This window comes from Molothrus aeneus, chromosome 13 (assembly GCF_037042795.1).
Source record: "Molothrus aeneus isolate 106 chromosome 13, BPBGC_Maene_1.0, whole genome shotgun sequence".
Taxonomy (NCBI): Eukaryota; Metazoa; Chordata; class Aves; order Passeriformes; family Icteridae; genus Molothrus; species Molothrus aeneus.
Genome location: NC_089658.1, coordinates 8,867,974 through 9,012,152, shown reverse-complemented (window position 1 = coordinate 9,012,152; position 144,179 = coordinate 8,867,974). Strand labels below are relative to the sequence as shown.

The following is a 144,179-nucleotide window of genomic DNA, read 5'->3' as shown; positions in this document are numbered from 1 at the left end:
CTGCAGTTGCCCACTACAGCTATGGATTATACAGCATTGATTACACGCAGCAGGCTGGTTTGTGGCATTTCAGGGAGAGCCCCTACAATGTCAGCCCTTCACTGTATCCAGATAATCAACTCTTTAATGCTAATCAGCTGAGTTTTGCTTTGTATTTATATATAATTTTGTACATTCAATCCCTTCATTTAAACTCTCAGTGCTACTGCAAATAATAAGGGCCAGTAATAACAACTAAAGACACAGCAACTTTGAAAAAAGTTGTTTAAAAAAATATCTTGAAGATATTGAAGCTTTCCTGCTTATGAAGAAAAATGAAGGAAAACCCTCCAATATAAGACTGCTGATTTCACACCTTGTGACTAAGCAGGGAAAGGGAATGGAAAGGATGTGGATGCTATAACTCTCTAAAAAACATGATCCAGGTCATAAACCTGCCTAGCCAGATATAGGAATATACTGGACTCCATAACTCCAAGGAGCAGCTGCCTACATTTAAAATCTTCAAGTAACACAGATATGCACAGCAACTGAACTTCTGGAGCAACCTCCTCCCCCCCATGTCTGAGTGAAGAAACAGCAAAGCATTTCCACAGAGATGCTGAACTTCAGACTGCACTGGTCAGCCTGCTCCAGTCCTGAGTTCTGTGACCTTACACAGCTGCTGTGGTGTGGATGACTGCAAATCATTACAGCTTAATAGAGCTCCAATGGAAGGACCAGCTCTCTGCATCTCTGGAGAGAGTGAACTGACACCCAATAGAATGGTAATCAATACATACCTGACACAAGCAATGTACATAAATTATAGATGAAGGATCATTTAAATACATTCAAACAGCACAGTTAGCCCTTCAGATGCACTTGAAATGCAGATCTTGTTATATGAAAAATGGTTTGTGATACATAATTGTACAGGGAACCTTTTTTCAACAGAGGCAGGTCACATTACAGGCTGTGGGATGAGCAAAAGACCAGCTGCTTCAGAGATACAATACCATCAGACTAAGAACACTGCCAGGTATTTCCTGCAGTTCCAGCTCCTTTACATGAACTGTAATTTGCCTTGAGGTATTGATTGCCTTCACCAAAGTGTTTCTTGCTTAGTGATTCTACCCCATTCATTGCCTGCTTCTATTTCCATCTTTCTGCTCTTTTGATCACTTGCATCATGCTGAAGGCATGACTAAGAACATTATTCATCTGTTGTCCATCCCTTAGTTCAAGGGCCTGATCTAAATAAAGGCACACATCATTTTCATCTTACTTACACACATATGAACCAGAATAATTCCTCCCGGAGCAGTTCCTCAGCCATATCTCTCATCTTCAGCAGCACTATGCTGATTTACACTACCAAGCATCCAGTCTGTGAGCTCTATATAAGCTTAAGAGAAAAACCAAGGCCCCAGGAGATCTGCACTGAGATGCCAGTGAGAAATGAACTGAAGCAGTCCATTTGTCATATGCAAACTTTATTTTTCATCTTTATTCAACTCTATCACACATTTTTCCTTCACTCATCACTTTTTTTCTCTTCTCTTCTTTAGATGCTCATTTAGGAACACGAGAAAGAGCAATCCAGTTTGATTCAGAGGTACTCCCCCTCAGATAAACAAGGAGTGGGCACTCGCAAGAATAGGAAACTACACGGGTTCATTTTGCACCAAGTACCAAGGAGTAAGTTATTACTCCAGAGACAATTCAAGCAAAACCCCAATAGCTACTACTTCAAACATAGATTAGTTTATCTTTATTTTGTCATATGCAAGGTGTGGACAACTTTAAATGGCAACTAATGAGCTATAAAACTAATTAGCACTAATTTGGTCACTAACCAAGCATTAGGTCGGTTCAGGAAATACCAAAAAACTTCTCATATCTTTAAACTTATCTGCAATATCTTTCTTTCTGTTCCATGTATATAATATATACAGTCACAAGCTGTGACTATAACTTGTACAAAAATCTAGCACACTATGCTGCAAGAGTAACCAACAGAGAAAGTTTTGCATCAGCAAACACATTTTTATCACTGAGACCACGCCTACATTTTCTCACAAAATTAATCCTTTTCTCGAGGAATACCATTAGCCTGCCCCTAACATAGCTCTTGCAGTAAAAATTACTTCCTTCATTCTTTGCCACCTCTCAGCTTTTAATACCTATTCAGCCATATGCAAAAGTGAAATATCCCATTAAAAATACAATCAAGCAATTCTACTGAAAAACTTACATTGCTCTTGCTATAAAAATCTTGTCTACTTTGAATTTAAACTAAGAAAAATTGCTCTGCTCACAACAATGTAACAATGAGAGCCCATGAGAACAAGACTCAATTGGTTCCAAGAGTTTTACCCAGTACAAAATGGCAAAAAGCAGCTAGAAATGTGCTCAACCTTCTCAACCCTTAGCATTCCTGTAGCACAGAGGAAATCCCTGGCTGGCACAGAGCTCCTTCTGCAGCCAGCACGTGTGGTAACTTGGGAAATACCTGGAGTGCAGTTTCTGCAGCTGCCAAGAGCATCAGTGCAAGGGCAGAATTAGTGCAAGAAAATGGGCTGTTAAACTGGCTAAAGAGTGTGGAGCCTGCCTGGAGCTCTGTGCTGCCACATAGCTGTAACTGAGAATTCAGATAAATTAATACACATTTCAGTCACCACAGCCACACACGTACAAATTGGATCCTTTTGATCCCAAGTACACACAAATGCATCAAATCAGCTGTTTAATTGTTCAGAAGTCAATATAGGCTAGCACATGGCTTGAGCTCTTTCCAGGTCATATGTGGTCCTGTCAAGAATCACTCAGCACAGGAGAGCAGAGGCTGAGGTCTAAATAAAATAATGTGGGCTACATGAGGTCTTCCAGCTCTGCATCTTTCCCAGAGGGAACAGGGGAGCATCTGTTCTAGCCAAGGACAGTCCACAAAATACCTTTTCTCACTCCCAGCTGCCTTGGGTGGTGGTGTGGCAGCCCCTTCTATCCAGCCACATTGGCCACAGGAGCCATTCACATTTCCCTATTCTGCAGCCCTACCCTTCACTTCCCCTCTGGGAGAGCAGGAATAGAGACTAATAGAGGGGAAAACCGGTCCTGGGATTATTTACAGAATTACTACAGAACGTGCATTTTTAAAAGGATGTGCCGGTGGGTGCATTTCCTTTGTGCAAGATGAGAAATCAGTTACATAACAGAAACCCACAGAGCAGGGAAGGCACAAAGCATTAATAAAGCACATTGAAGTTCACTTGAATTGAGGTGATGGGTTTGCACTGCCAGCTGGCAGTCAGACAGTCTGGCAATGTCAGAGGTCTTCGTGTCTCCTGATAACAGAGTCAGCAAGGGCTACATGTAACCTCTCTGGAGCAGTATTTGATGTGACTGGTGGACATTTAGCTAAATGTTCATTATGCCTTTTTAGCCAAGACTTCAGAATGCAAATGCCAGGTACTGTATCTCACAGCAGATCAGCCTGGAAATTGTATCTCCCCATGAATTAAGCAGCCAAAATACAGAAAAAATATTCTAGATCAGGCTACAGTGCAGATTTCTATGTACAGATGAAGCACACAAAACATGAAAACACATGCAGATGCTAACTAGAATAAAACTGCCAGAGTTTAATTGGTTGGCAGTCAGTGTGACTAGGCGGAAATAGCTGCAGATTGTTCTGTATTGTGCAAGAAATGAAAGCAGCAAAAAAAAGTAAAATATTTACAAAACGACAGAGCAGAAACATTCCCAGCCAGAACTGCAAATCTGGATACAGTAATTTATTAGGAACAGTAAAGAAATTACCTGAATGATAAGAATTTCAATACCAATAATGACAATGTACTGAAAACTCAGAGGCAAGCAGGTAAAGGCTTACAAACAACAAAACCCTACCCTGACCTCAGTATTTTTCCCTCACATAGCACACTAGGGTAAGAGAATGACAATGCAGTTACACCTTTACACACAACTTCCTGCCACGCATGCCAACATTTGCAGTGCAGCCAGGATTTTATTCTAGGTTTAGTGGAGCTGTGTGAGATTGTGAGATCAAATGATGAGCTTAACAAGCCCTGGCACAAGTTCCTGGGCTTAAATAAAAGCTCGAAGGTCAGGGAAGAAAGAGAAGGAGCTCAGAGAGGCAGGGCTATCCATCTTCTTCAAGTACTACCCAGGCATTCAGGCCACTTCTGCTTCCTGGCAAAGCCTAGCAAATATTTAAGGAAGCACTAAGGATGCTAAAAAGTACATTTCCCCTTTACTTCCTTCCCTCTAATGATTGCTATTTCACTATTTTCACCTTTTGTTTTACTTTCTCTTTAAATTACAGTAATGCAGACTGGTTCTGCTCTGTCTTGCCAAAGAGCATTCAGGCCAAGCTTGACTCAGCATAAGTCTATCCTCTTGATAAGAAGGCTGAGTAAAATCAGAAAAAATCCTCATCGCATAAAGAAAGAGAATCACTGGTAAAGCCAGCTTTAAGTCAATCAAAACTACTTATGAATAGAGCAAATATTTTTGGCCAAAGAAAGAAAAACATTCTGCATTGACTAAAAATGAAAATACTAGGTCAAATATTTAAATTGATCTGGTATTTTAAACAAGGTTCCAAACTTTAACTAAATAAAAAAAACCCACTGCTGATGACTAAAGTATTTTAAATCTTTCAGTTTTATACTTGTCCACCAACAAAAACTTCCACTTCCCACAAGGGAACATTGCAAGTCACTGTTGGAATACAGTACACAGAACCCAAAAAGATGTACAAGTTCTTTTACCAATCATATGAGGTGCCCACACACTGAGGGTGATATCATTAGAATTCAGTCAGTTGTTTCATTACATAAAACAATACAGGGTTGTTTTTTTCTGAAATAAGTTTGCAAATACTAAGAATTCAAAGAGAAAGGGATTTTGGTACTCTACATATCCTCCAGTTGAACTTCAGATATTGCTGGTCTGGTGCTACATTAAAATAAACTCTTATGTTTCCCTACCTTTTCCTCATCTTATTACAAGGTTTGATTTTCCTATCATTTCTACCTAAATAGAGTTTCTTTGAAATTAATAACCAATATTTCCTACAATTACACCTCAATAACATCTACAAGGACATTTTGCTTTAATTTTTTACAATCGTGGTCTAGCCAAGAGAATCTTCAATATAGTACCTAACTACTTCAAGTGGAAATAAATGCAGCCCAAAAAATTTAAAGCTTCTACTTATACCTGCACTTACTCTGAGCATTTTGCCAAAGGGTGTCACAGCAGCTTTCCTGCTCAAATAGTTACAACAGTAATCCATGGATGACAAGACAATATAAAGAGACCTTGAGCATAGCAAGCTGTGCTCAGTCGGACCTTCTGAAAATCAAGATTATTGTTGAAGTGTTGCACTATCATTTCTTCCCAGTTTGGGGTTTGTGTGTGTAGCCTCACTAGGGAAATTACTATCCAGGAAAATATTTCTGAAACACTGAGAAGCATGATATGTTAGGTCTAGTCCGAATATATCTTGAAATAAGTCTCAAAGAGCCCGAATGATGGCATGCAACTAGAAGTAGGCACCAGACTGTTTTGCTTTATCAAGAACACTGAACTAAAGCATGACCAAGAATGCCTGAGAAATATGTTTTTTACTCACAAAAAATGGTTTTTGTCTGGGTTTCAAGCAGACTGTTTGAAACTGAGTTTGGGAAGCAAATGAGATTTTTTTTTCCCTAAGGACCACAATTTCTGACTGGACTCCTAAATCCTTTTATGTATCCAATTTTTTATATACTTTTACTCAATCCCATGCCCCAATATGATTTTAGGTAAGTTTTCAATGCCTTCTAACAGAGATCCAATACCTGCTCAGTGCTACTATACTCAGTATCTGCCAAAGCAAGATATATCCGTGCAAAGGCCTGGAATTACCTAAACAGTTGTTACATGTAAATTCCCTGTAGAAGAGAGGCAGTAGGATTTATTGCCAGTTTTTATGAACAGGCAAGTTCATCTTACATAAACAAGAGCCTCTCTAAAGAGCTACAATGTCCCCCAGACTCAAAAAGCAAAATATCTGCCATATTCATAAATCCCAAATAGCCTTTGAATCCCAAGAGCTACTCTGAAATGAGTTTCCACCTTCACAGGAACTACATTATTCAAAGGACCTTGCACTTCTAATTTGTCATTGTAATGTGTTCTTCAATACCTTGCACTGACATTGTGTAATTTGATGGTGCTACATGAATTGCTCTCCGAGGACGAGTTATCCAGTAATATTCCCAGTGCCGTTAGTTTCACTGCTGAACATGGCCACTCTCACAAGAAGGACAGAACATGTAGTTATTGCAGAATAATTATTTCCATATTGGTTAATTTTGTTACAGAGAGTAAAAGCGGCCTCACTGAAGCTTAAATAGCCTCCATCAGCCCCTCTCTCTTTGACAGTCTCTTAAAACAAAGCTGAAACTGCTGAGACAGCAGTGATCAAAATTTATCACGTTCTGCAACAGAATGTTCTACTGCTGAAAAGTCATTGGTGGTGGCACTACTCTTTCTCATAAAATAGCACCTAAAATGCTACATACAGTTCCTCCACAGACTAAAACACATCCTTTAAACCACACACTGCCAACAAATCACCAACCACCAGTAACAGAACATGGCTAAAGTGCTTCACAAAGCAAGCACAGATCTGAGACCACTAAAGGAAGCAGTGATGACAAAACATATACACCAAGTCTGGCACATCCAGGGTCTTGCTCTTCATCTGAAACATGCTGTATTCTTCACCCACATTCCTCTTCCAATAAGACACTGTTCTAACACAGCTCGGGGTTTTGGTAGTTTGGGTTTTTTACAGCTGTTATCCATAGACTCCTCTGATAATGACTAGACAAAAAATGTTATCACACATATGTCCCTTAATGCATATTTTAACATAGTTTAATTAACAATTAAGAAACATCTATCACCGCAATCAGTAAGAAGTACAACTCATTACACCAGACTACTAGGGATGTGGAAAAAACCCTTATAAAACAGGCATATAGCTATTCAATTATGTTTTAAAAAATATCAAAACTGTGATTATATAAACATTACTGATAACAAATTTGGCAGAAAGATATATTGACATTTCAAAATAACAGCAGTCAGAACAAATAAGTATGTCTTCTAAGCAAAGTATTTGGAATTTTCATTAAACTGGAGGTTGTGAAATTCTAGCTCAGTTCCCGATAATACAGTATGGTTCTCCCTCTGCTGGAAAATCCATCCTACTACACAATCCAAAACCATATAAAAATGAAGAATTATTATAACATACTTCTCTGACTCCTCCTGCTGGGAGAGGTAAAGACTTGAATATAAACACAGCTCAGTGGTTTTATGATGAATGCTGCATTGCCTCAATAATTTATTTATTTGGGCAAGTCCTTCATTTTTGTGAATGACTTGCAATCTGAAGCATTATAACTGTTACTACTCAAACTCTTACTTGATGACAACTTTAAAAATTATCATTCTTGAATTTTCATGGTTAAATTGTCTCCTTCCAGACATATTTTTTTTCAGAAAGAAGGGAAGGAATGCTGTATTTCAGCAAAATTCTGCAAGCCCTTTTTTAATCACAGTGGTGAAAAAAAATGAGGTGGCATTCAATTACTTTTAAGAACTTCCACACATAGATATATACTAGAAAAACTCATCATTCTAGCTTCAATAGATGCTGAAACTAATGCTTAGGTGCCAGCTGATGTTTGGTGCAAGTAGCAAGTACAGTAAGTGATGAAACTAATTTGGAGAAAATTGTTTACAAAGACGAAGGATAGGTAGAATTAGTTGCTCTGTGGAAATATTTCACAACTAGCATAACTCATGGCACTATTTAACACTGCAAAGAGGCTTCCCTCACTTACTCAAGTACAAAGGTTCTGGGTAAGCATGTGTAAGCAAACCTCTTAAGGAGGAAATGCATATGCATACATTAATTTAAGACACATCTATGCTGCTGGAAGGGTCTGCTGCCAAAATCCAGATATTGATGAATTTGAGTTGGATACACATCCAGATTTCCAACCATTCCAATGCTTCCAAAAAACAATAACAAAATTTCTCTGAACTCATCAGAAGAAAAATCAGAGAAGGAAAAAACAACACATCAAAAGCAATTCCTTAAATGTGCACTTATTTTGTTTAATAGCTACATAACTAAGTTGAAGACTGTCATCCTAAAGTGTGTTATCTAAATTGCATCATGACTGAATCTATTTTCTGAAAAGAACAAACTGCAATGAGCTTCACAAAAGAGTAGCCTACTTGCAACTCAAAAAGATCTTATTAAATGGAAGAGTAGTCCCCCATGAAATTCTGAGAATTTCTTTCAATTAGCAAGGCCCAATTCAGACACCCTCCTGTGTTATGTTGCTTCTGGGAAGACAAAAAAAAACCAAAAAAACCACACCAAAAAAACCTAAGAGGAAAAAAAAATATCATTCCAGCTCTTCAGTCCTTTAACCCCTTCAGTTAGCAGCCATGGGTCACCAGTATGCAGCCAGCTGAGATACAGCCCACCTTCGACTAGGTTTCTTGCTGAGAGGTTAAAAGAGCAGGAGGACTCCAGCCCTAAGAGACAAACATTTTCAAATATTTTCATTTTTGTCACAAGTTCCCAAGTCTCTGGTCCAGGGATAAACCTGAAAACCATGAATAAGACAAAACTGCCCTACTCAGGGAGCCCAAATTTCTTTGCACCCCCATATTGCTCAGTCTGGGAAGCATCCAGCATGTATGAGGTGCTGTGCTCTTCAGCCCGTGCCCATCCTGCAGGGCTTTGTCAGTGCTGCCCACTGGGGCTGGCATTCCCTGCCTGCCCCTAACCAGGGCTGTTTTCAGCTGCCAGGGCCATGGCAGCAAACAGCCTGACAGGACAGACTGATTGGGTGTGCCAGCCATTCCAACAGCTTTCTATTGCACACTACAGGGACCCATGGGGAATGACAACCAGTATCTAGTGTAGAAATCCTGTTCAGTTGAAGCTAGGTCAAACATCTCATCTCTGCTCCAGAAGCCTTAAAAGGAAAAAGCTTCTATTCTAGCAATAACCATTAAACAGTACAAAATTCCATTTTAAACCTGTCTGAATCACTAGTTTTCTCTTGCAAGTGGAAGATCCTCACAAGGTACACAAAGTAAGCAGTTCTGAAGACTGGCAAAGAAGATCCACCAGAACAAACACAGGCAATGCAGGAGAAGTCCCTGAGAACACCCAAGAATATTGGCACCTTTGCAATTAGTACTTTCTAGTCCAGGCAATGGCTATTAAGCATGAGTTTCAATCTGATGAATATAGGATATTATGTATGATAATATCATACTGTTTCCAGTATGATAGATTGGAAACAGGAAACAAAACCAAACAAAAAAGTATTCATAAACTAATTCAACTCAGAAACAATAGGGAGGGGAACTTAAAAATTAACAAAGGAGATCTGAAAACTGAGATAACGTCAACAGAAACATGCAAAGTAACCAAACCAGAGAGGAATAGGAAACAAATTACCCTGCAAGTTTCACACACAGCTGCACAATGTTAAAAACAGACACATCTGAGCCGAGGATATTTCTGCAGAGCTGTCTCAGAGCAAGTCCCAGCTGTGAAATGCAGCAGTTTGGGGGTTAGAATTCAACAGATTTAATTTAAAGAATATAAGAAAATACAGTATATTCTGCCACTTTAAAATACCAAAAGAAGTTTCCATAGCTGCTCTTCAGGACAGTCTCCTTTTTTCCAAATCACCTCAGATTTGCTCAGGTAAGGTATTATAACAGGAATCAAAACTCATTGAACAATGTTAGTGCTTTAGCAAAACTGCCATGTGTTTTTGACCAAAACGTGATTAAACCCAAGAACAAAAAGGGTACTTTGGAACAGTACCTGGAAAACAGGACTGGCCTAGGCATTGCCTACATTTCCCTCTAAGTCACCACACAAGGTCTGTCAGCTACAGTGACCTAACAGTTTTCACAAGAAAAAACCCAAACCCAATAAGCAACTTCTTCAAATGAACTAAACTGATGATTTTCATTTGTTTTCATTGCTCAGCTTGTTCCCCTATATTGCATCCAAGTTTTGTCATTTATAAAAATAAAATCAATTTTCCTTTAGACCAATCTTTTTCAGATTGCATAAATATAAGTCCACCCAAGCAATCCGAACATTTCTTGTAGACAACCCTTTTTTACAGGGTTTACCTTAAAGCATGGCCAGGTGACTTCCAAATTAAAAAGGGATGGTCACTTCAACTTGGGCTCTTTGTTCCAAGGATTCTTTTTTGGAGGACATAAAACAGCTATCAGTTATTAGAAGTTTAATCCATTTAGCAAACCTATATAAGCACTCTATTGAAAGTATGATTCTTCTCAAGGGAATGTTATAGTGGCTGCCCTGCAATTCAAAGAAGTAATAATTCAAATGTGCATTTCAGTAACAGCTTTTGTGAAACAATATTTTTAGAGCTTTTAAAAAATTCTGGGGTGATGCCAAAAATTAAATTATAAAAGAGTCCTATCAAATGATTAATCAATCTTTTTAATTTAAATAGTCTTTGGATTGAGGTCCAATATAAAAAAAGCTGCTGAGCTTTTTCCTAATACCATTGTAAGATGTGATAGAATGTGCTATAAAAATACACCACATTAATGGATTTTGTTATAACAATAAGCACTTTTCAAGAGTTTCAGTAAATAATTTTAAAATACACTACACACAAAACAAATTATTTGCTGAATCTCTGTTACTTAATAGCAGAATATCTATCAAAGTTACCTTAATTGTAATTCCCATCATTTTGGTTTCTATGTTACATTTTCAAATCTGGAAATATTTTTCTTCATAAAAGTACCTGTGCACTCAGCTCCTACTCCTAGGCTGGGTAAATCTGTGACTATGCACTTGTCTAAATCTCATATATTTTCTTTTCATAACGTGCACAGAAGAAATTCAGAACAAGCAGTAGGGCTTATTGCATAATTATTAGCTCCTGTAGGAGATTCCGTATGCATGAACAGCTTTGGAATTCTTTTTTTTTAAAGACTACTTCACATCTAAATCTTGAGGTTAATTTTTCTTTTTCATTTCATCACTGCGTATTTATTTTGAAATGACTGCTGTGTTTTACAAATGTTAATATTTCCTTTAAAAATACTAATTTTGTAACTTATCATGCTGTAATTTTGTAACTCAGCATGCTTATTCACTTTGAGAAATATGTGTTAAATGTAAATAAATACTTGAGAAATCTCTAACAGTGACTGTTACGCTGTGAAACAGTTTCTAATACATCAGAAATTAAGGATATTATTATTTGTAATGAAGAAATACTTGGCTTAGTTTAAACCGTTTTTCCTGAATTGTTCCCACTGAATATTATTGAGCAACTATTAATTGTGAATAATGAATGAATATTTGAACAAATATGTGAGTCTCAAGATTGATCAAGAATTGTGTGCTTTTCATTCTTCTCCCTTTAATTTGCTGTAATTGTTACCTAACTTGCCCCTTGACAGTATGATTTATTCTTCTGAGTGCAGAATGATAATAAGAAAAATAGTTTCAAATAAAGGTAACCAATCCACATTCCATGCACATGTGTTTCTTCTTCATACAATAAGGACTGGAATCTGGTGTATCTGAAGGCAGAAATAACAAATAGAAACATCCTATGCAAGACCAAGCAGTTATTTAGAATGCAAATTGAAAAGACTCTGTTGCATTTGTTCCAACCCAGCAGAACAACTCCACCCATTTGATTTACATACCACATTCTTTATATGCATAATATTCTTAAGCATGGGGCTGAATTTTTTCAGAGATTCCCTATATCCAAAAATGAAATCTGGCCAAAGGAAAAAACCCACCTCACTGCCTCAGTCATTTTCTTTATCTTCTGCTAGTGCCAAGAAAGGCAAACACCTCCCTACAGAAAGACACCACTGCTTGAAAATTGGATCCTTGGTACCAGCTTCATCATCTCTGCTGGCTGGTGCCTATGTCTGAATTGGACCACAAAAAAAGTAACAACACTCACAAATTATGTTCTGAGTGCTCATTAGTTAAGATTTAAAATATTGGTAGAGACTAAAAAATTGTGGAAATAACTCATAAGCTCCTTAAAAAAAGTTATTCAGACTACACCACTCAGATGTGTTTCTATTTTAAATAAAAATTGTTGCAGAGGTGCTGTTGAAGATGCCTGCTCCTCCTCCCAGTTGTTCTTCTTCACACTTATGTTCCCATATTTTTTACCACTGGCTTCTGTGAGCATGGATTCAGCCATCAAAAGTCTCTTACCCACATTCCATCATTCCAAATAGCTGAAACTAGCCAAGAATTTTAAATACATCTCCTCAGCTGAAGGTTTTCCATGCAAAAGAAGAAAGTCCTTTGTCAGTTTATTTAAATTTTTCTTATCAGTCATGATTTGAGAAGAGAAAGGCTCTTATTTAGAGGCATTACAATCCAATTTAAACTTAGAAATTGCACACACAATCAGCCTGAGCAAACATGTTATTTCATTAATGGCAGTAAGTCTGTGCTGCCTGAACTGAAACCTGTGCTCCTTTCCAAGCTCTGCCTTGATCCCTCTCAGCACAAACCTGCACTCAGCCATTGGATATGGCAAAACCATTTAATCCCACAAAACCAGTGGGCCTCCACACATCCATACATTCTTCTGGTGACGTCAAGTGATCAACAGCAGGCAGATATTTCGTTTATATTCCATAGAACGGTCTCCCTTGAAAGATCTGGCAATCAGATGAAATTTGTACACAGCCAGAGCACTGACTGTCTTTGTAACACTAAGTGACAAAGTCCTGTAGTGTCACTACAGCATCATTGCTTTATCCAGCTGAGGTGCACAGCCATGCTGTAGCACTTGATCTTCCACTTCTTCATCTCTTGTATTTAAGTCATCTCCCACACAGCACCATCTTTTTCACTGAAAGTCCTGTTGTGCATAGAGTCCTCACATTTGTAAGCTCCAGGCTGATAGCCTAAGGCTGTGTCTATGTCAAAGAAAGACTCCATCACATCTGTGTGGAAGCTGGAACACACAGACACATGTCACACCTTCACAAGCGCAGCTGATAGCAGCTTGATTTTACATGACAGCAAAACAAAACACATTGTGCAACTATACCAAGAACTGCTAAAACACAGAATAGATTTCAGCTTGAGAGGTTTTAGAGGTTTGGAGCTGACAGACTGTGACTGTCCATCAGCTTTCACTGCCTAACTGAAGATATGCTCTTTCAAAGTGAAAGAGGATTAAATAACTCAGTCACCTTCAGAATATTCCTAATTCCAGTCTCCCCGACAAGGCTGGATCCCAGTATTGATAATATGTGAGATGTATCAGATATCACAAGTAACTACAAGTTAAAATTTTAATTTTGTATTTCTACATTTAATTAATAAGAACAGATGGTGTTGCTTCTTTCTATTCATATCTCTGTTTGTGTTGTTTGGAAAGTATGGGCTATGTTTACTGCTCTGTAAGTAACTATGACTCTGACACCTTGGTTTCCCAGCACAATTTTTCTTATTCCATGTTGACTGGCACTGTCAGAGCACTGCAATCTGCAGAGCAATCTCCATGCTCATGATTAAATAGCTCTTGGTATTATTCATTTCTCTGGGAGACATGATAAATATATTCTGTATTTAAAGGTATGAATCTGAAAAAAACATGATATTTGAATATTTCAGCTCAAGTCTTGATAAAGCTAGACAGATATAAGAAAAATCAATCCCCCACTGGTCTCATTTCAATTTCATGGATTCTCCTCTGCAATCATAAAGCGGGGTAGTAGCCTGTCTGAATGGAAATATTACTTGTTCTAAATTGATCAATATTATACAGAAATGGACAGTAAGGGCTATAGAGACAAACTTGGAGATTTGAGTGGCCTTCTACTTTGTGGTCAGTGCATTTTGCTGCCCATGCCAAGACTGAAAATCAGCCCCTTTGTAACATCATCTCTTGTGAAACAGATGCTGAAAAATGCAGCCATGGTCTGTGAGATTGCCCTTAGCATCTCCTAAAAAGGGACTAGCATACTGCTAGGCAAGTCTTCCCTAACAATAGGAGCATTTTATCCTGATGAAAATCAATGAAAACATTCTCTCTCTTCCATAAAGCCACTCCTTATACCCCATCAGTAAAAGATTTATTTTCAAGACACAGCTTAGGTCCACCAAATCAAGCATGTGCACACTGCTCTGGCCTGGCTCCATACTGTCTCTAGGCTTTAATCTGTTTATTCTCAAAGCCTGGGAAACACTGACATCACCTTGTTAGACATGATGAGCAGATATTTTAGAACTATACAGGTTGCATTTAAAAGTAATAAACTGAACCTGAATTTCCCTCATAAAGCCTAAAGTTTAAATTATCCCCAAGCTGGACATAGATAGGCTCAGAAACTAAATTTCAATATGAATTAGGTTACCTTCCAACTCACACTCCTACCCCAAATCATCCTTTCCTTTCTTCCTTCAACTTCCAAAGCCCAGAAGAGTACTGGTAAGAATGTGTCATCTTTGGGTCACTGGGGTACAAAGTCCTGCTGTCTGGCCTTTCTGTGTGCTCTGCTGGAATAACTATCCTTGTGACCACCTGTATTTAGGACAGTAATTTTAAGGTTTTGTACAAATGCTCAGACCTCCTGCTACAGGTTGAATAATAATAATTAATCCTAAGGAACTTAGTAAGACTGACTTCAGGAACAGGTTTTGCTTGTGAATAAGGCAAGAGCTGACACATGTAGACAAACAATTTATGACCCATAATTTCAAAACACCTTGCAAACATTAATCAGTTGCTAAATATATTTGCAAAACAACTAATCAAGTCCTAGCAAATCAGTCAAGGGGGGAGAACAAAAAAGGGGAATGAAAATAGACTAAAACAGTAGAGAAGCTTTCTGTAAAGAGTTACCTAAGCCATAGCAGAAGAGAAGAATAAATCATACATTAATACAGTGTACTATTTTAAAATAATGTCAGATAAACAGGGCAGGTAGCAAAGAGAAAGAAAGAAGAAGGAAAAGGATGTCATTTCTCACAGAAATTTCTCCTTTCTCCATTGTCACTAAGTCCATGATAAAATGAGAACCATTTCTTGACAACTTTGAAGTGCACTTTCCCCCCTTCATTCCCATTATTTACGCTTACTTAAACTTTGGAGCCTGAAGCAGAGCCAGCATATATATCAGACAAAGATCCACAGACTCCAACAGTTTTTTCATTAATCTTCTGACCTCCAGCTTTTATAAGATTTTTTTCTAAGTTTATTCTAAACTTTTTAATGTCTATTAGTCCATGACCAAATAAAACCACTGGGTGTCACTAATGCTCTACAAAAAGTACAGCATGTTATTGAATTTCCCACATTTTCTGGTGGAATTACTGCCACATGCTTTGGCAATCCCTGAGCCTTCATAAAATACCCACATATTTAGGGTGCATTAAATTTAAGCAGATGACTAAGTGGGAGTGCAGACTCTCAGGAGGTCTGTGTTTTCCTGAAGATCAATACTATCTCTGCCTCAACTCTGACTGAATAGGATTCAATTTAGCAAGCAACAAAATCCTGCCACAGAACAACAATACATGAAAGTAGCTGTTTCTATGCAATCATTCTGAGAACAGAACAACCTAATTAATTGGTGTCAAATAGAACAACAAAGCCAATGTGCTCCTAGGGTAAAAATCAAGAGATCCTTTGTTATCATTTTTTATCAACTGATACTAAAATCCAGCACTGACAAGAACTATTCATTGTGCTTTGTATTTCTGTGGGGTTGATCTGTAAGTGAGGTTTAGAGGTGAGATTCTATAAACTAGTTCTTTTTTTTTGCTGCCAGTAAATTAACTTTCCACTAGCAAAGCTCTATTTTAGTCTGAATAAAGCAAATTAATTAAAAGGACTTCCTTTCATCAGGTTTAGGAAAGGGCTTTTGCAAGTGTCAGGTTGTCAGCTTTCTAATCACTTGACAAATGATAAATCGCTCAGGACAAAATATCAACTTTTAAAAAGTGTTTTCAGTATTAAAAAAAAGGATATAGTTTCTACCAGAGTAGAACTGTATTTAACATTCAGTTTTCCGAGTACAATACTAAATAGTTCCTTTGATTCTGTATTGGCTGTGAAAACATCACTTCAAATATAAAACTACTGAGATCGGGTTTATCATTGCAGTTTAAGCACTTCCTTTTCTCATTAGTAATTCTGATTTTTATTCTCTTTGATCTTTTCAGTCTGAAAAAAGTAGAGCATCAACCATTTCCTTGATTCTTGAAAATTATTTTAAATGAATCAATTTTTTACTTATTTTTCACAATCATTCTAGAATACATTAAGCATTAGAAATAAAAAAACGTTCCATTCACAACGATATACCTCAGTGTAGTTTTATGTCATCACCAGCAGCTCCATTTGTTCCATACATCATTCCAAAGTAGTCCCATCCACATGAAAGCTACATTATGTCTTCTGTCAGTCAGCGTGTTTCTTTCCTTTTCCTCTCCTATTCTGTGATTTCATTTTAACAGCTGATGGCCGCTATGCAACACAATAGGGTCAGAGCAACACAAATGTAAAGTATGTGTACACCAACCATTTCTGTATGTTACTGCTTCCCCTGCCACTGGAACATCCAGCACAAGGCCCTCACTCCAAGAAACCTTGCAAGATGACACAAACAGAAGCAGTCTGGTCAAAATAAAGCACAGATAAGTCAACAAAGATATCATGCAATTTCGTCCATACTTATGGTTTTCATTAGCCATTAAAGTATGTTGGCTACATTTCTATCAAAAAGGAAAAATATACGTATGTATAAAGAAAACAGAGATATAGAGGTCAATTACATACAACAAAGGGGTACCACTGCACATCCACTAAAGTCCTAAGAATCACTTTGGAACAGGTTCTTTCCAAATACATTTTTCTTCATTAGTGTATCAAGGAAGATCCTCTGGGATCAGAAAAAAGGCTTCATAACTGAAGGTTCTCTGGCATCAGTCCATTCCAAAAGAGCAAAAATGGCACACTTCTGGAAAGAAAGAGAGCTAAAAGCCTGACTGGTACTAATAGAGAAAACTGAAGGTCTTGTCTCCCTCTTGAGAATAATAAGTTTTCAACATAGGAAGACCTATTCCTAAACAGTGATTCTGACTATTTAAGTTGCAAGACCCTTATATATTCTACGGGTATTGTACTCTTTCACTCTTATGGATGGGAGGGGAGAGGGTTTGCAGCTATCTATGTCCCTGGATAGTTCCTTTAACTTAAAAAAGCTTGTAAAACGTCTCAAAGGCTTCTGCTGTCTCTCTAGACATCCATTCTGTCAGTGTAAGTCCTTCCTGAAACATAATGTTATGTGAGGCTACCTCTGAGGAAGCTTAGTCATTTTTCTAAGGAAGCTACCAAAGCATTCCTTGGGAAATTATTCTGATCTATTTTGCAAGATTAGTACTTACTAATTACTAGCAAGGAGGGGCAGATAAGAATTTTGGGACACTAACCTAGAAATTGAAGAATAAATGTTTGAGAACAGAATAACTGAGAATTAAGCACACAAAAAGGCTGGTTTGTGGGTTTTTTGGCTAGCATAGATTGTCAGAATACCACCTTGCACACCTTGTTCTCTAAGAGTTAGTAGAGGAAAAGAATCCAGCATTTTTCCAGCCTCCACCCCTTCACTTTGATTCTTCTAGTAGATATTCCATTCCTAGACTAATCTTCCTATTGCTTGTTCAACTATGGGGAGGAGAGGATTTAATGAAAGTTAAATTCTCCTTTGATCAGTTACTGTAATAACAAGATAAAGAAAAATTTAGTGATTTCTTTTTAGGAGACATGTTAGGTATTTGAAATAAAAAACATAAGGTGTGCTGAAACCTGAGATGGAAATACAAGTGAAAAGAATTTTCAATTACATCTCACTGAGCAAAGTAACCACTCTGAAAAGTTTCATGAGACATTTCTTATGTCCAGCCTCACATCTGGTGAGACCAGTGGTGGTTTCTACCACTGACTGGACCAATGAGTCAGAGGCTCCTCTGTTGCCATGACAAATATTTTACCAAATGAATCACAGAACTTACTCACAGCTAACGCCATCTGGCAGAGCTCTGAAACTCGGGTGGTTGTACTACCCTGTGGATACAACCCTTGCTAAATACAGTACCAAAGACTATTTCCCTTCCCTCTACATCCACCTAGCAACTGAAGAAATTTCTGAGCCATGGAAAAACAAAGCTCCAAACACACCTGAATATTTTTGCTGCCTTTTTGTAGTAAATGCACTGTCCTTGCAAATTAAGAAAAAAAAAAATAAAAAACAACCAAAACCTAACAAATTATTCACACTGTCTGCACTGGCTCGTCATTTTTTCTCCCACTCCCATCTGTTCAGTTTCACTCAGCTGGAAACAAGAGAAAAAGCCAACGACATTGAGGCACTCTGTTCCTTGGGAGTTGGAGCAGTCAAGAGCCAAGAGTTTTAAAATGGACTCTATTGCAGATATGTTTTTAAAGTGCATTGACAAATTCTACAAATATTGGAAATATGTCTTTTACTACCAAAAAAATTACAAATTGTATTGCCAGGTGAACAGGCCTGTAAAATGCATATAACACCATAATTCCCCTAGGCCTTTGGGCTCTATAATGCAAAAGATATTACCCATAAATATCTTTCATGAATTTAAAAAAAAATATTAGAGCTCATTTTAGTCTCTGCAGTTGGAAGTGAAAAGTATTCCTGGTGTTTTTCCAGCATCAGCTCCCAGATTTCCTGTTACCCACTTTTGGGGGTGGGAGGAAATTACATTTCAAACAGTTCAGTGTCTAGTACTCAAAATAATAAAAATAATTATTATTTCACATTTCTTTGAGGTTTTGAATTCCTGTTCAATAGTTGTTCTGGTTTATTTCTCAGTAAAATGTTTCCATTTTCTTCAGAACAGAGATTCCACTCAACAGCCAGGTCTGTAAATTTATTTGGGTTCTTTACATTAGTACAACTGCACAGATGGAGAATTTACACTGGTGCTAGAGGTCTAAGCACCCAAGCATCAAATTAAGCTGTACAAACTATAATAAATAGACTGCAAAGTAGATTTATATCTACTGTCTTTCTTGGGGATGGCAAGAGCAAACAATCCTATCATTTGTAGTGCTGATCCAACTCTCCTAAGGATCTCTCCTTTTCAACATTATATGCATTTATTTAGTACCAAGAATAATGGAAATAATTAATCGTTGTGTTGGAACTGGGCCCAGTACCAGAACCAAACGAAAACCCCTTTGTTGCTTTTGAGCTTGTGAGCATTACTTTGACACAAAGCAGGCCAGATCCACAGTTTACCTAATCCACTGCTTTCGGGAACAGAAATTGTACCATGGTGTTTATTTACTAGTAAAAAACTGTTGGAACAGACAGAAGCTCATCCTGGGTGTCTCCTGCTCCATGGATCCCCAGAAAGAACAGGCAGAAGGTCAGCTGTACCAACTATTCTACTCATTGCCAGCAAAATACTGACAGATTCTTTAGCTAAGTGAAAGCTGATGGCTTCAAAACAAATTAATGAGGCACAAAGAAGTGTTAGGATAGAGAAAAATTAGAGAGCATTTGAATATCAGAATATAATTCCTATAGATATCACATGCTGTGCATGAGATCTTTCAGCACAGTTCAGTAGCCCAGCACAGCTGGGGCCCAAACAGATCTTTGTAGTAGAGTATCTGACACTTAAGTCTGAGACTCTCTACAAACAGACCACACCACAGACTTAGTTGAGTTGCACAGCCAGTACTCAAAATAAAAATGTTTTAAATAGGTTATTTGGCCAAGAATAATGGCGAACACCATCAGTAACAAACAACAGTAATTGTAATTATTCTATTTGATCTGCTTAACACTAAAGATGAAAATATAGACTGTCTGCTAACAATGACTACAAGGTTATTCTGTAATGATCCCTTGTGGTCACCTCATCAATAAGATATAAAAAATACTCTATGATCCACATAACAAACTGCTTGTCCTGCTGCCCTAATTACTGCAATTATGCATTTGCTGGAAGCGAGGGGGAAAAAAACATGTTGATGAGATATAGAAAAAAGTATTTACTTAGCAGAGGCTCCTTCACCTAAATTTGCGATTTCCATGGAATATCAAAGTACTGTGAATAAAGACACAACCTGAATTCAGAGATAATAAACATCCAGAGAAAAAACAAAAAGTTTTTCCACAAGTTTTAACATAAGCAAAATGATACCATTTTCTGCTTCTCTTAATGTAGCAAATCTTTGTGAACAGATGGTGTGCTGTGTGTGATGCAGTGGGCAGCATTTCCATATCACGCTGCTGGCAAATATCACCACCATTTAACTCATTTATTCCTGTGCACACCCTCACAACACATGGACACATTGCTACCTGTCAGAGGTGCTCAGCACCTACCATTTGAGAGTAGTTAGTGCTCAGGTCTGGCTTCTCCCAGTATTGTACCCAATGAACAGCCAGTTTTTTCATTGCTCCTTCAACAACTACAAAATTAACACTGCCCTCTGCTTTTCAGGCAAAAGCAGATAACCCAAACTCAGCCAGTCTAGTTTAGAAAAAAAAATACTGAGGTCAAAAAAACAGCTGGTCTATGCTTTAGGCTGGTGAAACAAGAGGAGGCCCTTCTGTGAGATGAGGTGTGACATGAGGAGTGCAGTGAATAAAGCCTGTCCATGGCTGCCACCTCCTTAGTCCCCTTCTTGCTGCCCTGCCACAGCCCTTGTGACATCAACCTTCTCTTTAACAGCATCACTTCCACTAACTGCAGGTACTGACATCCATTCCTCTCCCGGGCCAGACTTTCACCACAGTTTTACCAACAGTGGGGGCCTAAATAAACCCTCTTCTCCATGCCATCCAGAATTTCCTCAATGTATACAAGTGACTTCAGCACTTGTTTAAACTGAGTTAGGGAATTCTGGAGCTTAGGGAGACAGAAAGGGGAAAAGGGAAACTGATGGGAGGGTGGGACATGAACCAGGAAAGCACAACAAAATCTCAAGGAAATATACATAAAGTTTAGGAAAACCTGTACTCTTCCCAGCAATCAATTCACTGGCGAAATTATTTGCTTATTTAGGCCCAGTTTTCACCCTTTATTTTGCCCTAAGGTACACAACTGGATAGCAGAGTGCACTTGCAGTGTATTTGTTGCAGAACATAATTAACCACGGCCAGAATTACATTCATTTCTCATATCCTGTGTGCAGCTGTAGGATGAAGAGAATGTCTTCCACAAACATACATCTTTATTACAATCTCAGCATTGTCTGCAAGATCAGAACACACAGTTCACATCCCAAAATAACCCTAGAGATTGTCAGTACTATATGATATGAAGAGCAAAGCAAATTTCTTTTACGTGTACTGCATCATCCTGCAGATCTGCTTAAAGACCAGAGAAAATCCACAGGCTCCTCACTAATGTATTGACACAGGAACGAGCAATCCTCAACTGCACTGAGAAGCTCCAGTTAGAAAACTCTACAGACCTCTCACATTCCCTGGAGAGAAGACACAAAGAACTTAGTTGTTGCACCTATAATCCTTTTCAAAAAATATTCATTGTCAACAGTTACTTGCTTTTCATTATTTATTACAAGTAATACAAATCCCAAATAATTCAGTCACCAGTTTGAAACTATGGAGTCGATAGAGCTTTGCATATCACCTGTCAAACTTACTGCTACCTCTTAGAAACCTTACATGATTCATTATTTATTTTAGCAACTGAATACATAGATAGATAGCACTTTGCTCTCGAGCTATCCTCCATAGATGCCATTTTTAGAATACAGCATATACCTTAAATATTAATGTTCTTTATGTACTATTGCAAGAAACTTTCAAAGGCTTTTCTATGCACACAAATTATGAGCAGGTGTTAAAGATCAGCTGCAAGGCAGTCAAATTGAAGTGGGGGGGGGGGGGCCGTATGGAATTTTAAAAAGATTTTTAGTTTTCCATTTTCCAGAAGACTTTGTATTTTCAACTTTTTACTCTGATTGGGAGGTGGAGGAGAATATCAGACTTCTATACAGCCCCAGTTATTATTAACTACGTGGTCTGCTTTATATCCCCAGCTTTTTAAAAGTCAATTAGCCATAAGAAACTCCCTCAACATCTCAAAATAAATTTCCACACTAAGCAAAGCTGAGGAGATGCCTCAGAGTTATGATAGTGAGATGGAATATTGATAACTACTTCACTTCAAGTGATTCATATCTGTCCTGACAGACTGCCTGGAAATGCATAAAGCAAATAAAATACTTGTGGTCTCCAAATTACCCACAGCAAACACATTCATACAGCCCAAGCCACAGCCCATAGAGATAAATTGCACTGCTGAGCTCAGCTCAAGAAAATGCCAGTGAGTTAATTAGCAATTGTTCAGCTTGAGAGTTTATGCAAGAGACAGGAATAGTTAAGAGTTAATGATTAGAGCCTCAAAAAACCAAACTAAACCCCAGCAACTGGCACAGAGTGTTTCAGTTGCACCTAACTGTGACATGTTGCACAGGGGGCAAATTCAGTCTTATTTTGCACAGTTCTTTTTGTAATGCATTCCCTGTACAGACAGGAAAATTGAGATGTTCCAGGGGGCACTTGGGAAAACCTAGCTAAGTACTCAACATGAGGTGTTGATTTCCAAAGCCTCCGCTGAGCATCTAAAGAACAAAACAAATAAACAGTGTGGATACATTTCCACTCTTCTTCCTCACCAAATGCAAACATACCTTTAAAGACAGCATTGATTGGGTTTTAATATTGCAAACAGAAGAATATAATAAGAGGTTCACAGTGACTTTCAGCAGCTAAATGCACATGATTGCACATGTTATTTGCATCAGCATTTCAAAGGAAACAAAACTGACAGCTATAATGTTACAAGCTTGGTTGGTTTTACTTCAACTTAAAAACCCATACAACAACCTTCAGAAGCATGAATAATATTACAACAGCCTTAAGGTAGTTAAAGTCTTGCCAAAAGTGAGTATTGAAAATGTTGGATTAGGATGCATTCAGGTACCTGCAGAAAATGTTAGGCAAAAAGCCCATAGCATGCAAACATGCAGATCTGCATGTTTGCAGATCAGCCTATATAGGTGCCAGGAAAACTCAAGAACAGTACCATATGGAAAGCTAAAAGAAAATTGCATAGGAGAAAAATTCCACCCTTACAGATTCCTAATAACACCTATAAAGTGAGGAGGCATCCATAACAGGGCACCTGGAAGTTGAAGAAATGCCCAGTAAAAGAGCTACCAAAAAAGCAACACAAACCTAAACTCATAAGAAGCTTTTAAAATGTCAAAGTTTCTTACAAAGAGTTTTAAATTCAAGCCTTTCTCAGCAGCATTGTTCCTGTGATGCTTGTAAAACTGCTGGTGTTGACAACCTGACTGTGCTTGACAACAGTCATTAGAAATTTATAACTGGAATCTTCTTTTGGGATCCTCCAGTTCCTGGATGGGAATTCGCTCTGTAAATTCATGCAACACCTTTCATTACCTCCTTAAGGACAGAAACATCTGCCTCTGAAAAGAAGAATTGAAATCCTGAGTAGAATATGACTCAGAATGCATCTGGGATTTGTGGTTTTTGCTCCCCAATAAAAGGGCCAGGGAAAATTCCCCAAACACCTTTTATATGCACCTAGTGCCATCAGAAAACTCAGTCTGAATGTTTGTTTATGTATTAGCAAAGTTGTTAGTGTGTAATTGACAATAAAATTTGTCATTCTATTAAGTCATCTTTTAGAGTGGAGGCTAAAGTACATGCTGCATGAGCTAATGCACTTGAATAAATTACATGTGGTCATTTGTGACTTCATTGGAGGGATTCTGTTTTCCAGTTGTTTGGAAGTCATATTGAAAGGCAGGATACACAACTGATCAGAACTGAAAGGGAGCAGAGCACTAACTATTCTACTTGAAGAAAAACACGTACATTAAAATAACAGTGCCTCCTACTATATATTAGGATCCCAATGCTCTGAAAATTATTCTGACCACATTTGTTCAGTAAAAGGTTCATTAAACACCTCCACAGGATACGCATTTAACAGAGAGCACATGAATAAATTCAGTCAACAAAACTAGTTAGCACTTAATCCTGTCATTAAAGTCCAGTCATGCCACATATCACTATTAGAAGTAATTTGTGTTGACTCCATCTCTGTTTTCTTAATATCTAAGTAGTTACAACTGAACAATCACCAAATAACTCAATCCTATATTTTTCTTCTTTAATATTGGATTTGTGAGTGTTTGTGGGAATTATAGACAAGAAAGTTTCAGAGAGGAAAATATTTAGACACCTATGCACTGCCAAAAGTGTTCAGCACTTAGATACCCCTAGGGAAGCAAGACTAGTAGTTACCATGAACTTCAAAAAAAACAACAAGCAAAAGCTGTGTTGTAGCAAGGTCTATTCAGGAGTACAGTAGAAGTGACCATCCCTCTTGGGTGAATGAATGCCTTCAAAGCCTTCTAGAGAAACACACAGAGAATGAACAACAGAAATAAACCACAGTTTACATATTAAGATCATTCTAGACACAATCTTGTTCAAACAGTAATAACAAAGCTAGAGAAAAAGAACACGTTGCAACTCAAAAATTAATAGCAGAGAACAGATATCACAACTTCTAGATTTAAGTACATTATTTTCTCCAAGCTAACACCTGAATTTGAGTTCTAGAGAAAAACAGACAAGTAGCTGTTCCAGAGGGAAAAATACACTTTGTTCAAGTGTACCCAGAGAAGATTTGAGACAACCATTAAAAATCGTGAGGAAAATATTCACAGAATCATAAAAATAGAGAGATTCTGATCACTATTTCTTGTGGAATGGTAAAGGCTTTCAGAACCACAAACCCAACTAAGTGGCTGAAACAGGGGATGTTCTTCAAATTTCAAGATACAAAGGCAGCATTTCACCTTTGAAATAAAAGGCAGTCTCACATACATATTTATCTAGCAGAATACTTCTTATGAGTATTTCTTTCTCTAAGCTGATCTCACTGTGAAACCTTTTGAAATTTCTGCCTTCCCATTAAATACTCCACCTTTTGCCAAAAGCAAAACATTTCTCCTAGCTCTTACCCCTAAGCAAAACTAGAAAAATTTGTTAGATTTTTTTTTTACATAATGATGACTTCTATATAGAAACATATTTACTTCTGATTACTTTTCTTCACTAAGTGAAAACTCTGTTTCCTATAGCAAATGGAAGCAGTTATTTCTCCATAGCACCTATGGAGTTCAGAGTTTGCTCTCCAAATTTGGATCCCTTTCCTCTGCCTCCCTCTCTCTCTGGAAGCAGCAGAAAAGATGAAGTCTCAGCTATGGAACACCTCTAGATCTGGACCTGGAGAAGAAAAGGCAAAGCTGTACAGTCACCCACATACCTGATGCAGACAGCCTCAAGAGGTCACCCAACTCATCCCACCAGACCAAACCAGGAGCAAAGTACTCCCAGCATCCCTAACACCTGCTTAAAACACCACCTAAAGCAGCTCCAGCTGTAGCTTATTAGCATGAATTAAACAGACCTTTGATTGTATGCAGCAGACGCTATCCTGAGGTGCTGGAAGTTCTCTTCTCACAAAGTCAAGCCAAAAGAGGGAATTCCTGGGCAAACAGACTCCACCAGAAGGACTGCAGGAACTTTTGTTTAGAGTTAAAAACAAAATAAAGTCATAGAATAAGGCAACAAGATGGTCAATAATTAAAGGGGAGATTAAAAGATTGAAGGCCCCTTACATATTTTTACTATTATTTTACATTTATATATATATATACATACACATGGAAGAGAGTGTTTCATGGTCTCACATATAGAAATCACAGTCACACGGACCAAAATTTACTTTAATATAAGGCATTTAAGTCACTAATAAGGAAGCATGATTTCAGGTGGGTAAAACAATCTGTCAGCAAAACTCAGGTGAAAATGTTTGCTTTCAGGAAGAATGTGGAGGCCTTATCTGCAGATACTTAGAGAATGACTCTTGCTCAAAGTTCTGTGTACAGAGGTAGCCACGTTTCCTCAGCCACAAGAGCTACAGTATTCTCACCAGGAATACTGAACTGAAAACCAAAACTCTCTCTCATCATGTCTGTACCTAGCAAGACTGAACCAATCATGCAGGTACTTCTCTGAAGACTTCATGCCACCACAACCAGGAAAACCCTTTCCTTTAGATCATGTTGCTCATTCTTATTACAGCTGCCAATCCAAAAGCCAGCTGCCCTTTTCAGGCATTAGCTGGACTTCATTCCACTCATTAAAACAAACAAACAAACATCTCAACCAAAAAAAAAAGCCCCACAAAGCACTTTTTGCCTTTAAGTCCTGTTGCAGGCATTAAAAAACAAAATCTCACTCAAAATAAAAATCAGTTGTAAATTACACTTCTTACGTGGAAGAGCCTTCAATCAGAAAAGTTATGGAATAGTGAGCTGAAGCACACAAACATTAGATAGTTCTTTCACGTTTAACCAGGTCAACTCAAGATCTAAATAGTTTTTTTCCTTTTTCCCTTTCACCTCCTTTTTCCTTTTTTCCTTTCACCAGCTAGAGACACTGTGGCCTTTTTAAAGGGATTGCCTCTAACAAGCATGGGAGTAGACAAATTCTGAAGTGTTCATAAGAATGTGTTTTCCATCCCAATGTAACTTGACTTTGTGTTTATTTACCTCTACCCTTTGAGTAGCACTTAATTTATGTGGTATGGGATGTACACTTTTAAGAAGCAGTACAAGTAGGATGAATCTTGTAGCCTTGACTCAGGCAATACTGTCATAGCCTTCAAAGGAGTGGGAGCTTTGCAGCTTCAAGTATTAGCAGAGAGACTACTCTATTGACCTAGGACTGGAAAACAGTGAATTTTCCTTATCTCATGACACACAGCACACAGAGTATTTTTATTCCACCACTCAGAGTTTAGAATCCCTTCCAAGAGAGTTTCAGGATCCAGTCTCCTCCACACCTCTGAGACAGAGAAGGACAGTCATACTTAAAGGCTTTAATTTCCCAGAGTGTTTGGCCGTTATTACAAATAAAGCAGCAAAAGGCTGGCGGTATTTTCTGTGAGGTGCACGAAATTCAACTGAACACGTTAACCAAAGTCCCCTCAGTGCGGGCAGGTCCCGGCCCCGCTGCGGGCACTGCTGGAACGACGCTGGTGCATTCCCGAGAGCATCCCAAGCTCTCTGGGACATGACCAAATGAGAGGAGCCCTTACGGAAACCAACCAATCCACCCTCGGAAGCACTATATATACACAGATGTATATGTGTGTGTGTACGTCTAACTACCGAGCGGCAGCCGTGCAGCAGCGCGCCTGCACCTGCCGGGCTGAGGACACAGCTCCCCATGAGCGCCGCGCTCCCGGGACACGCCTCCCGCCGCCCCGGGCCGGAGCAGCGGCGCCGCCGCAGCAGCCGTGCTCCCGTGCCTGCCGCCCGAGAGGCGAGTGGGGCCCGCTCACCTCCCGGCGCCGCGGCGTCCGTGCCCGCTCGGGGCCAGCCCTCTCTCCTCACGGCACCGACTCCTGCCCGCCCCCCTCACCGGCCCCGCGCGCTCCCTTCACAACCCCCCACCAGCCCCGCCCGCGGGCACGCGCACAGCCGGGCCCGCCTCCCGCGCGCGCAGCGGGCGGCGCCCGCGCGCGCGCGCGCCTCACCTGATCCGGGCGCTGCCCGGCGCGTGCGCTGCCGCGCGCACCCCCCTCCCGTTCCCCCCCCCGCCCCTCGCCGGCCCTCGCGCGCGCGCCCGTGGAGCCATCCGGGTCCCGGCGGCGCGGCGGGGCCGGGGCCGGGGCCGCGGCCGCGATGCATCTGCACCAGGTGCTGACCGGAGCCGTGAACCCCGGCGACAACGGGTACTCCGTGGGCAGCGTGCAGGACACCCCCTTCACGGTAACGGGCGCCGCGGCCGCGGCCGGCCTGGGCCCGGCGGGCGTAGGCCCGGGGACAGCGGAGGGAGGGGAGCCTGGCGGGCGGGGGGCGCTGCGGGACCGGCGGGTCTGGGGGCGGCCGGGGATCGCCTGGCAGCCCTGGCAGCGCCCCGTCCTCTGTATCAACCGGGGAAACCCCCCGGTGTGTGTCCTCAGATTTCGCTGGGTGCTTCCGTCTGTCTTTATTTTTTAATTTTTTTAAAATATATTTGGATGTGCTTATATCTCATCTGCAAAGCGCACAGAGCCAGTTGCACTGGGGCTCTGACGAAGCCTGCCCGCTACTGATGAGCGTCTGCCTTCCATTACTGAGCCTGATAAAACACAAATTTGTCAAATGCTCCTCTCAAACTGGAAAAGAAACAGGAAAAGACGATAAAGAGACACACTAAGTGAATTTCAAGAGCCCCGTAGTTTATAAAGCAATCTGTTTCTCATTCACAGGTTATTTTTGTTTATTGACAATTTCTAATGTCAATTTCACTCCGTTAGGTTATGTGTGCTTGGTATGCTTTGATTTTAGTGAGTGATCAGTTTCTGCAATGTTTTCCTGCTGCCTTCTAATCAGTATCTTATTCTTTAGGTATCACTTGTCTTACTGCATTTTATAGTAAAGAGATTATCCCAGGCACAAACCAGTTCCAAGCAAAATGATGCAGAGCATCCTTTCTGGTGTAAGATAAACGTCAGCAGAGTCGTGAAACATTTAAAGCTTGCAGTGAATTATCACAAATGTCTTATTTCAGTAATGAATGCTGGAGAGTCTTAAGAAATAAAAGGTGCCATGTTTGTCTTTATTTTCCTCATTCTGCTGCTATGCAGCCATACTGTTATTAAAGGGACCTCTTTTACTTTTGATATTTATATAAGAAGTCATTTACTCATATTCACATTCTAATGTGTTTCTTTTTACTATGATAATTTGAAAAGTCAATCAAATAGTATTATGCAACATAACTTTATGCCCATTCTTGTCATAGCTTTGATAACAACAGTAATGAGTCATAATGTATATTGTGGTTTATACAATAATTTTCCAAGACCAAAGGTAGCATCTTCCAAAATGATGCAGGATTGCTTGGTAGGATTTAAATTATGGAGCTACATATAACAGACCACACTGTTTTTTCTGGCTGCTGAATCCAATTTTTTTGTAATACAGCAAACAAAGAACTAAAGAAATAAGTATCTTTTAATATGGACTTCCATAGCTGTAACTTTCTTCTTTGCTTTTTCTTCATTCTCTGTCTTCATCATATTATTTCCTGTTCTTTTAGGTCTTGATCCTAGAGTAAACTGTACAGTTAAAAACTGCCTTCAAACAGTTTGAGGTCTTATATCCAGATTCTCAGGAAATTGGTTACCTGTGTCTTGGTAGAATCATCATCTACCACTGACTGCAGGCAGTTCATTAGTGCCTAACCTCAAATTCTGTCAGTCGACATCACCTGTATGGACAGAGCTTTGTGCCCCCAAACCACTGGGCTTCAGCTCAGATCCTGAGGCAGGTTTTGCCTCAGGTGACAGAGCCTGACTCTGCAGACATGCTCTGAAGCCCCAGCACCTGTCAGGCACTGGCTCACAGCACCAGCAGGGCAGGGAGAGGGCAGGAGGGCAAGGGAGATTTGCACAGCACGCTGTGACTCCCTAGGTGTCTGCAGGAACCCACAGCTGTCTGTAGGAACCCATAGATGTCTCTGGGAATCCATAGGTATCTGCAGGAATCCATAGGTGTCTGTGGGAATCCACAGGGCTGTGGCACAGGAGCTGCTGTTTGTGTGCACATGTGCCCACTCACGTTTTGGTTGGTGTTGGGGCGTTGAGAATGCGTGAGAATGGTTCAAAATTGCTACAACTGATTCATCACAGGCACTTGAAAATACAGCTTTTTTGTGTGCAGGAATGAATCACTGCTGTTAAAAATACTCTGCTTAACAGCAGAATAATGGTTTGAGTATGTATATATATGTACCCACTAGTTAATAGGTTTGGAAGTATTTCCCTTTTTTCTTGAGGAGGAGTAGGAGAAACTTCCTCTTAAGATGAATGTACTTTAGATGCCTAAGTCCAGCAATCTTAGCATTCTGAGAGAAGAAACACATTTTCTTCTAACCTGATTAGGGACGTTGCAATTCTCAGGTTCTTCATTCTTCCCTTCTTCTGTGGTTTGTCCTTGGCTTGTTTACATGACTCCTTGCTGGGGATAAAGGTAAGCTTTTAATTTCCAAGTCGGTGTAGCTAGAGGTAAGATGATAACACAGTCTGCCTCAACTTTTTTAAAGCTTTGGTTAAAGTCATCAGGTATTCTGAGAATAAGACAGGGAAATAATTATCCCACTATTTTTCTCCTGCTAAAACCTGCTAAAACAAGTATTAGCAGCTCCATAAAACTATAGATTTCCAAAGAAATAGAGACAGGTGTCTGTAGGTTGGCTACAAAGGTTTTGTCAGTGCTTATTCTGGAAGATGCAGGGTCCTTTCCTCCCTCGGCTCCCACATCTGCCTGCCACAATCCTGACAGATATCCAGTCTTTCCCAAGGAAGGGCTGAGGCCCAGAGATGTGTGGTGCCTGCTGGATGGTCTGGTAGAGTGAGTGATACACAGGAAAAACTGTTGGAAGGGTGATAACAAGCAAATAATAATAATAAAAAAAAATGTTATCTTGTACCAGACAGTCTCCTCAGCCTCCTTCATCTGAGCTCTGGAAAAGACACTGCCTAAGCAAAGGGTCAAAGTACTGAATGGCAGAAATTCTGGGAATAATTCTGTGCACTTTTCAGCTTGCTGTTAGTTCATGTTCTCATTTTAGCAAATATTGCTAGCTGTGTTCCACAAGTGAGTTTACAGAAGGTTGAGCTTTAAGCAGAGGGCCTTACAGCACACCCCCTGCCTTGACAGAAGAGGTGCTTGTGCCTCAGTCTAACTGGTAGCTAATAAGCTTTTAAAGGGAGTAAAATGCATTTTTCAAACCACAGCTGATTTCGTTTAGCTTTTGTTCGGAAAGAGCTGGTTAAGCAGCTACAACAGAATGTAACTGTTTCTAAGGTTAGTCTGGGTTTAAAAATGAATAGATAAAAATAGCTTTGTCATTTACCTAGAGGCTGGATTCTTTCTGTAAGTATAAAAATTTCAAGTGTCAGACAAACAGGAAATAATATTTACTTCTGCACTGATTGTACAAAATACAAAACTATAAACATTCTTAATGAAAAATCAGGTCAGATTTTAGGGATATCTAAGAACTTTACTGATAAAACTGAGAAAAAATTAATTTGTTAGTTTTCATTTTTGAAAAGGACAAGCTTCTTAATGTATTTCATGCCAGTATTGACACTTGGCCTGGAGCTGCATGGGGTGAATTCCAGAAGCTGTTGCAGATGAGTTTCCCACACACCTGTAATTTTTTTACCTCATTGAAACCAGCAAAACCTTCATTCACACAGATGTCCACAAGATACAGCAACTGAGAATAGGTTTGCTCCACTGTGTTGGGTTCTCCTACTTTTTCACTACTTCATCCTTCTTAAAACACTTGTTTGCAAATCCCTCTCAGTTATTTATTACTATTTACATATATCTATATGTTCTGCACTCTTTTTATGTAAACTGGATTAGAGATGCTTATATCTGAATCCTTACTAAGTTTTCTTATCTCTGTATGTTTAAGCATGTTGTAAAGTATTTAATCATGAATTTGTCTGAAACGTCAATTGACGAAAGCCTGTTTTACAGGCCATGGGCTAGTAGTAAGTTAGGAGTTGTTTCTCAGTTATTTTGCTAGTTTGCATTAAGTGTATGTAATTCTAGAAGTACTTGGAAGGAGGAGGGGGAGGAAGTGCAAGTGTTGTCCATTGATGAGAGCTTGGAAACAGTTCAGGATTCAGGTGTCTTCATTGCTGAGTGGAAGGTGGAGGAATTTCTGCCAGAAACTTAAAGATGAATGTTATTTTACTGGAGTAGTCCTTTAAGCTCAGTACGGACTTTCAGGTTTCAATAGATGTTTTAATTTACGTAATTTTAGATGTTTATGAATTTCTGGTTTTTAATAGCACTGATTCTTTTTCTTCCACGTCATTTACCATCTTGAAATGCCTCTGCATCCCTGATAGTACACACAGGAGCTTGAGGACTTGTGTTTTATTATTCTTATGCCAAATTTGTAAAGAGTTGCAGGTTATAGAAAGAGAATTTTGTTGGCTTTTTTATACGGAGAGAAGTATTTGTAAAAGGAAAAACCAAGAAGAGCCTGTGAAGGAATAATTGTTTCCCTGTCTCTTAGTTCCAGAAGCAAACTGGAGAACATGAGCAGCTGAAAAAGACAGAAGCATGTGCTGCTTTCATATTATCTGAAAACTGAGGATATAGCATAAACTGTTAGAGTAGGACACAATGTCCTACTTCTGTGTGGTGCTCCTGCATTCAATTAAAGTTTTGTAATTGTTCATTTCAGTGGTCCCAGATCTTGACAGATAGAGCAAACATTGGCAAACTACAGCTTATTAATTGCTTATGGATCCTGCAAGTCATCCTTGCATTCTGGCGGTTTTGCAACTCCATTTAATTTTCTCCTTGAAGTTATCAGTGACATTAGAAATGGAGGTTGGCAGATACTCCATGTGGGTGGTTCTTACTGCACTTGTTCTGTTCAGTCACTGCTCATAATTCTGTTTATTTAAGAGCTCTGTGCTGCTCTCATCCATTACTGTATCTCAGTGCTGTATTTTTCATCTTTCCTGTCTGTATGGCTTACCAATTTTCCATTCCTTTTATCAGGCTAGGCAGATTGTCAGTCTGCTACCACCAATATTGTGGCCTCTGTTTCTCTGGCAGGAGAGACCTGTGGTGGCACAAATGACCTCATGAAGATGTTGTCAGCTGAATCCTTAGGAAGGAACTACTGATGTTAAATATTACGACACTTCCCTGTTCTTTGTCACTGTGGGGGGTTTCTGCTGCATTACCAGCTTAAGGACAAAAGAAAAGAGGATTTAACAGAAAAGTGTTCTCTTCAAGTATAAACATATTAATAAAAAGTGTTCTCTTCAAGTATAAACATGTTAATATAATGAAGACATCAGAAAAGCTGCATAAAAGCAATCAAATGAAGAACTTGTATGTAGGCATATAACATGAAATATGAAAATGTCTTTTAATACATAAAACTATATGGATCTTTTTCAAACATGTGTTCTTATGATTTTACTTCATAAAATAATTTTAAGACTTCATATACTTTCAAGAAATAAGGCACATTCTCAGAACAAATATCTACACTCAGAAAATGACCCCAGAACCAAGAGATAGCAGCACTTGCTCTAACAGCCTAGAGCTGAAGGCGGGTGTCCTGCTGCTGGGAATGGGTTCTGCCTACCCCCCTAACCAAGGGGTCCCCACTCAGGTTGCTGAATCACTTGTTGGTGCAGCAGTAAACACAGGCAAAGAGTAGGATGGCTACAAGTGACAGTAATAAGTTTCACAAAGGAAAGAGATCTCTCTCTCTTGATGAATAAAAACCACCTTTTTACTTACCTGTGTAAAAATATGCTAAATAGTTAATAATTAGCTGAAAAATTAATGCTTTGTTGGTGGAATAAGTGCAGGCAGGGGACAGGAGAGATGAAAAACTAAAATGTTTGAAGGGAAAGACACTAAATTCTTTTGCTTCACAGAATAAACAGACATAGCCAAGTATAAAATATTTTCTGTTTCATGTATTATGAGCTGTACTAACACATACAAATGGGCATGTTTAAGAACACTAAGCATAAGGAAATTGAAGTTGATAAGCCTTTTCCTTTTATAATTTGACACACACATACATGTCTCTTGCTAATAAAAATGCAACTAATGATAAGTTATGGATAATGTAGTTTGAAATTTGCAACTCAAGTTATGAATAACAGCAGTGAATAGGGTATTTGAAAGGTTTAAGTCCTTGTTTAAAGTGGATCAGCACCTCTTTTTATTTAGATAATTTAAGTCACATCTTCTAGTAGGTTTGTATTGGTAGTTATGAGGAAGACTGTTGAAAAGAAGATGAGTCAATTCTTTTCTGTTTTAATGCTCACCCTTTGAAGTTTAGGTAGGAGAATAAATTTCTTGTGAATATTTGAATTCTGAATAAATTGTTGGAACAAGAGGATGTGCTTTTATTTTCCTGTCTACTTCTGGGCATTCACATCCTGGTCTTAATCTTCTTCCTTCATACTGAGGAGCCTATACTGTTTCATCTAGTATTCAACACTGCTGGTGAAGCTTGTTTTGTAAAGAATCCCAGTACAAAAATAGGAAAGCAATGAAACAAAAGGACTTTCTGTTCAATGCCAGAACTTATTTCAGAATCTCATCTTTCTTTCTCTTACATTCTGGAAATAATCCTATTCAATTTTAATAATAACTTACTCCCTTCCAGACTGAGTCTAATAATCACATAGCCAAGTCATCAAGGAGCTGGGATATTCTGTTACACAGATAATCTCACTCCAACAACCTTTTAGCAATGCTGCTTACATTGTGAATCACTCCAGTATCAGTTCCTCAGAGCTTCCCAGAACAGCAGTGTGGGTTATTATGTCTCACACAACACTGTGTCACTCTATTTTTGTGAGGTGACCTTGGAAATCTTTTAGACAATCTGTCTTATCTGCAATTTTCATTTTTGTGTGTGCAGTTGTATGGTGTATTAATTTCTGGGGACTGAGTTTCTGCTTTGCTGCTTGCATTGCTGTTCCTTTCTGTTCCATGCAGTGACGTACTTTCACTAAATTAAACTCTTTTTTTCAGCCTTCCTCACTTGTTGCTCCTTCCCAGGAGAATTAGAAGTAGACATAGAAAGTCATGAGACCTAAACTGTCCATTCTGATTCCAGTGGTTGTCTTGCACCCTCATCTTAGTGCAGCCACTGAGGGGCACTGGTGGTAAATCAATACAAATACAACTTTCATACATTTACAATAAAGTACTCTTTACACTGATTGAGCTCAAAGTCGAGGGCAAGGGCTGACTCAGTATTTTGGAAATTATTGTGAAAAATCCAGTGGACAAGTTGAAGTGACAAGTAATTTTGTACTATCTGAAATTCACTGTGGAGGACTTGCTCTCTCTGCTTGACTCGGCTGTTATAAAATTTCTGCCTACTGCATTGGAATCAGTGGAAAACTTGCTTTAAGGAAAGAAACTTCCAGCTTTAACTGGTTACTGTAAAAGGCTTAGTGGAGATTGATCCTAGGGAGAGATTTCTGTGCCTGAAGGTGGGAGCTCAGTGGGACAGATAATCTGGAGTGATTAAACTTTTTAGAACAGGTGAAAGGTTGGCAGACAGGTATATATTTATCCTGCCAATAAAAAGTGCTGCAGGCTGTCCCTGTTCTATAGCTACTACGTAAACAAATTCTTTAGAATATAGAGTGTATTGCACAACAGTATATCCAAAAGAAATCTTTGTTGTTTTGCAGTTTTATAGTAATGTGCACTTCTTAAAACTCAGAAAAGCCCAGAAATTGCATTGTTATAGAAAAGAATCCCTTAACAATCTTGATTAAAAAAAAATAATAAAGAAGGCAGATGGGGATACAAGACATACCTATTGAAGAAAGATACATGCAAATTCATTAAGAAATGCTCCTGGCTTGGCTGCCTTGCTCTAACAAGAATTGGAAGGGAGAAAAAAATCAACTAAAACCTAAAACAAACAAAAGAAAAAGTAAATAGAGAGCTCAAATTCTTGATTTAAATTTGGGAGTTTGGGTTTTTTGGTTTTTTCTCTTTTCTGTTTGCTTTCATTTAAACCCCTATAGAGTTATGGTTCCCTTGCTACTTTGTTTTTCCTTGTTGCTCATTGAATTAGTGAGGAACAAATCTGCTACATTGTAACTTCCTGTTTAACTGGGATATTCACAGCTTCCAAAAACATCAGTCCGGTAGCAAGTGTTCAGTAAGCTTTTAAAATAAACGTTTAATTTTATTTCTTTTGAAAATTGTTTCAGGCATATGGCTCTGGTTGTGACATTGTTATTCTGGCAAATGACTTTGAATGTGTGCAGATTATTCCCGGTGCTAAACATGGAAACATCCAGGTCAGTTGTGTGGAGTGCTCCCAGCGACAAGGCAGGGTAAGGATTTCAATAAATCTGTATAGAATTTTTTAAATTTGAGAACTCTAAATTGAATGATTAAACAGCAACATAATACATTAAGGGAATGAAAGAGTTAATTTCCCAACAAAGGTCATGGTTTATTGATCTGGGACTTTCTGAGTAACACCTCTTGTGTTAGTCTTATTCTTTCAATTTATTAGTAATTTGGGAGGGGGGGGGGGAAGAGGGTAGAGGAAGCAGGAGACATGTTGGAACAAAGGTTTTATTCCCTTTCCGGGACCTGCAATGAGAGCTATGTCAAAATGTGAACAGATGCATTAGTTACAGTGCAATATCAGAACTGGGATGGTACTGAAATGATGATTACTGGCTCCATTTTGTGTACTTCCATGTAACAAAAGAAGAAATGGATAAATCATTTATCTATACATATATATACACATATGTGTGTGTGTCCTGCAAAGTCATGAATTTGAAATACATTTAGAAAAGTTTCAGCATGTTTAATGTGTTTGGAAGTGCTACACTATAAGCTGTCATAACTGCATGGCCCCTTGATTTGCTTAGTGGTTTCATTTTAAATTCCTAAACAATGCTAGAGAGACAGGTTAAAAAGAGGAAGGAAAAAAAATTTCTAGGAATTCCAGTAGTACTGGAACTGAGCAAATTTCATTTGTCAGTTGTCACTGCTGACTAGAATTAGCTGGGTGAAAATTGGAACCAGTACTGAGGAAGCCCTAGTTAGGATTTGGGCAGATTTAGTTGGCAGAGCCCTTGAACTTCAGCAGTGCAGTCCCAGTAATTGTGGGAGGGAGATCTCAGCTTCAGAGATGGTCCCTACAAGACTACCACAAACCCCTGGGTGCTTCTGCATTCAGGACTCTAAACTCACAGTCTGTTCTTTAGTTTGGGACTGACTCTGTTGTTGCAACCTTCTGTCCCCCTCCCCCTAAGGAAGAAATAAGATTTCATAATAAATGTCGTGAAACTTTTGCATCATTTCCGTTTTGAGGAAACCAGATCCTGGATGGGAAGGACCTAAACTTTTTTTTTTTTAATCTTTTAAAGAAGAAAGAGAAGTTTTAAAGATAGTTAGAAGTATTTAAAGGATATGAGTATTAGGAACAGGCCCTGATAAATACTTAAGAAATACTATTTTGTGTTTTGAGATTTCTGTGAAATAAATAGGTGAAAGAAACTGAGGGGTTCAATGGCATATATACTTCAATTTTTCTATTTACCATTTATATCCTCTCAAAATGTATTTGAATGTTAAAAATAGAATTGGATTTCTTTCTGCTTCTTATAACTATTATTTAGTGATTTAGTGATACAAAACGGAATCTAGGGACACAGACACTAATAATTAATGCATTAGTTAGCTGTGAAGTACAAAGAACATGAGCAGAAGCAGTGAAGGCATCCACTTTCTCTTATGCATTAAGAGTAGTTGCTCTAGAAGATTGTGACTGTGTTTGTGCCACTGAATGAGATGTCTGCCCTGTTTAGAGTTAAAATGTGAAAGGTGGGTTTATTCAAGAGTGTGTTTTCCTCAATTGCCTTAAGAAAATATACCCATATCATAGTTAATTACATTTGTATTAATTTCACTTTTCAAGAACCCTGGCACATAGAAGAGGTACTGGAAATTCTTTAGCTATTTTGGAATACTAAGGAGCACTTACTCCACTTGCCTCCTAACCTTACATTTTGAGTCTTCAACCTTTTTTTTTTCTTTCCCCAGATTGCAGCATCATATGGAAACGCTGTTTGCATTTTTGAACCACTCGGTATAAATTCTCATAAAAGAAATTGTGTAAGTGTGTATTTCATTATTTTCATTCTGTTTAGGCTCTTAAGAGAGGCAAAAGTCTGTCTGCCAGTTATTTTTATTATATTATGTTGGCACACAACAGAATAATGAATAAACAGTTTCCACCATTCATAATACAACTGGATGGGTAGACTTTTCCACTGAATGAGCTGTGAACTGCACTTCTCCTAAGTTCCCAACATCTTGTTCTTGAGTCTCATACTAGAATTACAAGCTGGTATTTCTTATTTAAAGAGGTTGTCAGAGGTGCAGGACAGAAATACAACCCAGACTTGTTTAGCGCACCTGGACTTGTTTTAACAGCACAGCCATGGCCGAGCACTCGAGCACTGAGAATGTTCTCAAGCAGGTTTCACAATCTTTGTGGTATCTATACTGCCATTCCTTATGTTCCTCTAAATCTATGGTCAGAGTAGTTCAAAGTAATCTACAGAAGTATTTGTATGTGGGACAAGTCCAGATCTGGTTTGCAGGGCACCCTGGGATGCACTTACATTTTACAAAACAATTTAAAAACATATTAAAACTAGATTTAGCAATTTACCACTTAATACTTTTGCAGCAGGCTTAATAGCAATTTCATATAGAAAGAAATACCAATATCTTTATTTTTTGCTGTTGATGTGAGACTTAATCCTTGACTGTTTTTACACTACAGCAGCTGAAGTGTCAGTGGCTAAAAACTGGGCAATTCTTCCTCAGTTCTATGACTTACAACCTGGCCTGGGATCCTCAAGGTAATGCATCATTTGTGAAGTATTTGGTCAACATTTGTAGTTAGACAAAATATTTTTAATGTAATAAAATGAGAGCTTGAATATGCAGATTTTAAATTATCTCTTCTCAGGCAGTGTTGCATAAAATGTGAGGCTACAGTTAACATTTGTTAAGATGCTGTGCCAAGTGTTTGCATCTCTTATGTAAGATCTTGGTTTAGGAATCACAGCGCTAAGTTGTTAACTGACTTAAATTGCCACTAATAATCATTTAAATAAAATTTTAGCACAATTGAAGTCAACAATGTACCTAGACATGAATCTTTATAAAATGTCTGTGTATTTATTTGAGATATGAATAATTATTAAGCATCTGCAACATTTATTGGTAAATACAATTCTATGATTCAAAGTTCTCCTTTTAATAATAAATAAATAGCCCTGGTATTCTTTACTGAAAGATACTATAAATTCAAAATGTTTTAATAAAACCAGCTGGGTGAGATGATGGAATACCTTATCATATTTAAAATGGACTAAAGTTTAGCATTCAACCTGTTCTGGATAATTCACAACAAAATATGAAGAGAGGCTTAATCTTTCAACATACCTTCATCATCCTGGTTCCATAGCTTTGGTACCACTCCCTTTCAGGTAACAGGTTATTGACAGCAACAGACTTTTTGCAATTGTGGGCCCCTCCATCTGATGACATTCTAGAGGAAGATGAAGATGATGATGCCAGCAATCAGATCAAGGATGATAAAGTTCTCCCGGTTCTAAATGACTGGAAATGTGTCTGGCAGTGCAAGTGAGATAATTTTTGTTTTAAGACAAATTGCAATGCTACCTCACCTATATTTTAAAATGTGCTTTTAAATACCCTACAATTCAAACAATATAAGTTATTTCAAATAAAAAATCCTCACTCCTGTTGAATCTAACCTAGGCTTGCTGTACTTAAACCAATTTTTTGAGCGGTCTTTTCAATAAAGTATGAAAATACTTTTATGCTCCTGCTATTCAAGAAGTATGCTTAACAAAACAACTATAAAATACTTAATCTAATTTTTACTTAATTTAATATTAAATTTAAATAATGAACAGTAACACTGAATCAACTGAATACCTATGGAATAATATTTTAGAATAAATAGACCTTACTTAACTTGCTCTTGTGTTCTGTAGGACTGCAACGTCAGTACATTTGATGTCATGGTCTCCTGATGGTGAATATTTTGCAACAGCTGGGAAGGTAAGGACAAAAAAGAATAATTAAGTTTCTGAAGTATTTTTCATTTGTTTGACAAAAGTAAGTAATATGAATAGTCCTGGACCATACATTCTATTGTAGTCTTAGCAAAGGTAAATTATGATCTTGTGTAATGCTGTATTTTGTGCAATTCCATGGATTTTAGCAGCAAGAAGTTGGATTTATCTATGTACTCTTACTGAATACATGAATAAATGACAGTGATACAGACTTGTATGTATCTATGTGTTCTATATATATATATTTGAATTTTTTTTTAGATGTAGTATACTTAGATGAATTTTCAGATATACATAATTTTTTCTACTTCTGTTCAAAGTAACGAGATCGTTATGGTAGAACAAATACACATTTTAACTGGTATAATATGCACATGTCTGGATAAATTAGAGAAGGTTTTATTTAGTGAATTCTGGGTTCAGTTATAAATTCTATTTCAGTTTGCAATACTTTTTGTCAAATCACTATTCAAGCTAAGATTTCAATGAATAATTCTCTTTAATGTCAGCCTCTCATTTGAATGATTCCTTTTGGTTTACAAGTCTCAATAGGTAAGCACTTTTTACTGGCACCTACTGTTAGTTGGACAGTGAGATGAATTTTAGTTCTGAGCCAAATTTTCATCAACAATACCAGAACAGCAGTTTCTTATTGTTTGTGATTTTCTTTTTGTTACATTTTTAATTATAGCTACCTAAACCCCTGGCTTTTTACTGCTTTACCTAGGATGACTGCCTCTTGAAGGTTTGGTATCCTATGACAGGTTGGAAGTCATCTCTCCTGCCCCAAGAGAATGAAGAAAAGAAGAAAGGCTCAGAGGATGTGCAGTTTTCCTTTGTTTATTTGGCGCATCCCCGAGCAGTGACAGGATTTTCCTGGCGGAACATCAGCAAGTACATGCCCAGGTTTGAAAGCTGCCTTTTTTCAAAAAGCAAGCAAGCCTTTGATCAGGTGTTTTTCTAACATTCTGCTTAATGTTTTGCCATCAAGAGCATGAGACTTCTTATACTTTCAAGAAACAAAGCATACCAACACCTTCCCATTAAGTTCTGTATCACCAGGTTTTAATAATGATAATCAAGTTAACCTTCAGTTAGGGGAGAAGCAGAAATTTGGATAAAACAGTAACTACTAAATTCTTGTACACTCCCCTAATTTCTGCTGTGTCTTTGTAGCTACCTGAGTTACCCAGGCAGTAATTTTGCTGTCTCTGCCATCAGGGGGTTGGTCTGTAATGTGTTACTCACGTCATGCCTCGATGGCATCTGCCGGCTGTGGGCAGAGACGCTGCTACCTGAAGATACTCTCCTGGGGGAGCAGATCTGTGAAACCACCACTTCCAGCATCAGCAGCACCATCTCACAGTCTGGAAAGCAAAAGGACACTATACAACATGCACTAGAGGTACATGTAATTACTTAATTTGTGACATTTTTATTTCACGATTCTCAAAATTTAATATTGAAGGATATAGAGCTCTAAGAATATATGTTATGTAATACCTCTATGCATAACAGAATAACCTGAATTATTCTATATCAGGTTTTGAAGTCTATTACTAAACACCGAAAAAGTCAGAGACTCCAACTCTGCATTCATGCATCATGTTTTTAAAACTCAATTTGCTTTTTTTATAGTTAGCTAACAGTAATGGGAAGAGACAATGTTTAATGTGGAATAGTAATGATGGTTTCATTCTGATTTGGTCTGAAAGTCTGCAATTATAAAGACAAAAGAATAAATAAACTCTTAAATTTTAGTTACTTCATTAGATAATTTTGTTTCAGTGACAGTCTTATATTCTTAGTGAGTCTATAAAGTTTACAGTAAAAGAAAACCTGTCTGTAGAAGCAGCTACTCCTGGTCAACCTTAACAAGCACCTTTTTCTCATGAGAAAGTGCATACCAAAAATCATCTGCAGCTACAAATGTGAGTGTGAGAATGTTTCAATCAACTATGTGGGATGTGTGAGAGTGTCCAAGATAAAAGAGAAAGAAACATCTGTTCTTCCATTTAGTTTTGTGATTGGTCAGTCTCCTAATCACTGGCTGTGTAGTTGATCCTTCTTGTACACAGAAGAAATATATAAATACTTAAGTGTGTTTAATAAAGACAATGCTGCTAGATGACAAAGTGGTGGTCTGTTATCCTCATCACTACACTATCGATATAAAACCAAGGAAAGATAAGAAAACAAAAAAAACACCTCACCACTCATTTGTAAACCATTACAATCAGATTAAGGTTTTACTTCTTAAATATCATGGCCATCAATAAATATGGAGCTTGGGAGCAAGTACACTTCAGGCTGTTAAATCAGTTGTGTTCTTTATATGCTCAGAAATTTTCAGTCATACAAAAATAATTCATTATAAAATGATATTACAAAAGTTACTGTTTTAGATTGTTTTCATCTTGTTCATGAACGTTGTGCAAAATCCTGTGTATTTTTGTGGTGTTGTTGAGTAGAGATATTAAAGGAACTTTTAGAAGACTGCTAGAAGAGCTTTACTTTTGGGTAGATCAGATGTACATAAATGTTACTAATCTGGTTTGAAATATATTTAAAATAATCCTTTTGAAATTAGTCTTCATTTCTGTGGTAGAAAGAAGCTATAGGCATTATGCAAGTGTAACTTTTTATCTTACGATGTTTTTGGTATTTATTAATTTATTTTTTATAATTAAAACAGACAATTCATCATTTGAAAAATATGAGAAAAGGACAAAGGAGATCTTCAGTTCTTGTTACCCACACGGATGTACTGCCAGATCAGCAGGGCACTCACGAAGTTCAGCGTCACATTTCCCATCAAGCAAATGCACTTGGTCACTTCCACATAGCAGCAAGCATCAACCCTAATACAGGTGAAATACAACCATTGATTAGACTGCAATAATGTCTTTGCACAACATTAAAAAAGTAAAGGAAGCTGAGCTTTGCGTAACTAAATAGAGGGAATTTGTAGAAAGTCTATTATTTGGCATAGAGTTTTTTAAGACAAATGAAGCTAAATTTATTCTGAATACCTTCAGCATCTTTATAAGCTGAAATTAAATTCATCTTTGCAGATCAGAAGGCAAAAGAAGCATAAATTTCCAGTCTAGTTACTGTTTGATTCTTGATTTTGGGGACCCATGGTGTATGATGAATAGAGTAATTGCATCCTGCAGAATGTAGTGATTGAAAAAGCTGTATCAGAGTCTTTTGGTTGGAAAACAGCTGATTTTTATAGAATAATGCAGAATATTTTTAAAGAAGAAAAAATGAAAGAGCAGTGACTTGCTTTACCTAAAATCCATACATGAGAGTCAACACTACAACATATGAAACTGAGCAGTTAGAACCACTAAATATCATTTACCATTCACATAAGAATAAATTTTCATGTAAATTTATTGACCTTAAAATATCTTTACTGTTTTTATTGCAATTGGATGTAAAATCTTGATCTTTACCTTTTTAATCTTGTAGGCACAAATTATTTTATACCTAAAATAAGTGAAATGTGTACATACATATATGAATAAAAAGATGAGTGGTTAATATATAGCTTAATATATAGCTTTATATACTTTTATATAGTTTAATACATAGGTTTTTTATTTGTTTAAAATGTCCACAGATATTCCTTCAGTGTTGGCTGGAACTGCTTTTAATATAGATGAAGGCAGTGGAGGCTTCGTCGTCCACTGGCTGAATAATAAAGAATTTCATTTTACATCCTCTATTGAAGTATTCATGCAGCATCTAAGACAAATTTCGGAACAACAACTAGAACAAGATTTTGATATTGAAGCTGAAGAGGAAGAAGAAACAGAAGAAAAAGAAAAAGGCTTACGTATGAAGTTAGATCATGGTTAGTAATCGGGTTAGTTCTGTTCAGCTAGTACTACTAGCAGATAAAAAAATACTGTGTTTTGAATGGAAACTGATAGGGAAATCTTTGCATAAAATGGCACATTTCTGTTTCAGATTTGTCTCTAGACAGAGAATCAGAGACAGGGACTGGTACAGGCTCTTCAGAACATGAAGATGGAGAAAGAGAGGGAAGCCCCAAAACATCTCTGCTAGCAGGCCCACGCCTGCCTCTGCCCACAGTTTTGTTGGACCGGAAAATCGACTTGCTCCTAACGGAATGGAACAGGAATCCAGATATGCTTTTCACTATCCATCCTGTTGATGGAACCTTTCTAGTGTGGCATGTGAAGTACTTAGATGAATACACTCCAGGCATCTTTCGACAAGTTCAGGTATGGTATATTTGAAATGGTTTTATTATTTTTGATGTTAACATTATCCTTTGCTTTAGAGCTGAACATCAGTAGGAATTCCGTTTTAAGTACTTCCTATAAAATAGCTAGCATTTATTTAGGCTGAAGCTGAGTTCATATATTCTAATTTTTTTTTTAATTTTTTTTTTCTTAGGTTTCATTTTCTTCTAGGATTCCTGTTGCATTTCCATCTGGAGATGCTAGCTCCCTTAGCAAAAATATTATGATGTATGCCTGCCCTGTCTTTGTAAAAGACAGCAGCAGCAGTTCTGCACAGCAGAAAACAATGGACTTTCCGGAAAATACTCTAGCAAATAAAGGACCAAGCTTTGCCCAGGACAGCGCAAATGTGAATATAATTTCTCCTGTGGTAATGATGATTTCCAAACACATAGATGGCTCTCTAAACCAGTGGGCAGTTACTTTTGCTGATAAATCAGCTTTCACTACTGTGCTAACTGTATCCCATAAGTTCAGGTACTGTGGACACCGCTTTCACCTCAATGATCTGGCCTGCCATTCTGTTTTACCATTGCTGCTGACATCTTCTCATCACAACGCTCTGTTAACTCCTGAGTCAGACACCTCCTGGGACTCCGACAGGATAAACAGGATGATGGATCCTATTAAACATAAGAGAGGTTCTTCTAAGCAGCAGCTTAAAAACGCAGCAACCCGTACATTCCATGATCCAAATGCAATCTACAGTGAGCTGATTCTGTGGCGAGTAGACCCCATAGGACCTTTATCCTACACTGGAGGAGTGTCTGAGCTGGCTCGAATTAACTCTCTTCACACCTCTGCTTTCTCTAACGTAGCCTGGCTTCCAACACTCATTCCCAGCTATTGCCTTGGTGAGTATACCTGGGTGTTTCCATTTAGAGTTAACACTGTGAGTTGTAGAATTAATTTGTTAAAATAAATGACTGTTTTATTTGGAGTATATTTACATTTGGTTTTCAAAAATTTCCTTTTACTATGCAAATTAAGCATTTTTACTTTGTTGGTGGCTAAGCTCCTGCAAATCACTTGCAGTGGTCTGAGTGTGTCTGCAGTCCCTGTGGATCAGCTGACACTCAGGAAATCCTTTGTGTGAGTAAGCACTCCTTGCTCCCACAGAGAACAGGATGCTGCCTTTCCCCAGTGCTTCAGGCAGCTTCCTTGAGTGCTCTCTGCATTGATGTGGTTTGCAAATGTAAGTGTGCTGATGGCTTACGGTGCTGGCTACGTGCAGCTGCAGGGGCACTGGCTTGAACAGAGCTAGTATTTGGACCACCTTAACATCAGAACTATAGGGGAAGATTTTCAGCCAAAATTGGCATTAAATTGGCTCGAATCCCTTTAACATGCTGGCTTAAAACTGCTTAGGAGGTCCTGAAACAGTACTGAAGTTCTTCAGACCACCAGAAGCTCACAAAAGCCCAGTTGGAACCCAGGATATTTATAAATAAATAAACTACATGAACTTTACAGAAGTGCAAAGAACACTTTTTCAGAGTTCAGACTGTACAACATCTGATGTATGATGCCCTTGGCCAATTCTTCAGTTTTTGTTTTTAATTTTAGAGGTTTCCATTGCAATTAAAAAAATTACTTCTACAAATGTTACTCTATCAAGCCACACTGATACTTATTTTCTAATTATCACAAAGATGCTCTTGTTTTAGTTTTCATCTTTATATACAGTACTAAAAACCATTTGTACTATGGGTGTAGCATTAAATTTTATACTAATGCAAACTTATAAATACATAATATATTTGATTTAAAACAAATTCATTTTCTGGGCTCTTTGTATCCCACACAGTGTTCTAAACACAAATAATGAGCTGCATTCTTGTAGTTTGGAGAAAAATAGATATCAGAGTGTCAAGCCTGTTGTATATACTGTCGAGAAACAAAGAAAGACACTCTTACAATTTTTCATATTTTGTTCAGAACTGTAGACATATCTATTTCTCCCTCCACTTTTATGTCTGCACTTTCAACTGCAGGGCAGAAGGGAATATTCATAGAGATTAATTTTATGTAAAGAGCCTAGGGTCAATAAACAAGGGAGAAAGCTATGGCTGAATAGTTTCCCCTTAGACTCCTACCCTGAATTGTCTGTGACAACCTTGGGAATCTGGAGTTGGCTCTTGCAAGCAATGCCCTGGAGGTGACAGCAAATCAAACATCACCAGAGTAAAGAATGGCAGCATTTCTCTAGGTGTACTACAGGCTGGGGCTTGTGTGAATAGTGTTTGTAAACATATATGAGTTCAGCTTAGATTGTTGACCCTTTTTCAGGAGTTCTGGGTACATTCATGAACAAGAAGGGAATTATTTCAAAGTTCAAATGATGTTGTATTAATGCACACATTTGCTTAGGTTTTTTGCTTCAATGCTTGATGAAAATTATGTTTGAAGCATGTTCACATACTGAGGATTGTAATAGACTGCCTGATGCCATTGGCTGCCATTTTTTTTCTTCATGAATTTTTTTGTGTCTTCTATTAGGTACCTATTGCAACTCTGCTAGTGCTTGCTTTGTTGCATCAGATGGCAAAAACCTGAGGCTCTATCAAGCTGTTGTAGATGCACGAAAGCTTCTGGATGAATTGTCTGACCCTGAATCATCTGTAAGTTCTACACAGCAATGGTTTGGTTTGAAACTGTTAAAATACAACTAATGTAACTCACCTTCTCCCCCCTTCCAGTGGTTTGTCTTCCTTTAGTTCTGTGTGATTTTTGTGCCATTTCATGTATAGACATTATGCATTACATCTTGCATAGCTGCATGTTTTGCAGCTGTCTTTAGGCATTAGCAGAAAAAAATGCAGATATTACTACTAAAAGTGTCTGCACTGAACCAAAATTTCCCATACAAGTTTCCCCAACCTGTGGCAGGTGGGAAAAGGAAAAATAGGATTTCTTAGATTGTCCTCTCAGAAAAGGGGAGTCAAGAGCAAGAGGGAAAAGGAAAACAGAAGAGCAAGGCTGAGGTGTACCCACCTAAGTTACATCTATAAATGAGGAAGGGCAGAGATGGTGGGATGTAAGGAAATCAGCTAAGGGTCATATTAGCTTTCTTTTTTCAATAACTAATTTTTTCACTCTTTTTATCTTTCATTGCTGTGACTTTAGGAAGAGTAAAGCCTGACCTTGTACTGTTATTGTACAAAGAAACACATCTTTAATTTTTTCCCATTCTTCTGTTATTTTATCTTGCAAGACAGGGCCTGTCATTATTCAGATCAGGCTGAAGAATCTGTTCTAGGAGCAGTGACTATGAACATTCCAGCAAAAATCAATAGAGCTTTCAGCTTATATATAAGCTGTACTGAAGGTGTTTTCTACATGTTGTGACAAAAGCTTGAAAGAGAAGTGAAAGGGTATATTGTTTCTCATTGCACAGACACATTATGTGGTGTTATGTAAGGATAAATCTTTAAATTAGCAATATTTAGCTTCCATAAAAACTGGTGTTTCATCCCCATGAAGAGCTACTGACTCACAACAGTGCACATGCTTTGATAAATACATTATTCATGAGTGTCAAAGTGACAACTGCAAGAACTCTGTTATGGTTTGTGCCAACAAGAAAAAATTGAAGCATCAGTTTATCATAAGCAACTGCAATTTTCTTCTGTCCAAAGGAAAAATATACTAATTCTACTCATTTTTCTCTGTTTCAGAAACTTATTGGGGAGGTGTTTAATATTGTGAGCCAACAATCTACTGCTCGACCAGGATGTATCATTGAGCTCGATGCAATAACTAACAAAGTAAATAAATGGTTGACTCTCTAGAGTATCACATAAGGGTGTTTAATAACTTTGTTTGTTAATTAGCCTAACCTGTTGAAAAGACGTAGAAGAGATTACATTTTTCTAGGGTGACAATGACTGTATTGAATTTTTGTGAATACTGAGGTACCTTGAGCATTTTACTAAGCCAACTTTTTGTTAGCTGCTAAGAGCTCAAAGTTCATTTTTAGAGTAAAGCTATCTAAGCATAATTATTGAAGAAAACAAAACTTTACTAAAGAATGGTTTCCATGGTATCATAATTTAAAGGAAATAATTACAATCCCCTCAAACCAGAAAAACAAAAATAAATTTTAAATAATTTTTAACAGCCCAAACCTAAGAATTAGATCTAACTATCCAAAATGTAAGAATGATAGCCAGGTATGACTTCAAGCTTTTTGTGTTTGTATTGTAAAATAAATTTATTAATTAACACAGCTATACTTCTCAATCTGTGAGCAGGTAGGATAATTGAACCTTCTTTTTACTCGGTTCTTTTGATGATATATATGATATATGCTCCAGTGCTCTTTTCTAGAGCATAGAGCAGTTTTAGCACTGTTTAGCAGCTTGCAGAAACAGTGAGTTTTAACAATTTTAATTAGAAAACTATGGAGTTTGGACATTTATAAATAAGTATTTCTATATTGTCAATAAATTTCTGTGTCTTTTACGTATCAGTAACATAAAATCTTCAAATTTAAGTTCAGATTTACAAAACATTTTCCTATGATTTTTATAAATGAGTACAATGAATACAATCTTGTTTCTCTGGAAAAAAAAATGTGTTTTGCAGCATCACTTTGCCATCACTCTATTTTGGGGATATATTTTTCCTTACCAGCAGGGAAGGATTTCACCATGAGCAGCCTTCTCTGTAGCAAGGTAGAGTTACTGCAAAGAAATATGTTGCTGTCAGAAAAGACAGATGTTAAGACATCTGAGAGAAGGAAAATCTGCAATTTGTTCCCTTTTTCAGATTTCCCAAGCAATTCGCTGCAGACGTGTCCTTCCACTGAAGTGGGATAAAAGTCTGAGACTTTTTGCCACTGTTATTTATTCAACACCAAAGAAATAAAAATGAGTCAGATACTAATTCATCTGTCAATAACTGCAGGAGAAGTGTTATTACAGATTTTGTCTGTCCTGGCAGACCTTGGTGAAATTGTTTCAATATACAAATGATGAGTTCTAGAACATGCTGTTCATAATATGAAAGGAAAATATTTGGTTTTTCTGATGATAACTTTAAACTTTATAAAAGGAAGTCTTCCTCATTGGTGCCTAGATTGCATAGAGGAAATAATTAATTGCATTAATACTAAATATTGCTGTACTGTTCTGGAAGCATAACAGTTGCTCAATGTTTCAGTGTGGCTCAAACACACAATTGCTTCATGTCTTCCAAGAAGACTTCATTTTGGGATACAAACCACATAAGGAGGATACAGAAGGGAAGGAAACTGAGATATTTTTCCAGCCATCACAAGGTATAGCATGAACTATAACTAATATGAATTAAATTGGTAGCAAAAAATGTTTTCCAGGAAATACTAAAATCTGGCTGGCATGTGGTAATTTACTTTTAAATGAGAATCTGTAAAATTTAGTGAAATGGCTGTCAGGTATTGCTCATATGAATTGTTGCTAAATGGTGTTAAACAAAGACTTTCTAATTGCTTAGAGTGAAACAGCTTATATGACAAAGTACATTTTTCAAAGTGTTTATGTCGTATATAAAATTTGAACAGAATAGAAGCACATTTTCTGCATCATTTGGTAGTTGCAGGTAATGATGGCAATATATCTGGCTTTCAAGTTAACACAATGGAAAGTCACTGGAAGGTTTGGTAGTAGACTTAAAACTTCAAAAGAAAAAGGGAGACAGGTAGAAGAGTCTTTATAATTTGGCAAAATAGTTCAAACTGAATGGAAAGGCAAGTATCTAATAAATTAGATTTGCCATTAATACTCAGATTGTCTGTAAGTCAGTATTTTGTTTTATAATCTAACCATTTATTTCAAAGATGAAAATGGGTATTTTATTGTCAGTTTTTAGAGAATCTTTTGCTATGGAAAAATTATTTAGGTTAAATATAAATTTCATGAACCTATATCAATATATATGTTTATATATTAGATATATGATATGTAAATTACAGGGTATCGTCCACCACCTTTCTCAGAGAAGTTCTACCTGGTAGTAATTGAAAAAGATAGTAGTGGCTGTTCTGTTCTTCAAATGTGGCATCTTCATCTCAAATCTGTCCAAGCCTGTTTAGGTGAGTGAGTGATTGTAATTTTCTTAGACATTTCTATCATATTACTTAAGATAAAACAAATTTTGGTTGTTTATTATAAAACAAATTGTATTGCCTTTGCCCAGCAGAAGCCTAAAAATCAAGAATCTTCAGAATAATATATCAATGTCATAGAAGCAATAAACTTCCTTACAAATATTGATTGCATTTTATACTACTAACCATATTGAAATGTGTTGATGGGATATGTAATGTACTTAAGCAGTGGCTTCTTTACTTCAAACTATCAGTATTTCAGAATGTTATGGATGTCTTAAATGAATGGTCACAACATGCAATAAAACTGACACAGCATGCACACATCATATAATTATTTTGTGTGCAACTTGAGCTCTTGTAAAAACAAATAAATTTGATTATCAGATATTAATACTTTGTCCTTACAAACAATTTTTAACACTTCTTGCATTTTTTAATATAGCAAAATCAACTGAAACATCTTCAGCAGATAATAAGCTTAGTGTACCTGAGCAGAAGACTCTGGATTCTTCTCCAGATGTATCACCTGGCATAAGTCCCATACCACGATCTTCATCAATTGCGAACCTTCAGACTGCCAGTAAACTCATTCTCAGCTCCAGACTTGTGTATAGCCAACCCCTGGATCTTCCTGTTGGTGTGGAAGTAGTAAGAGCAACTCCTTCAGCAGGTAACTTTTACAATTTTTGCTATACAGTTGGTCCACTGATTTATCTCCTAGTTTATAGAATTGTATCTCCCCAGCCTGTAAGATTCTGATTTACTGATACAGAAAACACAAAGGACTGAAAAGGTGCTTTCAAATCATCATGCCCATGTCACTTTACTCGTCTGTAAATGTATCAAGTCCCCACAGCAACACTGTTCCTGAAACTTACCACTCTAATAGTTGGAAATGTAATTTTTAGTCTTAATCTATTAATGAAGAGTTTATAACCAGGTGCTCATTTGCCAGCATTCCAGTGTTTGATATATAGTGGGTTTTTTACCTGACGCACTTACCCCTTCTTCTGTTTGTCTTTGTATTCCTCTCATTGTTCTAAGAGTCCTTCTCTGAATTAGTTCAGTTCCAGTTTATCTTCTTTAAATAGTGACCAGAAATGCAGATAATAGGAAATGCTCAAGCTGCAAGACTGTTACCAGCTCTGATATTATTTGCCCTTATCCAAATCCAAATTAAAAAAATAACACCAGGTTGTAAAGTTTTCTAGCAGTAGGTAGACAGTGTTACGCCTGCCTTAATCATATAGGCATTCTACTGTGTATTACTAAAAGTAAATATGTTTGTTCTGACTTCAGGTCACTTGAGTTCCTCATCCATATACCCTGTCTGCCTCGCACCGTATTTGATAGTAACGTCCTGTTCGGACAACAGAGTGCGGTTCTGGAGATGCACTGTAGAGACTGACCTGAACAGCAGAACTGAGGAGAAGGAGACCTACCACTGGAGAAAATGGCCTTTAATGAATGATGAAGGGGAAGACAACAGCAGTACAGTGAGCATAGTAGGAAGGCCGGTTGCCGTTAGCTGTTCTTACACAGGACGTCTTGCAGTAGCATACAAACAGCCCATACAGCATAATGGCTTTGTTTCCAAAGAATTTTCCATGCATGTTTGTATACTTGAATGTGAGTCTACTGGAGGATCAGAGTGGGTTTTGGAACAGACAATTCATCTGGATGATTTAGTTAAGGTTGGAAGTGTACTTGACTCAAGGGTCAGCGTGGATAGTAATTTATTTGTTTACAGTAAGTCAGATGCTTTTTTGAATAAAGACAAATACCTGGTGCCCAGTATCAAGCATTTGGTGCATTTGGACTGGGTTTCAAAAGAAGATGGTTCACATATACTGACAGTTGGAGTGGGTGCCAACATCTTCATGTATGGAAGGCTTTCAGGGATTGTTACAGATCAAACCAGCAGCAAAGAGGGAGTAGCTGTCATCACCCTGCCACTAGGAGGGAGCATAAAACAAGGTGTGAAGTCAAAGTGGGTGTTGCTGAGGTCCATTGATTTGGTTTCATCCGTGGATGGCACTCCTTCCCTGCCTGTGTCTCTGTCCTGGGTGAGAGATGGAATACTGGTGGTAGGAATGGACTGTGAAATGCACGTTTATGCCCAGTGGAAACATGCGGTCAAGTTTGGTAATGGAGAAAGCGACGTTTTTCCTTCTGAAGACTCAACAGCACAAGATCCATTCAAAACAAGCGCAGTAGTGAAGAAGACCAGTGTAATTGATGGGGCAGGTATTGTGGATGATGTTTTTGGCACCCCAACTGTAATTCAGGATGGGGGCCTCTTTGAAGCTGCTCATGTTCTTTCACCTACTCTACCCCAGTATCATCCAACACAGTTGTTAGAACTGATGGACCTGGGTAAGGTTCGCCGAGCCAAAGCCATTCTGTCACATTTAGTTAAATGCATTGCAGGAGAAGTTGCAATAGTCAAAGACACAGAAGCTGGAGAAGGGACTGGTCCCAAACGCCATCTTTCTCGCACCATCAGTGTGAGTGGCAGCACTGCCAAGGACACCATTACTGCTGGGAAAGATGGGACTCGAGACTACACAGAGATAGACTCTATTCCCCCACTGCCGCTGTATGCACTGCTTGCTGCAGATCAGGATGCCACCTATGTTGCTGAAGAAACTTCTAAAATACCTCAGGGCTCTGAAGACCATGCAAAGAGAAAAACAGAGGATCAGTACTCAGATCTGTTCCAGATTCAGCCTGTTACAACTGAAGACTTTATAGATTTTGAGCCTGAAAAGAGGGAGAGTAAATCCAAAGTTATTAATCTGTCACAGTATGGGCCAACTTACTTTGGCCGAGAACACGCCAGTGTCCTTTCAAGCCACCTGATGCACTCAAGTTTGCCAGGCCTCACTCGACTGGAGCAGATGTTCCTTGTAGCTTTGGCAGACACTGTGGCCACAACAAGCACTGAACTAGATGAGAACAGAGATAAGAATTACTCAGGTTAGTAACTGACCTATTATTGCATTGACATTCTTCTCAGCAAAGATAAATTAGTCCTTGGGTATTTTGGGATAACAACGCTGAAAGCTAACATCACTTATTCAGGTTAGATACAGCAGGAAAGAAAAATAGATGTAAGTAAGAGCTTGTAGTTCATACATAGTAAATAACTTGTAGTTCAGGTTCTCAGCAGCCTTAACATACATTCCTCACACACTGTTATGATAACTTGTCTCTATGCCTGCTGTAGTCAGCTGCACGTTTAAAAGTGTGTTTCTATGGCACAGGAAGAGATACCTTGGATGAATGTGGCCTCCGGTACCTGCTGGCCATGCGCCTGCACACCTGCCTGCTGACATCCCTGCCTCCCCTGTACCGCGTCCAGCTGCTCCACCAAGGTAACCCTCACAGCATCTGCTTACCTTTCATTTATAATGTTACATTTCTATTCTCTGCATATTAATTTTCTATTTCATTAAGCCCATTATCTTGCAAAGGCTTGGTGTAGGCTTCCTTACATACACTGTAAATAGCAAAAAAATTATAGCTCTAGAGTAGAAGATTCTGGCCTATCCAGTTTGAGGTATGCATAAATTGCCCAAACAGATAAAACACAGATTGTATATGTAATTCATTGTTTCCTTGCATGAGCATGGGTTTATTTTAAAGAATATTTTATTATTTTCATCACAGCAGGGTTGGGTTTTTTTTGCTCAATCTGAGTAAATGTTGTGGAATAACAAAGTTATTTCACAATAAAAGCAAAGAAGTTACCACCTAAAGAGCAGAGAGAAAGATTTCTGGCCCAAAATGGGTCTGCTTCTGTGCTAACAGAATATTTTTCCTTCGGTCTTTCAATGTATAAATCTTATATAGTTTTGAATGGGGTACTGAAAAATTATGAAAGAAGTACAGAGGAGAGGACATCCCTAACAAGCAAAAAGATACTTCAGCTGTTCCTTTAAAAGCTCTACTTCCTTTTGAGGGAATCAGTCTCTCTCAGATGTACCCAGTTCTTGGGTTGGAGGCCCCACTTTGCATCCCTGAAATATTCCATTTACTTATTAGCAACTCTTAGTCTTCTGAATTGTATCGGTTTATGTTATTGTTTAGGCCTGTCAACTTGCCATTTTGCATGGGCTTTCCATTCTGAGGCTGAGGAGGAGTTGATCAATATGATTCCTGCTATCCAGAAGGGAGACCCACAGTGGTCTGAGCTAAGAGCTATGGGCATTGGTTGGTGGGTCAGGAATATCAACACTCTCCGAAGGTGCATTGAGAAGGTACTATTTACTGATTACAGATTCTAGCTCCATGCTGTTAGATGTGCCTACTATACTAAATTTCCAAGCCATCTAATCTAAAAATACATTTTTAAATGTTACAGTTTATTCAAAGAATCCAGGAGCAAAACAATTATCTAGTACTCCAAATCCAATTACATGAGAGTCCTATGTAAAACCCAAACAGTATTCATTCAAGAAATACTGTTATTAGCTTAAGTATTTTTAAGTAATGGATTGCCAGAGGAATTTCACCTAATAGTATGACTTACTGTAACAATTTTAAATAAAATATTTTCATTTGCACATTGCTAATGTCCCACTGTGCTTGAGAGGGGTTGCTATCTGCAATAGTGCTGTATTTCTCACTCTTTAAAGCATTTGCAGTGTAGAGCTCTGTTAGATAGGAATAAAACATTCTCACAAATTACTTTGCTGCTTTGTAGAGATAACACAGTCTACCTTGCCCTCCTCTGTGACAAAGAACAGAGATTATTTAGCTAACAGCAGCTTTTATATTTTCATCAATAATAGTAGGCTTTGTTCACTACAGGTTGCAAAAGCTTCATTCCAGAGGAACAATGATGCCTTAGATGCTGCACTTTTTTACCTTGCTATGAAGAAAAAGGCAGTGGTGTGGGGTCTGTTTAGGTGAGTTCTGCTGACTTGAAGTTTGATTAAATCTTAATTGAACCAGGAATGCAAAGCAGAACTCATTCAAGAGTAGAGTTTAATTTCAAGTAATGTTGTTCAAGTGATAGTATGCTAAGGCACATAATAAATAGCTCTATACATTGCATTTCTTTATACAGATCCCAGCATGATGAAAAGATGACTGCCTTTTTCAGCCACAACTTCAATGAAGACCGATGGCGTAAAGCTGCTTTAAAAAATGCTTTTGCTTTGTTGGGAAAACAACGTTTTGAGCAGTCAGCTGCATTTTTCTTGCTAGCAGGTTCACTAAAAGATGCTATAGAGGTATCTGCTTTTGAGAAATTAAGTTTCAATTTCTAATTTGACCTATGTTACTGCATCCTTACAAGCTGTCCTCTGATTAAGTTTTCACAATTTGTGGCAGCAGAAATGGGATGGTATGTCCACTCAGGACCCCCTTTTGCCCTGCAGATATACCATTTACCTCCACACTACTGTGAAAAGCAACTGGGAAGCTGATTTGAAGGCCAGAATAATTGTTCATATACCATTTCTCAGTGGAAGTACTCTTGGGAGTACTTGGAACTGTGGCCCTTCTGGCAAAACTTTGTTTGAACTACACAGTTAAGTTGTAGCACTCTGTTCAGCCTCGAGCTATTCTGCATGACCTCTTGGTACAACATTAAGTAAAAAAAAGAAGTCAAGAGTTCTCTTGTGAAGCAGTTCTGGGATCCCTTTTTAGTGAAGCTATGATGCTGCTTGCCACAAGGGAGGTGGGAGCTGTGAGAAGGATCTAAGCACTAAGCTAAGACTATCTCTCAGGAGAGGATGGGGTTTAGAGAACCTTTAGAATATCTGCCTATTTATTTTCAGTGTGTTTGTCTTCACTTGAGAATGTATTTTCCTCAGAGATGTAATTCTACACAAGATGGTGTGAAAAATATCTTACCAGTGACATAATAACATGAAAGCTGGAGAGTGCAATTATTCTACTAGATGAACTAAAAATAGACATCCTTATCTTCTGCCATATTAATTTTTTGATGCTATGCACTGCTATGCATATTAAAATCCCTAAAATAGAGAAAAGTACACCTCTTTCCAAACAGAAGAAAATAGTACTTGGATATCTATCACTTACCACATTTTTAACCTGAAGATTAACTTATACTTCAAGGAACAGATAAGAGGAGAAAAAAAAATGTCTGTTCTGTAAACATATATTGCTATTCACTTTATTTTATAGAATTCCCCTTATAAAACAACCTTTTCCCCAATGCTTATCATAGGTGTGCCTTGAGAAAATGGAAGACATCCAGTTGGCCATGGTCATTGCTCGTTTGTATGAATCAGAGTTTGAAACCTCTGTCACATACACCTCCATTCTCTATGAAAAGATTTTGGGTTGCCAGAAGGATGGAACTGGATTCAGCTGTACTAAGTTGCATTCTGATCCATTTCTGAGAAGCATTGCATACTGGATAATGAAAGATTACACACGAGCACTGGATACATTATTGGAACAAACACCCAAAGATGATGATGAAAACCCAGGTAAGGGAAAAAATATTAATCTGATAAGGCAAACGTGTTAAGAAAAAGAAGAGAGGGTCATCAATCCCCTAACACCAAACTTAGTTCCTGCTGTCAGCTAAGCTCAGGAGAGCTGTCTTTGTTTGGCACTTCCACACAATACTTTTCTAGTAATGAATGCTGGTTGGTCTTTTTTCTGTGGACTTAAATTATTATTCTTACTTCTAGGAATTAGCAGTATTGTAGCAGGATTTCCTATCCCATCTATTCAAGATTCATGTTAAGTGACAGATGGCCACATAGGTTTCATATCCCCTACAGGAATTTCCTTGGGGAAATCTCTAGCTAGATGATTATATCAGCTGCCTTATAGCTTAGCTAAGTGCAATGTAATTGCAAGGCAAATGATAGAATTTGTATCTTTCTGCTCATCCAGCTCATACCTGTATTCTTTTTGTGGGGAATAAGTAATTATTTCATTTTATTTTGATAACTAGACCCAACATTATCTTTGTGTGTTTTGATAAATCTCTAATGCAGGAAATAACTGCAAAACAGAATAATACCATCTAAAAGGCATTTTCAATGGATGTCATATCTGTTTAATTCCTCAGTTATTGTAAAGTCCTGCAATCCTGTGGTGTTCAGTTTCTACAACTATCTTCGGACCCACCCTTTGCTCATCCGAAGATACTTCAGCTCACCAGAAGGAACTCTCGCCACCTTAGGTCTAAAAACTGAGAAAAGCTTTGTTGACAAAATTAATCTTATAGAAAGAAAATTATTCTTCACTACTGCAAATGCTCATTTTAAAGTAGGCTGCCCTGTACTAGCCCTTGAAGTCCTTTCCAAAATTCCAAAAATAAGAAAAAAGTCACCTCTAGCTGGAGAAAAAGATTCATCCAGTCCTTCAATCCAGGCTGATGTTTCAGATTCCAAAGCCCTACAGGATGGTGCTGGAAGTGGTGATATAGACTGGTCAAAACCCATTTCAACTTCCTTTGCTTTGGAGAGCACTGTTGAATCTTCAGCACAATTTGACTGGAGTCAGCCAGCAGTAAAATTTGAAGATGAGCCCCTTACTCTTGACTGGGGTGAAGACAAAAATGGATCAGATGAAGAAGACAAGGATGTTGGGATAATGATGAAAAAGTCTGATTCTAAGAGTGAAGATGAGAGGACCTCAGACACCAGCATGGCTCAAACACCACATGGGGAGGTTTCTGAGGCGGGAGACACTGAGGTTGATGTTATTGCTGAGCAACTGAAATTCAGAGCCTGTTTGAAAATCCTTATGACTGAACTAAGGACTTTGGCTACAGGTTATGAAGTGGATGGAGGAAAGCTCAGATTTCAGCTGTACAACTGGCTGGAAAAAGAAATTGCTGCTATGCATGAAATATGCAACCATGACACAGGGGACAAAGACTACTGTAAAACATATACCAAAGTAAATGGGGATCTGCTTGACCCCGAAGATATCATGGACAAGCCAGACATTGGCTCGTACGAACGGCACCAGATCGAAAGGCGCAGGTTACAGGCAAAGCGAGAGCACGCTGAGAGACGCAAGTGGTGGCTGCAGAAGAACCAAGCTCTGCTCAGAGTTTTCCTCAGTTATTGTAGTCTCCATGGGGCACAAGGTGGAGGTTTAGCATCTGTAAGGATGGAGCTGAAGTTCTTGCTGCAGGAGTCACAGCAGGTAAAGCAAATTCAAAATTCGTTTCTGCTGATGAATGTGAACAGTTCTAGACTGTCAGTTATGTCAAATGCATGAGTTTGTGCCTAGATAGATCCTGCTAATGTTCTGTAAATCTAGTGGTGATTATAATGTTCCTGGAGAAAGAGCTTGCTATTTAAGTGTGCTGCTTTTCCCAATATGGAATATTTGGTTCTGAAGAATCTGCTATGTTATCTCTCCACACTTCCTAATGAACTAAATGAAAATATTCTTCCTGCATGAAATCAAAATGTACTCCAGCAAACATGGCTATCAAGTCTGAACCTTATAGTAAATAATAACTTGCTTTTGACAGTAAAATCTTGTCTGTAGTGAGTAGACAGCAGGGGAAGAGGATAAATAATCTGGGAAATATATTTAAGATGTAAAATTATCTCTATTTTTTTTTTCCAAAGCAATAATTTTAAATACAATCTTTTCTTTTAAAACAGGAAACTACTGTAAAGCAACTTCAGTCTCCGCTTCCACTACCCACAACACTACCACTGCTTTCTGCAAGCATAGCATCCACAAAAACTGTGATAGCTAATCCTGTGCTGTACTTAAACAACCACATCCATGATATACTTTACACTATTGTGCAGATGAAATCACCACCACATCCTAATATTGAAGATGTCAAGGTAATTCATAGCTTTAATCTAAGGCCTAATGTTTGATGAAATGTAAGGATAGCAGGAAAAGACAGGAATGAGCACAGGGTGAGTTTAGGAAAGTTTACTTTTTTACCAGTTGGACAGTATCATTTTCTTCACACTGCGGATTTCATTGAACTTTCCAAGAAATCCTTGCATTTCCTCTTCTTAAGAATTGGACTGTTTCTGTTGCATTATGAGGCAGAACCAGTTATTTTGTTATTCCTGGAGACTAGAGGAATTTATAAGCACATAATTGAGGTAAGAAAAGAGATTTTAGACAAAAATATTATATCATGACTACACAAACTTTTTGTATTTTATGTATACTGAGTAGCTGTTACTACATTGAACTGCAGTGTTGTATTCTGCAGCTTCCGGGAACCATTCCATCAAAGTCATTGTCATAGCAGGACATGCTTAATCACTACTTCAGTTTGCTCATTTACTGTGGCTGTTCTGTATTAGAATCAAGTTAATTATCTTGAGATAATATTAGAAGGTGTTGACTGCCATCAAATTATCTTGAACAAATAGTGTTGATTTTCTAAGCACTGTACTGTAAACTCAAAGTAACATTCAGTTACGATTTCTTGCACTTGCTTTAAAAGTAGGACAGTCCTGCAGAACACATTTCCAATACCCTTTAGAAAGAAATGTATTTTACTCACCTTTTATATAAAATATATAGCTCATTGGTTCTCTTTATTTTAGGTGTACACACTTCATTCTTTAGCAGCTTCACTTTCTGCATCCATTTATCAAGCACTATGTGACAGCCACAGCTACAGGTAAAGAGGGAAGTTATCATACAGTCCTACATTTGCAGTATACTTTGTGTATCCTCAATGGAAATTCTTCCTGCATGTGACTTTAAAAGGGATTAAATGTTTGTGTATGGGTAAAGATACTTTTACACATTAAATATTGCTAACTTTGATATGCCCGATCAATTTTACACAGATAAAATAACACCATACAGGGTTTTTCAGTAATCAGTAGGAAAATATGATGTCACTCTCACTTGGTATACTCACTTTCTCATCTGAAAAAAATTTATTTGTATGTAGCAGTCAAACAGAAGCAAATCAGTTTACTGGGATGGTCTATCAAGGACTGCTTTTGAGTGATCGACGCAGACTGAGGACAGAAAGCATTGAAGAGCACGCAACTCCAAACTCATCTCCTGCTCAGTGGCCTGGTGAGACTAAAATAAAGTTACTTTTAGCTCCACTGGACCGGCTCCATGTGCCAAAATGATTTCAGTGTCCTGTATGAGGGATGAAATAGTCGATAATCCATGACAGATGTTTCTAACTTAATTCTCAAAATAGTAACAGCCATTCACTTCTTCATCTATCAAAACAAATAAAAATAAACTTTGTATGTGGCAAACATCTTGCTTGAAGAAGAGATGATGATATTTAGGATAAACTCAATGACAGTTTGTCACCCCAAAATGTTTTCCTCCAGTCTGCCTAACCCCTTAGCAATGCTACCTCTGTTGTCTCCACAGTACTGTCCTACATGTATGCTGTACTTGGTATAGCTGTCAAAGCAGCTAATTCTGATGTACAAGCATAAACTGTGGAAATGGTGCAGGAATTTCATAGGCATGCTGAACTGCCCATAGTATTTGTGGAGAAGTGCAATGCAAAAGTCCCAGACCCAAGAAGGCTTTTTATAATTTTGATCTTTATAATTTTAAGAAAACTGTTAATAGTATGTTTCATCTGAATAAAATCATCATGTGGCTACTAGTGTTTACCATGAAGTGTAGAAGTAAAACGTTTTCTTTTAGTCCATTTGTCCTCCTACTCATTTAACCCAGAATTTTTCCTCTTTGCAGGTGTGAGCTCACTTATCAACCTGTTAAGTTCAGCTCAGGATGAAGACCAACCAAAGCTGAACATCCTGCTGTGTGAAGCTGTTGTAGCCGTGTACCTGAGCCTGCTGATCCACGCCCTGGCCACCAACTCGTGCAACGAGCTGTTCCGGCTGGCGGCGCACCCCCTCAACAGCCGCATGTGGGCTGCTGTCTTTGGCGGGGGAGTCAAGCTGCTCGTGAAACCCCGCAGGCAGTCTGAAAACATCCCAGGTACACTGCTCCACAAAGGTCACACCAATGGTGTGCATTTTATGCCTCTTCTGGTAGGAGAGGCTTCCTTCCTTTTAAATAACAGAATTTAAGAAACTACCGGCAGGAAAACACTTTAACTAAAAAGCTGAAACAAATAATAGCCTCACAGTTGTCCTTTGTAATGGTATACAGCACATTTTGAATTTGCATTAAAACTATAGTTATTATAGTAATAATAGTAATATTAAGTGCTTATTTATAATATTTTTCAGCAATTTCAGCCATTTTTTTTAGGGGAAAAAAACCCGAGTGGTATAAATCAGTTAAATAGTTAAATATAAATCAGTTAAATAATATAAATCAGTATAAATCAGTTATTACACATAAATCAGTGTTAATACCTATGAGTTTTTTATGGGAGATGAGTGTTGTTATTTAATGACTGCAGTAAGTAGGAAACAATATTTCTGAAATCAGTTTATATTGCAAGGTATGATTTCACCTAGCACAAAAGCACAGAGAAGAAACACCAACTTCATCTGGCAGAAAAACAGCTCATGCTTATCTAAGCTCCAACTAAACCCATGGCTTTTCAAAGATGAGGAAGTGTTAATATGCTGTATGAGGAAAAGCAAAAGTGGAGATTGAATTCAGACTCTGAAGACAAAGACAGATACAATAATTTGTTATAAACTTCAGCAATACTGAAAAGCACATCACACAGACTTTCAAATCACCAATAGGCTTGAAATTTATCCAGAAATTAGACATTCTCTCTCCAGAATATAAAACCAAACAGTAATAAGGCATTGCATCATTACAAGTATGCACAACAGGTATTTGTCATTCATGCAATAAGTTAAACTCATTTAGGGCAATTATTTTCATAAGATAATAGCATTAATAACTTCTGTAAGTTGTGTTCATTTGAGATGTATTCTGTTTTCCTTTAACCTTCAAGCTGCTACAGCTTCTGATGTTTCAGAGGATGGTAACGAAGGTTTGTAAGGACTTGCAGTGTAGATGAGTGCTAGTAGTGGCTTTTTTGGACAAACAGAATAGTTTTTAAATACCTAGCTCCCTTGTAATAAAGTAAGTGCAATCTTCAATGTTGCCCGGCCAGTAACACTTTAAAAAACAAATTCCTCATTAATATTTTGGTTACTATTAAGGCATTTTAAATCATACCCTTTAATTGTCAAAAAGCCTGTCCTTCTATTAAAATATTTTCTTTGCTATCCTAAGAATTCTTTGGTTTATATTTGAGTAACTGCTAATTGTGCAGCATACTGTTAAGTGATACTTTACATATTACTTTATTTCTCAACAAATTTTCTGAGTTTATTTCTTTCTTTCTTGAGAAATTTTTCAACTTAAAGACTTTTTAAAAGCTACATCTCCTAAGAACTTAATCCAGTATGTACATGTAAAATGTATTTTTCAAAATATATCCAATGTCTAAATGCCACAGTTATTGAATTTGTCATAATGAAACTTTTTTATGATTACACTTACTTTATTTAGGCTGGCTTTGATTCTAAATCAGTAGAAATTAGTACCAATAACAGTGGTTTTAGTTGCTTCAGTTACAAAATACAGACATTTTAAAGATGCAATACTAATACCAGCTTTTTTAATTACCTGAATTTAGCACCTCCTCTCCCATCAGAAGAAATGGATAAACACCGCCGTCGGTTCAACATGAGAATGCTGGTGCCAGGCAGACCAGTAAAAGACAGCAATGTACCACCACCTGTACCTGCAGAAAGACCCTCTTACAAAGAAAAGTTTATTCCTCCAGAACTCAGCATGTGGGACTATTTTATGGCAAAGGTAGGTGAAAATTCCATTAAGTTTTAAAGGACAAAAATAAAGTGAAAATTTTAAGCACTCTTAGTAGTAAGATGCAGAATATTATCCTGATAATAAAGGATAAAGAGCCTACAAGTCTATTACTTCACTTTCAAAACATGACTCTTGTCAGTAATAGTGATTAACACTTTCCCCCCTTGCTAATTAATTGCATTTCTAGGGACATTGACTTAAAGGTTAAGTTGCTTTCATTTAAACTCTATGGAAGTCATAAGTGAAGTCAGAGAGGAGATGAGAATATTGTTTTTATACAGACTTTTGCTTTGCATTGCAGCCCTTTCTCCCTTTATCAGACAGTGGTGTTATATATGATTCTGATGAAAGCATTCACAGTGATGAGGAAGAGGATGATGCTTTCCTCTCTGATGTGCAGATCCAGGAGCACACAGATGCCAATTCTTACAGGTCAGCAGAAATTGTTACCATTTTAGAATAATTTTGTCAAATGCTTACCTTTGTTTCCAAATTAAAAAAAAAATCCGGATCTTCTACACCATCCAATTTAATTGAAGCAATTTTAGTACTGTGGGCAGACTCATCTATGGCAATGGGATTACAAAACTTAGAAATTCTCATCATAATAACAGTTCCCCATTTACTTGCCAGAAAAAAGGGATTAGGAAGTTAAAGTTGTGTGGTTTGCAGTTTTTTTGGGGAGGGGAAAACAACTGAGAAACACCCATTTTCATTTTTAAGACTCAACATAATGTACCACAATGCCAGCTCTAGAATAATGGTTTAGACTGCTGATTCAAGCGTGCAGCTTTTCAATGAGGTGCAGGTTAAATACAACCTTTCCACCGTGTTTTTCTAACCTGTGTACTTGCTTGAAGAAGAAAAATACTCTGTAGATAACTCAGTGTTTTTTTAACATGACCAAATCTATTCTTGTTATACAGCTGGGCTCTTCTACATCTGACAATGGTAAAATTAGTTCTGCACAACATTAAGAACTTCTTTCCCATTGCTGGTCTGGAATTCACCGGTATGCTAAATCCTGCTCTACATTTAATTTTTCTGTGTATATGGCTTTCTGTCAGACTTCATGTTTTAATTCTAACTTTAAAATTCAAATAATTAAATACCTTAAATATTACAATTGCCAACACGTACATTTCCTTTCAAGCTTTTTTTTTTGGATGGTTTTGTTATTATGGGGGTTTTATACCCACTGTAGCTTTATTTTTTTTCTCTGAGCCTTACTTCATTAATATTTGTGTTTAGATCTGCCTGTAACATCTCCATTGGGCATTGCTGTAATAAAAAATTTAGAACACTGGGAACAGATTCTTCAAGATAGAATGGACCAGTTTGAAGGCCCACCTCCAAACTACATCAATACTTACCCCAGTGACCTGGGTGTAGGGGCAGGACCAGCTATTCTCCGCAATAAAGCAATGATTGAACCTGAGAACACACCATTCAAGTAAGTATTTGTTGCCTAGAAAAAACACATTCTTTGATCACAGAAATTCTAAAGAGCATTTCCTCCTCATGTTAAACAGCCAAATTAAGATTGTCTGGCTCTTAAGTCTAGTAGCCAATGTTTTACAGAAACCATTTACCCACATCAATTTGTTCATTCTTATGCAGCTGCCTGTCTCCTGCACCAGCCTTTACTTCCTCTGCTGCACCTCTCACAGCTGCAACAAGGAAAATGGGGAACGAGCAGAGGTTGTAGGAATTGAGAGCAATGGCTGCTGCTAGGAACACCCTATTCAACCTGTTTTACTATTCCCCCAGGAGCTGTTGTCTCTCACTCTATCCCAGCAACAGAAGAGTTATATAATACATGCAGATGTCTGGGGTAGGAGGAAGACAGTTGTACTAAGGTCCTTTTAAGGCTAATCCTCTTGTGTTTAGACAGTGTCATGCCTGGAGGTGTCTGGAAATGCAAATAGTGAACTGTGTTTTCAACTCAAAAATAGCTTGCTTTTCTCAATATATTAAACTACAACTGAGTCAAAACAGTGCTGGGGGCAATTTTGGGTGCCACAATACAATACTATTAGAGAGCATCCAAAGGAGGGCAGTGAAGGTGGTGAGGGGTCTGGGGTGAAGCCCTGTGAGGAGCAGCTGAGGGCACTGGGTCTGTTCAGCCTGGAGGAGACTGAGGGCAGACCCCACTGCAGGTACAGCTTCCTTGTGAGGGGAAGAGAATGGGCAGGCACTGATCTCTGATCCCTGGTGACAGGGACAGGACACAAGGGAATGAATGGCCTGAAGCTGTGTCAGTGGAGCCTTTGGTGTGTAATTAGAAAAAGCTTCTTCACCCAGGAGATGGTTGGGCACTGGAACAGGCTCCCTCCCTCCAACTCAGGATACTCCGTGTTTCTTTCTTTCTTCTGTTTTATCCAGATCAAAGGATTACTCAGCTCTTCCAGCAAAAAGGCTCTGGCATTTTCTTGTGAAGCAAGAACTTCTTCAGGAGACTTTCATAAGATATATATTCACAAAGAAAAGAAAGCAGAGTGAGGTAAACGAAGGATGTAACTTTTTTTAAAAAACAAATCTCAATTATAACTGTTCCTCAGTCTACTCAGTATTTAATTTTTCTTCTCATTTTTCATTGATATTTCAGTTTCTCTTCTTTAACAATGTTTGGATTTTTTTCAAAATCATCATGACTGCCGTGTTGTTAATTGGGATATCAACTGAACCAAATATTTTTAAACAAGACATATCTCACCATTACGTTTTGAATACTATCTTAATAAACAGAACATTTGCAATAACAGTAATAAGCAAAGAAATTTTAAAATTCTTTCTTTTTTTGGTGTGTCATACTGAAAAAGAAATTTAAATGTGCTATTCATTTGTGTATATGTATATATGCATGAGTAATATATACATATAAAGGTAATATTATATAGTAATATATAATATGGGGCTTTACAAATTGTACTGGTTATGACTGCTATGTTCTAACTGAAAATTTAAGCCAACACATAAATAGCATGGGAAATAAGTATATTATTTACTATCTTTTAGAATTCCTGTAAGTATGGAGTTTGTGTGTGTACTACTCCTCCATTTATTTACTATATCATACATTTTGTGTTCATTTAGGAGGCATTACATTTTAAGTGAGTTTGTTTAGATTCTTGTCTTAGTTTCTGTGCCTTTTATAAGAAGTTAAAAATACATTTGTCATCATTTACTGACAGAGTGGCCTTTAAAATCTAGTTTGGAATGTTTCATTCTTTTTTTATATTTGTTTGTGCATGTGTTTTGTGTTTGTGACTGTGTGATGTTATGTAGTCTGTAGAAGATCGTGTGGAGCAGGTCAAACAAAACTGCGTAGCAGAAGATCACAAAAACAAGGTAGTATCCCTTCTCCCAAACCTCTAGCACATTCTTAAAAGTTCTGTGGAACTGGCTTTTCTTTTCTAATGTGACTAACAGAAGCTGTGTGTTCTGTGTAGTCTGTGTGACAGGCTTTTAATCCATGAACTAACTTCGGATGTCCTGATAATTGGGATGAGTGAACACCTTGTAAATAGTGTTGCACACACAACTTTGTGTTTCTTACACTCAAATATCACTTTTGGCTACTAGAACACCAAAGAGTATGAGAAGTCTAAAGTTGAGCTACTGAAACAATGCTAAGGCCACTGAACTTTTCTTGCATGAGTTTTGTATAAATTTTTGCACTCTGAATGTATCACTAAAAAATGGATTTTCACACTAATTGAAGTTTTTTATAAATGTTTTGTAGGTTGAAGCAGATCTTGGATACCCTGGAGGAAAAGCAAAAATAATTCACAAAGAATCAGATATGATAATGGCATTTGCAGTTAACAAGGTAAGCCTCAAGTACTACAAGAAACGTAATAAAAGATCTTAATTATAGTTAGTATAAATTTTGTATTTGTGCTGCATAGGCAAACAGCAATGAAATTGTTTTGGCATCTACACATGATGTTCAAGAACTTGATATTTCAGCTCTACTGGCTGCTCAGTCATTTATATGGATTGGGGAAGAATATGACAGAGAATCTAAAAGGTAGGATTGTTTCTTTGTGATTATATTAATAAGAATATTGATTTTCTGTGAGGCTGTGTCTATAGTACCTGTGTAAGCACAAATGGAGCATACAAAAACATTAATTACTCTTCTTCAGTAGGTTTCAGATTGCTTTGCAAGTGAGGGAAGGCAAGAGAATAATTACAGTCTTTAGGAATGCATGCACTGCACAGTGAAGTGAAATCCCATGTGGTGCATAAGATAATGAAGGAAGTACTACCTTGGACACCCTGCAGCTCCCTTGCATCAGTGCAGTGTGGGAGGCAGCTGGGGTAGCTGATGCTGCCTGTTCTGTCCCCTCCATTCCTGTGCTGAGAGCTGTGAATGCATCAGCTGCAGCGAGCACTCCTCTGTACCAGCTCCCTGCACACTGCACACACAGGTCAGGGACAGCCCAACAATATTCTTCTCAGGGAAGCTTAGATTCTTATACTGGGATCATCTCTTGAGATTAAACATAGATAGATTTGGGGCTCATGGAAAGAATTTGTACTGCGTAAGTGCAGGAATTACCAATTTATAATCTCATTATTGTCGCTTCCTCTAGCCACTGCCATTAAGCTCTAAAATAATTTTTAAAAAAATACATAAAGGTAAATATTAGGAGCAAAGAAGTTTTTGCTTAAAGCAGAACTGTTCTTTTACAGTTCTGATGACGTTGACTTCCGTGGTTCTACCACAACGCTGGCTCCCTCAAGTGCACCATCATTTGGAGTGAGTCAGATCCAGCCATCTCCATCCATGCCCTGGCTAGGCACGGGGCAAACCAGCACTGGAGCTGGTGTGGTGAGTACTTCTGTGTGTGCAGCTCAGGAGAGCAGGTGTTTATCATCTGTTATTTACTAGAGAGACCTAGTGTGCATTAGTCATCCTACTGTCAATCCAGTATTGACATAAAAAGCCAACAGCAACCAAGACCTGGCCAAAAAGAAGGCCAAACTAATCATTTTCTCATATGCTGTGGCACAGAATTATTGTGATATAGAAAATAATGGGTCAGTCTGTGTGGCTTATTGTGGGAAATAGTAAAGGTAAGAAGACTTTTAGAAAGCTGGGAAAGCAGGCCTTAGAAACAGAAAGAGAGAGAAATTAGAGCTAGCTGCAAAGTCTGAAAGTTGAAAAGTTACAATAGTACAGCAAGCAAGGATATGAAACAATAATTTGAGTATTAGCCTTGGCCAAGATAGACCTTAAGACTGCAAAATAATATGCTTAGCAAGATAGTAGAAGGCTTTAAGCTTAATAATGAAGTATTGTGTATTGTTAATAGAAAGCATACAAGCAAGCATTGTGTGAAGCAGGTGTACATGTGCTTTTAGAGATTGGCTAGAACAATTGTCAGTGAGCTTTAGCAATATGATATTGGCTAGAACGTTTTTAAAATGCTCTGTAACAAAGAAATCTTTGGCTGCTGCTGGCAAGATGTGAGCTGTTGCCATCTTCCAATTGTCTCAGCCATGTAATGACACTGGTGCTGCAATAAAGCTCAAGGAACACATCCCAGCAGTCCCATCCTGTCTGTGAAAAACCACCAACAGTTTTCTTTCTTATGGGAATTTTGATGTAGGACCATTCAAATAATGTTAGCTTAACAGATTTTTTTTTTAACTAGGGGACACTTACCATGTAATAGTATAAACAAAATTTAATGTGTGTTTGTATTTTTCAAAATTATTTTAATTTTTCTTTGTTTCATATAAAGCTGATTAAAAGAAATCTGAATAACGTCAAGAGAATGGCTTCACATCCAGTCCATCAATACTGTAAGTGAATCATTAGTATGGAGTTTATAATTTTCTACAAAATACTGTACTATTAATTATCATCTTTTAATCTTAGATCTTACAGGAGCACAAGATGGAAGTGTCCGAATGTTTGAGTGGACCAGGCCACAGCAGCTGGTGTGCTTCCAGCAGGCTGGGAATGCCAGGGTGACAAGGATGTATTTCAATGCCCAGGGAAATAAGGTAAGTACAACATGTAGGGCTCTCAGGGGGGTTGGAGTTTTTATTCATAAGGAAACATTTGGTTGTGCTGTGGCCTCTAAAGCAGTTTTACTGCTGCCATGCTGAACTCTTAGGATGCCCTAGAACAATGATGTTGTATTGTGCATTTTGGCTGCATGTGGAAGCTTTGTAATAAACCCTGACCCTTATTCTGCCTTCTCTTCTCTCAGCTCCACACTGCTATCCCATATTCTATTTGCCACATTTTCACCCTATTTGTTCTCCCTCTTCAGAAATCTGTGTTCCCATGTGGTGACCTTTTTAAATTAAATATTTTTTAAAAACTACAGAGATTCCTTATTTTATAGATGCACAGTTGTATCAATAATAGAATCATTAAGGCTGGAAAAGACTCCCAAAATTGTCAAGCCCAGCTGTCAATTAGTATAGGTCTTCAAGAAGTGCCTCCCACTTTGCATTCTGGGCAAGATAAAGTTTTCACAGAATGCAATAGCTTGAAGAACCTGGAAGACAGGGATAATTCAGCCCATGAGTTGAAGGCTGTGAGTGTACTCCACTAGAGCAGAGAGCAGAAAGAGTACAAAAAGACATGCTTTGGCCAGAAGTGACTCTATGAGGGATCTGAAATGCAGAAAGAAGAGTAGAGAAAGAAATTGGGAGGAATACCCACCTCTTCAGTTTCTCATGTTGACCATTCTATTATTTTTACAGGTCTTGTCTGCATTTTTACTCACTAAATATTTCACTTCATTATAGTTAAAAGCTATAAAAAGTGAATTAAAGGTGTTTGGGCACAACTGTACATAGCTATAAAACAGCAAAGGTGAAATAGCTGGAAATATAAAGTATCTCACAGCAAATCTATTTTCAGGTGGCATAGAATGTCATTTAAACTTAGTCTAAAAATGTGTTTTCATTGTGCTTTGAGATATTGCAGTCTTACCATTATGTAGGAATCAATCTTAAGTCAGAAATGAAGGTGTATTTGTTGCTGTGCTTCACATGAAGGTCATTCAGGCAGGACTTGTGAAACCCAACTAAAAAGAGAAAATATAAAAAGTATTTCTAAATATTTCTAAAATTATTTTGTAAAATACTTACAGAACATGCTGCATAGAATATACAACATTAAATGTTGTTAATTTTGGTTAATAAATGTAGCTCACTCGTTTTACCATTCATGACTACAATCTTTCCAAAATTGTTCTTACCATGCTTTTATGGCATGCTATCATGCATCTGACTTTTTTAAAGCATTTTCAAGTAGAGGCATGGAGTAATGATGCCTTTGTTAGCTTTAGCATCTAACATTAGGATTTGAAAGATAAGCTTCCATGCTTTCTCCATCTCCAGAAAAGAATTGGGTATGCAGGAGAGCATCAATCATTAAATAATCATTAAACAATCAGCACTGAACTGACTTGGCTTCTAAACTAGTTTTTCTTTTTTATCTTGACAATCATTGTTATTGATACTCAATTTGCAGGCAAAGGTTTGGTGGTTCAGGGGGGTTTTACCCTGAAGTCAGCAGTTTACTATCATGAAGCATCCAGTAACCACCATGTCATGTTAATAAATGCAGTTTATTCCTTACAGTGTGGTGTTGCTGATGGTGAAGGTTTTCTAAGTATTTGGCAAGTAAACCAAACCACCTCAAATCCTAAGCCCTATCTGGTAAGTAAACAGATTTTTTTAATTGTTATTATTATTGTAGAGAAAAGCAAAGTCTTTGAAACTTGAGACAGGCCCAGAGCATAGAACTTAAATGAGACATATTTGATTTTGCTGCTTTTTAATTGGCACACTTCATCAAAACTGCAGAGTTTCAGTGATACATCTTTGCAAAACCAATTGCACCATAACCATAAGCTACAGTGTAATTAGAAATACTCTTTCAACATTGCCCATGTTTAAATTAATAATCAGAGCCACAACTAATGACTTTATAACCCCAAAACTTAGTAAAAATACACTCTTCAATACATTTTACTGCTTCTTAACATGAAGACCATGCTAATTTAAAACTCAGGCTGTTTAATACACTATACTGCAGATTTGTTCTTTGTCACTTATTGTAATATCCTTTCATTTTATACTGGATTTTAATCCATTGATCCATTCTCAGTTTCAAACTGTAAGTTTTTAAGCTCTGTTTCAAAGACTCTTTGTGTTTTGTTATCACTGACATCAGACTGTCAGTAGTTAACTTTTGATGCAAATAACAACTGGTAAGATTGCACTTTTCTGTTTGTTTTGTTTTTCATAGAGTTGGCAGTGCCACAGTAAAACCACAAGTGACTTTGCATTTATAACCTCCTCAAGTCTAGTTGCTACATCGGGACAATCCAATGATAACAGGTGTGTTTAAAGAAACAATGAAGAATTTCAAAACTACTTTTTCATCACCCTTAACATGTTAAGCTCTTGGGCATTAGCGTGGCTGACATTTTAAGGCTCATTTTCTAAGTTTTGTTACAGCTTGAACTTGCCAGATAATTTCTTTGAATATCATTTCTTCAATTGCTTGTTTCCAAGTCCTGTTTGTGTGAGGAGCGGTCAATAATTGACCAGTTTTTTCAGGTTGTATTCCCAATGCAACTACTTTGACATGATGCTGTTGCTGGAGGTAGAAATCTGTTCAGCAAAGCAAGATAATTCTTTTTCTCTCAAAAGAATAATTTCTATAATTATTTGATACAACCTTTGATCAGTGCACATTTTAAGGGTAGAAGGTATAGTTCCACTAAGAAGCATAAAAGACCAAAGAAAATAATTAAAACTCTTAGTTCTTTGCAAATGCTCTTCAATGACTGCAGAGTGTTCAATTCTGCCTTCTAGACTGACATAAAATATGAGCACTTTTGAAGTCATGGCACCCCATGAGTCACCTGGAAATAGGCCATAATGATTTTGGTTTTTTCTCCCTCAGAAATGTGTGCCTCTGGGACACCTTGGTTTCATCTAGTAACAGTCTTATACATGGTAAGTACTCTGGTGAAATTAAACCTCTGCTTCTTACTAACTAAGGAAAGACAGCTTGTGTGTGCATTTGGGGCAAGGGGAAAACCTTATCCTGGGGAGCAGATCTAAGTTTGTGTTGCACATTAATACATGCACCTGGTTCTGCATGTTCTCTACCATGATGTTAATCTGCTCCATATGGAAAAGTATGAAGAAAAAACATCATAGAATGGTTTGGGTTGGAAGGGACCTTAAAAATCAGCTCTTTCCACTCCCTTTGCCTTGGGCAGGGACACCTTTCACTAGGCCAGGTTGCTCAAGATCAGCTATACTTTCTCTAAAACAGGAATTTATCTGAACTTCATATAGTGAATTTTATATTTTCTCAAATTTTAAATTCAGGTATGACCCTGTATTCTAAAGTAACTTAGACTGCAGAGGGTGCTTTCTTGTGCATTAGATCTAGATATTTCTTATGAGATCACTAAGCTGTCAGCTGATAAGACATTATCCATATGAAGGAATGTGTCTGCAAAGTTAGAAAATATTCAGGTAGCAAGTTAGAGAAGAAAGTCATTTTAAGATTGAGAGCTACTTACAGTTTCAAATCTATTAAATTCTGACATCCTTCTTCCTCAGCCTTCACTTGTCATGACCATGGTGCCACAGTACTTCAGTATGCACCCAAGCATCAACTGCTCATTTCTGGAGGTAGGAAGGGATATATCTGCATCTTTGACATCAGGCAGAGGCAAATCCTTTTCACCTTCCAAGCACATGAGTCAGCTGTTAAGGCCCTTGCCCTGGATCCTTCCGAGGACTATTTTGTCACAGGCTCGGCTGAAGGCAACATGAAGGTAAGGCATGGAGGAGCTGGCTTCTGGAGGAGGGTGTTTGGCTGAAGCAGTGTATTGGTCTTATGGAAATAGCCAGAGAAATGCAGTAACAAAACAAAAACAGTCCTCAAAACCCCAAACCTACACTTGAGGTATAGCCTGCTTTACATTTATGCTGTAAACTGAAAGGTACTGGTAGGCATTGAAAACCTACTGAAGCAAGTAGGTTTTTTTCCCCCTCTAAAGGATAGTCTTCTTAAGGTTGCAAGACTAATTTTAAGTGGATAAAGCAAAGTGCACAGTTCTGAAATCTTACCTTTGTTTTTCACTCAAAAATATTCTGGCTTTGCTGTTGGACATTTCTTTGTAACACAGGGGGCGCTCAGCAACTTCAACATTGTGTAAAGTTTCTGTATCACCAAATTCTATTTTTTCTCCTGATGCTGTAGCCCCAGACAGCTACTGAGAGGTCAGAGTAGCAAGAAATAAACACCAACATGAAAACAAATGAACAAAGCAAACAAACAAACACCAAAAAAAATACAAACCACCACAGAAATACAGTCCCTATTGTAAGGGCCATTTTACCTGAATACTAAGGGAAGGAAATACAATATGGCAAAGACAAGGTGAATACAGTTTCTTTCCTTTCCTGGATGACTGCTTTAAAGGGGCTTTCATGGCCTGGCCTTGCTGAGGCTCCTGCTGCTTAGGACAGAACAGGCAGCTGTGCTTCCTACCACTCTGCACACTTATTAATTGCACAGCTTAATCTCTGCAGCATTCCTTAGCAGGAAAGCATTTCCTTAAGTCATTTTAAATGAAAATGCAACCTTTCCATCTCTGCAGCTTTCCTGGGGGCAGCTGGGAGGAGGACTCTGATCAGGTAACGTAGGGAAACTTCGCCCTACCCAATACCCAGCTGGTCCACAGTAAGGCAGCCTTACACTGCATCAGCAGCCTCTCAATACTCTTGGACTTGTAGTAATTGTTGCAATGAGGCAACAAAAAATATCCTTTATCTTTCTCAATAGAGTTTAAAACAGCCAGGAATCTGAAACATTGGGGGGAAAATACAAATCCTTTATAATTTATCTCCTTTTGTCATTCTTTTGATACAGGTGTGGAGACTGACTGGCTACAATTTAATTCATTCATTTAAAAATGAACATGCTAAGCAATCCCTTTTCAGAAATATTAGTGCTGGTGTCACGCAGATTGAGACTGTGCAAGGCAATCGTATCTTCTCCTGTGGAGCAGATGGCACACTGAAAATGAGGGTCCTTCCCAATGCTTTCAATGTACCTTCAGGCATTTTTGACATTCTGTAGCATTCTGTGAGCTAATCCTGGTTTCTATAATGTCCCTATGAGTAGCTAAAAACACAGTGATATGCACTGTGGAAAGAAAACATTGTGTTTCCTTTCAAATCAGTTACTGCAGCATTAAATGTTATGGGGAGAAAACCAACACTTTCACAGCAGGTATATTTTGACTATGCCCATAAGGATCACTGGGGAGGAAATGCATGTACTGGATTGTAAAAGCAAGGAATTCAACCCAGTATTGTTGGTCATGGGGGGTTATTGCTCAGTAACCCACAAGCTGCATTTTGTGAGTGTTGTAAAGATCCTGACAGTTGTCAGTCACTTCACAAGCACTGTGGCTCTACAAGTCAGTAAGCATTTCTGACATGATTCTGATTACTTTTATTCCAGTTTTTCCCGCTAAATGAAGCATGTGTACAACTTCTCATTGTAAAATAGTTTAGTTTTAATTAAGAGGACTCAGTGTATTTGATTTCTGCAGGAAGTGTAATGGATGCAAACGCCGTGGAACATGTGCAATCAAGGATGTACTGTGAGAGATGTATTATTTTATGCTGAGATTCTTTTCCCAGTTAGTATTATTGCACAGTTGATACTGTAACTTGCACATCAATACATTTTTAAATGCGATGGGGTTTAATTTGCACAGTATTTTCCTTTCTTTCTGAGCTATGTTTTCTATTGGACACCTGCCTTTACTTTAGGAATGTATTGTAAGCACTAAATGTTTGTAGTGAAGACATCCAGCATTTTAGTCAGCTTTGAGTTTTGAAAATCATTTGTCCAGAAAATACTTCATTAAATGAAGCTGTTAAGAGAATACCAATGGAACATATAATGCCACATTTCAGATGAATGTCAGGCTTTATGTGGCCAGCTAGTAAATAGTGGATAAAACTGGTAATTAAATTATTACCAGAGTATATTGTATAAACTATGCAGAGTTCAATATTGTTCGCTTGTAATATAACTAGCTACTGTTGTCAGATGTATTTTTCTGTTGTAAACAAAAAATATGTTCTTCAAGGACTGGAATGGATGTCTGTGTATTTAAATGTTAACAAACTGTCTTATTCTTCCAATGAAATTTTGATGTCTGTGCTGTATTGTAAGATATACTAGAATAAAAAGCACCTTTCTCCAAAGGTGATTTTAAATTGCAGCTTGTGAAGTAGGAGAAGTATGAAAAGAAGGAAGGGTAAATGTCACTGTTTAGTTTTCCCTTTGTAAGTTAAATAAATTACTTTTATTTCATGAAACAGCCCATTCTAGAACTCTTCCTTATATTTAAACAGATTTATCTAAATCTCCAGTACTTTGACTGGATACTTCCCAAGTTAGCTTTAACTTGACCTCAGACTGTACTGAAATAAAAAAGATTAGCTGTTTACATTTTGTTTTCAGCTGTTCTTGACAAGTGCAAGGTTAACAGAATTAAGTTCCACAGCTGCAAGAAGAAGACAAAAGAGGTAGAATTTCCTTGCTATTCCTTCTCCAAGAGATTGATCCAAGTGTTTCAACAATGTTATGCAGAAGTTTACCAAGCTTTGAGATAGGTACATTATCTAGAAAATATCACATCTGACTTTGTATTTGCCCAAGTATATTGCTGACTTTTGGGGTATTTTAGCTGTATTGTGGTATTAGTGCCACAATTCCATTTTTGAAAAAATACCACAATCAAACAAACATGAAAAAAACTGCCAACCAAAACCTTCATGCCCCCATAAAAGTCACAAGCAGCCAACAGAACTGTAGCTCTGGAGCGTGAAGTGTCACACAGGTATAGGTAGAATTTTTAGTCTGTGAGTTCTGATGTATTAACTAGTTCAAAGCATTAATCATGATTTTTGTTCCCTTCTGCATCTCTCTCCTTAGCATGCAAGGCCTTAGTGATAACAGCAAGTATCCTCAGAAGAGCCCAGCCATCCCTGTGCCACACACTGGAGCTTAGCTGCAGCAGAGGGATTCCTCCAGCAGATTTCCTAAACAAGGTTCTGCAGGCACAGACATTCCCAAATTCATTAATCCCTTCAACAGGGCCTGGATCACACAGGTATTAAACAGCTCAGTGCAGTTCAGGATTTAAATAACACTTTGCTCCTAAGTATTTGAGTGCACTCCATGAAGTTTAGCAATATGCACAGGCAGCTTAGAAATTTAGGTAGGGGTTTTCCAAGAGCATGATTTTGAATCTAGATACATAAAACAACAAGAGAGCTTTTTGTTCCACCATTAAATTTAGAAATCTGAAATACCAGAACAAAATTAAAATAAAAAAATTCCTATTATTTCTCACCTTTAACTCAAAAATTTGAATGTGAATTGGCAGTCTCAGACTTACAGTTAACAACAGATGAAGTCACTAAGCAGTATGATGATTCTAAAAATAGCAGCAAAAAAGTATACCCTTCATTTTATGATTTCATTTGTGTGGATGAATGTGGGGACATTTTATTTTAGTAATATGCCTTATTAAATAGTTATAATCAAGTTATACTGGTATAGTTTGCATGGCAGTGAGAGCCAAGGAAGAGTCTGCAGCAACACAAGAAACTCAAATATTGTTAAAAATGAAATTTTAATTATAATGGTTATGTCTTTAATTCTAAAGAAACACAATTCATGTCTATTCAGCTGTATTTAATGGCATTATTCCATTTTCCTTTAGCTGGATTTTGCTTTTGATTATTAACAGTTGATTTGACTTGTCAAATTTTAAGCTTTCTGCTTTTTTTTCTATTTAAACAAGTATTTCCATTCCCATTATTTTTAGATTTTTAAAACTTTGTCCAGAAAAAGTGGTCACACAGAATCCATGGAAATTAAATGAAAGTGACAAAGGTATTTGTACACAAAAGTTCATTATTTAGGTGTTTATATTAGACCATCATCACTGACTAGAAAATGATTGCAGAGAAGATGATTGTAAAAAAAAGTTACAAATAGTCTCTGCTGAGCACATGACCATGGAATAATCAATGTACATTAGACACAATTATCAGCTGAGTAACGGGAAAAACAAAAGTATGTCTATGCTGTGTGCCATCTGCAATAGTGAACAACAATTTTTTAAAAAGATGAGGATGGTAATCTAAGTGTGTTCATACAAAGGCACCTGAGCTCCCTTTCATACACACTCACAAACCACCATCAGCAAACAGAAACTGACACCAAGTGAAGAGACCCCCCCATGTGTATGTCATAGAGCTTTAAACAGATCCTTTAGTCAAAGGTAGCATGTGAAAATATATTCATCTGCCAAAATGGACTGGGTATACCATTAAGCTTCCATTCTCCCACGTGTACAAATTCTTGTCTCGCAGACTGTATGAAAGCATAGCAAGAACAGACTGTGAAGACCGTAACTTAAACCTTGCATCAATCTGCTTCCCTTTCAGCAAATCAAAAGCAAAACTTACTGTCATGTCCTTAGTGTCAGTAACATACAGAATGCCACATGCTATGAATGCATTACCAGCCTTGGACTTAGGATAGCTGGTATTGATGTGCCAATTGACAGAGAAGCTTTCTTCATCAATGTTGGCTACCATTATATTTTCATCAGTGCTTGAGGCATATATAATCCAAAGACCCTTCTCATCCACTGCTATGTTGAAATATGTCTTGGAGTTAGAGAAGAGGTAGTTCTTGCCCTGGTGTAAGGCGTTTTTGATGTGCAGGGTGTGCCGCGAGTCTGTATTGAGCCCAACCCTGAAATGAGATACAGCAAGGATTCAGTACAGGTGACCAGAGCTCATCTCACACACACAGGGTGGTGAATCACTGATAGAGGTGGTGTTGAAAATACCTATTCAAGGAGCATTCTGATGTCTTTTAAGACTAAGTTCTCAAAGGACCTTCCAAAGCACCGGGAGAAAATTACAAAGTCATAACCAATCTGAAAGGTGCACAAGAGCATGGATTTGCTTTTGGTAGGTTTCACTTTATTTAGTCTATGAGCTTTATTAGCACCAAGATGAAAGAAGCAACTAAAAGGAATGGGTATGAAAAAGAATTGAATACCAGGTGAAGGCTCAAAATTGGGAAATGGAATCTGTACAAAAGCTTGCTTATGGACTAGGTGGGAGCTAAAGGAAGAAAATGTGATTGACCAAAGCAGGAGGAATTCTGGGCAGCTTCACCTAGTCTCGGAGTTCCTCTGATGAAAACAGTCCAGATAATGCAGTGGTTTACTCAAGTAGACATCAAAGGAATTAAAATCCTACTTTTGCAGAGCCAAAATGGTGACCTTATGCTGACCTCAAAGGGACAGCCTGAATATTTCCATCTCTGATGTATAAAATTGTTTTTATTCCTTGAGATTCCTTAATAGGTTGATAATCTGAGGGTAGGAGCAGTGAGCAGCTAAATCATGTTCCTTTACTGGTCCTTTTAGGAGGGTAATCAGCTCTTCCTGAGACACATCTGCTGTCAGCATTTAATCACCCACTAACACTGGGCTTCAGCAAAGGCAGGGAGAGCATGGCTTTATCTTTTTAAATAATGCCCTCTGCAAAGAAGCACGTTTCAGTGTCTGACTTCTCTCTCACTGTACAGCTCCATGCTTCAAAGAAAGGAAGGAAAAATGCTACTCAATAAAGGAATGTGCTACACTTGCAAGTATTTTTCCTGAAAAGATAGGCTTAATCACAGGAACAGTTCAGATCCAGAAACATGCAATACTGGAAGAATAATTTTTCTGTTTAAGCAGCATGGATAGCATATATTGGAAAAATCATGGTAAGAAAAGTCAAGAATACCCAACTTAGGTCATTCCCCTCAGCTTTTGTAAAACTCACATCTTGGCAACTCCATATTCCAGCAGCATGTATGTGCAATAAAAAAAAAACAGTTAAAGGCTGGAAGAGATTTGAGAAATACATATGTCAACCCTGTTAATCTTGTTCATTGTTTCACATCTATAAATAACCTCATGCAAGGGCTAAAAGGACAGACCTTAACAGGACTAGTTGGTCAGAAATGCAGATTTTTTTCAGGATTCTTTTCTATTAAAAGCCAACAAGATAGAAAGCACCTCAAGATTCACAAGTTCTGCAGCACATGACACCCTATCTTTTCCTGTTATTTACACATGAAAATCTGGAAGAGAGCAAAAAAGTGAAGTTTAATTCCCAGGTTCTCTTGGACTCCCCCACTCAGGGACAGTCCAGCCTGGAATTCCAAACGGTTCTGAAATTCTTTAATCTTCTGACATCTTGGAGTAAATGACAAGATATAGTGTAATAGTTTCATCAACCACCAGAAATCAAGCTACAAACATTTTTCTGATCACTAATATTAACAAAGTCAATCAAAAATAACAGAGACAGTAAAGCATGTTATGAAACAAAGTAAAAAGAATGAAACTATCACAATGTTGGAGGTCTGACCATCATGAGAAAACCTGCCAAGGTTCAGACAAACCTAGTTTTACCTGCTTTTAAATATGACAAGAAACTCTTTTTGAATGTTTTTTCAACATTTGCAAAATGGACTAACCAGATCCTCACCTCTACTTTCCATTAAAACAATACAATTCCCAGAAGCTTTTATGGAGCCCAAATTCAAGGACTTCAATGTCACAGAACCCATAGGGCCTCATTCTGTCTGTGCTGAAGGTAAATAATCTCAGAGTGAAGAACAGAACAGAAAGGCCATTTCTCAACTGTTCCTTGAGAGGATTTGAAAATTCCACCAACAGTTTGTGTTCATGTGTACATGAAGGCATTTCCCGATTAACGGTATGCAAGCAAAGGGGAGGAATCTCTGCCCTATCACTGTGTATGGCCTAGACAGTGATGGTCTTTTACAGACTACCTGAGAAAAAGCCAAAATATGTTTAAAGGAGGCTGCCAAAAAGTGAGCTTGTGCTTGGCAGAATAAATATTATAGAATCCTTGCAGCTTGCTCACATTCCTTGTCATGCACACGAGTATAGGAAGGCAGCACTCACACCTGCTTGGGAACAGACATCAAAGTATAGTAAATGTTCTTGGCTCAGACATCAGAGTCGTGTAAGAACTTGAAAGAACAAGCAATCTTTCACTTGCCCTTGGACTGTCTTTGGCTCTTCCCACAAGGTGAGATTCTGGGGTTGATTTGTATGGTTTGTCTCTGTCCACAGTAGAAAGTTAAATAAGAGATGTAATTCTCAGTTCTAGTCTGGGGAGATGTATCAGGAAAGTAGTAGAAACTTCTTATTATGAGGAAATCAAACACTGGAGCCACTCCCCCCTGGTGGAATGTGCAGTTCTCCAGGTCATCCTGTCCTCAGCAGGTGTCTCAGTGCACCCCTCTGTGCCAGCAGCATTCCCTGCTGCTGCCAGCCAGAGCAGAGCACAGCAACAGAGCACAGCCAAGTTTCATGAGTAGGTCATGGCCACAAAACCACCCACCTACACCTCCCACATTGCAGCTGAACCGCTTCTGACTCAGATGCAGGTAGGTGCACAGCTTATTCTTCTAAATGTAATCCTTTCTTCTGGTACCCAAATTCCTTAGTCAGTTGTCACTTCTTTCTTGTGATTATGAACACAGCAAAGAATCCAAGCTGAAAAACACCCACAGCGATGTAATGTTCAATAGAACCGGGATCTACTTAGTTGGATCCCAGGAGAGCCAAGAGGAGAATTTCTTGTCCTCTCTGCACATGGCATCTGTTCATCCTGGGGACCTATTGCTCTATGACATGGTAACTGCAGAGGTGAACCCCTGAGACACAGGGCTGAACAATGCCTAAAGAATTCTCACAGCAGAGTAGTGGTCCTGAGCTATTCTCCCAGTTTTCCTCTTCCCACAACATCTGCACACACAAAGTGGAAGGCTGGTGGCCCATATTCTTGTTACAGATTGGAAAGAATGAGTTGTTCTGTTCTGGAAAAAGCTCTGAACCATTCCTCTGTTCTTCCTGTTTAGGTAGGACCAAAAAGAAATACAAAATGCTACAAGGAGAATTGTCTGCTTTCTGAGGTTCAGCTCTGGCACTTCAACCCATTGCTCCTCCTTTCACAGCTTCATTTGTCTTAGGCCAACTATCTTTGACTTACTTCTGAATGTAACTGGTTCCTCCCTGATGATAGTAGAGATGATTGTTTTGTACTGCATGACCACATCCATAGAAAAATCCTGTGATGTTAATGATCCTGTAGCTGCCATTCAGCAAGGCATCGAAATTTTCATATTCTTTTATATAGTTTCCTAAACAAAGAGGAAAATATGTTGAAAAAAAAGGACTATCATTTGGTTCATCTAATTTTGAGATCTCTGTACTAAAGTTCAGTCTCTACTGAAAGTCCATCTCAATCAACTATCAGACAAACAATCATATTTGTGTTTTCAGTAGTGATTCAACTTGCTGGAAGGTGAAAAAAGAATCCAGAGATACACAAAAGTAATCTATAGAAAAGATGATCAAGAGCCTGCTTCCTACAGACCTAATAGGTCCTCATTCTGAACACATTTTATGTGTATGCAGAAATATTTCCTTTTCCCACTTAGGTCCTGGACATTTTCCTGCTCTAAATGTAGTTTATGCAGCAGTTGCCTCATTTTCATGCCTAGCTAAACAAAAAGGCAAAACTCCGAGCTACAATTTAGGGAAGTAAAGCCATAGGAAACAGAAACTCTTCAAAGAAAAGGATAAAGGCCACAAACAATAGACATTTAAACTTGGATTTAGTAAAAAAAAAAACCCTAAAATAAAGCTATTTTAAAAATCTGATGTTGACTCTGAAAATGTCTAAAGATATGTCTAAAATGCCTACAGCCATATGTATAGTCAAGTGTTAAACAGGTAATATGGAAAATATTCTGAAAAAGAGGTGGGTAAAAACTCATCATTTTTACAAGTTTAGGTTGAAAGGATTAAGGAAGCAATGTCAGATAATAACAGATTTTTGGTCAGTGACTACTACTAAAAATACCTGAAAAATGCATGGTGAGCCAAATCCTTTCATCACTTATGTTTGCAGGTTCCCTCATCCAAGTTCCAAACGTTTGCTGTACACTGACATACTGATCAGGACTTCCTACAGACGTTATGACACATTCTGGTGGGAAAAAAGCACATGTCCATGATCTGTGACACTGAGAGAGAAAGTAGCACTCGAGTCACACTTGGTAGCAGGTTACCAGCTTTTTTTGAAGGGGGTTCTGGGGTTCTGTCTTCAGCCTTTCCAGCGAGGGTATCATCATTTGGTACACCACAAATCTCATCTAGGGTGGCGGGAGAAAGAGAAAAATGACATGTTTTACCCTATTTGACATGATAGATGGACACATCAGTGACTCCACTAAAATAAAGGAATGGTAACTGGGATTTTGCTTCATCTGGAAAAAAAATGCTTATGTTGGTGTGGTCAGAAATGAGATAAGAAAAGACTTGCTCTCACTTCTGCCTAGGAAATGAAGTGTTGAGGCTGACAGTCAACTTTGAGGAGTAACTAATTAAATGAATAGATTTAGTTCCTTAGCTGTGAATTTCTGAGTTGCTACTTAGGAAGAGAGAGTTGCCCTTTTCATGACATAACTTCAGGCAGCTGAGGAAGCTGGAAAATGGCTGATTTAGTAGTAAGACAAAAAGCATTTCTTGGGAAGGAGTAGTTGTTAAACACAAAACCTTCATGCACAAATCCCCACAGACCAGAAGAGAGAGTGAATCCTGTTGGCAACAGAACATTTTGTTCACGCTGTTAATGCCCGAGACAGCAATAAAATATGCACACTGAGTACATAATGCATGAGCTTGACATCCATGCCACTAAAGAAGCAGGATGAAATACTAAGGGAAGTGACACATTCTATTATTTACACACATAGAAATGCTTAGAATCCCATTAGAATCAAACACCTGGAAATATTTTTCCCTGCCCTGCAGCAATTTAAGGACTAGCTGGCTGGATTTTCTCTTAGCATTCACTCTTAAAATAATGCCTGAATTAAATTATTTATGGACCATTTTCTTTAGAGCCAAGTATCACTTCTGCCCTTAAAACAATGTGACACATTTCAGTTTGCTTAGAATGAATAACCACAGAGAACAGTTCTCATCTTTCTGCTGGTTTCATTGTAGCCTTGTTTTCTAATTCCATTCTTAACTTTTATCTAAAGCATTTCACACAGGCTGTGCTTTACACACAGGCTGCACATTTTTTAGACTTTAGCATTTTCATTGTTGCCTTCTAATATATTTCTAGGATTTACAGGTCTGTGATGAAGTTTAAGTGACAAAGATAGTTAAAAATAGGAAAAAAATATAAAGTAATGCTGAAAGGGTACCATGACATACAGGAAAGAAAGGACAGATAATACTGCATTGTTGTTTTCTCCTTTAGGTCATATCCTCCTTTTGTTCATGCAGAAGAAAACTACTCCAAGATGGAGCAAGAACAACATGTATTTTTCCCATCCATTATCTAGGGCATTTGGTGAGATGGCATTGAAAATTTGCAAGTGATCACAGTGTATCTCCAAGTAAGGCACAAACAGTCCACCCAGCCATGGTAAGCTGAATGCCTATAGATAGAATTTACCAATCCCTTGAGATCCCCTTCCAGCTTCTGATCCCAAAATACTTCCAGAATATTTCAAAAAACAAAATCACTCAGCAGAAATTATAAATTGCAATGCACAAGTTGATTTTTCTTGGGCTGAGTCTAATAGATGCAGTTGACTGAAGGAGCAGTTTCCTGTACAGGAGTTTATCTAAAACTATAGGATAGCCAAGGGCCAGGTCAGTGTTTGTAGCAGAGCTGAGTGCACTATTTGCCTTTGAGAATATTTGCAGTACTTCCAGCTACATGGATTAAAAAGCAACTAAAATTAAAGAGACAGTTTTCAATCAGAGATTCTTATGGGAAATTTTCACTACTTTCTTCCCATCAAAAACCAAGATAAATACCCTGCTGCTTCCTATCATAAAATATTCTGGTTGAGAGTTAAAGGAGTTTAAAAGTCATTAAAACTATTCATTTGGTCTGTTGGGGAAGGTGGGAAGGATGGAGCAGAGATGTTTTGTTTCTTCCAGAATTCACTAAAGTACCAGAGAGAAAAAATATACCTGCACTTCCAACTAATTATTCTCTTCCCTTGAAGAAACTAAGTTTTACCAGATTCAAAATTTATTTTGAAAAAGCCAGGCTTGTATTCTTACGCAATAAGTTAATTACAATTGTAATTCAGCATGTGTATTTTCTTTCCTTGAAATAGTAATGAATATTTAATTATAAAATCTGGATTATTCATTGAAATTTGGTAATAAGATCTCATGGTTTGCTGAGTCATAAAACATAAAAGCTCATTGAGGAAGATCTCATCTTTGCAGAGTTATTTGAGTGTAACTCCCATTTTCCTGCTGCAATTTAAAATCCATCAGAAATCCATCAGAGAGCTTATCCTCCAAAGCATTTCAGTTTGTTTCAAAACTTGAAAAGAGGCAACCTGAGCAAATGGCCCAATTATCTCATACAACAGTTCATGCATTTCTGAATTTCAAATAGGATGAGATTTCTGCTCCAGCTCTCTCCTGTCCATTGTAAAGGAGGCTCCCTGGGCTCTGTTCTGACACTTTAATGTCCAGAATCAGGGGTTTATATTTACATCTAAAATTAAATATTCATTATCTAAAAGCCAACTGTTTCAGCTGCATTTCTCTTACTTTCCAAATTTATCCCACCTCATAGAAGACACCATTTGTAAATACTTTGCCTGAGCATTACCAAAACACAGTTAAAAGACTAACATGAAGGTAGCCTGCTGCCTTACACAAACTGTATTTCAGCAAAGCACCTGAGCAGATGTTCAGCTTTAAGCTTATGCAGTTGTAGTGGTGCCAGAAAACTAAACTCATGCTGTCTGTTTTGAACCTTGAAGCAATGGTTGAATCCTGGTTTAATGGAAAGGAACACTGGAAAGCACTAACCTGTGCATTTGCTGCTGTAGATGTTCTCCTGAAGCTCCACTTTGGCTTTACCTTTACGTTTTCCTGGAGGCCCTGGGGGTCCAGGAGGTCCAGGGGGCCCGGGTGGTCCAGGCTCACCTTTTGCACCTGGGTACAAAACGCAGTGTCAGGACACAGCCCTTCCCCAGGCAGCAGGAAGCCTGCAGAGAGCTGTATGCGTCCACAGGACAGCCACAGAACAGCCTCTCTCTTTCTTAAGAGGTGCCTGAGTACAGAATACGGTGCAATAAACTCTCTGAAATGCTGTTTGTTAGAAAGTGAACCAGATAGAGCTTCACAAGGAGTAGGACATCAATGCATTTTATCTGTCTGGATTACAGGCCCACTAGAGAGTTACCATGTCAGATGCTACACTGCTGTAATTTTACACATTTTATATTTGGCTGCTTCACATATTCCTGAGTGGAAATCTGCCCCTCATTTTCTAATAGAAAAATAAAACTACACTGGAGCAGGAGGAAGTCAAATGTATGAGAGCATTCTGGAAAGGGTGAAATCCAGATACACTTCAACCCAAGGGCCAGGCACAAAGGTTTTTGTGAAGACTTGCCCTGCAAAGAGAACAATTTCCTGTGCATAGCAATACTCAGACTTCCCTGTGTATATAAACCCTATTTGTACAGGTTGGTCCTGCCCTTGCAGATCACATTCATGCTTCAGAAGTAGAGCATATCTTTTTCTGTCAAGTACACTGTTGCAAGAGGACTCCCAAGAGCACTTTTCTCTACCTTCTAATATCACATCATTGTTTGCATCCCCCTTTTTTCTCTTGGATCCCCTTGCACCTTTTCCTCCTGGCATACCATCCTTGCCAGGCAAACCCATTTCTCCTGGTTCTCCTTTCTGTCCTTGATCACCTTTTGGTCCTGGCAAACCTAGAAATAAAAACCATTTCAGTATCAAGAGCACTGCTCCAGTATTAAGCACCAATTAATAAATATTTTTACTACAAACCATATCCATTCTAGTTATATTTTTCACCTGTATTTAGCTGGATAGCTGTAATTTCTTTGGATTTCAAAGCAGCATTGTAACCTAATATGAAGGGAAGCTGTACCTATTTTTCCTCTTTTTCCATTTACTCCTGGTTCTCCCTTTTGTCCTGGAGTTCCTGGGATTCCATCTGATCCATTGTAGCCAGGCAGCCCAGGAGGCCCTGATCAAACCAAACAGTATAACTGGATTTTCTCTGTTGAATGCAAGTTACCCTGAAATCTACTATATTTACATGCAGCATGTTTATTTATATAATTAAACCCCAGCAAAATGTAACTCATACTTTTCTGATACAGAGAATTGCTCCAAGCAGACTCACAGGTTAAGCAGCACAGAAAGAAAGCAAATAACCATTCATAACATAGCCTTGCAAACCACCTGAGTGAGAACTGAGACAGAATTCAATAAGAAAGGAGGAAAAGTTATGGGGGAGGTGGGAAGGTGTAGTCAGTAACCAATATTTTTTTAAAAGATCATTTTAGTGTTAAATTATAATATCAATTTCCTTGGGAGGTTAATATATAAATTAATCTCTTCACGTAGATGCCACTTAAATATATTAATTTGGTTTTGATCAAATGTTCTACTCCCTCCACTAGAAAATTAAAATGTCTGAAACCTCTCCTCTCCCAGAAGGGGCATGAACTGACTTAAATACAAGCATTATAAAGGCAGGCAGTCATTCAACCCTCCCTTTTTCTAATTAGCAAAGGAACACAACTTTGTGGAAGATACATTTCTGTATTTCAATGTTTTATACCAGCAACTGTTTCAATTACACACAAATGTTACTGCACTTGTCCAAGTGTCTTACCTGGGGGTCCTGGGGGGCCTATAACAAGAGAAAGGGAACAAAAAAACAACAACACAAGAAAGAAGAAATGGTGAGTTTAACCTAGCAAGAAAACAAAGCAATTCTAAACTGAACTGATGAGCACTAGATCAGAACAGTAAAAGGGTAAGAAAATCCCTCCAATTTCAAAATGAGCATCTGTTTAACTGCTTTGTGTTATAAATAAGTGTCTGAGCATTAGCAGTAACTCAGACTTGCCAAAAGAGTAACACCTTTACATAAAAACGTTTTGCTTTTTTCAAATTTCAATTGATAAAAGTTTGGCAACAACCTCTGCAATGTAACCTCACTGTCAGGGGCTTTGGTGCTTTCACAAAGCCATGGATGCAAGACACATCACAGTCATATTTCCTTTATGTGAGTCTTCTTCAAAAACCTCTTCTAGAGAAAAAATATTGGCTTTACAATACTGATGAATGTCACAATTAAAATCCTGTTGGATACACATTAAAAATACATGCCACACTTCTGTGTTTTACAGATTGCAATTCAGGACTAAGACTATTTAAGTAGGAAAAAAAAGTCTTATCATTCATATCTACAGTCAGACTTTCCACATGTGACTTATTCAGTCTGTATCAAGCTTCCCACAGAAACTGGTTGGTACATTTAGAAATTGGACTTGCTTCAGTCATTCAGCAACTTGTAATACAGAAAAATCTGCCTCACTCTTAGACAGCTTAGATGTAGGGCCCTAAAGAGAAGCAAGCATAGCAGGCAAGAGTAAAGAAAGATTAACCAGAACAATGTCTGTGATTCCTCATCTGTGATCCCCAATGCACATCAAAAAAATTTTTAAATGGAAAACGAGTTGGAGAATACAAAGGTGACAGTTGCAATTAAAGAACCAAATTAACTCTGTGAACATTTTTATCCAGCCAAAGTACTCTCTTATTTTAATCACTTTTTACAAAAGAAAATAACAGCAATTACTAGATTTTCCTAAATATGACAATTTTCAGCATTAATTATGAAGCATTATGAGTAAAGTGAAAACCGTTTTACAATACCATTACAGGAATCATCCCTTTTAATCAGCACAGGCAGTAATATCAGTTAACATCTTTCTGCCAGTTTTCCAGTAAATGGCTATTTCTTTCACACTATATTACATCCATTAGTGCATTGAATTCCTTCCTCATCCCTAAAGCTGAGGCTCCTTGTACAAGCATAAGATACATAGGAAAGGTGCTTGAAAAGCCACGAATGTCATTGAGGCCTGCAGCAGAGAAAGCCACTCATATAATGGTGTTAAGAGAGAAATAGGTGCAAAAGGCACCAAGTAACATGAATTTACAAGTCTGAAGCCCAAAAAAATCCAAAACTTAGATTGTCTGTGCTTCAGCCACTGTTGCAATCAGAACTGATGTATGGCTCCAGAAATATTATTTAACATCTGTGTGTACAATGGTAGTTCTCATTTATGTTTAATCAGTTGAGTCAAATGGACCTTATTGAAAATTCAAACCAGACAGCAAGTGAAGCATTTTCTTTAACTCATAAATCTGGCTTCTTTCTAATCTTCTCATTTCCAAAAGGAACGCAGCTCATTCTGTAACAGACCTCAAAGCTAGACTGTAGCTCTTAAATTGGCTGCTACCTGACACCCTTCACCAAACCCCACAAAACCTTCCACACCTTCTTGTGACTCAGCCATCAGCAGCTCCAGTCCTCACTGGTGACATGTGACTTCACTAAGTGCCACTGCTCCACTGCAGTTGTAACAAAGGAAGAAAGTTTCTACCCCCTGCATGTTCCTCCTGTGTTAGGCCTGAAGTGTGGCATTTGCAAAAATATTATGACTAAACCTCAGCTGGTATTTAAAACACCCAAGTCTAAAAGATTTGTTTATGAAAATTACATCAAAGAGAAATGTCTTCAAGTAGCATCAACTGAGCTCCTTAAATTCCAGCATTTATATTCAAAGGGTACTGATAAGTCCCAAAGTGGTACATATTAACCTTTTTTTAAAATTCTGATAATAGCAGTATTTTGACACCGTTATTGACCTCAGGTTCTTTGAAAACACTGTTTCTGGGTTCCTGGAGATAACATAGGTGTGATGCTTAAGGCAGCAAACATACCTGTTAAACATATCCCTTTTGTGCTGTTACACAAATCCACCATCACTCGGACCTAATATTGCAAAGAAATTAAAGTTGAAAACAATGCATTTCATAAAAGTATCCAGTTCACTTGACCTACAGAAATAATTCCAAACCCAAAGATACAACTGGCCCTCTGTGCTTATTAGAATAAACTGTTCAGAATTCTGTAACACTGTGACACCATCCATCTCTTTGGGCAGTGTTTCTCTCATAGGACTCTGTTCAATAGACCTCAGTTTAATCCTTACTGAAAATATGAATAAAATATTGGGCAGAAAACTCCATACATCACTTAGTCATTAAACTTCACACATTACTGGAAGACATGTGGTTGTCCACACATGGACTCTATCAGTAGAAGGTATTAAAATCCAATTATCAACCAATAAAAACTACATTCAATTTTATTTTATATTAAGTGATGGAAACTTTTCTAATGAAGCATACCCAGGGAGAAAGATGACCTGTGTTCCAAGTAAGCATTTTCTTATCTTTGAATAGCCAAGATGTACAAATTTGAAATGGACCTTCATCCACTCAAAATAATTCAAGCAAAAAGACAAGTCTTTATCAAATCAAGCTGGAAGACATGTTCATAAAGAGGCTTTTAATCTAGAGTAGACTAAAATTTATCAATAGAGGAGTCATCTTTACAAAATACAGAGTTCTTGGCTGAGCAAACATTCACATTACGTGTCCTGCAGAATGAGAGTCAACACTAAAACATTTTGCGACTCATCAAATCAAACAGCAGAAATATTATGACCATGATCTCTGGAAGTCCCTCAGCTCTCTATGGGAAAGTCTAATGTTTATAGCCAGAAAACAAAGGGTCACTATTTCAAGGCTGTGCAATGAGTAATAATTTATGAACCATTTACCCAGAGCTGCACATTTGTTGATCTTTGTGCAGTTACTCTATCTACAACTAATAGAAATTAATGGAATGCACTAGTCCCAAGAGACAGAAGGAACAAGTGCAAGGCAATCTGAAAGGCAGATTGAAGTTTAATCCTAGCAAGGTTATTTGCCACTGTCAATCATCATTTTTTAAATTAATGCATCATTAGTTTCAACTGCCAAATTTAACAGACTCAAATAGAGGATAATTAGTTTAGTGGAAAGTATCCTTTTGCTGCAAAACCAAACCATATTTGACAATGAGTTCCTGTTCTGTTTGATACCTGCTGAGAATGTACTGATTCCAGACTGTACTGGAACAGTACGTTTAGAATTTCAGACTCAGTTTAAATTAGCTGAGAAGTGCTAACTGATTTTGAATGTCAGAATATGCTTGTTTTCTTTCCCCTCACATTCTTTAAAAACACTTGGCTCCTACCCTGTAATTTGTAAAATACATGTTGTCCATGTGCACTCTAATTCTAACTGCATTCTAATTTAAATAGTTCTGTTGAGGTTGTTGAAGTGATCACAGCTTACTTTGGGGCCCTCCAATCATCTCAGCAGCACTACTTCTACCAGTCAGTGTGACTCAGGTGACAATTCAAAAACATGGCACTCAAGGAGTGCAAATAGCCTGTGACAAAACTTCCAGCTTAGCTATGAAAGATACCCTTCACAACCAGCATCATCACTAAGAAAAGCTACAGATAAAAATATCTTATTTAAATGCTAAAATCTTAGTTTTCTCATGGAGAAATTGTGGAAAAATAAAAATAAAACAAACCCCTAAACGATGAAATATTACTCAGATAATTGGTATCCACATCTCTTGCACTGTCTTAAATCACACTTTGAATCTTGGCCTGTTACCCTCCCATCAGCCTTTCTGCAGCAGCAGATTTGCCAGTTTCCTATTTTTACTCACTTGCAAAATAAATATACATATACTTAAATAAGAGGCCCTGAACAAAAATATGCTCATGTTATTAGAGCCAACATGATTTAGCTCTAACCTAATCTCCAGAGAGAATCTGTTCAGACCAAGCCTCTGTTCAGGCCCACATTGAACAGGGGCCACAAGTGCCACAGGGGTCATCCCACCAACTCTGAGGAACTTTGTCTCACAGTACAAAAGCAGCCAAGTCTTCAAATGACATTAGTGGGAGTTAGATTCAAAATACAGAAATGCAGGAGTGGGAGGAGGGGGTGCTTGAATATTTTTCTAAGGACTCTTTTCCCCTTGAGCAAATGATTCTGCACACAGTTACACACTGTGCAGTGGCCAGAATGAAAAATGTTTGATGGGAGTAAGAATGAAAAGGCATCAAACCCTCCCAGGCAGCTCCCTGCAGGATACACAGGTTTAAATGAAGCACATCACACACAGCATAGTCACAGTGGACATTTAGAGGCACAAGTGCAGAGTCTGACCATGTGCTGTTCAAATATACACAGTGTGCTCAGTCCTATTTGGAGAGGGCAATAACATTAATGTAATGTAATTAATGTAATCATGGTACCTATTGACAACAGAGTAGCACACTTAATGGCCATTGTCAAAATTATCCAGACACTCACCTGCAGCTAATGATGCCAATCTGAGCACCTAGCAGAAATGGCATTGACTGTCTTCAAGCCCTATAAGGATCAGAATCCTTTCCCCAGTAATTTTATTTGTGGATCTTTTGGACTCAAAAAAAGCAATTCATATCAGATGGAGCAAAACAAACTGCAGCTGCCAAATCCAGGGATGACTTCCTAAAAGAAGTTATTTAAAAGACAGTTTTGAGTACAAAACTATGTGACTTTACAGATTTTTACTTTTTGCAGAAGTTTTGTGCTGCAAATTCTAAATTCAAAGCACAACAACTTAAAGGGCCTAGCTAAAATAAAGTTATTCTAAGACCCAAACAAAGTCATTATCAAGACTCCATGCTTTGAACACCTGTGCTTTACACTCTCATTAGCTCTAATATTAATGGAGATGTTATCACTGTAAAATGAGGATTGCAATAGTTTATTAATAAAAATGCCATCAGAACATGACTGAAGAGGTATTTTCTGTAAACAGTTTTTTAAACCAGCAACATAAATACACGAGTAAGAGCCTGAGTTAGACTTTTGTGCATGTAGACCTGAAGCCCTTAGTGGGACAGTTTCCACTAAAGTTGTCTCAATAGTAATATTTTTCTTGCATTTCTTCTAGCTCAAAAGGCAAAAGCATTTCAATCTATTCAAAATTTTTCAACTATACAACCTGTGTAATTTTTCAACTACATGACATTAGTTCCTACTGAGCAACATCATCTTTTCACTGATGTGCAAAAAACTGTGCTGTTCTCCCAGAGAAAGGACATACAGTTCTCCTGATCCATCAAATACCGTCTCAAATTCAGCACTTACTGGAAGGGCATTATCCGTTTCAAAGAGATGTCAGGTGATGTCCAGTGCCTCACGCTGAGATGCTGAACAGCACAAAACACACGGGGGCTCTGTTAGTGGTGTTAGTTTTAAAAACCAGGAATGCTGGAAACTGGACAGCTTCTTATTGCAATGAAATTTTGGAGTTTCACTAAACCCCCAACTGTAGTTATGATATTTTCTGAAAAATCCTTTTCTTTAGGATTTTTTCTCCTGAGAAGCTGAGAGGCCTCAGGAACAAAATGTAAGCAATAATGATCTGCTGCTGTGGAATGCAACAGGTGGATCTGTGACTGGTCTCGTGTAGTTGTTTCTAATTAATGGCCAATCACAGTCCAGCTGTCCAGACTGTCTCAGTCAGTCACAAGCTTTCCTTATTCATTTTTTTCTATTCTTAGCTAGCCTTCTGATGAAATCTTTTCCTCTATTCTTTTGGTATAGTTTTAATATAATATATATCAAAAAATAATAAATCAATCCATCTGAAACATAGAAACACAGAGTCTCATCCTAAGACCCCTGTGAGCACCCATCACACCCAGCCTCCCTCCCTTTGTTTGCAAAGTTGGGTGGTACCCTGCGAGCTCTGAGCGCCGCATTCACAGAGCAGGCAGCGGGGCAGAGCACCGCGTTCTCTCCAGGTAAAGCGGCCAAGCAGGAGCCAAGGCGAGCGAGGGCCCGCCCCGGGGCTGCAGGCGGGCCAAGCCCGGCTCTCCCGCCCCCCGGCCCGCTGGCAGCCCCGGCGGGGCCGTACCGGCACCATGGAGTAGGTGAGCATCATCAGCATCTCGTCGCTCTCGGCGCGCACGTGGCCGCGGGCGCGCTCCCCGCGGCGGCTGCGCTTGGTGCGGGCGGCGGGCGCGGGGCCGGGGGGCAGCCCCCGCACGGAGCCGTTCCCCGCCGCCTCCAGCTCCCGCAGCGCCGCGCCCAGCTCCCGCCACTGCGCCAGCAGGAACAGCGTGCCCGCGGCGCTCAGCGCCGACAGCAGCCCCACGGCGGCCAGCAGCGCCCGCCCGCCCGCCGCCTCCATCGTCCCGCCGCGCCCGCACCGCCGCGCATTTATCGGCGCGGCCGGGGGAGTGCGGGGGCGCGGCGGGGCTGGGCACTGTCCCCGCTGAGCCGGGCAGGACGGGGAACTGCCCTCGGTCACTTCCAGAGGGGGATCGCCTGGCGCAGCGTGTGACCCAAACGCGCTGACAAACGGCTGATGTTGTACATGGGTTTTTCCAGGGGGCAAGCAGTGAGACTGCATAATAAAAATCCCCTCCGTTGGACAGATCCTGTCATCACACAGATCCGTGACGCGGGTCCTGCAGTTCATAGCATCACTGAGCTCTCTTATGAATACCATGTGTCATTCACTTACAAAAATTGCCTTGTTGCTTAAGATGTTCAAGCACAGACCTTTCCCAAATCACCACTGCTAAACCTTCTGTGACGTGGGATACCTTTAATATAGCAAATTTTGTTATCAGTTAATTCAGAGCCAAGATAAGAAAATGAATTACAGCATATAGCAGAATCTATTCGAATACCAAGTATTCATGAAGAATGTGAAAGGTCTTGAACTCAAAAACACTTTTCAAAAAAGTTATTTTTAAGGTTGACATTTCAAATCAAAGCCATGCACTTTCTTACATTGATACCACTTCAAATTGACCTCAAGAAACCCCCAGCTTTTGAATGCCAAATTTCCTACAAGAGAAGGCTTTGATCCTTTGTCACAGTGACAAATCTCTGCTGCAACTGATCACATAAATTTTGTCTCCATTCTAACTACACCATTGACCTGTAATTCATGCTAATCCCACGGTACATTGATAGATGAACTACTGGGTCAAACCAAATCTGAACTTAATACACTCAGTTCTGCTATGGCTGCCTAAGCACAGTAGAGAAGCAGACATAGGAAAACAACTCCATCATATTAAATTTCTCATCTCTCTGAAATAAATTACTGCAAAAAGTGCTGGTGTCCTCAGGCATTGCATTGGAGAGTTTCCTTATGAAGCTGCTACAGGTATAGGTGAAACAAGATGAAAGAAGAGAGACCAATCATTCCATCTCATCCCATGATGGCAGATGAGAAAGAAGAAAATCACCATACACCCAAAGGCATAGAGCTTATCAGCACAGAAACAAAGAATGGTTTGGGCCGAAAAGCACCTTTAAAAGTCACCTAACACAGCCCCCTGTGCAGTGAGCAGGCACACCTTCAAACAGGCCCAGTTCCTGAGAGCCCCATCCAGCCTGGCCTTGGATGTTTCCAGGGATGGAGCACCTCTCACCTCTCTGGGCAACCCATGTCAGTGTTTCACCACACTTACTGCAAAATATTTCTTCCTTCTATCAAGTCTAAACCTACTCTAAGATAGTCTCAGGAATAATTACAAAACCAAATGAGCAAACACTTGCTGAAAAATCATTTGAGGCTTTGGGCCTTGGCAAACTATTCTGAAGGTATCACAAAGTCCTCCATAAATGTGAATAGCCTTTCTGATGTCAGTGAGGGTGACAAGAATGATTGCTTCCCCCAAAATATCTACACCAAGCAGGACATTCCTGGGTGTGGAAATGCCCTGGCCAGCTGGGGTCAGCTGTCCTGGCTGTGCTCCCTCTGAGCTCCTTGTGCCCCTGCTCAGTGCCAGGGCACGAGGCTCTGACCAGCCCCTGGCTGCAGGTGACCCTGCTCAGCCCCAGCCAAGGTGTCACTGTGCTCTCAGCATTGCTCCCACAACCCCAAAGTGCAGCACTGCACCAGCTGCCAGGAAAACAAATCATTTTATCCCAGTCAAAACCAGGAGACTCTGCAGTTGATGTCCCAGCTTAGCACAGAAGTGCATATTTGAGTTTTGCTTATAGTATTACTCTTGTAAAGGAGAAAGAAGAGGAAGAAATAAGACCTTGCATAGAATTTCCCAGAAGACTTATCTTAAGCAGGCTTAGTTTATAATTCATAGGCATAAGAAAATGAGTAAGAATCTATCACACCAGCAAGCAAAACTTTCTGTCCAAGAACAAATAGAACTGCACCCCAGAGACCATACAGCACAACTAACAGCAATTCTTCATTTTTATTGTCCATTTCAAAGTGCAATGATTGAGTAAAAAAAAAAGTATAATAATTATGAGCTACAATTTGGAGAATAACAAAAGCAACATAGCACTCTTAGCACTCCTGCTTTCCCATCTGCCTAATTCTGCAAGTTTTTCTCTCCATTACAATCAAAAAGCAACTGAACAATGTTCATTTAAAAAATGGGCCATTGGACCAGCCTATCCAAGGCTGCAGTCAGGAACCTGCTGGGATGGCAGAGTGGCAGAGTTCTTCCCCAGGCCCCAACATATACCAGGGGTTTATGGCAGTGTGTGCAGACCTGCCCTTGGCTTGCTATGACACACAGTTACACCTCTGGTGAGAAACTGCCCCATTTTTGAAAGTCATGAATCAGCTGACAGCACAATTTTGTGGCAAAGAGGTCCCCAAGACTGCACTGAAAGTCCTTTAGCTACTCCAGTGGCAGGGGCAGCTGATTGACTGGGCTGTGGACTTTGCTGTCCCTGCCTTCTACTGAGTGTTCCCCCAGCCCATATGAACAGCAGCTCATTCAAATGTCTCCATGTTACCCTCTGCTGCTGCCTGACAGTCCTGTGGCTCCTTCTGGATCTCTTGTCCCTGTGTAACACAGCTGAGATTTTGGTTCCTCCATACAGCGTTTCTTACCAGCTGCAATGCACTTCATGCTCAATGCCTCTGTTCCTTCACAGTGACAAAAACCAATGGTCCCAATGGTGATCACAAAGCAGAATGGAGGCTTTGGAGTGCTGTTGGCAAATTCTAGAAACCTTACAGCTATTTTATTACCAAAAAAGCAGAAAAATTTGCTCAGTAGCAATTTAAACCCATGTGAGGAAAGTGTTATCCCCTGGATCCATCATTTTCTCAGTTAGGTAGAATGCCAGCAAGCAGCACTTCAATTATTTCCTGGCATTTCAGAGCCTGTGTCTCTAAAGCACATCCTAACACGACTGTGCATCATAACTGACAGGCCATACAAAGGTCACAGAAATCTGTCCAAGTAACATTGGAACCAAATAGAAGCTACCAATATGCAAACTGCAGAGGCAACACCATGTTTTTCTTTTTAGATTTCCAGCTTTGCAGAGCTGAAATAAATTCCCAGGAAATAAAACATAGCATTCCCACAAGAGGTATTTTTGTATCCAAATTACTCACTATGTGTATAATAAAAAATATTCCTTGATTATCCTCAAGCTGACAATGTATTCAGATGGTGTCACACTTAACTAATGCTCCCACTGATGTTTTACTTTGTAGAAGTTGTTATTACTAAAATCTCATCTATTTTGGCAGCTGCCCCAGTGATAAAGCACATTGGAGATTGGAACATTATTTCACTTGGGTAGATAATGCTGGAAGAAGGACCAAGGTGCTGCTCTTATGAGACAGTTAAACTGCCTCTGCTCATGCCATGACAAGATCAGACAGATTATATTCTTTATGAATGCTATCAGAAAGAAGATAATCTCTTTTCCTGAACTAGTTAAAGTGAAAAAATGATCTTTTAAAGCTTTCATAACCTGCCATGATAAGTGACAGATTTTATTGGATCTCCCTTTTTCTCAAGAAATACACCAGAGGTTTGATATATTCAATTTTACCATTCCAAAGCTACTATACATTCCAAACCTACAAAGTAGAAGGGGAAGATCATTCTTTGGAGTCCCAAACTGATGAAGAGTTAAGGCTTTTCAGCAAATTTCTTGTGCTTTCCATTGCCACAGCTGACACTGGTAAGTGCTGCAGCCATATGTTGAGCATGGATGTGCTCAGGAAGGGAGCCCCAGGCAGGGCTCTAAGTGCCCTTTCTCCTCACCCCTGCTCCCACTGCCCAAACCATGGCACGCACCAGCAGCTGAGCAGAGCTGCTCCATGCAAATCACAGTTACACTTTAATACTGGCACTGAACCCAACATTGCTCCTACAGCAAAGAATTAGCTTAAAAATATTAAAAGGCTTCTGATTACATGCAAAAAGAGGCTTGATTTTGAAATTCATATTAGGTCCTGGCATATTCATTTTCAGAGAAACTGGAGCATGTAGGTTTGAAATATCTTGCAGCAGTTGTAGGTCAGGCACAATAGCAGATTTAGTGATCCAGACCACACTAAGTTCTGTGATCAACCTCACCCCACAGAATTAATTCAGGCTTCTATCAGGCACACACACCAGAATGCCTCCTACTCCATTTCTGCACATACATTCCACACAGATTATGGCATATTGGATACAGGCTTGCTTTTCAAGGAAAAAAATTACTGAAAGAAGATAAAAATACAAGGGAAATACTATAATTCTCATGATTTTGCATCAGAGGAGGTGTGGGAAAGACGGAGTAATACCCCAACCCCTTAAATCTTGTATGGTGCTTTTCAGTGGCACAAATACATAAAGCTCCTCGAGGAACCAGCCACAAATACCTTAAAAATTACTTCTCATTTCAGGAAATTCCTACTTAGTACAGAGCTGCAAGAATAAGCAAATCTATGCAGAGGAAAGAATATGCCAGCTGGTACTTTGGAATATCTGGCCTTATTATAAATCATAAATTAGGACTCAGTGAAAAGTGTTTCTTAATAGGTAGGTCAAGTTGGTGTTTGAAGTTCAAAATAAAACCCATAAATATCTGCAAGGGCTGCAGCACAAAGAGTACTATTCAGTGGCATCAGCAGAATGCCTCATTGTCTTTGAATGCACATTCAATAAATTGGAGGAAGATGCCTTCAAGATGTTTCATCAGGGCACTGGCAGCTAAAGACTATTTTCCCAGAAAACTGCTCAGAATTCCTCCAACACACATTAGAAAAAAAAATCAAAGCTGCACCATAGACAAAGATGACTTAGGGAGCAAAGAAAGAGAACAATTCAGACACCATGGCTACAACAACCCATTCATAATCCAAATTATGGGAGTAAAAGCAACTGATCAAAACACATGACAAATAGGAAGTGACTTAAAAGATCTATCAATCTTTGTACCACCACGGAAATCTGAAAACAATGAGAAGAACTGTAGAAATCCAGAGAGCTATCCTTGGAAATAGTCCCTGTTTTTGCAGAGAGCCCTGCAGTTCAGTAAGGAAGCAAAGGACCAGGACACTGCTCAACTACCCTGAAACACAGTCAGGAATTAAATATTAAATATTCAGTATCAAATCATCAAAATTATGTTATGTCCATGTTGAGATACAAAACAAAGAATGTTTTTTGGTAAAGGTATTCCAACAACACATTAAAAAACTGGAGTTTGCATGCAGGAAACTCTCTTAAACCATCCACTCTTAAGAGGTCCAAGGAACAAGAGTGGATGTCTCTGTGGCCCAGGTATAACAGACTGGGAGAAATAAAACAGCTGGATATAAAAGAGAGCAGAATTAAGATTGCCTCTCTGCTTCCAAAACCTGACTCCACATCATTGCACTGAGCAGGCAGCCACCACCTTACAGCCACTGCTGCCCAGAGCTTTAGCCAGCTCTCAATCCACTCTCTGCAGCTCTTGGCAATTTGCAGCCAGGAATCATTGAATACAAGCAGTATTCCAGCTTTATTCTCCTCAACTTTTTTTCATTCATATTTACCACTGTGATTCACAGAGGATTAAATATAATTTTGCCTACTTTAGCACTTTTAAGACATTAATTTGATAGATAACTATGCACACCATAAATATACATTTTAAGACTATTTATAAAGCCAAGAGAAAGAAATAGCACTATATAACAGCACTGTTTAATATGTCATACAGAAGATATTTCAAATAATGAATTTGCCACTGGTATCTTCGACTTTCAGAAAACTGAACACAGTCATAGCCGCAAACACAGCTGAAAAATAAATGGACCAACCTCACTGGGATAATTTATAAATGGAGAACAGCAGTGTCATCTCAGAACACTCAAAAGAAAACTGCTCTGTATTAGGTAGATTTTTATAGGCACTGTATGCCAACTCATGTCAAAACCACAGGACATATTCTTGGAGGTCTTGATAGGAAAAACCATTGCAATTTTAAAGACACAGAGAGGTAACAAAGACAATTAAACAGTAAAACCATGCATTAGAGTGACAGAAAAACCAGCTCTATTAAAGCAATTTAAATCCATCTGCCATTTTCACCTTTAAAATCTAGCAATAATCTAGAATTGGATCTTTTTCAGTTAGAAGAGTTAAAGTTTCCATCAATAACCAAATAATTGCCAACTATCTATTCACCCAAAATCAGGATAAAAATCATATACACTGGATTAACTAAAGAGGAACCTTTAATGAGTTTATCCCTGACACCTCAGTGCCTCTTACAGACAGATTTGGGATCTTGGTGAGCAGACACAGACCTGAGAGTCACTCCTAGAAATGACTGATTTTCCTCTACTACTGACAAAGCAGGGCCAAAAGACAGGTTTAGGCCTAAATGTCTAGAGTTAAGGAAAATTAATCACATTCACAGAAGTGTTACCACCCAGGGAAAGCCTGATACTAAAACAAACCTTATTCAGACACATTTCCTAAGAGACTCTCTCTATTCCAGTGATTCCATAATCTCAAGACATAACAGAAAAGAGAACCAAGGTAAGAAACAGGAGGTAAAATATACATTTTCATTATTAGATTAGACTTGAAATATGGTTTTCTAAATACAAATTATCTAGAAGTACAATTTTCAGAAAAGCTGCCCATACAATAATAGAAGGCACAGACATAAAACTGTATTTTGAGTATTTTGCCCCATTCAGGGAGAAGTGTGGAAGGCTCTTGGGTTTTTCCAGCTGAAGGAAGGGGTGCATTCCCTTCCCCCAAGCACCCTTGTTTCAGAGCTGTGTATGCCTTGATTTGCAGAGCAGAAAATGTGCAAGTCTGTGCAGATCTGGAAACGGCACATGGCTGTGACACAACATCCAGATTGTTCTGGGAGCACAGGATGGAGGGGGCACTCTGGCAGAATACTCAGTTCCCTTGCAGGCACTGGAGCTGCAGCCCACGTCAGGCAGCAATTTGGCTCATTCCCTGTCTGGGAAGAAGCCTCTCAGACTGTCTGGATCTGTGTTTCTTGTCTCCACAGGGAAAGATCTGAAGATACCACAAAAGGACTAGAAATACCACAACTCAAAAAAAATATTAATAATCTTCTAAACAAGCAGCTCAAGTCAGAGAGACTTTTGAGAAAAGAGTAATTGTATCAGATTTTTGAACATGAATGGCTGGATGCCACAGCACTGCATTCCCAGCCCACTTTCTGTGAGTGCAGGGGTCCTCTGTAAGGAGTAGGTTGGATGGAATAATGACATAGATGGGCACAACATTTAGTGTATGCAGTGTGTTTGGGATCCCTATGTATAGCTTGTAACTAATGTTTGGGTAGGTTTAATATCAATGCAATTAAACATGATAATGCATTTCTTCAGGTGGGAAAGCTGGAAATCTTAAGCTGCTAGGTAGAGGAAGTGCAGCAGTGAGGAAGAACTGCAGCATTTCTCCAGCCAAAAGGAAAAAAAACCCAAAAACACAAACAGGAAAACATCCTTCTAGAGTGACTCACCACATTGTATTACTCTTCAGTAGAGATGAGATGCAGACTGATTGTGGGTTAATCCTCAAAATTTTATTTTAATATTCTACTTTTGATGTTATTTGGATTCTGATAAGTGTCCTTGCATAGCTAAGAGCAGAGGGAATTATCACAGGCAGAAACTGAAGTAACACAACCATTCTGCTGCCAAGGTATTTCCTTTATAGTTAGCTTAGCTAATACTGAGAGTACTGCCCTGTGCAGCGCTGGTTTGAGACTATTTACAAAGGCTCAATTCAGAATCCCTAATAATTCTGAACATTTCAGGTATTAAAATTGACTGGATTCCACCAAACACTGAAGAGGATTTTGCACCATTTTCCTTATGCTGCTGTCTTAGACATAATCTTCAGCAAATAGGCGTCTTCAGGTGAATAAATTTCAGTACTGCTTCCTCAGCTTGAGTTTATCTTGCTACAAGTAGGATTTTAGAAAATACATTGTGTTTTACTCTTGTGCACACCCCAGTAACTGTGAGCAATTTTGCAATGGACAAGTAAACATTTCACTGTATGGCTGGCTGATAAATGTAATTACAGATAATGCTTACCTGTGCAGGTTATGATACTTTCAGCTTTGTTTGCATTTCAGAACTTATCAGAAATGACCTGGACTAAGCATACTTACATACAGTTTTAAAGATAATTTTTGAGATCACAGCATTTCCCATACATTCTGGGTCATGAATTCTGGGCTCACAACCAAAGAGCAATTTTGGCTGTTTTGCTACACAGCCACAGGTAACTCTTTGCCCACAGCTTCCTCTGCAGATGGTTACAATTGTCACACTGTGTTGTGCAGCATGAAAATATAGTATTCCATTAAACTCTTACATGAGAGAACCTAAACATAAAACACATGTTTCTACAAAACTGACTTGCAGCTTTTACAAGGTGGAGCCATAATAATACAGGAGGTTAAAAGAATATTTTTCAACACAGAGGGAATTATCTTAAAGGAGCTTTTTCAACCTGAAATTCTACACAGCTTGAAGTTGCATTCATTAATGGTTATGGAAAGTTTTTCCTCCATAGACCATTTCAAAATATGTTACTTGTATTTAACAAAACAGTATAAATTTAAAAAACACAACACTTTATGAGAATCTGATGAGCCCCAAAATACTTCATAACTTGGTCTGACATACAGGCAGAATGATATCATCCCAAAACACTGAAAAATCATTTTGTATAAACCACAAGCCCAGTGCACAGAAAATGTTTTTGGAAACCTGCTGTGCCTACAAGCAGCACACTCTGCATTGTGCAAAGCAGGTGCAGAGAGGCCTCTCTGGAGCCTCTTCACTTCAGAGACTGTGCAGCCAAAGCTGCCTTAACAGAGAAATTGATATCACTAACAGCACTTGAAGAAGCAGATGAGAGGATTTGGAACAGAAGTAGTGAACAGAATTTTAACCTGATGGCCTCATACCTTCTTTCCAAGATAAACTTTAGTACTGCATCCAGTGCTTTAATTCTACTGAGAAAATGCCTGCAGCACTTCAGCACTGCAGATGCTCTTGTTCTCCAAGCAGGACTGCTTTGGCTGGGAGGGTTGGCTATACTTCCATTTCAGCAAAAGTTTAGCATGTTTGTTTTGGACTTCCCATGGAAAGTATCCCCACTTGTTAAATAAAAGGATGCCTGAATCATCCCAATATATCCAAGTGAGCCTTAAAAAGAATTTGATGTGATACAATGATAGTGGATTCAGGTTCCCACTGTAACTGTCAAATAACAGAAATTTGCTCAGAAAAAGTAAATGGACACTGAGCATTTTCTAAATGTGGCACCAGTAGATGGTAAGTGGGGGGAAAAACAGGGGAAGTATTTGCAAGTTTACAAGTTTGTGTCACCTTTATTGCAGACATAATAGAACACTGCATGAGACTTGCACAGACATCCCTGTGACAGCTGAGCTTTAAAAAAACAAGGAGAAAAAAGAGTATTTAACTGACAAAGAATCCTGTAACAATCTGAAGACTCATCCTGAACTGCTCTGAACATCTTGCACATTTTTCCATGACAAGAGAACAGATTGTCTCTCAAAGCACCTTTCTCCACTCTCCAAAGTGTTGCTCTCAAATTATTCTGATGCCCACGGACAAAGACAGAAAATCTAAGACAGTCCTCACGAGTTCTTGCACATCAAGGACAAAAATCATCACACACCTCTTTCTTTTTCTCACCAGCTGAAATGCCAGTTCAGGAGAAGGAATAAAATGAAAACAAGTTGACCAGCTAACAAGCTGAAAGTGTAGATGCTCAGGCACTTAATAGAGTTAGTTTTAGAAAGTGCATGCATGACCTGTTCCTATAATTCACCATTACAGCTGCCTCTGCCTGTGACAAGAACACACTGTCCCCTTCTTTAAAATAGGTGGTGCTTCTTGAATTAACAAGTGTGGTCAACAATAGTCTCAAGATTTGAACTTATGTAGGCAGACTAATAGGAGAAAAATATCCATACTGTTAACTCTTTCCACTTTGGCTTTCATTTGGAGATTTTACTGCTATTCTATCAACCTGATATGGACAAAACAAGAAGAGTGATTTTTGGGGGGAATGTGAGAGATGCACTTGACTGCTTAAGAAAATTATGTGTTTGGCCCTAAAGGAGGCAAAGGCCTGACCCAGAGCTGGGCCAGAAACCCCTCCAGGACATCCCCAGAGGAGGAGGAGGACCCTGAGAGCAGCAGTGCACAGGAGTCCCTTATGTAATCACTGTGAGCCAAACACTTCACTCCATAAACCTGGGAGCCTTTGTGAGCTGCCTCTGGGCCCTCCCTGCTGGGCTGCAGGGCAGAGATGTCCCCTCCAGCTTCCCAGGAGGCCCCTCAGGACAGAGAGACCTTCTGCTAATGACAGAGCTTTGGGTGAGTCCAACCCAAGCTTCCTCTAAATTGCCCCTGGACTGCACTCCAGGTGACTCTCCCCTTGAGCAGGGACACCTCTCAAGGTTTGAGGTTCCTCACCTAAGACTAGGAGATTCTTCCTTGCAAATTGGATGCGAAAATGACCCTCAAAAACCAGCTGAACCAGCCCCTGGCTTCTGTGCACCTCCTCACTTAGGGATTATTCAGGGAAAGGGTGGTTGCAATAAAGCCCAGAGCCCACAAACCTCACATGAGACCCGTTTTGAAGAAAATCAAATCTCATGTACAGGAATTAGGGAGCTGCATTCAGTCATACTGAAAACTGACCATTTTGCCTGTATTTGTTCCAGATCAAAGAAATCACTGAAGAGATCTTTTTGAGTGTTCAAGGCCACATGGAACATCTTTTATAAAGCTCCTTACATCAACAACATTTACAATCAAAAAGAAACCCACCAAAACCATAAACACCAAACCCCAAGTACTCAAAGGTGGAGTCTGAAGACTTGTACCTGTCTCCAGGCAGTAGAGGCAGAAAGATTTCAAGAGGCTCTTATGGATTGTTTTGTACCTGACAATATAATGAGTTTCTAAAGCTTTTCTTTCCTTCCAGAATAAGAGCTAATGTTCTTTTTTGAAACTTTGCTGACCATGACACTCTAGATGTTGAGCACCCACGCTTCCCAACACACCCTAAAGTTTGGGAGTTTGGACAATAAGCCAGAAAGAGAATTGTGAAGATTTGTGAAATAGAATTGCCAAATCAAGCAGTATAGACCCTCTGAAGCTGGACATGAAAGAAAAAATGTGGGCAGTATAGATGGGTTCAACCAATTACATTGATATGAGAGTACTTCTGTGATCTTTTTAAAGTGGCATTATCTAGGGCAGCCAAACTTCAGTTTGCATTAAAAAATTCTGCTGTGAGACCAAAAAAGTCCATCCCTGCAATAAATATAATGTTAGAAAGGCCAAACAAGACAGCTCCTCACAAGACACTGCACAGAAAAAAATCACATACAAAATGTGAAATGAGTGATTTCCAATATTCTGTTACTAAATCCCTCAAAATACACCTGCCTATGTATTCAAAATACACCTGCCTGTGTGCACACTGTTCTTTGAAAGGGTGCATTTATGACAATGACCAGGAACAGCCATGGAGGGGACATGAACAGGTTCCAGGGTGCAGGGGATGCTGCCAAATGAAGGAGCTGTTTAGAAGCAGCACCCAGGCACCCCCCAAGGTAGTACTGGAAATGTGGCTGGAAATGAAGGCAAGGGCTAAAATCTGATTGCCTGCAAGCACTCTGCAGCATTTTGTGCTTTGCTAGTTCTTTAACAACAGTAGACTGAAACAGACTCAAAATCTGCAAGCAGTTCACTGACACAATTTTAAAGAATTGTTAAATTTTTATACACACAGGATATATTTGTTGGACAATTTTCCTCCCCAGTGAGAGAACCTGACAGGCTGAACATCACCTGTTCCCCTGGCTGATACACACCTAAATTAGAAAGTAGCACTGGAAATGTTTGAAGACAGGCACTTGCAGTAGTCTCAGCTCTCTCAGTACTTGATAATTGACTTGTTAAGGGTAACAGGAAAAAAGCACATATGGGAAGTTAAAAGAAAAAGAAAGAATAAAATGGCTGGTTAAATTATAGCAATGCCTTTCTTTAAGTGCCTAGGAAAGACAGGCAGTCATAATTGCAAACACAGGGATCTCTAAGAGTGCCACTTTAGGTTCCTTTACTTTTATATAGGGAAGGAAAGGCATAGAGAGTTTAACCATTGTCCCATGGTTAAACTGCCCACCTGGCATCTGATTCTGTCCAATATCCAGGATGGAGCAACAATCTCCATGGATCTCCAGCAGGACCTTGTGCTGACAGCTCTGTTCACACAGATGTCTCACCTCCCTCTTTCTTTGCTAAGACAACACCAGGGACAGGTTCAGCAGGGGCTGTGCACCCTTGGGGCAAAGCAAGCATTTCCCTCACACCTTTGAAACTGCATTGAAACCACCAGGACATAAAAAGAATTAAGATCTGATGCCATCTCACCAGTTTCATAATGCTAGTTCTTACACCAGTGATTTCATTGCCACTGATTTAATGTAATTTTCTTTCTAGCTAGATACTAGGGGAGAATCAAGCCCTTGTGACTAAAGCCCAACTCCTATCATGTTATCATAGGAGGCACAGGGCCCTTAGAAGGTTACATACCCTTCTTTAGCTATGAAGAGCATTTTGCATCATTTTCCTCAACAGCCTATTGTGAAATATTTAGAACAAAAAAAATCCTTCTTTATTTTTGTTTAATGGTATAAAACCCAACTTTGTTAATTGAGTGAATGCCTACTCAGGCTCTAAAGAATTTGTAGTATTCAACATAGACCTTTGTAGTGAACAACAAGTCCAATCATTCTGGATGCATTATGCAAAGTTCCAGGAATTCTTTGGCATGAGAGAAAGATACATTTTGTCTGGTATATGGAAATATTATTTGATTTAAAGTTGTATTCCACAGAAGTCAGTCTTGACAAAACCTAGTTTAAATATAAACAGTCACTTTCATGCTATTTTACCCTTTTGAGACTACTTCATGACCATCCATATCAGCTTCCTACCCCTGAATTCATACACAAATTCCTTGTATCAGTAAGTAGGTACATAGTGCTCTCAGAAGAAGGAGCTCCAACAAAAACTTTAACAGATTTTTTCATTTTTAGACATGTACTTTTGGTTAAATAAATTATCATGGAGCAAGAAATAAAAATGTGCTTGTGTGAGAAACTGGCCATTCTTGGTCTCCCTTAAACTTCAAGCAACACTTGCTGACCAAGAAAAAAATTTAATTTGTTTCACATTCCTTATATTAACTTCGTATTTCACTAATCTCATCATTCTGATGGGCTTTTAAAAATGAGTAATCAAGTAGTTTCTTTTGTGCATGTATAATAAAGAATATCTAAGGATTTAGGTGCTTCCAAATATAGCTAATATTTGTTTTAATTTTGATTTATCACTAATGAAAGCATTAGTGATAGATTGAAATTACAAGTTTGAAATTAGTGATAGATTGAAATTAAAACTTAAAATTGCCTTTAAGAGCTCTTTCACCAATAGCCAAGTTACTCTCTAATGCTAAAGCCTGACCCATCACCAATAAAACAAAACCAAAACATCATTAGTGAGGGGTGGCTGCTCCCCACAGCACCGGGAGTGTCAGAACCTCCCTTTGCCTCCTTCCTCCACAGAACACAAGAGCAATGATGTGTTTGCAGGGGCAACAAGGACCAAGCCTGGCTTCTGAAAAAACACAGAACATAAAGGAAAAACACAACCAGAAAACCAGCACAGAAAGTTCAACACAAGCTGCTGTTCTTCTCAGCAGCTGAAACCACAACCACACTAAATGCCACAAACCAGTTCCAAGTCATGGGGAAGAGCTGGAAACTTTCTATCACTGCTTTCTTGTACAAGGCTTTCTTAATTTGGTGTCTCTGAAACCATTATCCATCTGCTTCAGAACTGATCACTTATATTAGCTTGCCCACATTAACAATCTATAAGAAATACATCATGCAATGGACCAAAACCAGCCCCAAACCTCAGCTCCTCCAGAATGTAAATATACTTTACTCTACAAGCAGTAAGAACATACAGTTGGCTTTTAAAAGGAAAAAAAAAACCCACCAAAACAACAACAAAAACCAACCAAAAAACAACAACAAACCACAAGCTAATGCATCACTTTCCTCTAAACTTTCAGAAAGGCCCAAAAGAAATTACAACCAGCTGTTGTGTCTTTTTGAAATAAAACAAAGTAATTTTAACACTTTCAGAATATCAGACACTATGCCACAGGTTGTAACCACTGTTGTGTCCATCTCTAAACACTGAACACAGTAGAACTGAAGTTCTGCCTGCTTTTGCTTGTAAACAAGTCTCTGCATAATAAATAGACATGGAAGGGTATGTACACATGGAAAAAGAAGAGTTCAGTTGTCTGATTGAAATTGTTTGTTTCTGGTTATCTAATCTGAGTCTCTTCCACAGGGTTGCAGTAATGCCACAAGAATTTGTGCATTAATTCAGCCCTTATTCTCCCCAAACTGTCTGCATTATTTATTTATTTACTTTAAGAAAGGCTTCTCAAAAGAGATTTTCCATTCAAAAAAATTCTAGGTCTCTTTCATCCTTCCCTGAGTTAAAAAGATTCCATCACTGGAACTCTTGTACAAAACCCTTAAACACCTTCTGTTCCAAGTGAGATCACAGTTCTTTAAGTGTAAGACCCCTTTCCCCATCAGATGAGTTTTCTTATTACAGGAATGCCAATGCTAAAGCTTTGAGTGAATTCAAAAGTAATTTTCTTTCTTCAAAAGAAGAATAAAAACATTTTATGAGAATCTTTTACACTTGTGACCTGACAGTGGAAGACAGGGATGCCCAGTGTCTTACTGCCACAGGATATTACACAGCCTTGCTGGAAACAGAATCGAGTCATTGAATTTTCCCAACTAGAGACTACTAAGAAAAAAAAGATGATTTTGACCTATTTCCCAAAACAGTCTGTTTGGACTCATGGGGTAAACTTACAGAAGAGGCAGTTGAGCCAGCCAAGGATTTCCCCATGCTGACATTGAGACAATTTGGATTTCTCTTGCTTCAAAGCAGTAACAGGCACAAGTTATTAGTCATCTTATTCATGTTGCTCCTCTATTAGCATCATCAACACCTTTTCCTATAGATCTTTGGACATTAGTTTAATCATTCCTGTAAACACATAATTCAGTTCTTCAAAACAATTGGCATTTTGTTTGAGTTGCCCTAAACTACAGCAAAAAGGAGAAGAACCACAAAGCAGAGAAACCAGCCTTAGTTTGTACAATCATTCTGGGAGTTATCAAACCAGCTGGGAGCAGAAAGCAAACAGCCCATACCAAAGTATATGGGACAGCAGTCAGTCCTCTGCAATGGCTGTGAAGGATTGTGTCCTACAGAATGTCTTTGAAAACCCCATACATTCTTATTTTAGAATAAAACATTTGGACTTTCTTGCTGTTAGAAATCTAAAATACCTTTAGATACATATGGCAAAGAGTTCACATAATTTCTGTAAGTTCTATCTCTGGTTAAATGACAAATCTGTTTCCTTATTCAGAGCCACTAAACACAAACTATAAACTTTGTTTAATTCTCTGTTTTACTCCCCAGTCACAATTCTAATCAGCACCAGGCATGTGTATCTCTGTCACTGGCTGTTTTGCAGCAGATACATTGAGCTGTAGAGGTAAAATTACAAAATTTTCTTTTCAAAGCAACAGCCCCTGAACTATTACAATAAACAAACTTCCATCTCCAAGCAACTGATCTCTTAGCAACAAGAAGCACCTGCATAAAAGATGCTACAGGGAGTGATCACCAGACAACCTATCCAGACCTGTGAGAGGAGCACATCAGGAGCCAGGACAGCACTCTCCACCAGCAAAAATCCACCAAGTGACAAGAAGACACAGGTACATTTTCAATTCATATTCTCGTTTTTTTCTTCAAACTGTATGGGTAGGACATTAAATAAATGGGATTTATTTTTGTTTTGAGTGGGAAGTATGCCTTCTGGAGCTGCTTTGATCTGCTACTGTAATTATCTTTGTGTAAATTATATGCTGTCACTATCTAAACAGAGGGGTTTTTTAGTAGAAAATATGCAGGTCTTTGGCCAAATTCTTGGTAATAAAACAACAGCAATATGCTATATATTTGTCAAGTATTCCATGAAGTTTCTTTTCCTAAGAAACAGCACAGTGTTCTTGCAGAATAGTTATCCTAAGTGTATTCACGAAGTGAATACACTTTCAAGCTGTTTACATTACATCAGAAAATATTAAATCATTTCAGTTTTTTATAGATGTGGACCCCATAGATTAAAAAACCAAACCTTTTCAGTGTTTCTGATTTAATACTTTCGACTCTCAAGTGGATTTTTTCATGTGTACCATGACAAAGTTCTGGTGGAATACACAGCATGGGACAGGCACTGCCAGCTGCTGCTGCACAGCAATGTAGAATTAGTTGGGAAGTTGTGAATTTTGGACAAACTGATGTTTCCAAGCATCATTGTCACAGCACAGAATAATGGATTGTAAGTGAGGTTTAAAAAAGTGAGGTAAAAAAAAGTGAGGGTAAAAATCAGATAGAACAAGTCTTGAACTGACCCTGGGAACTTTTTCATTCAACCAAAGCTTGGTATATCTCAATTGGTGCTTGCTGTGGAAAGGTGCTGTCTTTCTTCTAGCTGCTATATCTCAGTTCATAATAATATCTGATAAATAAAGTCATTTGCAAAAAGAATGGTTTGAGAATTGTCATGCATTCTTTCTCAGTCTTTTTTTTTTTTTCAAACACACAGATAAACTTTCCTTCAGGATTAATTTACATACTTTGATAGAATACATGATACTTAAAGCCAGAGGAAAAAGTAAAAACTTTAATTAATATTTCTTAGAGAGTCATCCCTTCTGTGTCAACTAACTTTTTGCTTAGATTAATCAAGGTATTTGCCAGCAGTAAAAGTACAACAGCAGAAACATGACTATGGTAGAGAGAGCTGGTTTTTATTTGAGAAATTAGAAACAGAACACCTCCCCTGTAGTAATAGAAACCAAGAGCAGCTATCTACAGAAAACCCTCTCAAACAGGTCTGCTTTGCCACAGCCACAACAAGGAGTCTGATCAAAAGCACTTCAGAGAGATTTCATTTGTCATCCACAACTCATTTTCTGCTAAGTTGATTAGACCTTGTGGTGCTGTAATGAAACTTTGAGGCTGGGATGAAGTAAATGATAGTCCTGCCACTCCTGCAGAGGTTTGCACCCCCCCAGCTGGCTTTGATGCCCTACAAGCGCTGGCACCCCGTTCTGCTCAGGACATGGTTTGTTTCACAGGAAACTCTGCTACCTTCTCATGTGGGTGATTTCATGGACATTGTGGTGGCTCATAGGCAACAAGACCTTTTGTGAAAAGTGCTAAAACTGACAAGATATTTTTCCAAATCACACCTCAACCACCATGTAAAGGCATAAAAAAGAGGCACTGCTCTTACAACAGAACTCCATTAATATTCAAATGGAGTCCTACATTTATAGAAGATATTTGCAATGTATTTGTTTCCCTGGCAAAGGGTTTAGTGACCAGTTCATTTCCAGTCACATGCCAGGACTGGGGGGTGCTAAGAAAACTGATTGACCAAGCTGGCTCCAGACAGTAGCAATGTCAACATCTACAACAGTGATTTTAAGTTTGCAGTTCCAAACTTCTCTGCACATTGGAACTCACTGGAGACCTTGAGTAGAAAGGGTGACAAGAAACTGAGTTGTGTGGATAAAGTTGTGGCCACCAGCAGCCCTGTAAGAATGCAGCAGCATTTTACAAGTGCTATAAAAGGCAGTTAACAGAACATAATCTCAGAGAAGCAGGCTCTGGGGATCCTATTCAGCTGTGAAATAAGGTAACCCTGTCATAAGAACACTCACCAGAATTAAAAAAAAAATTCAACATAATAGCAGAGGCATCAAATGTAACAATCTTTCTTGTCGCATAGTACAGATGTTTTTTCAACACCACAAAATCACGGCTGTGTTCTGCATTTCTCTTTCCCTTGCCCTCTGACACAACTTTAGGCTCCTACCTTCTCATTTACTTGTCAAGAGCCCCTTTAGACTGCCAGGATGATCATTACTAAATTCCCACCTGCAAGCTTTGCTGAAAGCTGTCATCTCTTCCCCCTCTCTTCCTCCTCCTCCAACCTAAACAACAGATGAAGTTGTAAGTGCTATTTAGATTAGATTTCATAGTAATCAAGTGGTGCAGGATTAATCTACCAGGCTGTAATAATCATTCAACGCTGCTAGAATACATTTCCATAGTAATTAGATGGGATAGACCTCTACAGCTACACAAATTCCAGCCCACTGACTCAAACTCTAGAGATGACTGAAAAAGGGGTTTATTCCCTCCTTTCCACATTTTACTATATTTATCTTTCTTTTGAGATGAAGAGAATTGAGTTAAAAGTAGAAAGTAGTTCTAAAGAAGGAGTGCTGCAGAAGCAGAGTAATGAAAACATCTAAATTTAAAATGCCAGCTCTGCACATTGGGACTGCAAACCCACCTGTAACGAGAGATGTCTGACAGATGCAAAGGATCAGGTGACTAAAACACAGTGAGAAGTTATTAAGTGATAAAAATAATTAAGTAATAAAACAAATGAAAAGTAATTAAGAAAAAAGTATGGCAGATCAAAGACAAAAAAATGTCACAAGAGGAGTGCAAGAAAAGATAACCAATAAATTGTGATGGAAAACTCTCAGTGACATCCACATTGCATCCTGAGAGAATTAAAGAATTAGAAGAGACCACAGAATGCAGGGTGACACTAAATAAATGTGCAGCCTGATGCTCACAGGGAAATTTACCTCTCACAAGGAATGGTGAGCACTCCCAAGTTTAAAAGTCTCCTGACGTGTTCTCAGCTTTAAACCCCACAGCTTTTCAAGGAAACAAGACAATCCCTCTATCAAGGATGTGACATTTGCTGTACCCCTGGTGATAAATATCCACTTCAAATCAATTAAACCTACTATTTTATTTTTCAAAAGTACTGTGCTCCTTCAGTCTATATCAACATTGGCCAAAATTGTGGTACAATGGGAGCAGATCTGTAAAACAAAATGGGGTTTGTATGAAATAAGTCTGTTTATTTTCCTAAACTGTTTAAACCTAGAAAAGTTGCTTCAGATGCTGCTAATAACAGGTTACTAATATTTGGGAATTTTTAAGCAGCAGATTTTTTTCTCTCCTGACACAAGAACCACTCCAAAGGAAGCAACTCCAGGACACAAGAATGGCTCTTCAAGTGTTTTCAGGCATTTTTATGAACACCTTCTTAAAATTAAGAGAGATTTTCAGCTCCAATTCTATAATATGATTTTATGAATTTGCTCTTTTACTGAGAGAGTCATTAAGCATGAAGCTCTAACCAGAATAAGAGGTGTCAATACAGTTGTCATACAGATGTATGAGCTTTTCTCTTTACTGTGGACCCTGCCATCATTCCTCACATTACCTTTAGCAAGAAAATGTTTGACAGAACCTAGAACATTCTCCTAGTGCTTTGTAGCCGAGACTCAAAAATGAGTAATCTCAAAGGCCCTCTGCTGGCAGCTGCTTTCCCAGGTGTTGAGATCTGTAATTGCTGCCAGGCCAGACAGCCTGGGCACATCCACCTATTCTGTCCCAAAAACCCTTTCCTATAATAAGTCTCTTTCCCCCCACTGGATAGTGGGATTTTTAAAGTTTTGCCCCATAAATAACAATCCAAACCAACAAATCCCTCTGATCTGAGACACCTCAACCAGCTGCAAGGAAAGGAAAAATTACTTATAGCAGATAAATGAGCAAGACTAGAGAAACCTTCCTTCATGCACCGTGGGCACTAACTCAGTTCCATTTCTAACTTTTTCAGGCGACTACCCACTATCCAAATGGGTTTGAGTTTTTAAGAGGAGAGACTTCACTCATGGGCAGTTCTTAAAAGATGCAATGCATGAAAAGTGGGATAAGCAGTTGAGTGGAAATATCTTTAAGGTGAATTTTTCATGGCCCAGCTGGCTTTTGCAATGAAAAAAAAAGGTTAAAAATGCAAGTCCTGAAAGTGTGTTTCATTAATGCTAATTGAAATGAAGGAAAGACCTCCTCAGTACAGGAAATGTCAACTGCTTAAGGTCTTGAGAAGCCACTTTGACTAAAGACTGTTTTAGATCAGGTCAAGAGTGTATAAAATATTCAAACCAAATACTTTGCCTTTAATACATTTATCTACATGACAGCACAATCCAGGATTTTAAAATTATAACTGTAACAGCAAGGTGTTGGACATGGAAAAAGAAAAAAATTCTTTTACTAAAAACTCTAAAATGATGAAGCTGGGGCAATCAAGAATCTAAAATCCAGTCCATTGCTATCTGTATATTTTGAAAAAACAGAAACCTGCCTGCATTCTGCTGTCAAAACAATGATAAGCTTTAGCTGTGAGTATTTAAGAGCTGAACAAGATCAAAACTCAGGGTTCATTTTTAGAAGATAGAAGGGGGAGACTCATACTTGCAAAGTACACTGTGCAAACATATCAGGGCCTTCAACTGTACCAGGGCTCACCCTGCACGTACAACATTCACACATCCACATTGGGAGGTATGAAATTGGTTTATTTCACAGCACCCAAATGCATAACCAGCTCCATACTTGTCTGCACAGGGAATGTGAGGCAGTGAAACCACTCTGCACACACTAGAAGGTCTTGGAAATGAGAAAAATCAATAAAACATAATGTACATCAGAGCCTATCTGTGGCAATGGAGTACAAACATGAAGTTTATGCAGATCCAGAGAGAAAGCCACATAAAAATGGAACTATTTTTTTCTTTATGCATAAGAGACCTGTTGGCTGTCTTGGGTTTTTCTTTCCCATGCTGAATGCTGGTTACAGTCTGAGTAAAAATATGGCAACAGATAATATATGACCCTGTTTGTTATGGCATATATTCTATTTTTCAAAGTATTTAACAGAAAAACCATAAAGAAATGCATTACATTATATTACATTATGTTACACTCAAAGGTTGGCAGTTAAAAAAAAGGCTATAATACATGTCTCAGACAAAAAACTGTGGTTCCGGGGTACTTAATCTGTATCATTGAAAACTACCATAGTTATTCTAGAAATTCAGGAACTCTGGCACTACAGGCATCCAGGAAGGCAACAGCTAAATAAGACAGACAAAAGCTGGCAAGTAAACTCATTCAATGCTTCCACATGTGCTGAAAGTTTAATTTCTTGTGTTTTGGTTAGAGATATGTAAGGAGTAAACCTCAGTGTTGGCCAGCAAAGTCGATATCAGAGATAAAAGGTCTGTCAGCCAAAATATCCAAAACTATGCCTCAACATCAAGGTCAGAAAACCTTTGTTATTCCCAAGCAAAAAAATGTGTCTGCTTCATGTCTCTTTTGACTTGTGATGAGGCTTGTCCCAGCAAGCACTCCAGGCAGTCCCCCTGATTATAAAGCCATGTCCAGAGCTGATTTGCTCATTTGTAGGGACTACAAAGGGGGTCAGAGGTACCGAGCAAAGCTGAACACATCTGAGCTTTGACAGCCTCTGCCTCTCTCCCCTCTTCTCTCTCTCTTTCTGAAGCAAAGCAGAAGCTCATTGGAAAGATGGTCCTGGAGACCCTGAACCCAATGCACTACAACATCACCAGCCTGGTACCAGACACGATGCCTGTGGCCACCGTGCCCATACTCATCCTCATGTGCTTTCTCTTTCTCATATGGAATCATGAAGAGACTTCATCAATACCAGGTAAATTAGCTTTAGCTGCTGTGCCACATTAAAGTTTTCAGAGTAATTTTTGTTTGTTTCTCAAATTTAAGTGACAAAGTAATGCTGAATAATCATGGTAAGACAACAAAAATTATTATGGATCAGTTTAAGTAATACAAATTCTTAAAAATTCCTGATAAAGGAAATCAGGCTTATTCTAACTTCAGAACTTCCATAATAAATCGTGGCTTGGCCATCTGACATTTTTTCTTCAGCTTTAATTTGTGTATGCTAGAAAAGTATAATACTATTTTAAAACTCAGGATTTTCAACTATTTCATACTATTTTACAACTCCCATTTTCATGTGCATTATAACCTACTTTTTGGATGTTTTAAAGCTTAAGTCTCTCTAAACTACCTTTACTCTAAACAGTTATCTAAGCAGCTGTTCAGATTTTAGTAGGTTATCAATGTTTAGCACTGAAAACCCTCCAGAACAGAACATCAAATCTCCTTTCCCTTCTGGAACATTTTGGGGCCTTGTTTAGACATTAATGGCTCAGCTTATTTTCCACCAGATGCAACACGCTGCTGCATGGAGGAGAGCAGTGCACAGCCTCTCACAGGTGTTGGACAGGAATAACCCTAAACCAGTACAGTGACTCCTGGAAGAAATTCTGGGAAAAGACCAGAAAAGAGAATTTCTTCTTCCTAGGATGGAGCCATTGTCCCTCCAAAAGCCAGCAGCAGCTGGAAGCTGTACACAGCAGCAATGAATGTCCTTTGTTGTAGGTACCACTGAAACCACTACAGGCTTCTCAGACAGTGGGACTTCACCAGCACAGCTGCAGTTCCTGAGACAGTTTCAGAGCAGAAAAGTTTGTGTGAGCTGCCCAGCACAGGCTGTGACTGCCATGCCAAAAACCTCCTTTCAAAGGGAGCTGCTCAGAGGTGTTTTCTTGTCTGTGAGCGCTGCTGAGACCAAACCTCTCTTCCCTGTTTCTTAGGGCCAGGATACTGTATGGGAATTGGTCCCCTCATCTCTCATGGCAGATTTCTCTGGATGGGAGTAGGGAATGCCTGCAACTACTACAATAAGACATATGGAGAATTTGTGAGAGTTTGGATCGGCGGTGAAGAAACATTTATAATTAGCAAGTAAATCCTTACTTTCTATACTTAATAACTTGAAAAGCTTTATATCTTTACAACCTCTTTGCTACTTTATTCTAAAGCAGAATTGAAGTTATTTTTTTCAAAAATTGTCCTAACAAAAGCCTATTACTTTCTGCTATTCACAGACCTTTTTCTAATCTTGTGTCTGTTTAATGAAGTTTTGGTGAACTCCTCTAATATTTTTTTTTATGGATAGGAAAGTACTATGGCTAAATCCTGGAAATAATTTACCATCTCTTTTACTATTATTAAGATAATATTCAGTTTAGGGATCTAGGCTTACAGCAATATGTGATTAAGTCAAATTTTCATTTTCTGTGTTTTTAAATTTCTCCTTAAAGTGGAAGTAAATGCTTGATGGTTATGGCTCCAATTCAGTGATTTAACTAAGCAAATACAGCATTATAGTATTAGGAGTAATTCCACTCCAATTAATGGGATTATTCATAGGTTTCAATTATGCACAGTATTAAACATAATGCTGAACTTCAGCCTATCATTTTATTAGCTCCATTGGTTTCTTCTTAAATTGGATTATTATAAGTCATGCCATGAAAAAGAAAAAAAAACTAGTAAAAGGTTTACCTCATGTAATTGATAAAGAATCAGAACCTTTTAAGTAACAATGTCAATCAATTAATTCTTTCATTAAGCAAAAGCCTTTGAAAGAAGAGCAGCATAAAGAATAATCACAGAATTTTCCACCTGGTGCAAGTCTGCTTCATCTCTATTTAAACCTCAGTAGAAAGAAGTAATCATGACGAGAAAACTGTTCACATTCCTATCCTACAAAGGTGTTATAAATATCAACTAAAGCAGTAAAATGTTCTGATAATTCTCTAAATGCTTTGAAAATCCTACCAACTCTACACAACTGTCTTTATGCTACCAATTCACCAGAAACAAACCAGGAGTGCTGCTAAACAATGCCAGATTTACAGTCAATACATTGTTTCTTCTCAGACATTTCTTGCTTTAAATCATTGGCTATACCTACAAAACGAGTATGTAACTTTTTTTAAAGCAAGAGCATAGAATAAAGTTTTCAGTGGATCCTAAATTCACTGCAGAACTAAACATAACCTGGCTTCTGCAAAAGAAAAATCAATGTCTTTTTTCACCAATGACATCTGAACTTTTAGCATCAAAGCTAATACTGAGGTGCTAATGCTCAGAGAGATGGACTTGCAGTCTTGGTTACAACAGCTGATGTCTTTTGGAGGACTTCATTAAATAGTTTCATAAGGAAAACCTGCTTATGCAAGGTCACTTGACAAAACCCTGCCTTGAAACATTATGATGTGTCTCCTGCATAGAGACACGTGGGATGGGAGGAAGAAAACTGAGCCTGCTGCACCTTCTCCTTTGTGGGGAGCTGCCAGAATTCAACACCCTCTTTTCATGTTCAGGGAAATACAGATGTATACCCTGACATGGGAAAAAACTTCAATGTTAACTTTACCCTCAGGTCATGCAAAACTAAGAAACCAAGAATAGTTGTAGTCAATAGCAAAAGCCACACTTACATAAATTGACTGAAAAAATAAACTAAACCCATGTTACTAGTCTGGGGTTTGGCCTGTAGACTATACTACACAGTAAAGAAAGAAGCATGTTGTTTCATTTCAAATCTTTGTTCTGATTTTCTTTCTTTGGTTGGATTCTCTTTGATCAGTGTTTCATCACATCCACATTTCTGAAATGCTGGCTCCCTCTAAAGGAAATTATATCTTAAAGCAAGAATGTTGTCTGCCAGCATCACCAAATTAATCTTGCTGACTGTAAATATAATTATGGATTTCCCTTATGTGTCTCTTTAAGAATATTTATTATTTATCCCACACATACCATTGTACTATGATAATGCATATTTAAGTGATGCATGTGTTTTTATGCTTTCAATATGTGTCTGAGAATGACCAAAGCGCTACAAAAGAATACATAGCATTGACTATACAACAGTAAAGCTGTAATTTAGTACACATCAAATATTTTACCTTATCCTCTGAAATATCTGACACTGGGCACTGCCTGAGTGTATCATATATATCTACACATTTCTATGTATACGCACTACTCTGTTTAAAATCCTTCATTAACTATTTGCATTTTAACTGAAAAATAGTTTAAATCTGAACAGAACACCTTATTGCTTTAATATAAATTCTGACAGCATTGATCAAATTTTTAATTATGTAAAAGATTTTTAATTCTGTGAAGGGAACAACAATTCGTGCTAAGCATTGTACTTGCTGCTGAATTAAGAATGCGAGTCAGCACTGGGGAGCAACTGTAAAATGTCAGCATACAAATGCTGTATTTAGTCTATGAAACAGTTCTTTTACTGGGGGCTTTTTCCTCCTTCCTTCCCCAGATCCTCCAGTGTGTTCCATGTAATGAAGCACTGGCATTACGTGTCTCGGTTTGGGAGCAAGCTTGGATTGCAGTGCATTGGCATGTATGAAAATGGGATCATATTTAACAACAACCCAGCTCACTGGAAAGAAATTCGACCCTTTTTCACCAAAGGTAACCAGTGTGCACTGACACCTGCATCCCTGTGACACACACAGAGCCACCCCTCCCTGAAATGCTGCTGTGTTTGTCTGACATCCATTGTGGAGACCCTGGGGGGGCATTCCCTACTCTAGGGAGACACAAGAAGCTCACCTTGAAAATCTGCTAGATCCCACTGGCTCCTTCCCCAGTTCCTATGTCTATTCCTATGTCCCTGAGCCACTCCTTCCCATTTTCCTGATTGTCCCTCACCTTTGCACTGCCCTGAGACCAGGGTCAGCCCCCAGGCCCCTGGGGAGCGTAAGGGAGACCCTCTGTGTGTAGGGGTGGGGGCTTGAACATCTCACCTCGCAGCTGAATAAAACATCTGTGGGTATTATGCAAAGACCCTTTCTGCTTCCTTACCCTGTACCATACTAGCAAAGACCCTTGTTCCTTCCTTACCCTGGACTATACTAGCAGCTATTCAGGCTGCTCCAATCCATCCCTGTGCTCTCCTTTCAAAGAAAGACAAACCAGTGAAGCTCCAGAAAGGTTTCACACCAGCCACTGACACAATTTGCAATTTATCAACACTGCTATCACCACTTGAGGCATTATAAAGAAGGCACAAAAACTAACCAACCTTTTGTGTTCTGCACAAATGTCCCAGCTCTGTCTGGCCCCGGGCTGGTGCGGATGATCGCGATCTGCGTGGAGTCAACCATCGAGCACCTGGAGCAGCTGCAGGAGGAAACCACGGAGCTGGGCAACATCAACGTGCTCAACCTCATGAGGAGGATCATGCTCGACACTTCCAACAAGCTCTTCCTTGGGGTCCCTCTGGATGGTACTGACAGCTTCAGTTTTGGGCCTTAGGATGGGTCTGAAATGCATATCCAAGGAAAATTCATTGACACCACTCAGCTGTTTTGTCTCAAAATAACAGAGCAAGAACAGACCCTTGTATCACCACAAAATTAATTGAAATTGATTTATTACCATCTTAGTTACAAGAGAGTTTTATATGACCAAAAATATGCATTAGCTTGTCACCCAACTTAATGAATTGGATCATTTAAAGAGATTTTTATGCACCAATTTGGTACAATTCCAATATTAAATTATATTCATGCAAGAATCTGAAATCTTTCTACCAAACTAAATGATTGCTCTGAAAAGTTCACCAAAAAATTATGTTCTCTACAGTTTCTTCAGCCTATAACAGAAATAATATTATCAGAATGTCTAAATTGCCCATTTCACTGTTCTGCAATAGCTCTGCTTCTGCTGTCCTGTGGCAGACTCTTCAGTCTGGCTGACACACCCCTGTGTTCTTGTAGCAAGTTACCAAGAGTTTCTGCAAAGATCTAGACCTTTTTTACAGTGTGCTTCAAATGTTATCTACCAGTTGCTTATCAGATTCCCAGGAACTTAGGGAACCCAACCTTATTATTAATTTTCTGAAGGATTCATCTTACTTGACTAATGACCATTTTTTTAATATTTCTTTTCAGAAAATGCCATTGTGCTTAAGATTCAAAACTACTTTGATGCTTGGCAAGCACTTCTGTTAAAGCCTGACATATTTTTTAAGATTTCTTGGCTGTGCAAGAAGTACAAAGACGCAGTGTGAGTATCAACCCTTCTACAGAGTGATTGCATAAGAGTCTTTCTTTTTATGAAGAAGCATTTCCCTTGATGGGAAATCAAGGGAAATTAATCAGATCTTTCCTCTGCCTTTAAGAAACTAAATTGTGACACTTGCAAAGGTGGCTGCTGAGGTTCCCTGTCCACAGAGCCAAGACAGAACCAGGTTTGTCACTGGTGGTACAAGAAGCTGAATTCTGGGACCAGTTTAAAGCTTTGTCTATCCAGACCCAATTTATTCACCAAAATACCAGTTCATGCACACTCAAATGTGAAACTAAACTTTGGTTCCGAGGAGGAAAAGCCGCTGTATGGATGAAGTGATATTTGCTGTCCAGTTGAGGACAATCAGAATAGGTTGCAGCTCATCCAAACAAGGAAACCCATCTGTATGCACAGCACAGCCCCCAAGGGGTTAACCCTTGAGCAGTTTCTGGTTATTGGATTTGTCAACATGCATTTTTGAGTCAAACACTCATTTATGAGTTAAAACCTGGTGCTCAGCGTGATAATCCATTTCAAGGTTGAGGGTTTTTTCCCTAAATAAGGAACAAATATATTTTGCCATTTTCCTCTTTGCAAAAACACAAAATGCCTCTTCCAGCTTTGTGGTTTTGTTTTCTCTCTCCTGCCAAAAAAGAGCTGGCTTTGAAAAGAACTGGCAGTCACTTTTTTTCATTTTGGATTTGTTTTCCATCTAGTAAGTGAAATTGCTCCTTAGGAAGGACATGTAATAAATTGCTTTGATAGTGCTACATAGCATAAGGGCTTTAAGGAGAAGATCAGATTCACCCAAGCTAATTGACAGCTCTTGAGCACTGGACACAAGATTCACCTTCTCTAATATTTGCTTGCTAGTTTTATTATGGCACTGATTACTGCTTTATCCTGTGATGCTGATAATAAACTATTATGGCCCAGTTATTACCAGAAAGCCCCTGCAAGCAAATATTGATATTTCAAAAGCATTCCCATAAAAAAAGAACTTATTAATAAATTTTTATTGCAAAGAAAAAAATAATATTTCTGGATTTAAGACAATGCAAAGAACCACCACAGGATATGAGGACTTGTAATATTCTTCTGATAAACTTTTCAAAAAGGACTACTATTTGTAATACATAAAATATTTATAAATACTGAGATCTTTATGGGGATTGACGTTCTAAATATATTTACCCTACAAACACAAATTATCTATCTCAACACTAACAAACCCACATTTGAAAAGCCTCAAGATTTCATTCAAAATCTTTCCAGACTACTTTTTTTAAAGAATTGCCTTTGAATCCATAATTAATTGAAAATTCCCCCAAAATTTATAACAAGTTTTGAGCTTTGTTTTTTCCACCACTGGAAGACAAACTGTTGACACAGTATTACTATTTAAACATGAAAAGTTTATATAAACTCTTCTCCAGGATACAATTTTTCTAATACTTGTCTACATTTTTCTAAAAATCACCCCTTATGGTCTCTAAATTCATTTTACTTAGTGATAAAACACAATATAAAATACAAGGAAATAAAATACTTCTTTGGAAATGGTAATAAATCTTTAAAACCTTTATTCATTAATAGTGTATATAGATACCTTTTCCTCCTTTTCAGCCTATTCTCTAAAGAGATTAAGATTTCATTCCAGACTGACAAGCAATTACTTAAGAATAATAAGAAAATACACCTTGCCTCAGTATTACTGCTTTTGCAGAGAACCATATAACTATTCTTAGGAATACTTAATTTCTGCCATCCTTAGATGCTTTTCTTGATATATCTCTGTATTTCTAGTCATACCCTGGTGCAGATATTTATCAATATGTTGGATTTCATCTGTTTTCAGCAAGGATCTTAAAGGAGCAATGGAAACTTTAATAGAACAGAAACGACAAAAGCTTTCCACTGTGGAAAAGTTGGATGAACACATGGATTTTGCATCCCAGTTGATTTTTGCACAGGTATTGGGAATTTACTGAAAATATGACTAGGTTTGGGTTTTCTGACATTCTCCTGAACACAGGCTTTGCAATTTAATCTTCATATGCCTCTCTAAAAGTCACATCATCATAAAAGGATGCTGAGTTGGTGCTGTGGAGTCCCTAAGAGTGACTCAAACAGGGATACTTGTATTTCAGGATCAGATGCTTGCCATATTTATTTCATAGCTTAAACAACATCCCTAAAACTCTTGCATCTATCCCTGAATGTCCTTCAGTCTTTCCCTAACCACTGTGTATTATTTCAGGTATTTCTTTTTGTTTGCAAAGGTTTCAAATGCGATATAATTCCTATTTTGTATAATCTCTGACAGCTCACAAACTCAGTGAGGAAATGCAATAAACTAAAAAGAATCTGAGCTTAGAACACACATTTCTGCTTTTCTGCAAAACACCACACATCCACCAGAACATGAGCTTTCTGTCATTCTCTGAAAGACAAAAAAAGAAATGCTATTTAGTGTAAGATAGACTGTCCAGAAATTGTGCGGTCTGTAAGACCTTTGTTGGCATCACAGGTCAGCAATCAATACTTTCTCCAAAATTTCCTTTTTATTTTTTTTTTTCAGAACAGAGGGGATCTGACTGCTGAGAATGTGAACCAGTGTGTGCTGGAGATGATGATTGCTGCTCCTGACACTCTGTCTGTGACTCTCTTCTTTATGCTAATCCTGATTGCAGAGCACCCCACAGTGGAAGAGGAGATGATGAGAGAAATTGAAACTGTTGTGGGTAAGGACGAGCTGCAAAGTCAGTGATGTGGGAATACAATTTTGCTTCAGCAGTGATCTAATTTAATTTACCTAAACCTGAAAATTTTAAGCATTTCCTCCCAAAAGAAGCGTTTGCTGTAAAACATATGAACTACTATTGTCTGTAAAAATTATATTAAAGAGCAAATTAAAAAATGTGAGAAATTTATAAAATAAAATAGGAATAATCAGAATTGATTATATATTAGAAATAATGTGGTATATTCTCTCCTCAGCAACCACAGAGCATTCACCTCAAGTTTAATTGAAATTATTTTCCTGTTACCCTGAAATAGCAAAAGAGGGCACTTGTTTCAAATAATTCTAATCATCAGTATTTTTCTGTGCTAAAATACAGAATTTCTCTAAGTTTCATTATAACTCTAGAAGGAAAAGACTAGACAAAATTAAAATTATATTCTGCTGTCATCCATTTTGATCTCAAATTGGCCTTCTCTAAGTACTAATTACTAACTATTCAAAACACAATCAAGATATTCCAAATTTGTATTCTTCCCCTTCTCTAGCCTTCATTCAAAGCCTAACACTGAACCAATATAGAAACTAATTTCATCCACACTTATTTAAGACTTACTTCTGGTCTGTTAAACACCAGAAAATGTATCACAAGTCTTTTACTCTTTTTCTAAGGTTCTTTTAATGATCCTTATTGTACTGTCCTCATGAGAGTACTCGCTCACTCACTTTCCCTGCTTCTTTCTGAAGCCTTACCCTCTAAGGTAAGGCTTCACCACACGGTGAAAGTTTAACAGAATTAGCTCCAGACTATCCCAGGTTCTGTTTGCTGTTAGCTCCTGGAAGATTTATTTGTTGTTCCGTTGCTCTCTCATGTAAAAGCCAGGGAAAGACCCCCAGAGTTTTGTTGGTGACAAGAACAAAGAGTGAGAAGAAGATGATAAGATTGTTAATTAATAAACTAGGATTTATGCTAATGAACCATATACCAGATTTCCTCAATAAATAAGGCCACACAAAACTCCTTAGAAGCTATTGGATCCTTCCTACAACTTCAGAACCCAAGAATCCTCCCAAAAAGTTCTGATATTTGTACAGTGTAAATTCCTAACCAACTAATCCCTTCACCATCTGCTTTATTCCACAAGGCAACAGAGACATCCAAAGTGATGACATGCCAAACTTGAAAACTGTGGAGAATTTTATTTATGAGAGCATGAGATACCAGCCAGTGGTGGACCTGATCATGAGGAAAGCGCTACAGGACGATGTCATTGATGGCTACCCTGTGAAAAAGGGCACAAACATCATCCTCAACATCGGCCGCATGCACAAACTCGAATTCTTCCCAAAGCCAAACGAGTTCTCTCTTGAAAATTTTGAGAAAAATGTAAGTTCTCCATCTTGTTTCTTACAGAAATTTGGGTTTTATTTATTGCTAATGTCTCTTCCTCTTACTTTGCTCAAGAACTTAGTGACCATAAGACTGTTTTCCCTTTGTTTAAGTGCGCAGTTAGCCATACAACCTGCTGATTACTGTTATTATTATTATTAGAGCTGGGCAGATATTTTCCCGTCAAGCTGCCTTTTAAATAAAAAAATAATTATAATCTAGAGAACAGTTTTTTCAGACATAATAGTTTTGATTCAAAAATCTGATTAAATTTATCAGACACACAGAGTTACCATTATTTCCCCTGACACTGGACAAGATAAAGAGGCTTTATGGAGCTAGAGCCATGCCAGCAGCCCACACAGAGCTGAGCATTCTCTGGAGAGGTGGAGCAGTGCAGTAACTTCTGAGAGACTGGGGATCTAGTGCCTTTATTCTTTTTTTTTTCTTTTTAAATTAACAATATTTTATAGACCATAATGAAAATGTTAAGTTTTAACTAACTCAATACTGCAGATGTTGAGTAATTAAGTTTCTGTTCAGCTCTGAATTTCAAATGAAGTTATGTCCTAACTACCCAGGAGAACTATAATCAAAAGCAATATGTGAATATTTTTTCTTCTTGTAATCCCCAACTGGTTCAAATCATCCTTCAGATTATTTACTCAGACCTCTGCTCTGATGATTACTGATTAAACAATTGGTTTTGTGAAGCTGTATTTGTTCAGTAATAATAACCTGGAGAGATTAAAACTGCACTGATATGTTAGCAGCTGCACACATGAACACCGACAGGAACAACTTCAGCTTCAAAGAAAGTACAGAATATTTTGATACACCAAAAATGGACTCACCAGTAAAAACACCTGAAGCAACAACTAAGAAAGAAAAAAAAAAAAGTGTTTAAACCAGAACAAAACTTTAAGTTTTACCTATTTCTTACCAAAAAAGCTAAGGGTATCAAATATGACACACACAAAAAATGAGTATTAATCCACCTGATTAATATTTCTCAACTGCTGAGCAAATCCTGCACACAGCATTAAAAACAACACCTCAAAAAAAAGTTTTTTGTAGAAAATTCAAGAAGAGTGACGAAGTTTATCAAAATTACAATTCCCTGTGAATAGAATCCATTTTGCCACCCATTATTTACATTCCAAGTATTTCTACCAAAAATTGATGTCTTGCTTAATTTACGAGCACATTTTGCTACTAAAAATATTTCCCCTTGACCAAATATTTAACCACACATTTTCTATCTGACTTGATGCATTCTGTTTGCCACATAATTATTCTGGCAGGCACAATTTCCCTCCAGTTCTCTAAGTGAATAGCAATCCACAGCATTATTTATGATAAGATGCCATTGTTAGAATCTAAACATTTTTCCATTTTCACAGGCTGTGCATTTGCCATTGTGCTGCACTGCCAGCTGCTGTACTTGCTCTGTGTTATAAACACTTGTATTTATCTATAATTTTTCCAAAAGCATGGCTCAGTTTATTTAAAAAAAAAAGTTGAACTGAACACTGAAAATAAGAAAAAACAACACACTTTTTTCCAGATGATTTGATAGAAATAAATGGTTTCTACTCTATTCTTGTTAAATAGGAAATCAGAACATGGTTAATACCTGACTTTTTAAAAAAGAAGTTACACAGATGAAGAAAAGTAATTTCTTTATAACCAGACTTTCTTTTTAACTGATCCACTCAATGGCAATAAAAGTAGCAGAAACTAGCTGTTGGTTCTTCAGAAGTCCTGGGAATCCTGCATTTCATATTTCAGCTGACAGGACAGAAGACAATTTTATGTGTTATCTCTCTATTAAATATGAAAAATTTTAACATTTAATTTTATGACAAATTAGTTTCTCAGAAATACTAACTTTATAATTACAAATGGAGTAGGCATATGGCTCAGTGATTATCTTTAGACAAAGCAGCAGCCTGTATTTCAGATATTTATAAGCTTTATAATGAACAATTTCTGAAGAACTTTTTAATGAACTTTAATGCATTTGAAGAGCAGAGGCTTCACTCCATTTCACAGCTTGTGGTGAAATCCCTGTAGTTCCCAGGACAAACAGACAAACACATGAGCAGAATTGTTTAACTGTACAATCCCTGCTACCTCTGAATTTCCAAGGGCTCATCCACACTTCTGTCAGTGCCTGTAGCTGGGCCTGGGATTTCCAGTGTGAAATGAGAAATTGCTCTTAAAATTTTATTTCCACAGCTTTTTGAGAATATATCTGTGGGAATACATAAAATCAGAGGGTTTTGGGAAAGCTGCAAAAGGCAGGCTTCAGAGACAGCAGAACTGTGATTAGAGCTAAGCAATAGCCCTAAGATTGGTCAGCAGAAAAATTATGTAAGAAGCAGAAAAGTAAGGACAAATAGAACAACGGTCTGTGTATTAAGGCTGGTCTAGAATAACTCCCTAAGCTGCAGAACAGTATATCTAGCAAGATATGAGGAAGTTCTAAGCTTAATAATGGAGCTCTGTGCATTGTGTTTTAAGGCTTACAAGCAGGTATTGTATTTGAAATAAGCAAGCATTGTTTTAACCGAGGGTATGTGTGCTTTTAGTGGTTGGATAGAACTACTGTCAATATGCTTTTGCTTTGTGTGATTGGTCAAAAAACTTATAAACTAAGTTGCAACATTAAGTTCTTAGTCTGCTGCCTGGGATGTGAGCTGCTGGCATCTTCCCATTGTCATAACCATGCAATGAGACTGATGCTGGAAAATAAAACAGCTCAAGGCGCGTTCCCAGCAGTCCCGTCCCATTTGTGATTTGTACATAGCCCTGGCAATAATATTGACTGGCAATAATATCTACTACCAATTTCCATCACTGTTTTCACTGATCTTACGGAGAAAAATCTGTCTCTGAGTTTATTGCTCACGTTGCTCTCCACAGGTTCCTTCCCGCTATTTCCAACCCTTCGGGTTCGGCCCCCGGAGCTGTGTGGGGAAGTTCATTGCCATGGTCATGATGAAGGCAATCCTAGTGACTCTCCTGAGGCGCTGCAGAGTGCAGACAGTGAAAGGAAGAGGCCTGAACAACATCCAGAAAAACAATGACTTATCCATGCACCCCATAGAGAGGCAGCCTCTGCTGGAGATGGTTTTCACACCCAGAAGAAATGCGGACAAGAGTCAGGGTGATAGAATGGATCAGCACTAAAATTACCAAATTTTCTCAACCTCGAAGAAATAGTCATCATTCCTAGTTAAATACAGAAAATAAAATGTTTTGTTGCCCCTAAATGACTTCAGGTGACACCTTGTTCTGCCTGTACAGCAGAAACAAAGGCCAGAATTGGAAAGACTAAAAGTACAGGAAAGTTCTGTTGTAGATGCTATACAACTCCTGATTATTTTTTAAAACATAGAGTTCAGACAAAAGTTATGCCTTCCCTTTCAAACACTGCCAGTTCAGAGGTTTGAGGGTCAACAAACCAACATACCTGATGTGTGCTTAATTCCCTTTTCACCCACCTCCCTGAAGCTGCACCTAGCAATATTTGACCACAGCAAAAACTCTGTTTTCAAAACAGCTGAATGAATAATATTAGTTCATTTCAAGACTAAGAAACTATTTAAAGTATTCAAGATGTCTATAAGTTTAAAAAAAAAAATGTTTGAACAAGTCATTCAAACATTTTTCTTTACCATGTTTTGCTGTCCTGTTAAACAGATACCAAAGATTTACAGTGTCACACAGATTTTACCAATAGCAGTAATTTGCAGAGTGCTACATAATAATAATGATAGTTGAGGTAACTATTCTATATTTTTAAAACCCAATCTCCTGCTGCATGGGATCTGTAAACATCTTAATAAAGGCCAGGTGAGAATGAGCTGATGAGCACCAAACATTACCACCAGCACTACATGGGTGGGTGACTTTCAGCCCCACCTCCTCACCTGACTGACTACAGAAATTTCCCACCTCCCCTCAGCTTGAGTGAAGAAGTTCAAATTTCCTTTAAGCTGCCTAAGGTGTGCCAAATCATTTTTTGACCTGGTTTTAGTTGCTCAATTCCACTTCAGAGAGTAAGATTTGGAGTTGTTGCCCACACCACAGTAGGAGACAATGTCCCTCCCTCATGATCCAAACAACTCCTGGTGCTCCTTCTGCACGAGCTCTGGGCTGTGTCCTGCTCTCCAGCATCTTGCTCCATGCCCACTGATGTACAAAGGTTCTGAGCTTATAAAGATAAACACTTTCACAAGAGGCAGATTTCACTGGGTAAGTGCCCAGAGTTTGGTAGTGACAAAGGAGAGAAGTTCTGAACTAACAAGCAGATTTCTAGGAAATGCTTTTCAAGGTGTTTTGCATACACAGGTTTTTATTTTAACTATAAACCAGGCGGGGGTTTATACTTAATCCTTAACGGGAAAAAGGGACAATTACTCAACCTTTCTGTTCAGAATTGACCCATCTTGAAATTTGTACAGTCTGGACATTGATATCTTTACTAGCCTAATGAGGAGTTGCCAGCTTGGTCAAGAAGAAAAAGATCTTCCTGGCTAAATGACAACATTCCTTGACAGAGACTTTCCAGTTTCATTAAGCTTGAGTTTTCATACTGTGTAACACAAAGAAAGAGATTTTCCAGATAAAGTGCCTTGATAAAGACATCCAACCAATGTACAATAGGCTTTATATTAACCTTTTCCTTCCAAGTCCTTTAAACTATAATAGAAGGCGAGAAAAAAAGGGAAAAAAGAGAAAAATTGAGTCTTTACTTTGAAAATATAAATAAAATTTATTAATTAATCTATTCCTTCAGACCACTGATCTCAGGCAAAAGTCCAGAAGAAAATGATCTATCCAGTAGCACGGAAGAACTGCAGAGACCCAACAAATAATTATGTGCCCCACCCAAAGGTAATGAATTAGACTGGGAATGGTGATAAAGAAGAGGAGCTGCCTATTTAGGCTAATTCTCAAAACAACATATGAATTTTCTGTAGTAATTTTTAAAAATCAAACTTGAAAGCATTTATTGAAGAATTTATTGCAGCTAGGTTACTTTTAAAACTTTCTCAACTTTTGCATTATACCAAAAATTACAACAGCAAAGTGCAATCCTGTACCACCTGTACATACAGACAAAACTGGGCAGTTGAAGACACAAATAAATAGGATTTAATGGTAAGACTCAATGGTCTTTTCCAAACTCAAAGGTTCTATGTTTTCTAGGACTTCTGTTTTTTAGGTCATGAAATGCCACAGAGGTATGAATCTGTGGAATATCTAATGTGACCTCTGTTTGTGCATCCTTTATACCCTTTAAACTAGGAAATTGATAAAGCAGTTGGAAGAAGAAAAAAAAAAACAAACACAACCATGTTTAAAACATTTTTACTCTTTTTGCATCTTAAAACACTTCAGGGTACTTTAGTGGGCATGTATTTCTTATTTGCCTAAGAACTCTGAAAAGAAATCCACTGAAGATTTTTCTTGGGAATAAACTACTATTTTATACACAGGATACATATCTTTGCTTATTCCACACGCAAAACCAATTTTGTAGTGATAATTTACTGTCTGATTTTCCCACCTCACAATTATAGGCCTCCTCCAAGCAAAATTTTTCACAAGCTTGAAATTAATAAATTATCATTCAAATTCTGAAGCAATTTTATGAAATCAAATAGATGAAAAATGCATGCTGCTCTGATTTCTTGAATGTATTCTATATTGTTGAATTTGTAGGCAGGAACTTCAGAAAAATGATTACCATAATTATTCTAGGAACAAAATAAAGCAGTATCATTTTTTACTTGTTGTCAGCAGGACAACAGAGTTATTTCCCATTGTGTCCTGTATGTTTTGAACATAGCGTTTCTGGTCCTCTTGTTTCTACAGGATTTAGTTTGGTCCCCATTCGGGCAGCAGAGCTGTAATTAATCTGAGCTCTCAGCTCATCTGAGTCCTGCTCCCCCTGACCTCATTAGGGCTGCTCCTCAGTGGTCTGTTTGCATGAATATTTGCACTGCCAGCTCCATTCCCCCATCCCATAATCTCACACCTGCTTGAGAGCTGCAGCTGGGGCAGCAGAGTTCCAGAACTTGCCATGTGGGTATGAACAGATTCTACCTTTCACTGTACAGAACAGAGCTCTGGGTTTAAACAGTGTTTTACCACCAGGTACTGCACAAATTCCAGTGGCTTTTTAAACCACATCAAGTCCACAGTCATGACATGACTGCTCCATTAATGTTCAATGCATTACACACAACAAACTCAGCTGTGTTTTATACTTCGCTGTGATCATGGGCTGCTCACAGCACATGGATGTGGATGTTGCCAGCAAATAAAATAAACATCAAATAAAAGTTGTATGTAAAAGAGTTTAAAGTCATGTTTCATCATGTTCTCCCAATTTGAGAATCACAGATTGTATTAAAATGCATGAGTGTGTCTGCATGCATGAACAGATCAATGTATTAGATACAAGGATGAAATCTACAATGTTCTAAAATCGAAATTCTCACTGATTTTAGAGACTATATTATTGCCAAGATATTTTTCATGTAGTAAGAAAGCATAATTAAAAGAATTTAAATTGATACAAGACTACTTTCCTAGGAATGCACTTTTTCAAAGCTATAAAAGAAGGGAGAAGAGGTAGGTTTTGGTGGTTCTTTAGATAACAGGTATTTGTGAATTTAACCAAAAAATTGGCTTAATGATTCAAACAAAGGACTCAGCTATCAGTGAGAAAAGTATCTGAAGTAATTAAAAAGTGTAACAAATAAAATAATTGACTATATAGTTGAAAGTAAAAAATTTAATCTCATTTTCTACTTGTAAAAAGACAGCACGACAAATTCAATTTGTATCCAATGCCTAATTTTTTTCACACAAATTAAAAGCTTTCAGAATGATAAACATCTGGCTGAGTGACAGGGAACTGGAAGGTAGTAAATGGCACACTAAAAAACAAAATTTAAAAAACCACAAAACTCTAACATAGCTGCAAATAGATTTTTCAGACAGTGACCTGATATTGAAAATATTTATCCTAGACTTTCACAAGCTGTATTAGTAATTTTTAAACAATAATAAACTTTCATTTTATAAATTTTCATTTTATAAATTGTTCACTTTCTGTACAATACAATCCAATGGTACAGCCTCAATTAATATCCTATTAAATTCAATTCTAACCTCAAAAGAAAATTCCACTTGACAGTTTCCAGTAGAAAGGAATGCAGTACTGTTTGACAGAGGAAAATAGTTCAGAACTTAAACCAAATCTGCTTGAAATAAATTCTTTTGTCATTTAAAACTGGAATTTGCACCTGACATACAATTTTAATCAGGATTTAAGAGGTTAAGAACGTTAAGTGATGTTGTTTTGAGTCCTACCTACTGTTATTGTAAGACTTGAAATTGATGATCTCAATTTACCAAAGTGCTGGGTTTGCATGCTGTGATAATTGCGATTATCACAATTGTGATAATTGTGCCTTTTTCCAACGCGGATCTTCAATTTCCCAGTGTGGGCAAGCAGCGGATTCCGCGCCCTCCCCTGCGGTAGCGCTCCCCCGGCTCGGCCCAGTCGCGGCATTGACAAGGAGCCCAAGGAGCCCAAGGAGCCCAAGGAGCCCAAGGAGCCCAAGGAGCCCAAGGAGCCCAGCGCTGCCCGGGCGGGAGCGCCCGCGGCGTTCGCTGCGCCTCGCTCGGCGCGGGTCGCCCGGCCCAGGCACCGCAGCGCCGGCAGCGCCAGCAGGTGGCGAATTCCTCCTGCCACGAGCACAGCTCAGCTTGGGCCACGTCCCCGCTGGAAGCCAAGAGACTCCTGGCTTCACTCGCTTATTAAACACGGCTTGAGGGAGACGTGGAGTCACTCAAAGTGTGGAGACAGAGAGAAAACCCAGCCCAGGGACAGAATTTATTGGCAAGAAATCATCCTGCTTATTAAATATTCCATTTATTCATTTTTCTAATTAGCACTGGCGTAGAACATTTTCCAGTATCACCTTTTGCTGAAAGAATTCTCCCAGTCTACTCAAATCTTTGTGTACCATTTGGCATCAAGATCAACAGAACCTAACTTGGTAGGGCTCAAAATGATTTCTGAGAAGCTGTAGGACTTTGCTAGTACTTTAAGTATAATTCAACAATTAATTTGATGTACTGATACCAACACATTCTCTCAATATGATACCTTAATACAATATTTTCCCTGTTGCTGGCTTAATTTAATGTAGTGCCTCTATGGCATTATTCCATAGTAGAACAGCAATCACTAAGGAAATATTCTGGTCTTTGAAGTCAGATTTTTATGAGTAATGCAGGGCCCAGCACCTCATGGAGCCTCACCACACCTCTACAGAAGGTACCAACCTATCAGCCCAAGAACTGAGCAGATCTTCACAATAACTCTTTATTCTTTAATTAATTGCTGGTCAAAATCAAGTCACTTTCAAAATAGGGCATATTTGGCACAATGTGCACAACTCTATTAAACAACCTGATTAGAGCTGAAATACCTCCCACTGGATTTCAATCGTTTAATTCCTCTTTAATTTCAGAAGGGTTGATTAGCATTTCACTCACTGCCTTATAAACTTACCCTTACCTTGTAATGATATGTAGATGGAATTGAATTTCATTCTCCATTTAACAATCATTGAAATATTCTTGTCAAGTAATTATAGATCAAAATAACTATATTCAGAAACTGCACGTTCTAACACCTATATGCATATTTGTATTTATATTCATCCTTTTTTAATTCCAACAAATATTGGAAGATATTTTTCAGTGTTAAACAATAGATCAAGAGAGACATGAGAAGAGTATAAATCAGTATTATTATATTAAGTATGGTGCTAACTGCATTAAGAAAATTGCCACTTACTGCCATTTCAGAAAGCACATAATTAAATTTTGCAAAAGAACTTGGTCCAGCTACTAAATGAATTCTAAAGCAGCTGCAAATGGATCTCTTTCTGTTTGAAATGTTTTCAAATGGAATATCACCAGCTCAGATGTATAAATACAAATTAAACTGTATGCATGGTCTTCCTTCCAATGTTAAAGACAATTCAAAGAAGATAAATTCATTCTACAGAAGTGTTATCAATCCACTGTATTACTTCACCTAATGAACTCAAAGCATGTTAGGAGTATCAATCAAATCTTTGCAATGAAGCTGATTTCATAAACTCCTGCCTCAAGGAAAGGTTACCGTAAAAAAAACAATGTAACTGTGTAGCTCTGGACCTAATTACTCATGGGCCCCTTCACTCAGACAAGGTTTGATCAAAACCCCAAGGCATCAGGCCAATAATCCTTTTTTAATGTCTTGGCTTAGGTGTCAGGGTATGTTTGAGCCTGCATCTATGAGGATGGTGTGAGTAAACACGATTGCCCATACAGTAAACATTTGCCTATGTAAACCATGCTATTAACAGTCTAACCAAAGGCTGGAGAGCAGGAACTGCCCCTGACAGTACTTTGGCTCCAACCTCCAGTAAAACTCAAGAGACAGCAGAAAGTTTCAGACTGAAGGGAAATGGGAAGGTGAGCCAGCTCCTACTCTAAATGTGGCTCCAGAGAACCTACAGGTGAAGATGATGGCATCAGCAACAGGAGGAACATCTTGTCAGAACTGGGGACACAATGCCCTGTCGTGACACCCCATCTTGGAAGGAACAGGCTTGACCTTAATAACATATATGTATCATTTTATTACATAGTTGAGATGCAAGAACGCTTCAAGAAGGATCTATACATCTTGTTAAAACATGCTAGTTGTGATTTATTATTGGTTCCTTATCATTATTGACTAGGTTAGCAGTAAATTATTGTGTGTTCCCCTTTGTTGCAGGCAAATATCCCACTTGAAATGGCACCTGCAAGAACCTCAAACTTTGGTTGGCTGTTTTTTCAACAGCTACTTAAAATTATATCAAGGAATGACAGCTCCCCATTTTCAGTTGCTCAGCTCCCCATTTTCAGCTGCTCACTACACCTCTTTGACACAATAGCAGCATGTCACCTGGCAAATACAGAAGTCTGCTGAAATTCTCCTAAATTAGTCTCTTATCACTAATTGGTTCTGGAAATGCAACGGAAACTGTGACACAACTCTACAAAAGATAAATTGTTTTGGAGAACTGCATCCTAGAGGGTTAAAGGTTTTCATGCAGCACTCTAGTACAAAACACTGACAACAAGCTGGTGATATTTGTGATTAACAGGATGAGGACGTTTTTGCAGATGACACAGAAAAGTTGTACTCCCTAGTGAGCATTTACCCTCCTGGGCTCTCTGGACACTGTGCTCAAAAAGCCCTGTGGAAGAACTCAATCTTCAGATGGCCAAGGCTCAGAAATTTGCTAATAGTGCAAAAGGAGAATCCAAATACATGTATTTGTAAAAAAAAAAAAAAACCAAAAAAAACCCAAACCAAACTCACCACTAGACCAACCAACAACGCAGCATATTTCCTGAAATAAGGGCAATGATGCAGTGTGCAGTATTGACATGCAGGAAGTGTCCAAATTTATAAACTATTACAAACTCAGTTTTGCCATGTCCTTTAAATTTGTTAATTCAAGTTATGGATCATAAATTTTTGAGCAGATTCAATAATGGACCTACTTAAATTTCAAAATTCTTACAAAATGTTCTGTTTTAAGCCTGCTAACATGTATCTGCTTCCACATTGATTTTTTATAATTAAATTTTTAAATTCCCAAATCTCCTCTGAGAATTCAAGGAGTTCTCCACAGGACAGAGAGCAGGAGCAGAACACAATTAGAGCAATAGGAGATTAAACCAATACAAAACATCACTTCATGTTTGGCTTCTGAAGAAGCTGATAATTTAGAAGTGTGTTTCAGTGACACCAGAGTCTTTCAAACAAAATACCGCTGACTGGACTTGGATCAGAGTAAAAACCCTAAATGAATATTACTGGAATAGAGCCTTTACAAAGCCAGTGAGTATTTATGTATTGGTCCCCAGTCTGAAAAGTTAAAAAGTAAACTAGAGTGTGACATTTATTCACCAAGCCTTTAGAGAGCTTACAAGTGGTTTACATGGGTTCATCTCAGTATTCTGAGCAAGTCTAGTGAAATGTCATGTAAAGCCAGTGGGACTTAGAAGTGTAAGTTTTACAATTGCTCCTGAAAGCAAGGAAAAATTAATCTTAAACACATTTTGAAATGAATAGCAAAGACTCCATGTTCTTCTAACTGATTAGCAATAAACAGCAGTACACATGTACAACATAAATCCTAGACTGTCTTCCTTCAGCCTGACCCTGAGATACTGTAGAGTTTACCTCATCTGCAGAGCTTTGCCACTATTATTTTTATAGTATTTTAATTCTGAAATATTAAGCTTGCACTTTGTGCCACAATCTGGCTTTGTGCATGCAAAACGTGTTCAGATTCTGAACTGCCTTGGAGAAAAAAAGCACTCATATCTGAATTGTCTTCAAATCCATTTCCAGTGGATAGAAAACAACTTTTTCAACTCTTGGAGATTTAACTTCAGGTTACATTCAGTAACAAATGCTCACAGATTCTTGTAGTAGCCAGACATCTGTATTAATTTCTGTATAAAAGTTAAAACACACATCCAGGAAAACTAAAGATTTAATTAACACCTCTTGAGAGCCATTTCTAAAATTACCATTTGACCACAAGTATTTGCTAACCCTTCAGTATAATTTGGGGTTTTGGTGTCACAGAACATGCAGAAATGGATATGCCTTAACTATGCAAGGCTTTAAAGCATACAGTCTCCTGATTACTTTAACATACGCACTGAGAAGTTTAATGAAGAGAAATAATTGCCCTCCCCTTGCTAATAATGATTCTGCTGGGTTATTAAAAGATGTTTTATGCATCACATCTTTTGTGTGTATCCTAGTGTGGAAAGGAAGGAACAAGGATTGTTTCACCTCCTGCATGCATAGATAGATGCAGAAATCAAAGAATAACCTGTACTTTGCCAATCCCATTTAGAAAAAAAGGATTATGCAATGGTACATTCTTTTTGTGTGCTCTCATCCCAAAAGTTTTTGTACTTAATGTAATAAAAAAGGAAGAGAAGAAAACTTTTAAACTATTTTGAGTTCCATATATACCAGTTTTCTAAAACATGCAGCAATACAAAAACCACTGTATCTGAGGAAGAACCCCACACTCCTAATTTATTAGATGTGATGGAGCTTTCTTACAAAGACAGAAACTTTGTGCTCACAGCTCATTAAACAAAAGTAAGCTCAAGAAATAAATTGGACGTTCCTAATCCTGGTTGCACAGAACTCTATTCCTATTCACCAAACAGAACCTTTTTGTCTTCCTCCCAGCCCTTGGGGAATCCTGTACCAGGGAGAGAAATGCCTTTGTAAGCCACAAACCACAAAGAATGAAATGGGATCACTGGATCTAAACCACACAACTTCTTGAGCAAAAACAATTGCTTCTGTTGAGAACAAACTGGATGAACACTTGAACTTTGATATTATCCCTTAGAAGATGACAGAGTGGATGAAATATAGACATCAAGAGTCATGCTTACACAAAGCACTTGCCAAACAATTTTCAGTTACAATTATCTCTCAGGAGTAAAAATATCAGTTAATAAATCTGGACTATAAAGTCAAATATATTGTGCTTTCAAAATTAAATGTGCAAGAGAAGCTACATGAAGACTTTTTAAAATTATTTAGGGAATAAGTTACCTCCAATATCTCTTTAGAATTAACTATCTTTTTAACACAACAAGAATGAAACATTCATTTCAAACTGGCTTTAATTATTTTTCAGGTGAAATACATTAATAGCAATATGCATTTGCCAAGAGGGCATATAATTTTTGGACCTAGAGCAATGACTCACAGAAATAATTATCTTTTATTAGACTGATGCTTGTATGAAAGATAAACAACTGATAAGCAACAGAGCTGTCCATCACAGATATCCTGTCAGGCTGTTATTAAAGAATGTCAAAGGACTGATTGTTATGGGGGTGATTATATCAAGTACATGCATGTATATAAAAAGTTGAACATTTTAAATTAATCCACTGGCAAAACCCCATCACTGGTCAGAACACCCAACAAAAACTTTTTTTTTTTAAATCCCATTCAATTTTGCATAAAAACACCAGTCAAGAAATTAAAAAGTCTCAGAACATGTATTAAAAGATGTAATATTTTTGCCTCACATAAGGCAGATTATCTAAGGCATCTTGGCTGTATCTAATTTTTAGAATAGAAAAAGGCAATACAACAGCCTAAACAGACTTTATCCTGTACCCATTTTAACCAAAAGAGATTTTGTCAGTACTTTTATTAAGGATATGCTACATTTAGTCTTTTGCAGTAAGAAGACCATTTGTTCTCAGTCACCTCTGCTGCAATATTTTCTTCTCATATCCATGATAGAGAGGGACATCATTTTACAGACCTCTCCTTCACACCAGTGAAGTGCCTTTTGATATTGTTATGCCTAGAATTCAAGTTAAATGCAACTCTCTACTCATTTCCTCTAATTCTGCAGTTTTCAGCCTTCAAAAGAAGATATTGAAAAAACTGTAGCTGTACCTGAACCAAAGGAGGCCTTACTCATGCAAACCCCAAACCTTTAATTCAAGTACTTAATCATAATTAATGGTTTATTCATCACCATTTTTCTAACTTTAAAATTGCAACTTGATATCTAGAGTTGTGCAAATAAGAAAGATCCTCCTCACAAGCCAGCCCAATCTCAACAAAGCTTTAATAATATACTTTGGAAAGAGTCTTGTTTTATTCTAAAATTTCAACACCTTCACCATGCCTGTCAATGGTTAAAACAAAGCAGAAATGCTGTCTTAATCAAATGAGATTGATTCTTCAGCTGTCCCTGTGATGGAACCAAGCAGTAGTTTACATTTTTTGCTATGAAAAAGTCTTATAGGAATGTCCTTGCCTTTCTACATGAAAGTGTGACCTCTAATCTCAGAAACCAGGACCTTTTCCTGTTTAACACATATGGACACACAGAAATCTGAGCTCTCTAGCTGGGCCATGATGCATTATTTAGCTTTGTTCAGGTCAGGCAGGCAGGCCTGGCTTTCAGCAGCACCAGGAAATCTCGTGCAGGGTTTCTCTCTCTCCTTATCCAAGTTCCCCCTTTTGCTGCTCAGACATTCCAGTTCTCAGGTATTAAATGGGACATGTATAGATCTCAATGTCATTGGGCTCTCAGACACACTGTCTCACCACAGCCATTGGGAAAGGCTAATTTATCAAATTAAAGACAGATTTTATTAGTCCTATTGAAGTTATGTCCAAAAAAGACCACCACCCTTCTGCCTGCCTGGTTCTGGTCTGTCTCTTCATGAGTTTTCCCAAGCTACTCCTTCCTCCTGCTATCCAACAAAGCTGCTGTTTGACAGCTCAAAAATTTTCTGTCTCACATCAAACCTCAGACAATTGTCCCACCACTGCAGCATGTGAGATAAATTATATTTTGCATAAATCTCAGGTGTGGTTTGCTCAAACTGGATGTAAAATTCTATGCAAACCAGTAGACAAGACCAGTTAAATACACAAAACTGATTGATTAGACTAGAGAAAATCTTGCTGAAACATGTATAGCCAGCAAGAGTTCCTCTCTATCTCCTGCCCATGTATTTCTGTGGCGATATTGAAGTATTTTACCCTGCAGTCAAAGAGTTTCAAAATGAGGAATTTTTTTTCCCCAGGGAAATTTGCTCAAGTGCTGAAAAGGTAAAATGTGAAACTTCCTTGAGACAAGGTAAAACACGCAAAATGATGCTGACATAGCTCCACAATCTCTGCATGACTGTAGGGAATTGTCAAACTGAAAGCACTGAAGTACTCAGGATGATTACATGCTGGAGAAAGTCTAATTAATACAACTGCTGTAAAAGAGTATTACATCTTTTGATAATTGAGTTTTATCAGAAATGGAAAAACAGAGACATAGAATTAAATTGATTGATTAAATTGATCTATTGTTTTCTGGATAAAAACAAACAATAGCTAATTCTTGGCACTTACAGAAAGAATCCATTTTTGAGAGACTGCAGGGTTAAACTCTAAAAAAAACTTGTTAAAAGACAAAACTTTCTAAAATATATATTTTTAAAACGGTAGTGAAAACTGTATTTTCCATTCTGAATAACCCTAAAATAATCCAAAACTGGTCAGTCATGATACAGTTGCCACAGCACCTTCCCATCTACAACCTAGAGGGAAAGCTTCTCAGACCAACAGCCAGAAAATCCAGAAACTCTGAATCAAAGTAGGAAATTCTGATATGGACTGTCAAAGATAAATATGTTGACTAATCAGCCTTCGTTGCCTAAGTTTTAAAAAGGAATTATATTCTTTATCACCACTTAAAATTTGACAAGTCAAACCTGAAATCTTTTATCTAAACACCTGAAATTTCCAAGTTTGTTGAATTCAAACAGCCTCATATGACGTGATGGTTCAGGAAAAGATCAAAGCAACAATGTTCTGGAACTGGGATAAAGTTTCATGTCTTTTTATGCAATTAAGAGTTAAGCTTCAGAGATTAAAGGTGAGTCCAATTCATTGGTATTTATGCAAAGAAAATGGATCAGTAAATGAAATTCTGCTACAGGATAAAAATGAATGCACTGACTGAGCTTTCTTTATCAGTTTCTATTTTTATTGTGTTCCTATTTTCCTCTTTGTTCAATAATGAAGGGGAGGGGTTGCAAGCATCCAAGCTTGAGCCCCCATATGCAGAACAAAGTTTCCATTGCTGTGCATTATCAAACTGGGTGTTAATTTCTTCCAATTTTGATTCAACTCTGCCATGGGACATCTGTTCTTGTGTGCTGTGTTATATTATTAACACTTTCTACACTCTGTTACAAGAACTCAGACAACAATTTTGATAGGACGTTCCTGCTTTAAGAATTCTAGAATGTGCTTTTTAAAAATTAAAATGCCAGCACAGCTCTCTCATTATGGTACCAGCTGAATCCATTTCCAAGCTGAGGATGTAAGGAGAAACCAGATGTGGTGTGATATGTACTGCATGACAAACTATCCCTTAATGCTCTGTGCCACACCGTGCAAGGAGGAGATATTTCCTACTGCTAAGTCCAGAATTTGTGAACAGTGAAGATCCAAATCACTTCAGTTTCTTTTTAAGAGTGAAAACCCAACTGCAGTACACTTTCCTGCAGCAGAATCAGACCCATTTGTTATCAATTTTTAGTGGAAGGGAGGTTTCCCAAAGGGAGAATCAATCATCCAGATTCCTTCCAGTTTATATAGTAAGACTAAGTCCAAATTTGTCTGAATCTTCAAAATTAACAGTGCAAAGACAATCTTATGATAAAAAGGATAAAAAAAGGTTTAATCCATCATACAGAATTAGATTAGAGCTGGATATCAATTTTTAATAAAGTCACTTTTTATCAAAATGTCATTTGCCTAAACCAAGCATCCTCAGGACTGCAGCATTCTTTGAGAAAAGGGAAACAGAAATCCCAAAATACTGTCTATTTAAAGCTGTTCTCTCTGTTGGCAAAAGTTTGTCTTCAGCCTAGTGAGCATTTCCATGTGGGTTTCATAGCTGGAATAAGAACAGTGTGAAGAGGTTTCCAGACCAACATGGGTTGTTCTAAGACTTAAATCTGGGAAAACAATCAAAAAACACTTGAAAGATTTGGACCAGATTCCTAAATGTAATTGTAAAATTATAAATTATTTTCACTGATGAGATCTGGAATAATTGCATGGTAGCTGAAACACAAGGCTGTGTGCCACTTTAAATAGGTTCAGGGTTTATTATTAATGCATCACTTGGACCATGGGTAATGGACATGGGCAGGAAAGAAATTAAAGGTCCTGGCTTCCAAACCAGCTTTCTTTGGACTACTCAGACACACAGCTTCTGTGCCAGCTTGCATTTGCAGTGAAAGAAAGAATATATGCACAAAAAACCCATCCACATGCCCTGTCCGTGTTACAGGAAGCAGTCTCTGGATTTCTGTGTTGGCCTAACGATAAGGATACAGGGAAGGATGTACAATGCCTGACACATGAGCCAAGGGCTTGGTTATTGCTCAAATAAATCACTACCTAATCACACTTTGCCAAACAGCACCACAACTGTCTTGTGGCACACATCCAGCAAGCATTCCTTACTGCAATACTTACCATATTGACAGCTTCAACTGACAAAATGATAAGAGTCTAACTCAGTTTACTTTATCAGTGAACATTTCTGTGTTGCTTCTTACTGAAGGAGTTTGATTTTAGTGGTTGCCACTTAAAAGTTTGGGGAGCTTTGGAAGACTTTTTTATTGCTAAAAACAAAACCAAAAAAGCCCCACTGCTACAGGATAAATGCACAGTACAAAGAGTTAACATTTCCACTCAGAGACCCTCATCCTGACAAGAAACTTCTCAGATAGATGTGCCTTTAACACTGCTAGCCTGCCAATAATCCAGCTGGGTTATAATGGCAGACACAATGGTGGGGGAGTGACATCCCCACCATAATGAGCAGCTAAAACAGAGACAATTTCATTACAAACCAAAATGAACATTTTGTCAGCTGTTACTAGAATACACAACTGCTGAAAATGGGGTATCACAAATAATGATAAATATTCATTAGGACATCATTACAAGGCTCTGAGAGACATGGCTCGAGCAGAGCTGCCTTGCTGGCTTGACAAGTCATTGCCCCTTCTCTGGACATGCTAAACTCTCTTCACTGATGGCCAGCAATGATTTTTCCTAAATATCAGCAGGAAACAGGACTGTTTAGGATTTCATGGCAGCCTCCCAGTGCCTCACAGGAGTGAGCTTCTAAAGGGAAACAAAAGGAGGAGAGAGTCTCCAGGCAGATGGCAGGCAGCCGGGGAAAAGCCCTGCTGTGTTGGCTGACCAGCTAAAAAGAAACAGAGGGAGATGGTCCAGCAAACCCATTGTGGAAGAGACAAGGGGAAAACTTGGGGGGGGGTCACAAACAGCTTGCTTCTGTTACTGGTGCCCCTATTCCCCAAAGTGCAGGGGATCAGAGCACAGCAGAACTTGGCAGAGAACATGTGATACCATACCAACCTCCTGGCACAACTGCCCCTCGCCTTCCTGCTCTTGGGACTCCCTAGGCTGCCACAGGTTTTGTACTGAGTGGCTTTAGCCATCCAACCAGTAAGCAGGTAACAAAATAGAGAGAGAAAGTCCCAGGTTGAACCTGCCCTAAACAAAGGGATTACCAGAGCGACAATATTGCATCCACTTGACCAGATGCAACAAGGTTTCTGAGAAGTTCCAGAAAAACATCTGCACTCAGCAGTCATAGGAGAACTGCAACTACCATGTATATTTATGCACTTACAATGCTTCTGCAGCCTCATAACCCATCATTAACACAACACTGCAATATATTGACACTGGCAGGCCTATTTCTATTATGGACCTTTGAGTTTTCGTGATGCTAAAAAGAAATGTATTCAGCCCTTCCACACCTCTTCCCCCCACTCCCACATATATGTATTTATGTCCTGGCTTTGTAATGATCACCTGATTTCTACATGCCATCACCATCCATAAAGCTTTAAAAGTCACAAAATGAGAGACATGAAGAGAGATGTCACAAAATCATAGATGTAAAGAAAAGATAGCTTAAATAATTATAACGGGGTCCATTTTTTGAAGCAGAGGTTCTTGTTTTGTAAGAAACATGAAGCACACAAGTGCAGGAGCTCTTTTGCAGTGGGAAGTGCCTGCGAGGCCAGCAGGGCTTGGGGCAGCCCCTCCATCTGCCGGCTGCACTGAGCGCCGGCGGCTCCTGCTGCCAAATCACTGCCTGAACTCAGCCCTGCTACCTAACAAGTCACCTTTTCCATGCTTCATTCAGGGAGATTTTACCACCTGATGGATTATGCAAATTAGAGAACATAGCATTTATAATGATACAAATTCTCATTTAAAAACAAAACACAAAAAAACCCCAGCACGATGGAAAGTTGAACAGCCTATTTAATCTCTTTACCAAGCAAGACCTAAATCATCACCAAAAGTTTCTTTCCCTAATTTTTGCATAAACATTCTTCATTGTATTCGAATTGATCACTGCTTATCAATTAGTCTAGCAAGATAACCCAATGAGAATATGAAATTCATAAAAGGCATATTTCTCTTCAAAATCTTTACTCACAAAACCACTTTAGCAGTAACATATAGAATCCAACAGAGAAGAGGGTAGGTGAAATTCCTCCATTAACTCAAGGGGATCATAAAGAAA

At 38.2% G+C, this 144,179-nt stretch overlaps 3 protein-coding genes across 6 annotated transcripts; 2 read left to right on the top strand and 1 right to left on the bottom strand.

The window, feature by feature from the left end:
- The first annotated feature begins 27,936 nt into the window (after positions 1–27,936).
- Positions 27,937–75,535, top strand: DMXL2 (Dmx like 2). 2 transcript variants are annotated; one of them, XM_066558870.1, is made up of 44 exons: positions 27,937–28,055; positions 36,080–36,205; positions 37,935–38,006; positions 38,683–38,761; positions 39,395–39,551; positions 39,929–39,995; positions 40,740–40,918; positions 41,234–41,417; positions 42,708–42,882; positions 43,641–43,874; positions 43,991–44,268; positions 44,444–45,143; positions 46,789–46,910; positions 47,967–48,056; positions 49,453–49,570; positions 50,243–50,362; positions 50,823–51,050; positions 51,680–53,359; positions 53,647–53,757; positions 54,473–54,642; positions 55,196–55,293; positions 55,455–55,620; positions 56,586–56,850; positions 57,444–58,531; positions 59,002–59,193; positions 59,920–59,996; positions 60,276–60,406; positions 61,055–61,303; positions 62,937–63,118; positions 63,432–63,562; positions 64,057–64,142; positions 64,382–64,583; positions 65,516–65,633; positions 66,419–66,481; positions 66,876–66,962; positions 67,042–67,163; positions 67,832–67,970; positions 68,887–68,947; positions 69,024–69,151; positions 70,748–70,825; positions 71,418–71,509; positions 72,081–72,133; positions 72,752–72,969; positions 74,070–75,535. In XM_066558870.1, the coding sequence occupies exons 1-44, from the start codon at positions 27,969–27,971 to the stop codon at positions 74,277–74,279; spliced, it is 9,213 nt and encodes a 3,070-aa protein (XP_066414967.1). In that variant the 5' UTR covers positions 27,937–27,968; the 3' UTR covers positions 74,280–75,535. The 2 variants fall into 2 exon arrangements, with proteins under 2 accessions (XP_066414967.1, XP_066414968.1); XM_066558871.1 differs by lacking the exon at positions 66,419–66,481.
- Positions 75,536–76,838: 1,303 nt separating this feature from the next.
- GLDN (gliomedin) lies at positions 76,839–93,379 on the bottom strand. The gene is made up of 10 exons (XM_066558869.1): positions 93,272–93,379; positions 89,170–89,221; positions 87,047–87,064; positions 86,294–86,392; positions 85,965–86,111; positions 85,198–85,323; positions 82,410–82,493; positions 82,202–82,327; positions 81,326–81,476; positions 76,839–77,990 (listed from the first exon to the last, which is right to left on the bottom strand). The coding sequence occupies exons 1-10, from the start codon at positions 93,302–93,304 to the stop codon at positions 77,531–77,533; spliced, it is 1,296 nt and encodes a 431-aa protein (XP_066414966.1). The 5' UTR covers positions 93,305–93,379; the 3' UTR covers positions 76,839–77,530.
- Positions 93,380–109,493: 16,114 nt separating this feature from the next.
- On the top strand, positions 109,494–131,987 carry CYP19A1 (cytochrome P450 family 19 subfamily A member 1). 3 transcript variants are annotated; one of them, XM_066558960.1, is made up of 10 exons: positions 109,494–109,569; positions 115,305–115,472; positions 116,443–116,593; positions 118,986–119,140; positions 119,781–119,957; positions 120,625–120,739; positions 122,601–122,715; positions 123,324–123,486; positions 124,631–124,872; positions 127,804–131,987. In XM_066558960.1, the coding sequence occupies exons 2-10, from the start codon at positions 115,328–115,330 to the stop codon at positions 128,068–128,070; spliced, it is 1,530 nt and encodes a 509-aa protein (XP_066415057.1). In that variant the 5' UTR covers positions 109,494–109,569; positions 115,305–115,327; the 3' UTR covers positions 128,071–131,987. The 3 variants fall into 3 exon arrangements, with proteins under 3 accessions (XP_066415057.1, XP_066415058.1, XP_066415059.1); XM_066558961.1 differs by having other exon boundaries at positions 109,502–109,569; positions 115,310–115,472; XM_066558962.1 differs by having other exon boundaries at positions 109,510–109,569; positions 115,313–115,472.
- The last annotated feature ends 12,192 nt before the right edge of the window (positions 131,988–144,179 follow it).

Excerpts from the sequence above, each read along its gene's own strand:
- DMXL2 (XM_066558870.1), top strand. The coding sequence starts at position 27,969 with ATGCATCTGCACCAGGTGCTGACCGGAGCCGTGAACCCCGGCGACAAC. Across the intron at positions 45,144-46,788 it reads CATTCCCAGCTATTGCCTTG|GTACCTATTGCAACTCTGCT; the intron begins GTGAGTATACCT and ends GTCTTCTATTAG. Across the intron at positions 55,294-55,454 it reads GTGGTGTGGGGTCTGTTTAG|ATCCCAGCATGATGAAAAGA; the intron begins GTGAGTTCTGCT and ends TTCTTTATACAG.
- GLDN (XM_066558869.1), bottom strand. The coding sequence starts at position 93,304 with ATGCTGATGATGCTCACCTACTCCATGGTGCCG. Across the intron at positions 85,324-85,964 it reads CAATGATGTGATATTAGAAG|GTGCAAAAGGTGAGCCTGGA; the intron begins GTAGAGAAAAGT and ends TTTTGTACCCAG. Across the intron at positions 82,494-85,197 it reads CTACAGCAGCAAATGCACAG|ATGAGATTTGTGGTGTACCA; the intron begins GTTAGTGCTTTC and ends CCGCCACCCTAG.
- CYP19A1 (XM_066558960.1), top strand. The coding sequence starts at position 115,328 with ATGGTCCTGGAGACCCTGAACCCAATGCACTACAACATCACCAGCCTG. Across the intron at positions 116,594-118,985 it reads GAAACATTTATAATTAGCAA|ATCCTCCAGTGTGTTCCATG; the intron begins GTAAATCCTTAC and ends TTCCTTCCCCAG. Across the intron at positions 123,487-124,630 it reads AGAAATTGAAACTGTTGTGG|GCAACAGAGACATCCAAAGT; the intron begins GTAAGGACGAGC and ends TTATTCCACAAG.